The sequence below is a fragment of the Pinus tabuliformis genome, chromosome X (assembly GCF_031772625.1).
Source record: "Pinus tabuliformis cultivar Carrire ecotype Pingquan chromosome X, CPIR1, whole genome shotgun sequence".
Classification (NCBI taxonomy): domain Eukaryota; kingdom Viridiplantae; phylum Streptophyta; class Pinopsida; order Pinales; family Pinaceae; genus Pinus; species Pinus tabuliformis.
This window is the reverse complement of record NC_142308.1, coordinates 16,309,482-16,453,660: the sequence shown is the minus strand read 5'-3', so window position 1 is coordinate 16,453,660 and position 144,179 is coordinate 16,309,482. Positions and strand designations below refer to the sequence as shown.

The 144,179-nt window shown below is 37.6% G+C and overlaps 3 protein-coding genes and 1 pseudogene across 3 annotated transcripts; all 4 read left to right on the top strand.

The window, feature by feature from the left end:
* The first annotated feature begins 17,623 nt into the window (after positions 1-17,623).
* On the top strand, positions 17,624-21,805 carry LOC149138086 (glutamate receptor 3.2-like). The gene is made up of 6 exons (XM_089447251.1): positions 17,624-18,014; positions 18,462-19,786; positions 19,903-20,183; positions 20,267-20,298; positions 20,410-20,804; positions 20,917-21,805. Exons 1-6 carry the CDS (start codon positions 17,735-17,737, stop codon positions 21,565-21,567), a joined length of 2,964 nt encoding a protein of 987 aa, XP_089303377.1. The 5' UTR covers positions 17,624-17,734; the 3' UTR covers positions 21,568-21,805.
* Positions 21,806-48,133: 26,328 nt separating this feature from the next.
* Positions 48,134-48,532, top strand: LOC149138085 (secreted RxLR effector protein 161 pseudogene; annotated as a pseudogene).
* A 33,910-nt stretch (positions 48,533-82,442) lies between these two features.
* Positions 82,443-89,051, top strand: LOC149138084 (glutamate receptor 2.8-like). Its single transcript, XM_089450241.1, has 3 exons — positions 82,443-82,865; positions 83,312-83,444; positions 88,967-89,051. Exons 1-3 carry the CDS (start codon positions 82,580-82,582, stop codon positions 89,049-89,051), a joined length of 504 nt encoding a protein of 167 aa, XP_089306367.1. The 5' UTR covers positions 82,443-82,579.
* A 135-nt stretch (positions 89,052-89,186) lies between these two features.
* Positions 89,187-128,478, top strand: LOC149138083 (glutamate receptor 3.1-like). The gene is made up of 6 exons (XM_089450240.1): positions 89,187-89,525; positions 89,659-89,937; positions 90,052-90,257; positions 90,372-90,403; positions 90,515-90,909; positions 128,350-128,478. The coding sequence occupies exons 1-6, from the start codon at positions 89,187-89,189 to the stop codon at positions 128,476-128,478; spliced, it is 1,380 nt and encodes a 459-aa protein (XP_089306366.1).
* Positions 128,479-144,179: the final 15,701 nt, after the last annotated feature.

Here is a 144,179-nt window from a genome sequence, read left to right as displayed (position 1 = left end):
CCTTTCCTAACTTTTAGTCCTTGCCATTCTATTAAATTGTTTTCCTTATATCCCAATGGATATAATTGCTTTCTAAGTGTAGTAATAAAATCAAACCATGATGGAAAAATCTTACCGATATGCTGAGTACCTTTCTGTAACTTACTTTTCCACCAGATCAATGTTGTTCCTGCTAAACGAAGCGATGCTAGTCTGATTTTGACTTCATCTTCAATGACATGTTGCACGCTACAGAAAACATCAATTTGCCTGACCCAATTGTCAAGCTTCTCAGCGTCAACTTCTCCATTGTACATGAGTAACTCGAACTTAACATCGAGCTTCAACAACAATTTCAAAGTTTCAGATGGATTCAAGAGAGAAGTGATAGGGTCTTTTTGATCACTTTCATCTCCTTTTCCAGATTGTGATCGTTGTCCTTCTTCATCGTTAGATTTGGTGTCTTCACCTTTTTCTTTCTTAAACGCTTGATACATTTCTTTGACCATGGCTCACAAGGTTATGAAAGCATCCACAAAGCTTGCATCAGATCCAAATGGATGGTAACCGCTTCCTTCTTCAACCATCTCTTCTCCTCGAGTTGTCCTTCTTCTCGAGCCAATTTTTGGATCTCCTTCAACAAGTTATCCTTCACCAAGCTTTGATTTTCTCTTGGTGATCATGCACACTTCAAATCACAATTATCAACAACTCGCTCTGATATCAAATGATCCCAAAAATATCTTTAATTGAAATGTGATTCATTTATTGTTAAAATAGTGTTAATGCATGATTCTTAAAAACACCAGTAAACACATAAGCATGAAGAACTAATAATAAATTTGCAGCAAATTGAACAGTAACACATGAAAAGAAAAGCGACACAAGAGATTGTTAACGGAGTTCAGCTATCTTCAAGCCTACATCTCCAAGCCCTAGTCTTCAACGGGGAGGCCTTTATATTAGAAGCTTCAAAACCATAAATACATAAAAGAATAATGCTTCAGATACAATCTTGCACCATCCAGACGCACTCTGCTCTGTCTCAGGATCTTGTAGCAACTTTTAATTCTAAAAAAAGCTTCCTGGATCTCCCAGAAAGTGTCTTCAAGGTTCTTATCTTCGTTACCTGCACCTGCTAAAAAAAACTCCTCTACTACATGCAATCTCAACTCTCCTCTTCAAAAAGCCAAGGTCTCTCTCTTTCTCTGGCACATCGATGTAATGCTAATTTATAAGTTTTTGAAACTCTATACATGGCAATGGGTTGCAATTTTGTTACAAAAATATCATATAGTTCAAAATTGCACCATATAAAACATTACATTTGGTTCTCGGTGCAATGAAAATTATGCACATAGGTATCGAAACTATACAAAGTTAATATGGCATAACAACCATATAATACATTAAACTTCCGTGCGTTTCGTATGGTTTCCAAACAGAACATATAGTTATAACTCCCCCCAACGGTTATACCACATTAGTTGTTGGTCGCATGTGAATGGTGGCTTCAAGCGGTGCCATAACCTTTTGTGGTCACGGTGGAGCCGTGGTTCCCGTGGCAAATTTTTGTAACGTTGCATGTGATAAGTCCCGCGGTTTTGGAGCATGACATGTCGTTTGCACCCGTGTTATACCATAAACTCCGCACCATATTGTTATATCACAAACTATGTTTAATACATAATTTTAATATCCTTTGCAGCGTTAACAAATATGGTTCTCAACCATATGTAATGTACCACCATCTATTATATACGTTCAACATTTTGTATTATGTATATAGGTTTTGACTTTTAAAATTCCGCTCCCATTCATTTACATCATTACATAGTTTAATATATAATCTAATATATGTTATGTGGCTTAATATATGTATGACTTTAATACCATAGCATATATTTTAATATATGGTTTTTTACACCACATATTATGTATTTCATAAACCATATGTATATAACCTAATATATGTTATGTGGCTTAATATATGTATAATTTTAATATCATAACATAGGTTTTAATATACTGTTTCTTTACACCACATATTATGTATTTCATAAACCATAGCTCTGTGTTTTGAGATTTGATACCTTCACCATGTAATGAAGATTTGCACCCAAACTGGACTTTGACTAGTTGACTTTCACATCAAACTGTGGAGGTGCCTCTTGGCCTGCAAGGCTTCATTTATCTGCTTACTCACAAATTTCAACAAGCTCTTTTTCTTTCATTCGGAGTCCAAATGCGTCTGTTCAAGTTGTATTGGAATCGTTTTTCTGAGCTCTACGTGACGGTGCTAGTTTGGCTTGCATCCAACAACTTTGATTTTTTGGTTTTTTTGGATCCTTGACCATCCATTGATCAATTTCACATCAGTTATGCCCTAGATTTCTCAACAAAGGCGTCCCCTTGAAGTCGATACTTCTTTGATACTAGATGTAGGTTTAACCCTGTACAGAAAAGATCTGGAAACAGATTCTTAAAACAGAAAAATATACATTCTACAATGGCGACCATATAAAATATACACAAATTTTCTCTTGAAAACCAAATTGATTTTTCATTATATTCCTTTCAATATTACAATACATTAGATACATGCTGAAACATTCATAAACCCCAATCCATTAACTCTGAGTTAGAACATAACCATAGTTTCCTTTGATCAAATCTACAAAATACCATGGGCAAAAAATCATCATGCCTAAAACCGTGTGCAAAACCATGTGTAGGTCTACCCCATCATTGGGTTTGCTCCCCATCTTTGGGTCTGCCCAACCAATATTGAGTTCGCATTAAAAAAAATCTCATGGTTCTGCCCCAAACCCCGTGTAGGGGGGTTATCGCCCCTTGTAAACCCCTTGCACCCGACGCAATGTAACAACGCCTCGGGTTGGTTCTGGGAAGAATGTAATGCATACCAACAATTTTGATAATGTTTGTAAATGTCAAGTTAGACGATAGATAGACTTTGCTAATTAAGAAACGCTAAAGTTTCTAGTAGATCATGTATTGTAGAGGATAACATATTGGTGAAGATCAAAATTAAAGCTAGTTGTTAAAGTGAGAAGCCCCTACTTGTCGTGTGTGTGACCTTATTTGGATTGTTATTATCAGTGGTCACGATTAATTAGAGTAGTTTTTGAAATAAATATGTTCTTATGATTTAAGAATTCGTTAAATCTAATTAGATTGAGAAATATTTTGGAAATAATTAGCTTCCTAAATTAATGTACACTTGTTCCATTAATGTGATGAGATTAACTTGTTTATCTTGAAAACTCATTCATGTAACATTATTTGATTAATTAATAAAAAAGTGACTATTATGGAGAAGGAGTTAATTAAAAGGGAGTTCTTCGAGTGGTTTTCATCATCTATCCACATCCAATGAATGACTGACCCTTGTTAGAATCCATGTGAAAACCAGTTGGTAAAACACTTAAACTGTATTCAAATCATTCTGAACCACCCTGTTCGCACTGTGTTCTGATCCAACACGTTCACACTACACCTTCCATGTGTAGATCATGGAGCGGTCATACCTTATCCAAAATCTCCAACGATCTACTGATTCTATCTTGTCGGCTTTTTGGCTCAACGTTCGTAGGGTAAATGACTAAAAAATTTGCCAAAAGTCAAAATTGTAATCTCGCATCTTTGAATTATTGATTTTCAATGATAGCATGGAAAAATTTATTGCTAAAATCCTCATTCTACGTCTCTCAAGAAGTTGCGAGGAATGTTGTATCAGCCTAGGAAGTAAGTGCGATTAAGAGAAGCATTATGTTAGACATGGACTGGTACGAATAATGGCAAAGAGGACTTTTGAATTAGCTGCAGAAATCGTAAATAAAGAGACTAAGCTCCCCAGATCCGAAGATCCTGATAAAAAGGAAGTGGAAAGCTCTGTTTTGTTTTGATGGGATGAAATAATATTGTAAATAAACTATAATTTTGCTTCGCCTGGGGAGATGTCTATTCCCAGACCATTACGTAATAGACTATATTATCTGGTTATGCCTTTTCCAAAATCTCGTAGGGTTTTTGGCTCCACGTTCGTAGGGTCAATGTCTCAAAAATTACCAAGCAACTCATCAAAAGACGAAATTGTAATCAAGCATCTTTGAATGGTTGAACTTCAATGATACCATGGAAAAGTTTATTGCTAAAATCCTCACAGCTATGTTAGACATGGACTGGTAGGGAATACTGGCGAGGACGACCTTTGAATTAGTTGCAGAAATCGTAAATAAAGAGATTAAGGTTCCCAGCTCCAGTTGGCTTACTGCTCCGCTTCATTTATTCAGGACGACATGGTGGAGGAGATGCAGTAGTCGTGGATGAATACTTGCGTATACATATGTAGAATGCCTGCAACAGACTCTCCTCACAATTCCTCTCTTCCGCCCAAGAATGTAGAATAATGGCAGCATAAACTAATAAATAAACCTCTGGACAACCTTGAGTGGGTCGAGGTGTCTCCAAATTATTATAATAAGTCAAATATATTGTTAGAATTGATTGGAAGTGAATAAAATAATAAACCTTACTCATAACCACTAAAACACAACTATTAATTATCATTATAATTATATTAAAAAAATATGTTTTCTTGTGAAGCGTCACCAGAAATGTTTTCAATAAATAGATTATCCCAAGACCTAGATGCCAGCATATCTACATATATGAAGGCCTCACATTCTAAAATGAAATGTTTTTTTGTTTCCACTTTTCTTGAAAAACAAAAAATGCATACTCTTTCCTCCCACACTTTTTTTGGCCTTTTCCAAGGCCCTATTTCACAACAGAGTCAATAAGAATTAGTCCTTAACTGAGCAATAAAAATATTGCCTCTCCAAGAGATATTGCTCTCTATGTAGGCTTTTGGTTGATGACTATGAGTAAGATTAAACACTTCAAATATAGTACTTTTTCTTTCGTCTTAACTCAATATAATACACTTTTTCTAATCAAAAAATTAGAAAATAATATTTTTTTTTACATTAAAATAATTCATCTTTATATATATATATAGATATCAACTTAAAAATTATAAAATTTTAAATTATATATATATATATATATATATATATATATATATATATATTTATTAATTAAAAAATTTAAAATAATAATTTTTTTAATAATAATATTTAAAATTAATTATATTATAATAGCTATTGGAAAAAAATAATTATCGAGTTGTATTAGGAGCAAAATATTACCAATATATATATATGTAATATCCCCATTAATGTAAATATTTATTTTAATTTTACTGCAACCAAACAATCTATTGTTATTTGAATTATAAACTATTTTCGAATTCAGTTATTGAAGGATTAAATTTTCCAGTTATGGTAAATATTATTCTTTTACTAGGTAATTAGTTATGAAAACAGTTATTTGTTCCAAAACTAAATCCTAGAGTATTTTTACAAAAAATTATCAAGAGGATGAGGATCTGAGATTAAGAAGAGGAGAGTTGTGCTGAAAGGTCAGACAGTCTTGAATGGCTATGTCTGGTTAAGACTAGATAGCAAGTAAACTTTGAAGTCTCTAGGAGATAGAGAACTCCGACGATAAGGAGTAGAAAGGAGGGGAAGATTTACCAGAGTATGTAATCTCATGGCAGGGAGGGTAAACTTTGAAGTCTCTAGAAGATAGAGAACTCCGCCGGTAAGGAGTAGCAAGGAGGGGAAGATTTACCAGAGTAGGTAATCTCATGGCAGGGAGGGAATCAAGCTCATGGCAGGGAGGGAATCAAGTGCTAATCTTATATCATTTGATTCTGGGTATCGTAATCCAAATAAGTACAGAGTTATTATATAAATTATGCACTGAATCTAAGAATATGTAGCTAGGGAATTGGCTAAATCTATTAGGACATAATGGTTGTTTAATATGCAAATGTATAGGAATGTCTCTTACTTCTAAAAAATGTTATTAGAGTTCTTTATAATATGTCATTAGAAATCTTTATAATGGACTAAAGCAAATAAAGATTTTGAGAAAAGGGGAAGATTTACCACAGTAGATAAGCTCATGGCAGGGAGGAAATCAAGTGCTAATATTATATCATTTGGTTCTGGGCAGCATAATCCAGATAAGTAGAGAGTTATTATATAAATTATGCACTGAATCTAAGAATCTGTAGCTAGGGAATTGGCTAAATCTATTAAGGATATAATGGTTGTTTGATATGCAAAAGTATAGGAATGTCTCTTACTTCTAAAAAATGTTATTAGAGTTCTTTATAATATTTCATTAGAATTCTTTATAATGGACTAAAGCAAATAAAGATTCTGAGAAAAAAAAACATGACTATTTTCATAGGAAGAAGTTGTAATACAAATATCAAAAGATTTCAGAAGTAAACTAGAAGACAAGTAAACCTTGAGAAAAGACAGGATAAGTACTCTCTGCAAATAGTTACAATAGATATTTACTGTAAAAAAAGAACTGATCACAAGAAAATAGAAATTTTCTGTAAAAAGAAGAAATAGCACAGTAACTAGAAAGATAGTTTTCCTATCATCTTTTAAATTCATCTATTGAATAAAAGAATTGGTAAACATTATGAAATAGTTGAGCATTCATAGCTAATAGTAGACAATAAACTGTTCGAGCTACTTTACTCCATGAGCATACATATGAACTCTGTGAATACAACAGACATATAACTAATTCCGAATAGACATAAGAACAAGAAAACTTAATAAGAAAACAAACTTGATTATGTAAAGCAGAGGTAGAAACCTCTGCGATTTTTTTTACTGTAATACACACATCGTTAAGATAGTAATACAAGCCTCAACATGGGTTAAGATAGTAATACAAGCCTCAACATGGGGCATTTAAGCAGTATATTTCACTGAGAATTTACCATTCAAGGAACTAAACCTATGTAAAAACCTTATACAATTCGAGCCACAATATTTCCAAATAGAGTATGGAGTAAACCCTCGAAAGAATCGAGGAAGGATGGCCCTCAGCCTTTTAAAGAAAGAACTCTGTGTTCAATTAAAAACTCAGAATAGAAGTCAAAAATAGAGTGTTAATATAATACTAAACCCCTTATCAAATTTAAAGCATAGTAGTAAGCTTTCCATTATCAGGTATGGCGACCCGAGAGCTAATACATTTCAAATAGAAAACTCCACACTCAGCCAAAGCTGTAGATCACCTCACAATACCAAAATGTGTCATATTAACTTCTGGAACCAAATAAACAAGCTATCAGAGGAGCTATGACTCTCGTGGTCTCAGGGAAATGCTTAAAAGATCTCCTTAACAGACTTAATAACTGGAAGGTCTATTCCTACAAACAAAAACCTCATTCCAAACAGAAATAGAAAGATTTAGATTACCCGGAACTAGTTGAGGATGACGAAACCAGGAGGAGGGTTTGCCTCAATGTCAGGGTGAATCTTCCATTCTAGGGGGCCAACCTTCCATCACAACAAGAATGGAGTTAGAGCATGAAAAATAAAAACAATACAGAGAGAGGAATAAACACTTGTTTTTACATCTGAATAGAGTAACAGTTAAGTGGAAGGAGATTAATAAACCATACCTCTGTAGAAAATAACTCAGGCCTGGCCTCCGCAGAACGAATTCCAGAACAATGGGGGGGTTTCAAATCCATCAGAGCATCCTAGGAAGCCGGATAGCGGAAGAAAGAGTCCAGGGAAGTCGGACAACAGACGAAGACCGCCATCGAAGGGCAGAGCTGAACCACCAGCTCCTAGAAAATTCGAAAGGCAACAATGACCGAAGGAAAGACCTCACTGGCGAGAAATGAAAGGACGATAGCTTGAGAACCATTTGATCTAGTGGGCGGATGAGAGACGTCGATGAAGGCATCAGATCCCGAGAGTAAGGTAAGACTGAGACAGATGGAGTGCTTCCATGCAGCCACCCGTATACAGTCATGCTCAAGCAGTGAATGCACTTGTGCTTCTTGGGCGAGTTCCAAGGCAATTGCCTGCGGAGTATAAATGCAGGGCACGCATAGTACCAAGGTTTAAATTATAAACATGATCATAAACTTTGTAAGTCAAAGGCCCCGTGCCAATGAAATACCACCTTTCATAATAACCAATAACTCATTGTATGTAAGGTATACATTGTAATCGATTAAGGTTTTGATGTGACAACTAATATGGTTTACGGTAGTGCTTTCTTAATGGTATTTCAGTTATATGTTCATTAAATTCATTTATGTATTATGCAGAAGTGTAGTATGTAGTTAATAATAATAATAAAAATATTTTTATATATTTATAATGAAGACTGATAGGTAGATGTGTTACATATGGTATTAGAGCGCTCAGGTTCCAAACGGAGGCCTCTGGAATAAGCAATAACAAAGTTGTGTTGTGCACATGGGGAACAACAGATTAATAATCAGCATGAGGCGAGCTAGAAATCTACCCCATGGTTCCATATTTGGAACATGACCAACTTCATTTTAGGAGGGCAATCCTGAGGTTTGGGTACAGCTGGGCGATGACACGCAAAATCCCAATGCAGACCTCCGGACAACTGTCCAAGAACTAAAAGGGGAAATGACCCGACTCCAAGCAGACAATGAGAGATTGATGCAAGAACAAGAGAAGATCCTAAAAAGTATGCCAGATAGACAGAATCATCGGCCATTAGCCCCCAGTCCAGAGCATGGCCACATGACTGGTGAACAAGAGTTTTGGACTGAAAATATGGAAACAGAAGGAGGAGAAGAAAACCAAGAAGAAGAATCAGGAAATGTGTCTGATCACAAGATGCAGAAGAAACAGAAGATTGAACTCCAAGGGGAGTTTCGAAAAATCAAGCCTCCTCTCTTCGATGGGGAGCAAGAAGAGGCGGCAGAAGCATGGTTAATTAATATGAATAAGTATTTCCATCTTTACGAATATGATTACAATTTGAAGGCTCGTTTGGCCATTTTCCAGCTTCAAGGAAAAGCTACATTGTGGTGGGAGGAAGCAAAAACAGTCCATGGGGTCAATGAGCAAAACATAACTTGGGAAAAATTCCATAAATTCTTTAAGGAAAAGTACTTGACTGAGAGGTTTTATGACGAAAAGGCAAAAGAGTTTCATGATCTCCGTCTGGGCCAAATGACCATGGATGAATTTATAACAAAATTTACATCATTATTACGATACCTTCCTTATATTCATGAGGAAAAAACTAAAGTACAACAGTTTGTTAGCAGTCTTCCGTTGTTCATGAAAGAGCGACTGGAATTTGACAGTCTGAAAACCATGGATGAAGTCATTCGGAAAGCACGGATCTGTTATCAACAAAATAAACCAAAAGGAGATACGAGTAAAATATGGGTAGACAAGAAGGGAAATAAATTTATTCCCAGCCATAAGGGGAATAAGAGTACCAACAGCAAGGGAGCATTTAAAGGTCAATTTAATCGGAATGGGAATAAGCCCAGATTTAAGGTACTATGTGAAGCTAGGACAAATGAACTTACCAGCAGAAATGAAACAAAAATAATTAATAGACCACCTATGCAGTGTTGGGGATGTGGAGGACCGCATTATGTCAAAAACTACCCTCAGCACAGAGGAGAAGATCAAATCTCACAAATCCAGGAGGCATCCACAATGGGAGAAGTGGCAAGGAGCATCCCTAAGATTAACGCAACTCTTGAGGATCATCAGGCAGAATTTCAACCAACTATGGTTGAATTTGAAGGTACTATTTTTTACCAGACATGCTCTATTTTAATAGATCCTGGGGCTACTTTAAGCTACATTAGTCCCAGGTTAGTGGAACAGTGTAAACTACAAGGTGTTAAATTTAAAAACCCATGGTTGGTACAGCTAGCCACCGGGGCAAAAAGAAGAGTTTTGTCTAAAGTAAACAATTGCCCCTTGAAATTATATGGTCAACCTATCATAGTTGATTTAAATGTGCTACCCTTAGGATCATACGATATTCTAATAGGTATGGACTAGTTAGAAAAGCACCGGTCCTTAATAAATTGTAAAACAAAAGCCATCAGCTACCAAGATGAGATAGGAGAGAGATAGGAAATACAAGGTGTTCAGAAACCTCTGCAATTAAGGCCAATAATAGCCTCCCAATTAGCCAATTGCATTAAAAAGGGTTATCAAGTTTATGCCATACAGGTAGGGTATTCTGACTCTAAAGAGAAGTCTGTAGCACTAGAAAACATACCTGTGATACAAAGTTTTCTAGATGTCTTTCCTAAAGAAATACCAAGCCTACCCCTAAAAGAGACATAAATTTTACTATTGAGCTAATTCCGGGAGCTGCTTTAGTTTCCTGGGCACCATACCAGATTAGTATACCCGAACTAATCGAATTAAAGATACAACTCTAGGAGTTGATGGATAAGAAGTATATCCGTCCTAGTGTGTCTCCTTGGGGAGCTCCGATTCTATTTGTTAAAAATAAAGACGGAACCCTGCGAATGTGCATGGATTACTGCCAGCTGAACAAGCTAACCATTAAAAACAAATACCCCCTTCCCCGGATAGATGAGCTCTTTGACTAGGTGAAAGGAGCAACCGTGTTCTCAAAGATTGATCTTTGCTCTGGGTATCATCAAATCAGAATAAAAAAAGAGGATATTGCTAAAACTGCTTTCAGGACGTGTTACGGACATTATGAGTTCGTGGTTTTACCTTTTGGATTAACTAACACCCCAGCAACATTCATGTGTCTCATGAACAACATCTTTCATCAGTTCCCAGATAAATTTGTATTAATCTTTATTGATGACACACTGATCTATTCTCGGAATGTGGAAGAATACAAGGAACATCTACGTATTGTTCTACAAATCCTACGAGAACACCAGTTGTATGCCAAGTACAGTAAATGTGATTTCTTTAAGGAGAAAATTCAATACTTGGGACACATCATCACTAAGACGGTATTGTCGTAGATCCAGAAAAGATAAGAACCATTATGGAATGGCCAATACCAAAGGATGTAGCCGACATAAGATCATTTATGGGCTTAGCAAGATAATATCGAAGATTTGTGGAGGGTTTCTCCCGCATAGCCTATCCTATCACCTCTCTACAAAATAAAGGCAAAGCGTTCCAATGGACCCCCGATTGTCAAAGGAGCTTTGACCAGCTCAAGCATCTTCTTACCACAACACCAATTCTGAGCATTGCTAATCCTAATAAGGAATATGTGGTTTGCATTGATGCCAGTAAGGAAGGAGTGGGTGGCATATTAATGCAAGAAGTGAGAGTGGTTGCCTACGAATCTAGGAAACTTAAGGAGTATGAGCAAAGGTACTCAACCTACGATTTGGAGTTAACTACAGTCATTCATGCCTTAAAAATGTGGCGGCATTACCTGTTAGGTAAGAAGTTCTTGTTAATGACTGATCACCATAGTCTGATAAACTATTTCAAGCAACCAACTTTAAATGTCAGACAAGCTCGTTGGGCAAATTTCCTGAGTGAATTTGATTTTGAAATTAAACATTTAAAGGGAAAGGAAAACCGGGTGGCAGATGCCTTAAGCCGGAAGGTAAATTGTTTACGAAATTTCTTTTAGTGAATCGCAAACTACCCTTTTTGGGCAGATCCAAGAATTAGTCATACAGGATCCATTATATAAACATTTATGGCAGTAAGCAAAAATTATTAACAACCATGAACAGCAAATGGGTTATGATATAAATGCATAAAATTTATTGATTTTTAAGAAAAGGATATATGTACCTAACCAAGAACACCGTAAAAATCTCATTCTTGATTAATACCGTAAGATTCCTTATGCAAGACATCCCAGGTACCAGAAAATGATTTCTTCCCTGCAGAAAGAATTTTTCTGGCCTAGCATGAAGAAGGAAGTGGCAGAATATTTAGCCAAATTCTTGGAATGCCAGCAAGTGAAAGCTGAGCATCAACATCCAGCAGGGTTACTTCACCCTCTACCTATCCTAGAATGGAAATGGGAAACCATATCTATAGATTTTATTACCAGGTTGCCTAAATCGAGGAAGAAAAATGACTCCATCATGGTGGTGGTGGACAAATTGAGCAAATTTGCTCATTTTATACCTATTCAATCAACTTATAGAGCAGTCCAAATTGCTAACATTTTTATGCAGAACATTTTTAAACTGCACGAAATCCCTAAGATGATTATTTCTGACTGAGATGTAAAATTTACATCAGCCTTCTGGAAAGCCCTCTTTGAAGGGTTGGGCACACAACTGCACTTCAGTACAGCTTACCATCCGCAAACGGATGGGCAGACTGAAAGGGTAAACCAAGTTGTTGAAGACATGCTGCGGATATATGTAATGCAACAGCCCACAAAATGGGAAGATTATTTACATCTAGTGGAGTTTGCATATAACAACGGGTACCATGCATCTCTTCAAATGAGCCCCTTTGAAGTTTTATATGGACGTAAATGCAAAACACCTTTAAGTTGGAGTGGACCAGAGGACAAACTGTTACTAGGGCCGGACATGTTGGAGGAAATGGAGGAAATGGTGAAAAAGGTACAGATTAATTTAAAAGCTGCTCAAGACCGGCAAAAGATTTTTTCCAATCGGAAGAGGAGTTTCCAAGAATTCCAGGTGGGAGATCATGTCTACATTCGAGTGCGAGCCAAGAAAAGCACCTTACAATGGGCTGGGTGTGTAAACTAGCACCCTGATATTGCGGTCCGTTTCAAATCCTAGCTCGAATAGGACCGGTGGCTTATCAACTTGCCTTACCCAGTCATATCTGTGTACACAATGTTTTTCATGTCTCTCTACTTAAGAAATATGTATATGATGCTAATCACATAATCCAATGGCAAGATATCCAGGTAAGATGTATACATATATATGAAGGTATACTTTACAGATTGTGTTAAATAACTAGTTAATGACTTAACATTTTGTTGCAATGTTCAGGTCAAACCAGAAGGCGAGTTCTTGGTCGAACCTCTGGCTATACTAGATCGGAGAGAAGTAATGCTGCGGAAACGAGTTATCACCCAGGTTAAGGTGCAGTGGCAACACTATGGGCCAGAAGAGGCCACCTGGGAAGATGAGCAGGTTATGAGAGAAAACTTTCTGGGTTTATTTGCAGGAGGAGAACATCGGGACGATGTTCCATTTTAGGGGGGGAAGATGTAATATCCCCCATTAATGTAAATATTTATTTTAATTTTACTGCAACCAAACAAACTATTGTTATTTGAATTATAAACTATTTTGGAATTCAATTATTGAAGGATAACATTTTTTAAGTTATGGTAAATATTATTCTTTTACTAGGTAATTAGTTATGGAAAGAGTTATATGTTCCAAAACTAAATCCTAGAGTATTTTTCCAAAAAATGATCAAGAGGATGGGGATCTAAGATTAAGAAGAGGAGAGTTGTGCTGAAAGGTCAGACAGTCTTGAATGGCTATGTCTGGTTAAGACTAGATAGTCGGTAAACTTTGAAGTCTCTAGGAGACAGAGAACTCTGATGGTAAGGAGTAGCACAAAGGGGAAGATTTACCAGAGTAGGTAATCTCACGACAGGGAGGAAATCAAGTGCTAATCTTATATCATTTGGTTCTAGGTAACGTAATCCAGATAAGTACTGAGTTATTATATAAATTATGCACTGAATCTAAGAATCTGTAGCTAGGGAATTGGCTAAATCTATTAAGGATATAATGGTCATTTAATATGCAAAAGTATAGGAATGTCTCTTACCTATGAAAAATGTTATTAGAGTTCTTTATAATATGTCATTAGAATTCTTTATAATGGACTAAAGAAAATAAAGATTCTGAGAAAAAAAACCCTTACTATTTTCCTAGGAATAAGTTGTAATACAAATATCAGAAGATTTTAGAAGTAAACTAGAAGACAAGTAAACCTTGAGAAAGGACAGGATAAGTACTCTCTGTAAATAGAAAGGTTATGATAGATATTTACTATAAAAAAAGAACTAATCACAAGAAGATAGAAATGTTCTGTAAAAAGAAGAAATATCACAGTAACCAGAAAGATAGTTTTCCTACTTTTTTTTCCAATTCAAGATCAACTTTTAAATTCATCTATTGAATAAAAGAATTGGTAAACATTATGAAATAGTTGAGCATTCATAGCTAACAGTAGACAAGCGACTTTACTCCATGAAAATAGGCATACATATGAAGTCTGTGAATACAACAGACATATAACTAATTCCGAATAGATACGACATAAGAACAAGAAAATTTAATAAGAAAACAAACTTGATTATGTAAAGCAGAGGTAGAAACCTCCACGAGTTTTTTTTTTACTGTAATACATGCATCGTTAAGATAGTAATACAAGCCTCAACAGAGGGCATTTAAGCAGTATATTTCATAAGATAAAACACTGAAAATTTACCATTCAAGGAGCTAAAACTATGTAAAAACCTTATACAATTCGAGCCACAATATTTCCAAATAGAGTATGGAGTAAACCCCCGGAAGAATCGAGGAAGGACGACCCTTAGCCTTTTAAAGAAAGAACTTTGTGTTCAATTAAAAACCCAAAACAGAAGTAAAAAATAAAGTGGTAATATAATACAAAACCCCTTATCAAATTTAAAGCACGGTATTAAGCTTTCCATTATCAGGTATAGTGACCCGAGAGCTAATACATTTCAAATAGAAGACTCCACACTCAGCTAAAGCTGCAGATCACCTCGCAATACCAAAATGCGTCATATTAACTTCTGGAACCAAACAAACGAGCTATCAGAGGAGCTATCACTCTCGTGGTCTTAGAGAAACACTTAAAAGATCTCCTTAACAGTCTTAATAACTAGAAGGTCCATTCCTACAAACAAAAACCTCATTCCGAACATAAATAGAAAGGTTCGAATTACCCGGAACTAGTTAAGAATGATGAAACCACGAGGAGGGTTTGCCTCAATGTCAAGGCGAATCTTCCATTCCATGGGGCCGACCTTCCATCACAACAAGAACGACATTAGAGCATGCAAAATAAAAACAATATAGGGACAGGAATAAACACTTGTTTTTACATCTAAATAGAGTAACAGTTAAGCGGAAGGAGATTAATAAACCATACCTCTGTAGACAATAACTCAGGCCCGACCTCCGCAGAACGAATTCTAGAACAATGGGGAGGTTTCAAATCCATCAAAGAATCCTGGGAAGCTAGACAGCGGAAGAAAGTGTCCAGGGAAGTCGGACAGCGGATGAAGACCGCCATCGAAGGGCAGAGTTGAACCACCAGCTCCCAGAAAATTTGAAAGGCAACAATGACTGGAGGAAATACCTCACTGGCGAGAAATGAAAGGATGATAGCTCGAGAACCGTTTGATCTGGTGGGCAGAAAAGAGACGTCGATGAAGGCATCAAATCCCGAGAGCAAGGTAAGACTGAGACAGATGGAGTGCTTCCATGCAGCCACCCGTATATAGTCATGCTCAAGCAGTGAATGCACTTGTGCTTCTTAGGCGAGTTCTTAGGTAATTGCCTGTGGAATATAAATGCAGGGCATGCATAGTACCAAGGTTTAAATTATAAACATGATCATAAACTTTGTAAGTCAAAGGCCCCGTGCCAATGAAATCCCGCCTTTCATAATAACCAATAACTCATTGTATGTAAGGTATACATTGTAATCGATTAAGATTTCGATGTGACAACTAATATGGTTTACGGTAGTGCTTGCTTAATGGTATTTCAGTTATATGTTCATTAAATTCATTTACGTATTATGCAGAAGTGTAGTATGTAGTTAATAATAAAAATAATAAAAATGTTATATATTTATAATGAACACTGATAGGTAGATGTGCTACTATTTTATATATATATATATATATATATATATATATATATATATATATATATATATTAAACTTTATTGAACATGTAAACACGAAAATCGATTTTCATGTTTACATGTCCACTATTCACCATGCTACGGGGTGGGGTAGCACAAGTTTCGAACCCAAGAAAATTTCTAATTCCGCGAGACTTCTTTTATAATTTTTATTTTTTTTATAAAAAATAAAATGTATTTTAAGAAAAATATTACGAATTATATTAATATAACATATTATAAAAAATAAAATGTATTTTAAGAAAAATATTACGAATTATATTTAATATAAAATTAAATGTAGATGAAAATATATTATGAAAACAAATATAAAAATAAAGAATATTAAATTTATTTAAAATATTTATGAAAACAACAACAAAAAAATTATGGAAAAACTAATCTAGCAAAAAGCAATAACATTCATCTTGAAAGTTATAAATAACAAAAAAAAATAAAAAAAAATTATATATGAAAAATTAATAATGATAATAATGGAGAAAAATATTACATTATAAAATAAAAGTAATTTTTTTTTAATGATAAGTAAAAAAATAATTTGACATTATTATATTTAAATTTTTCCATTATAAATAAAATAAATTATTTTTATTTATCTTATCTTTAATATTTATTTTGTATTTTAATTAAATAATATATAACATGAATTTATTATTTAGAAAATTAATTAATAATAAAAGTATATAGTTTTTGTTATTATATTGTTTAAATTACTATTAAATCTCTCTACTAATTTATGAGTTAGAGTATCAAAGTAATAATAAAATTATGTAGTTTTTGTTTAAATAACTAAATTATTATATATGAGTTCGGAGTATGTTTTAAAGTTATTTTTATTTGGCTAATTTAAGGAAATAAGTTAATGGCCCAAGATCTAGAAAGATCTAACAAAACTGAAAGTCTACCTGTTAATAACTACCAAATGAGGTGGTTTTCCATAAATAACAATAATAAACTAACTTGCATGTGCAAAAAACAGCTAGTAATACTTATGTCATTGCTAATTTAAAAAATAGATTATAATACTTATCTCATTGCTAATTTGAAAAATAGATTATAATACATTTTAGTATTTTACTAGAAAAATAAAATAGAATATTATGTTATCAAAATTATTACCACCTAATTTATATTTATATGTTATTTGATTAACAAACTTGGTAATTTATATTTATATGTTATTTGATTAACAAACTTGAACTCTTACTGTATTAGTACACCTTCTGCATTTTCTTCCTCAAGGACTCGGTATCCCAGGTTAACTATCATAACTTCTTAAAATTTTATAAATACTTAGAAAAATATATAAAAACAATAAAATTTAATATTATAATTCATTTGTTCTACTTTCTAAGTTATGTCGATTGCACCTTGCTTCCGCGAAAGAAAGTGATGGAATCTTACAGTATTTTTCAATCCCAGAACGCCCGAATGCATATTTTATTGTCTGTGTCTAGGTGAGCCGGAATAAGAATCCATGTCACTCTCAAGTCAACGTCAACAATACAGAAAAATGATTTCAGCCTCCGATTTTTATTGGATCAATGATTACGGCATTGCCAGGAAGCTGACGAACAGGACAACTGAACTGCAATAAAGAAAGTTAAAACTGTTCAACTTCAATGATACTGTGCAAATTTCTATTGCTTCATTATCACGGTTCTGAACAGAGCAAAATCATGTTAAGTATAAATCAACACGTCACCATTATATTCTTCAATAAACAATCACAACCGTTCAACTATTGCCAGACCATACCTCATAATTCTCCCAAGTCAATCCAGACAAAATAGCGTGTTTCTTTCCGCCTTCTGTTGACAAAATAGAGTTGCAGGGATCTATTTATTGAAATCTTTGGCTCCCGTTGTCTTTGGCTGTAGACGGCAACGATCATGGGGGTTTCCATTCTGAAGTTCTTCGTCTGTCTTCTACATTGTTTAGTGAATTTCTATGGAGAGGATGCAAGGAATGCTGTAGCAGCAGAGGATGGGAGGAGGGCAATTAATATAGGCGTCATACTAGACAAGGATTGGTACGGAATAAGAACGGCCTTTGAATTAGCTGCAGAAGACGTAAATAAGGAGAATAAGCTCCCCAACTCCAGTCGCTTAGCGCTCCACTTTCGCTTTTCAGAATCTGGTGGACAAAATGCAGTCATGGCCGCCTCAGCTGGTATTTATTAAATCCAAATATCACAGCTTAAAATTAGAATTAATTTTAATTGTTTGTATTTTCAATTCAGGATTCAACTGCATTAAACAGATAAAAGGCTAAACCACTGCGACTTTCTATAAAAGAAATTAAAGGGTTGTATCCGGGTCGGTTGAATTTACATTAAAAAATAGTGTTTCCAAATCCAAAATTGCAAAATAGGTGAATTTTGTTTTGAAATATGCACATTTTAAGAAATACAATTCTTCTCAGTTGCGGGGTTCGAATCCCTTAGATTAAGAGGTCTCAGGGTTCGTATCTATTAGATTAAACTTCCCACGCACTATTTTGCTATGGATTTCTACGCAAGATTTTCTACGAAACAGAAAGTGCAGAGCGTTGGATGCAAGAAATCTGAATGATTAAAATAGTTCTAAAAGCATTAAACAAACTGCTGCTTTTCTACAGCTGTAAATCTATTGAAAAAACAAGTGGTGGCCATAATAGGACCACAAACATCGCAAGAAGCCGGGTTCGTGATAGATCTGTGTACTGCTTCAAAGGTGCCAATGATTTCATTCTCTGTAACGGATCCCTTGCTGTCTGCCCACCGTTACCCATATTTCATCCGTTTGCCTCATAGCGACGCCGTCCAGGCCGACGCCATTGCAGCGCTGGTCGAATACTACGGCTGGAGAAAAGTCGTGGCCGTCTACGCCGACAACGACTACGGCACCAGCATGCTGCCCTTTTTGACCGATTCTCTCAGTAACGTGGGATGCGAAATCCCTTACAGATCGGCCATTCCAGCGAACGCAAATGCAAGTGCTACAAGAGCGAAGCTTTCCGAGCTGATGGACATGCAGATCACTAGAGTTTTCGTTGTTCACATGACTTTCGAACTGGGCACTCTTTTCTTCTCAGAAGCTCGGAAGATGGGGATGATGAACAATAGTGAAAATGCATGGATTATTACAGAGGGGTTGAGCGCCGTTCTCGACGTCATGAGCGAATCAAGCATTGCGTCCATGGAAGGTGTTCTAGGAACCAGAAGTTATATTCCAAACTCTACTCAGTTGCTTGATTTTGATCGCAGGTGGAAACAACAGTTCATAGCCGAGAATCCCCCAGATGGAAGGCCGGCAAAGCTCAACATATACGGTTACTATGCCTACGATGCCGTTTGGATGATCGCTCAGGCTCTCCAACGTTTTGGTAATGCCGAATTTAATTTTTCACAGTCCCCAAATAACCCAAATACACAGTTGTCGAATCTTCCAGTTTTCAAACAAGGGGAACAATTGCTACAGCTACTAGGGAACGCCAATCTCAGTGGTTTAAGCGGGCAATTGGAAATAAGTGAAGGGGAGGTTACAGGTGACACGTATGAAATACTCAACGTCTTGGGCAAAGGCAAGGGCTATCGCCCAGTTGGGTACTGGAGATCAAATGGAATTTCTAATTCCTCAGGGGGCAGTGAGCTTGAAAATGTTACTTGGCCAGGAGGATCCACAGACCCACCCCGCGGCTGGGCAACGCCTACCAAAAACAAGCCGTTGAGAATCGCGGTTCCAATTAAAGACGGATTCCACGGGTTTGTCGTCACAGAGACAAATGCATCCGGCGTGCTAGTAGTCCCTGAGGATAATCCGGGCTTTGTAATTGAAATATTTAGAGCCGTTCTCAAAAACCTTTCATATGATGTTCCGCACGAATTCATTCCTTACAATCAGAACGGGTCAGAATTGCCGGGTTACTATGATGACCTAATCCAGCAAGTCTCCTTATCAAAGGTCAGCTGTTAAAAATTTTCTTCCTCTCTTTCTCCATTATCCAGTTCCAGGTATATAAGTGCCTCTTTTTTAAAACCAATCTAATTTGGAGTTTTTCTTTTTAATGCCCTGATCAGGAGTTCGATGCAGCTGTGGGCGATTTTACCATCCTTGCAAACCGCAGCATATATGTGGATTTCACTCAGCCCTATTTTGAATCAGGGCTGGTGATGGTAGTGCCAATAAAGGCAGCCAATCCGAGCAATGCTTGGACATTTGTCCTTCCTTTTACACGAGCCATGTGGGGTACAACCGGAGCATTCTTTGTCTTTACAGGATTAGTTGTTTGGCTGCTTGAACACAAGGTCAACGATACTTTCAGAGGAAAGCCCAAAGCACAAATTACAACCTTCCTATGGTAACTAATTTTCATTTCTGAATCTTTTAAATTAAATATAGAAAAACTGTGTTGATATCTTTTGTGTTAACTAATGTTTGCAGGTTCTCATTTTCCACTCTCTTTTTCTCTCAGAGTAAGTGCGTTATTTACTTTCATTTTTTTATTATATCATTAACGCTTTGATAAACTGTGTTAATCGTTTTATTAGTGATTCAAAAAATTGCAAATGATTTGTCTGATACAGGGGAAAAAGTTGTCAGCAGTTTGGCTCGAGGAGTCATAATAATCTGGCTTTTCGTAGTTCTGATACTGCAATCTAGCTACACAGCAAATCTCACAGCAATCTTAACAGCAAAACAAATGCAGCCGACCATTGAAGACGTAGAGTCTCTGAAATCCAGCGGACTGCCAGTGGGTTACAACGCGGGATCTTTTGTAGGCGAATACCTGGTAGAGCACCTGGGGATAGAGCGCAAGAAGCTAAAGGGGTATTCATCACCACAAGAATATGCAAACGCGCTGTCAAATGGATCAGTGGCTGCCATATTTGACGAAATCCCTTATATTTGCATTTTCCTGTCTGAACAAAGGGGATTCACAATAGTTGGCGACACATATAGAACCGGGGGCTTAGGCTTCGTATGTTTCCATCACATTCATTTTATTTGTTGCTATAGGGTTAAGACTAGTAAAATTGTACTCGTTTTTGGTGTTCGAAACATACAGTGACTTTGATTTTATTTATTCACAGGCATTTCCGAAGGGATCTCCGCTCGTATCGGACATGTCAACGTCGGTGTTGGAGGTTGCAGAGGGCCCGAAAAGTCAGGAAATGCGGAAGAAATATTTCAACAACAGTACAGACTGTAGCAGCGGAGGGCCTCAAGAAAATTCGAATAGGCTAAGCATGGAGAGCTTCTGGGGCCTCTTCCTCATTACGGGTTCCGCTTCAGCGATGGGTTTGCTCATATATTTGGGCCGTCTCCTTTACACATATGTTCGCCATCGCCTTCCACAGGAGCAACAGCACTTCCCCTCCACAAAACATTTAATCTCAAGCCGCTTGAAAAGCTTCCTGAATTACATGGACGAGAAAAAGGAATCCGAAAACTCTAAGGAAACCAGTGGAGAAAGTGATGAAAATCTCCCTAAGGCCCCCAATTTTGGTACCAGTATTTCTACTCCGCCGGCGTGGGAAAGTCCAGTAAGCGTAAACACCGGTGGTCACATAGAAGAAGAACGAAGCGACTATGAAGACACCGGTGGTCACATAGAAGGCGGCGGCGGTGTAACCACCGGTGGAGATCCCATAGAAGAAGACGACGACTATGAAGACACCTCCTCCTCCGCGTGGTCATCGCGCTCTTCTTCATTCCTTTGGCTGCCGGGGGCAACATCTTAATGATCAAGAGCTTCAAAACACACCCTTTGCTTAATCACGTCTGTGCTGGATGCGACACTTGTTTAATATTTCGTTGGCTTTCAATAATCACAGCTGTAACTTTTAAAACTGGTTTGTACCTTACTTCTTCATACTAAAGAATAGAAAACAATTAGGAGTGGGACAACTCTTCGGTTAGAGAATATAGACTAATTTATAGTTTTATTCAAGGCTGGTACTCTGTAAGGCACAGACTTTCTTCAAATATTTTCATTACATTTAATAAAACAAACTCTTAAAAAACTTATCTGTTAAATCATTATAATTTATAATATTGATTGATTTAACAGTTACCATTGTAATTTATAATATTGGTTGATAAAAGAGTTATATAATATTTGTTAGCTATTCAATAATCACATTGTAACTTGTAAAACTGGTTTGTATAAGTCTGTTGGATATTGGTAGCTTGGAAATTTGAATTAAATTATATTTTTTTTAATGGCGTTTCATACATTATTTTTAAAAAAGGGTGGGAATATGTCTATTAATATTTGGAAGCATGTAATTATATTTGACACTTAAGCTTCAACAATCCAAAAAGAAAGATTTTTTTTTTTTAAATGTTATTTGCAATCATTGTAAATCAAATTTAGTTTTTTTGTTTATGAAACTCTTCTATAACAATGATCTACCTTAGGAGGAGTTTGTTAAAAGTGTAGTAAGAAAAACTCAATTTGACTTAGCCTTGGTCAAATTGAGAAAATTTGACATTTCCACATCAGTAGACAACTTGGAGGTAGTTAACTGGGGTGACATAGCTCTTGTCACTCAGTTATCTCAATAAATTCGAGTTAGAGGCTTTGGAGATCACTAATGCAAGTGTGCTTGCTAATTTATAGCAATCCAATTCAGTTATTTCAAGTTGTACTCAGTTAAACTAGTTCTAACAGTTAATAGAACTAGTTGGAGGTTAGTTGTGCAGTGGGACAACAATCCGACTTAGAGATCATCTAATTAATTGATCAATCAACCAAAAATAACTCATGCATGCAAGTAATTCGAATTGCTCAATTATGGTGAGATTCCAAGGTTGTGTAACAACAATTGTAGACTAGTTTTGAGTGCACAAGTGTTGCATGCAATCAATGATCAATCCTTGGGAATTATGCAATTGTTTTGGAGGAAATTCCTAAAGAATAAAGCCTAATTTCCTTAGGAACTGCGCAAGGAAATAGGAGCTCAGGTGGGGGGGCATAAATTGGCTAATTCTGGGTCAGAGCTTCTCATTAGAACAAGAATTTCGAAGTTGTTCCTCGGGAGGTTCGAATTTGCAGCTTGATTGTAGCAAGATTTCTTCAAAGTTGGGAGAATAGCCTTCAATGGATTGAGTTAGTGTATGCCTTGGAAGGCAGATCAAATTTCATTGCCAGAAAGGATCGCATGGAGGCAGTGCTTGATGATAATGGATTGCTGGAATATGTCAAGACAGACATTCCAAAACTAGGATCAGTTGATGCCTAGAACCTACCCCAATGGAAGAAATATGTGGCCAAGACAATCTTGGAGGGAGTGAGAGACCACATCGTCTTAAATCTCCATGGAAAAGAAACTCCTTTCACAATGTGGAAGGCATTGACTGAGTTATTCGAGGGAGTGAGAGAGCACATTGTCTCAAATCTCCATGGAAAAGAAATTCCTTTTGCAGTTTGGAAGCCACTAACTGCGTTATTTCTAGAATAGCAGTGACCATAGGAAACTGATCATCAAAGACAAACTTCAAAACATTAAGATGCAGAAGAATGATACTATTCTATAGTATCTCACCAAATTTACACAAGTTCGGGATGAGCTTGGAGGGGTTGGTATGAATGTTGCATAAGATGACCTTATGAGCCTATCTCTTTTAGGCCTTCCAAAATCCTGACACAACTACCACACCGGGGTTTCACTGACAAAGAAATACCATATCACGTGTGTTCATATTGGATAATAAAAAGTGAGGAAAAAATGAAATAATATATTGAGCATATAATAGGGGAATAAAGGGGTTTTATATGTTATATAGCAATATGTGTATTATAAGGTATTGTTTATACAATACATTGGCCACGCGGAGGCAAAAAATAAGTGGGATGGAGAAATAGAGGTTCAAGAGTATTGTGGGAGTATTGAGAGTGGGAGGGAGAAAGAAAAGACTATTGTAGTATTAGGTCCACAGGAGCCTAATATTCAAACCTATGGCCCTAGTATTGACATGCAATTCATGGTAATGTTAAATTCTTAAAGTAAAAGTGACATTCTCCTTTATCTTTCATTTTCATCCTTTTACTTAAATTTTTAACATTACCATGAAACAACTCAGGATGTTTGAGAGTGGTTCCGATCTCATTAGATTTCATATGGAGAAACTAGAATTTTAGATCTCACTCGAAATGCAACAAACTTATTAGTTTTTATGGAATTCAGGATTGGGGTGATTGTAATGTTTCCATTGAATTTTGTGATGTACTAGGGTAAGGAACTCGTATTTAACCAAGAGAACCAAGCCCTCTATGTACCTTGATGTTAGTGGCATTGGTTGTCAGACTCCTCTATCATGACCCTACTAAAAATGTACCCGTCACTCAAACAAAATCTTGACTTGACATGTTACATTTTTCCTATTTTATGTTAATGCTTAGAGGGTGATATTAAAGACAAAGTTCCCAAGATAACCAGTGATTTTGATGATATGTAGGTATTTGTTATAGCATGATTTTTTTGGATGATAGAGGCCATCAAAAGCCTACTTGTTGATGTATTTTCAGTTCATAGATGGATTTCACTCGATGTTATTTTGGTTATGTGCACCCTTACATGCTATATAAATGAGAACTTGTAATTTGTGGACCTGTGCTTGATGAAGATTATAACTACTAGATTAATGATGTTATATGTTTTAATATATGTTTTGATATTTTGTTATCACAAATTCATCATTCTACATTATTTTGTTGACATATATGCATCAAAATATAATATATATATATATATGTTGGCATTATGTTTCAGGTGTTGTCCTTGATGGCAAACTCTTTCAGGTGGTAAATCAAGAAGGACGCAGGAAATATGTTCAGCAAATGCGTCCCCGCAAGTCTACCATACAGAACCCGCGTCCAGGGACGCTGGCCAGCCGTTCAGAAGGTGCGTCCGCCCAGTGCACACATTTCAAGGTAGAGAAAAGCTCGTGGGGGCTTCTTGTGTGGTATCTAGCCGACGGTTGTGTGTTTCTATGGTGTCGGCTCGTGGTATTGTTCCACGCTTTGGGGAGAAGCTTGCCTATATAAAGCAAAGGAGTTCATTTGGATTAATCATCATCTTGGTTGATCATCTCTTGGTGAGATCTAGTCCATATCTTTAAGGGTAAATCTTCTAATGGACTACGATCTATATGGCGCATGATCAGATCTGTGGATCTGAGTGTTTGGGTTGGTTCTGAAGTCCTCTTATCTTCTATATCTAAAGGGACGCAGATTCAGTGAAGGGAAAGTGCGCCGGGACGCAGTACAGTAAAGGATCAGGTGCGTCTCTGTAGCGAAGGACGCGGCGCGACTGTGGTATTGGGTGCGTCTCTGAAGCGAAAGACGCGGCGCGATAGTGTTGATGTGTGCGTCGGTCGCAGACAAGCAAAAAGGAACAGTGCGTCGGCACGCAGAACAGCATAAGGTATACTGCGTCCAGTCGCAGGCCACAGAAAGAAAATATGCGTCCCTGTCTTAAGATGATCTGTTGACTGTATATTTTTGTTCATAAGGTGTTCTGGGTTGTTTCTGTAATTACTGATCTGATATCTATAGTAGACTGTATCTGTTGTATACTTGTTGATCATTTGATTCTTCATGAAAAGAAGTAGGGGGTTGTAGCTCCCTTCCAGGAGAAGTCTGGAAAACGAGAAAGAGTTGTAGCTCTTTGCAGGTTGCAGCCTGCGTGCTGGTAAAGGACTGCACCAGTACAAAATCATTGTAAAAAGAAATTCTTGAAAGAAGATAGAGACATTATTGCAGCAGGTGGTTTTTCTCCCGCATTGGGTTTCCACCTTACATCTTGTGTTCTTTGGTGTGACTGTCTATTTTCTTTATTCATGCTCATTGTTTTATGGTACTGATATGCAAGAATATTTCAAAAGATCAAATAAGGAAGATTTGGTAAATTGCTAGATAATACTGATTCACCCCCCTCTCAGTATTATTTCCAACAATTGGAATCAGAGCAGGTCCTTCAGAACAGCTTGATCGCTTGAAGGTAGATCGATCATCATGAGCAACTACGAGAGAGAAGCATCAATCAGGCCACCCGTCTTTGATGGGACAAACTTCAATTATTGGAAGGTAAGAGTTACTGCATATCTTCAATCTCTTGGTACAGAAGTTTGGAACATTGTAGAATCAGGCTATGCCTTTCCTTCAGTTACTCCTACAGATCCAGCTGAGAAAAAGCAGTATGAAACAAATGCAAAAGCAGTCAGTACTCTATTAGGAAGTATATCTCAAACAGAGTTCATGAAGGTCATGCACTTCAAATCAGCAAAAGAAATATGGGACAAAATGATCACTAGCTATGAAGGAGATGAACAGGTAAAAGAAGCTAAACTTCAAACTCTCAGGATTCAATATGAGACTCTCAAGATGTATAATGATGAAAGTGTGGCTAATTATTTTCTTCGGGTAGATGAGATTGTTAATTGTATGAAAAATTTGGGTGAAGAAATAAAAGAGACTATAGTAGTTCAAAAGATTCTAAGATCTTTATCTCCCAAGTTTGAATCTAAAGTATCTGCAGTAGAAGAAAAGGAAAATCTCTGTGTTCTCACTATGTCTCAGCTGCATGGAATTCTAACTGCTTATGAAATGAGAAAGGGAGGTCCATCAGACAGAAGGGAAGCTGCTTTTAAAGCATCAGGCAAAGAAGATCACTATGAAGCAAGTCATGTTCCAGAAGAAGAGGAAGAAGAATCAAACTTTGTCAGAAATCTTCAAAGGGGTTCTGGAAGGTTCAGAGGTAAGCTACCTTTCAAATGTTTTGCTTGTGGAAGAGTAGGTCATTATGCTGCAAAATGTTCTTATAAGGATAAAGGAAAGGAACGAGTTAGATGGAACAAGAAACAGGGTACAAATAAGAAAAGCTACTACACCCATGAAGATAGCGATGGCTTATCAAACAGTGATGAAGATGAACAAGGTAACAAATATAGATTGTTAATGGCATTTGAAGATGATAATTATGAGGATGCTATAGATGTGGATAACCTTTATGATGAAATTACTAGACTCAAGAGATGTATAGAAGAAAAGAACATGATTATTGATACTCTACAATTTCAGATTGATGAAAAGGAAAAACATCTTGAAAAATTAGAAGGTGAAATTGTTGGTCTTAGAAAAGAAATTGAGAAAACAAAAACTATTAATCTCAAGTTTGTCAAAGGATCTGAAACGTTGAATGAGATTATCAGTGTGCAGCGGTCTCCACTAAATAAGACAGGTCTGGGCTACAATGGAGAAACTTCTCAAGCTTCCACTTCAAAAAGTTATCTTGATGCAGCAAGAAGAAATGAGCAAGAACACAAGGAAGATCATCAGGTAAAGCAGGGACAAACTTCAAACTATCAGGGGCAATCCAGCTTAAGGGTGAACAAAAGCCACAACCAGCCACAGGTAAAATCTTCTCAATTTGGTTCAAGAATAGATGAAAATAGAAATTACAATCAGTTGGTTGGTAGATTCAATAATCGCAGAAACTTCTTCAATGGACAATGCTTTTCTTGCCATAACTTTGGTCACAAAGCAGCCCAATGTGTTGCGTATAAAACAATCATGACTAGGGAAGCTCAAAAACAAAGAAGCATGACAGGGATTACAAAAAGGACCTATAACAATTTTTCAGCTCTTGAAAATGAAGTTGAATGCTCTATTTGCAATAATTTTGGACATGAAGATGTTGAATGCAGAAGCAGGTTTCCGGAAAGAAAGGTACAAGAACAAAAAAGGGAACAAACCTCAGGCACCAAAACATGGAAAATAAAGGAACCTCAAACAGAAAGATGTGGGATAGCATTCTATGCAGAAGGACAAGAAAATCTATGGTACATTGACAGTGGATGTTCAAAGCATATGACAGGTGATAAAGAAAAACTTGAATCTTATTCTAATTTAGAAAAGGGAAAGAAAGTCTCTTTTGGAAATGATACTCCTGCAACTATAAAAGGAAAAGGTATTGCTCCTTTAAAAGAAGATGTTAAGGCTGGAAATGTTTTGTTTGTTGATGGACTAAAGCATAATCTTCTAAGTGTAAGCCAGATGTGTGATCAAAGAACCGAGGTTATATTCAGATCAAATGGATGTCTTGTTCGTGATCTTGATACAGGTAAAACAGTTCTCAAAGGAAAAAGAACTTCAAATAATCTATACATTTTTGATGAAGAACAACAACAATGCTATCTAAGCAAGGATGAAGAGCACTGGTTATGGCATCGAAGGTTGGGACATCTAAGCTTCTCACAAATAAGGAAAGCTTGCAAATATCAGGCAGTTCGCGATCTTCCAGATATCAAGATTCCTGACAACACCATGTGCAGATCATGTCAGTTTGGAAAACAGACTAGAACTAACTTTCCAGAGAAAGAAGGATCAGCCAGCATGCCTCTTGAGCTAGTACATACAGATGTATGTGGACCATTCAGAAAAAGAACACCTAGAGGAGAGGAATACTTGATATTATTTATTGACGATTTCTCCAGGTTTGTTTGGTTAGGACTTATGAAGCACAAAGATGAAGCTTTCGAAAAGTTCAAATCCTTCAAAGCCTTGGCTGAAAATGAATCAGGTCACAAGATTAAGTGCCTCAGATCCGACAGAGGTGGAGAATTTACTTCAAATGAATTTTTTGATTTCTGTGATGAACATGGAATAAGGAGAGAATTTTCTACAGCTAGAACTCCTCAGCAAAATGGAGTAGTGGAAAGAATGAACAGAACAATCCAGCAAATGGCTCGTGCTATGCTTGATGAATCAGGAACTCCTGCAACCTTCTGGGGTGAAGCTGCACATGCGGCAGTTATTATTCTCAACAAGACAAATGTCCGAGTGAACAGCACTCAAACTCCTCATGAGCTCTGGAGTGGTAAAACTCCTTCGGTAAAGCACTTCAAAATCTTTGGGAGCAAATGCTATATCAAAAATACTGAGGAGCAGCTTGGCAAACTTGATCCTAGAGCAGATGAAGGAATTCTTCTTGGCTACTCTCCACATAGCAAAGCATACAAATGCTACAATAAAAGACTTGGCAGAATTGTTGACAGCATTGATGTAGTGGTTGATGAGAAAGGATACATTCCTAGGCAAATACATCGTGAAGACATTGAAGAAGATGAAAGCTACCCTCAAAGACAGAATGATGAAGAAGAAGAACCGCAAGAACAATTTCAAGACGGACCTCACGAAGAAACAGAAGAAAGAACAAGAATAGAAGAAAAGACTCCATCCAGATATGTTCAAAAGAACCATCCAGAATCTCAGATCATGGGACAAAAGGAAGCAGGTATACAAACTAGAAGAACAGTTGCAGAAGCTTCAAGTTATTTGGCATTACTCTCCTCTACTGAACCACAAAATGTGAAAGAAGCATGCAAAGATGAATGTTGGGTGAAAGCAATGGATGAAGAACTTGAGCAAATCGAAAAGAACAACACTTGGGAGCTGGTTCCTAGACCAAAGGATAAGAATGTTATCGGAACAAAATGGGTTTTCAAAAATAAATTGAATGAAAATGGAGAAGTAATTAGAAACAAAGCCAGACTTGTTTGTAAAGGGTATGCACAGCAAGAAGGAATAGACTTTGAAGAAACTTTTGCTCCTGTTGCAAGACTTGAGGCCATCCGAATGTTTCTTGCTCTCTCAAGTTGTCAGAACTTCAAAGTATTTCAAATGGATGTGAAATCAGCTTTTCTGAATGGAGACTTGGATGAAGAAGTGTACATTGAACAGCCAGATGGTTTCATTCTTGGAAACGATCCAAATCTTGTATGCCGATTAAAAAAGGCTCTCTATGGTCTCAAACAAGCTCCAAGGGCTTGGTACTACCGGTTGGACAAATATCTTCATCAACAAGGTTTTTCAAAAGGTTCAGCAGATAGCAATCTTTATATAAAAGTTGAAAATGAAAAATTACTAATACTTGTTGTGTATGTAGATGACATTATTTTTGGCAGTAATGAAGAAGCTATGAGTCAAAGCTTTGCCTCAGTCATGCAGAAAGAATTTGAGATGTCCTTGCTAGGAGAACTGACATACTTTCTTGGTTTGCAAATCCAACAAAAGAAAGGAGGAATCCTTTTATCTCAAACCAAGTATCTCAAGCAGATTTTGAAGAAATATGGCATGGAAGATGCAAAACCAGTATGTACACCCATGGTTACAGGATGTAGTCTCAGTGCAAATGACGAATCTGCAGCAGTTCATCAACCAACCTACAGATCTATGATTGGAAGTCTACTATATTTGACAGGTACCCGACCAGACATCATGCATGCAGTTGGAATAGTTGGAAGGTTTCAGGCAAATCCAAAGGAGACTCATCTTCAAGCAGTAAAGAGAATCTTCAAATATCTTCAAGGGACTCAAAATTATGGCCTATGGTATCCTAGAGATACAGATCTCACTCTTCATGCTTATACAGATGCAGATTGGGCCGGAAGCGTGGATGACAGGAAAAGCACAAGTGGTGGTGCATTCTTTATGGGTTCTAGACTGGTATCTTGGTTCAGCAAGAAACAGAGTTCAATTGCCTTGTCTACAGCTGAAGCGGAATATGTTGCGGCTGCATCTTGTTGCACCCAACTTCTTTGGATGATGCAGACTTTGCAGGATTATCAAATCACTTGTACACCTCCTATTCCTATCTTATGTGACAACACAAGTGCAATCAGCATCTCAAAGAATCCGGTTATGCATTCAAAAACCAAGCACATACCAATCAAGTACCATTTTCTCCGGGAACAAGTACTTGAACAGAAGGTCAAGTTGGAGTATGTTCCTTCTAAGGAACAAGTTGCTGATATTTTCACCAAACCGTTGCCCAGGGACACTTTTGAATACCTCAGGCAAAAGCTGGGGGTTGTTGATGCATCATCTCACTGTTAACCATCTTCCTATTGATGGTATAGGCTCAGGGGGAGCACATAATGCATTGTTGGCATTATGGAGAAGGAGATCTTGGAAATAGCTGCAATATGTCTCTGTCTCCTTCATGATGGATTTCTGGTTACAAATCTGGAGAAGCTTGAGCATAGGGGGAGCATACCCTTTGCTCTTGATGTCAAAGGGGGAGAATGATGAAGCTGAAGCTTATGTGGTTGCCATCAAGTCCAAAGGGGGAGTTTGTTGGCATTATGTTTCAGGTGTTGTCCTTGATGGCAAACTCTTTCAGGTGGTAAATCAAGAAGGACGCAGGAAATATGTTCAGCAAATGCGTCCCCGCAAGTCTACCATACAGAACCCGCGTCCAGGGACGCTGGCCAGCCGTTCAGAAGGTGCGTCCGCCCAGTGCACACATTTCAAGGTAGAGAAAAGCTCGTGGGGGCTTCTTGTGTGGTATCTAGCCGACGGTTGTGTGTTTCTATGGTGTCGGCTCGTGGTATTGTTCCACGCTTTGGGGAGAAGCTTGCCTATATAAAGCAAAGGAGTTCATTTGGATTAATCATCATCTTGGTTGATCATCTCTTGGTGAGATCTAGTCCATATCTTTAAGGGTAAATCTTCTAATGGACTACGATCTATATGGCGCATGATCAGATCTGTGGATCTGAGTGTTTGGGTTGGTTCTGAAGTCCTCTTATCTTCTATATCTAAAGGGACGCAGATTCAGTGAAGGGAAAGTGCGCCGGGACGCAGTACAGTAAAGGATCAGGTGCGTCTCTGTAGCGAAGGACGCGGCGCGACTGTGGTATTGGGTGCGTCTCTGAAGCGAAAGACGCGGCGCGATAGTGTTGATGTGTGCGTCGGTCGCAGACAAGCAAAAAGGAACAGTGCGTCGGCACGCAGAACAGCATAAGGTATACTGCGTCCAGTCGCAGGCCACAGAAAGAAAATATGCGTCCCTGTCTTAAGATGATCTGTTGACTGTATATTTCTGTTCATAAGGTGTTCTGGGTTGTTTCTGTAATTACTGATCTGATATCTATAGTAGACTGTATCTGTTGTATACTTGTTGATCATTTGATTCTTCATGAAAAGAAGTAGGGGGTTGTAGCTCCCTTCCAGGAGAAGTCTGGAAAACGAGAAAGAGTTGTAGCTCTTTGCAGGTTGCAGCCTGCGTGCTGGTAAAGGACTGCACCAGTACAAAATCATTGTAAAAAGAAATTCTTGAAAGAAGATAGAGACATTATTGCAGCAGGTGGTTTTTCTCCCGCATTGGGTTTCCACCTTACATCTTGTGTTCTTTGGTGTGACTGTCTATTTTCTTTATTCATGCTCATTGTTTTATGGTACTGATATGCAAGAATATTTCAAAAGATCAAATAAGGAAGATTTGGTAAATTGCTAGATAATACTGATTCACCCCCCTCTCAGTATTATTTCCAACAATATATATATATATTATATAAAATCCACTCCCAAAATTGCTCTCAACTTGGGAGCTTTTGAAAATTTCACTCCTAACTCTTGCTTCCACTCCCACTTCCTGCTTCTACTTCCACATCCCGCTTCTACTCTCGCTCCTAAGCAACCTTGCTCTAGAGCATACATGCATCACATTACTAATACCTCTACAGTCTATGTCTAATGTGTGTGTTAATATTTTTTACCTGTTGCTCAACTAGTGATCCTCCCAATGATGGGGCAGTAGAGAATAGAACAGATATGGCACCTTCACCCTTTCCTTACATTAGTAATGAGCAGATTGAATGCAAGTGAAGGAGACAGGAATACCAACTATTTCTTGGTAGAGGGTACATGCATGCCATAGGAGATAGTGAAATATACTATTTTTTGGAAGAGGGTGCATGCATGCTAAGGGCGCGCATGCCACACCTTCAGTTAATTCAGGTTTAGATGTTGTTTCAAATTTAGCAAATTTAGTTTTGGATGGAGTTTTTCTATTATTAGAGCTTTTATTTTTTTCATTTTAGAATGCATGCTCTATTCTTCCTAAGATGGTGTAGATCCTTAGTCAATTATAATACTTATGCATGAGAAATTCCCATCTTAGGTAGAGGACTCATATCTCAAGGAATGGATGCATGCTTGCATGCTCTAGTTCATCTTTTGATGGAGACACACTTACTTGGAACTCTTACCATGCAACTATGGTGCACTAGGTGATCAGGTTAGGGCTATGATTTGACAAAGTCCAACCATATAGGATTTTTCATGTGTCTATATTCATTGTACTTTCTCTCCTCTTCCTATTCTATAAGCGAGATGAAAGGTGTGCGATTGTGTTGGTTCTCAAGGTTTTGTTTTGAAATGTTGTAGTGTGGCTTTTCCAATATTCAATAGAAGATAGATGTAATTGAGAGTTCAAATCTACGTATTTTCCATTCAAATTTTCAGTAGTACATATTTGTAAATCAACCAACTTATATCTACCTCTTTTTTATTGAAACTTTCAAGTTTTCAGCTACCTAGTATTTAGGTTATTATTTCTAGGTGCGGAATCTACTTACCATTGTTAATGAAAATAAAGGGATATAAATATAAAGGGGTATGAAAAATATTAATGAAAAAATGGATACCTATAGTATCTAGTGAAAGTAGGGACTTTTTAAATTGGGAAAGTGTATTAGGTTCGTATTGGTAAAGGGTTAAATATAGTGATTTTTAGAGGTATCTTCCAATATGCAGTCAAATTAAGGGTATTGTTTAGTATGCGACGAAAGCACGTGTTATGTTAGAGGCTCATTGAGTGAAGCCCCCATGAGCTACCAGGACTCTATGAATGGAAGGGAAAAATTACCAAATTGGGAATTCTTATGGTCTGATTTGTTACAAGAAGAAATCAGAAAAGATACTAGAGATGGAGGTTCATCCAAGGGAAAGGATGAAGAGAATTTTGCATTGGTTGGGAAGGGAAGAATGGAAAAGGGAAGAAATCTCAAACCAAACCAGATTCCAACCAAGGGAGCAAGAAGAAATACTTTTCCAAAATAAAATGCTTCAATTTTCATGAATTCAAGCATTGTACTACAAAGTGTCCACACAAAAAGTATAGCAAGAAGAACTTAGGAGGAGGAGCAGGTGAAATAGTGGCTTCACAGTTCGAGTTATACTTCACCCTAATCACATCCATGGTCAACACTATGATGGGGAATGTGTGGTACTTTGACTCAGGTGCCTCATTCCACATGATAGGGCATAGAGGGGTTTTTAGTGACTTGGAGGAGAAATATCTCTAGATGCATATTGATCTTGGGGACAATGGAAGGTACAGTGCTACCGAGATTGGTACAGTAACCTTTAAGAGGGAGTAAGGATCCCCTTTTCACCTCAAAGATGTCATGTTTATACCAGGCTTGGAGAAGAACCTCATATTTGTAGTAGTTTTGGAAGACCATGGCTATAATGTGATATTCAGTAAAGGGAAATCCTTTCTAAGAAAAATAGCTACTGGGCAAGTGAAGCAAATTGGGGTTCATGTCAGGAACATGTACAAACTTGGTGTTGAAGATTTTGTTGTATTAAGCAGTAAGGCTGAGAAATTGTAGAGTCATGATGTTCGTGAAATCTCGCACAAAGACTTTGTCATTTGCACTATGGCACCCTTAAAATTATGCAGCAAATAACCACTGGCCTCCCTAAAATATCACTTGAGCATCATGATGTCTGCAAGAGTTGTACCTTGGGGAAGTATGTAAAATCCACATTCCATGACTAAGACAACAAAATAAAGGCAATCTTCGATAGAGTCCACTCTGATGTTTGTGGACCCCTCTCAATAGCCTCCACTACCAGACATAAATACTATGTTATTTTTATTGATGATTTCTCAAGAAAGTGTTGGATCTTCTTCAAGTGGAAGAAAGATGAGACATTCTCAAAATTTGTAGAATTTAAGGCACTATTTGAGAAAGGGACTAGAAAGAAGGAGAAGGCTCTTAGGAGTGACAATGGAGGGGAGTAGGTTTCAAATGAATTTAAGGAATTTTGTACCAAAGAAGGAATTTGAAGAGAATTGGCAACTCCTCACTACCCACAACAGAATGGGGTAGTTAAGAGAAATATATGGGGCATTGTGGGAGCTATAATAGCTATGCTACATGACCAAGTCATGTCACTACATTTATGGGCAGAGGCATGTAACAAAGCAATTTACTTGTATAATCAAATTCCTCATCATATTCTTGATATGATTACACCAGAGGAGGCTTTCTCAAGGAGAAAGCCAAATGTGTTTCATTTCAAAAATTTTGGAACCTTCGTTTACTACCATGGCTCCAAAGATTCGAGGAAGAAACTTGAGCCGACAATAGAGTTGGGGATTTTTTGTGGGTTACATCAAAACTCTAAACAATTACCGAGTGTACTTACCTTCCATCATAATGAAATTTGTGTGAAGGGATGTAAATTTTGATGAGGAGAAAGCAATGAGATGCTCTCTTGAGAGGGAGTTTCAAATCCCACCAAAAGAGGAGCTTTTAGCTCCAAAGAAGGAGCCTCAAGAATTTGTGGAGAAGCCACAAATGGAGGAGCAGAGATGATGCATAGTGGAGACATCCACTCAAGTAGAACCATCCAGAGAAGGTAGAAAAATAACGAGAGAAGATGAAAGTATTGTGCAGGTTGCGAGGGAGAATGTGGGAGCTCCTTCAAATTTGTGCAAGAAAAGGAGGTCACCTGAGAGGTACACTAGATACATGGATCTAATGATTGACCTTATAGAGACTGAGCCATCTTCTTTTGAGGAAGAAATTGAGAAGCCAGTTTGGGTTGATGCCATGGTGGAAGAATATGAATCCATCATGAAGAACAATGTTTGGGAAGTGGTCCCAAGATCGACAAATAAATTAGTTATGGGTCTGAGATGGATCTTCAAGGTTAAGCATGGAGCAAACATAAGCATGAAGAAATATAAGGCCAAATTTGTGGCCAAAGGATTCTCTCAAGTTAAGGGAATTGAGTATGAGGAAACCTTTATTTGTTGTTTTCAGTTTTGGCTTGAGTATGTGATCCTTCTTGAATTAGTTGGATAAAATGTCAGACATGCACAACAAGCTAACAAAAGTTTTCATGCTACAAATGGAATAGAAAATGAGGATTGAGGTTATAAGTAAGTGTCATTTTCTAAGTTTGGTAACGCATATCTTTTTTGCGGTGACTTATGTTGCCCTTTGTTGAACTGAATTTTCTCACCCTTGAGTTTCTCTTGGAAAAGGCTTCCCCACATATACTTGCTTCATTAGCTCCTAGCAGTAAGGTGAGTGTCCTTTTCTTTATTTCCTGTGTGAGGGGGTTGGTTGTGTGTTTAATATATAGTTTCTCCCTTTTTGAGAAACCAAAATTTGTTGGTTCGTACAGTCACCAATTGTTGACACTATTAATCGTCGTTTTCATATTTTTCAATATAACTACAAAATAAGAACACCCCTACCTTTTAAACAACCAATAAAATTATGTCTAAATGAATAATTGACCATCTATTGACCTAATACTAAGAGGGAGGGAGTCCTCCACTTAAAAACATTGTTGCTCAAGTGGTGAAGTTCAACCATAAAATTGTCCACTGTCGTGTTTAATATTAAGAATAATTGTTTGATGACTACTATTTGTTGTACATATGTTATTATTCCAAAAACCAAATGATGAAGTGGTGATCACAGTTTCTGCCTATATACATAAGTCTAATATTGGTAAAGCGTTGTTGAAGGAAGAACAATGTTTTTAAAGGTTTATTGCATCATGATTAAAAGGAATAATTTTTTATGTGAAATACGATTCCACACACTTTGATGAGGTGGCATTGCGTGAAATAGTTGGAAGCATAGTTTAAGGTGGTGTAAATACGTCGATAGTTTTGGAAATGAAATGATGTGAGATTAAATGTCTCTCCCTGTCATTCGATCAACGACCATTGTGATAGTGTTTGACGATCAACAACATATGTGAATCTAGATTTCTTTTGCCAAGGTTTTAGTAAAATCTCAGTGTTTTGCTTATTAATTTGGGAATTTCATTGTGTCTGATTGTCACTAAGTTGAGTTAGAAACCCTAGTCATCATGGCATGTTGAGAAAGAAACGAGTGTGGCCGAAACGCATAGTTGGTGAACATTTGGCATCTTGGCAACTGGAAGGCGTTGTAACATGTTAGTATATTCGACACTTATGGTTATTTTCAGATGGCTATTTGTTACATGGTTGTTTACATGTGTTTCCCCTCCGTCTTATTCATTCCGTTCAAAATTTCATGCACAACAAGTTAAATTGACAAGCCTATGTTCATTTGATTAAAAATACATGACAACCGTTACCTTTGTCAATGTCATTTAGCTCACTCTGTATATAGTCATATTTTCACCTTGTAGACTTTGTCTCAACTACCTATGTAAAATAAATAACATTTTGTTGATTCCTGGCTTAAAGCATACCATTCTTCTTCGTTTTCCCTTTCGAATAGTTATGCCATCGTCAAGTCAAAGGTTGTTTTTGTTATGGCTCCATGCGGTTATTGTTATAAGAATCAATCTTGATCCCTTTGGAAATTATCATAACCCAACAAAAGATTCCATATTATACCAAATGAATAAGTTCAATTCAAATGAGCCCAATATGGATATGATATGCACCTGTTCAAATTCTGACAATTATAATTATTCAAAATCTCGAGGAACCTAATGATTTTGAAGCCCTCAAAGGGTTATCATTATGTTTGAAAGTTATATTCTGGGTACATATGAATGAAGTCTAGCCTGAAAATATCGTTGGGTTTCTGATTCAATTTTATATCCTAGCCACCTGTACATTATTATGCTTGCAATTGTGAAGTCAAAACCCTCCATCGTGCACCTTTGTGTACTTTCTCATGTTTTTGTTGAACTTACACATGTTTTATAATTTGTTTGACAAATTCTATCACGAAATTGTAAAGGGGATGAGATCATTGTCGTGTCAGATTTGGTATCATGCATTGGCTAATGATTTTTCTTGGCAGCTACAAGTTTCTTCTCTAGAGGTTCAGGAAGACGAGGTAGGGGAAGAGGCAACAGGCCATTGGGAATTTTGCAACAAGTTAGAAATAGAAGTATTTTGTTTTCAATACACTTTAATGCATATTCTGATGAATTCAGGTAGCTGGCTACTACAGGGCATCTTTACCTAGGTCCTCCACCTGCAATTAGCCAGCCACCTTTGTCTAATGAACCTCACCAATCTGCTTTGTGTCATGTTGACAGTGTTGGACCCTCCAACATGTCAGGGGATCTCCCCATAAGAAGTCCCAACTAGACCTTAGACTGTTTGGTGTAGGAGTCCCAACAGTCGATCGTACGGTATCACCTTGACCACGATTGCGTGTAGAGGCAAGTAAGATGTTCTTGTTGGTATAAAGGGTGTGACATGTGCAGCAAGCCAAGGAAGGTGCATGAACGGTTCTAACACACAGAAAGTGAGGTGAGTGCGCCCCTTGGAAACCTGTGAAAGCACGCAGCTAAGAAGGGAACACACGCGCAAAGATACATCACAAACTGGAAAGCACGTAAGCTAACAATCTAAAGTGATGGTTAAACCAACAACACATCTCAGTAAGATCCATACATGCATGCATAAGAAAACCAATACATATATCATTAGAGTAAATAAGATAGTTGAAATACAATAACAAAATATGCATGAAACGTGTTGGCTCTGTTATATTTCGAAGTGAAAGTTCCAATCATACAGTACAACCATGACCAACCATTAGTCCCGATAGCGGAACATTATAGTCACCGCCACCTACTCCTCCAAAGAGTTGTACTAGCTCTACACTATGTAGAGGCCAAGGCTTGTGACAATACTGTCCAAGATTTCTCTAAGATACTCCTATCGGAAGCTTGGCTGACGAAAAGCCTATACAATGAGTTATGAGGTGCTATAAATAGCAAAGGGTGGGGTGATCCTTGACATTCCCCTTTGTGACTGTTCACCTACCCTCATGACTCTTTAAATACTCTATGATTGTTACATTCAACTATCGACACTTCAACTTCCACTTTACAAGATGTTACATGCAATCTTCACATGTACCCATGTGAGACAAAATGGCTTGAGCAAGCCATGAAAGACATCACTAAGACTCGAACAACTGTGGGAAGACCAACTCTTCGACATCCTCATGATGGTTGATGGTGGCGAACTAATTCCAAGCTTGGGCATCCGTGATGGTGTCCGCGTGCTCAAAGGTGACATCTTGTTGAAAGCGAAATCTTGCCTCCGTTGCATCCAGGTGCATTGATATGGCTCCTTTGTCCAACTCATCTGATAACATGTGCATCATCGTCTTGAGTGCAACTAGACTAGTAACATATTGATGCATAGTGTCTGTGCTGATCTCCAAGTATGTGCTGGTGACCATGCACATCAACTTGTCGAAATACATGTTCATCTCCAGTCGAACTTCCTTCTTGTCTTCGCTTCGGTGAGTGTGGCAGATGGGTGGGATTGCATGCATGCGCACAATGACATTCATGCTCCTGAATACCCTTGCATGCGATCGACAACACTTCTCACCCTGTCTGCTCCATGACGACTGTTGGATTGGTCCGTAACTTGTATGGGCGTAGTTTCATCAGTATGTGCATGTTGTGCCTGTTCCCGAAGTAACTCCTTATGTTGTTTGTGTAGCCCGTGTTCTTCCTTGATTTTCTTCTTCAGCACCTGTAACTCCTTTTATGTTTCTCTCTCTACCTTTTCACGATCCTCCTGTCGCATCGTCACCTCATAGCCTCAGTCTCCAAAGCTGCTTCCATCACAAGTGGATTTGCTTAAGCTTGTAACTTGTTTCCGCCTCTGCGCTATCAACAACCTTCCTCTTACATTTGTCGCTTCCATTTCATCTTGATATCCTTGTCCATGAACAACTTGATGTCTTCATAGATAGGGAAGTTCATGGACACTTGATCGACTGCATCCCTAGTTGCGCTCCCAACAGTGTCTTTGACTTTGCTCTCATGGAAGCTGATGTACCTATGCTGCTAAGAGGCAAATGAACACCTATGATATCTGGAGACATAGCAACACTCATGACAAGAAATCTATCAGTCGAGAACCAAAACAAATTGGGGGACTGCCATGCAACATACCTATGTGATTGTTTGTGAAGATTGCACAATTTTCGTGGGAGGCTGGGAGATTGGCTGCCAAAACTGCGTAAGGCACAGTCCGGGCTATCGAGAGGCTGATTGATTGATGGAACTGCGTAATGCACAATCTAGCCTGGCTTGCTGAGGACTGAAACTGCGCAATGCGTAATTTCAGTCAATAAAGACATGCAAACCTATAAACTGCATTGTGCAGTTTTTGGGGCGAGCAAGGCACTGCCTCCAAGAATTGTGCAATGCAAGCCTGAAGGTCATTACTGGGCCAGACTTGCGCAATTTTTGGAGGGAACGTAGAGCCTTCACTTCCAGAAATGCGCAATGCTAGCCAGGCAAGGCAACCTAGACCCGTCGACGAGCAACTGAGAACATGAGAAGTTTGAATCCATGGTGATACTAAGTGTAAACAAGAGTGAATGATCATGAATGAAAATAGCAAGTGCAGGATTCAGAAAATGGGAAAACATGCATGTGTGTGAAACAAGTCTCTGCAACGTCGACCGTCAGTTCAAAAATAGTGTCATGCATGCGACAACAATGAGATGCGAACGAAAACTGAAATGGTTCTTCTACAAGCTAACATACATCAAAACGACAACAAGAGCTCATTGAAATCAAGCAGACAACACTCACACGAAGCGAAACACAAAAAGCAACAGAAATGTAGCGCAAGACATGAAAAGCAGACTTACCCTGAAACAACTAAGCTAAAAGTGTCGTAGAATCCTAGATGTAATGTGGGATGCCAGAGCTACAAGGTTGATGTGAGGAATGAGACTTGCAGCGTCCGGTTGATGAGTTTTGATAAGATTGAGCTTATGACACGAATGCCACAAATCTAGGAAAAAGTGACACTTGGTGAGAGGTTTCTAAGATGAGCTTTGCATGTAACCTCCAGCTGGTAAAAATAGATCCCTAGATCTAGGAATGCCTTTTGCATGCTGCTTTTTTCTATTTCAGGAAGAGCAACCCATGCATGAGAATCAATTTTTCTCGATCCTGGAGGGAACTGGCCAACCTAAAGGCACATGCGACAGGGTGCTTGACTGAGAGAGGGATTTGCGCGATTTCTAAGAGGAACTGTGTTGGCTGTCCTAAAGGGATTGCGGAAGTTTTTGGAGGAGAAGGTGAGTGCTTCCCAGAATTGCACAATTTCTGGGAGGAGTTGCGTTGTTGGGCCAGATTGCGTAGTTCTCACTGGGAAGGCTGCTTGACATGATTTCACAATTTCTAAGCCCAAACAGCTTCTAGTCAGATTTGTGCAATTTCTGGAGGGAAGGTTGTGTTGGGTGCAGGAATTGCGCCTGAGCAAACTCCACAACACTTAATTGTCAACTCGAGGGTTTCGTAACCTTAGAGACAAAGTGAAGATAATGCTAGAAATGGTATGAACTTTTCCTATCTCTAGTCCTACTTCTTAAAGGAAATTCTTTGCAAAATCAGACAGAAAAAAATCGGAAAGGTAATTAACACCAAAGCAACTCTAGTGCTAGAATGTAAAAGAAAATTTGCATGTAAATCAAGTAAAGAAATTCCACACAATGGAAACAATCTTAAATGTTGAAATGAAATGCTATGCTCATATTCAGATGGATGGCTAACAGCCTGACAAGTGGGCCCTTGCAGAATTCTATCTTCCTTCTGATCTTCCTTCCTCATAAACAACCTGTCCTTGCACTGTTACAATATGCTTGCACTAGTGCAGGTACAGTATCTCTATGCAAAAGTATATGTGACCTCCCTTATTGAAGACTTATGTCTTAGTGAAGGTTCTCTAATCCTAAGGGCTTAGAGCACTCTGTTTCTGTGACAAGAGACCAGCTCTTGCACCAAATCAAAGCTTCCTCCACCTAGTTTCCAAATTACTTTCAAAAAGACTGAAACATGTGCTAGAAAATAATTGCAATTGTAACTGAAATTCTGAAGTAAATTATCTGTGAAAAAGGAAATGCTTCAATTCATTAAACCTTGCAAAGGAAATAAACTTCATGAAATAAAAGCATTTCAAAAGAATCAAACAATAGTCTAAGTGTTTTGCATGTGTTATCTAACTTTATTAATCCATTCAAAGATGCTTATGTTCTTTTCAAGTATAATATGTTTATGATGATTTTTATGCAACTGCTTCCAGATCCTATTAAAGATGTACTTTTAATACCGAAGACAGTTACTAAATTAATGATTCATTCACTTGAGTAATAACTGGAAACAATATGTCAGTTAGGGACAACATCATTCCTCATATTAAGGATTGTAAAACATCGAAAGAAACATGGGATGTTCTCAAAAGCTTGAATGAAACATCTAATACTAACTGGATTTTGTTCTTGAAGTCCAAGCTTTTGTCAATTAAAATGGAGGCTAATGAAAGTATAAGCAATTTCATTTCCCGTGTCAAAGAGCTAAGTGATAAGTTAGGAGACATTGGTGAAAAGGTGTCCAATACTGACTTGGTAATCATCACATTAATTGGTTTAGTGCAATATTATCAAATTTTTGTTTCAAGTCATTCAACTAGAGAGAAGCCTCCTATTTTTTATGAAATGACAGGTATTCTTCTATAAGAGGAAGAGAGGATGAAGGACTTCAATTTGGGATCAAACAATTTGGATTTGGCATTGGTAGCCAAGGGTAAGCATCCATACAAAGACAATCCATGGGACAAAAGAAAAGGAGGAAAGTTTCAAGCAAAGCAGAAAGGTATGGCATAATCTAAATTTCCAGTTCATGATAAGAGAAATGATGATTGTTACTATTGTGGCAAACCTGGACATCATGCTAAAGATTGATATAAAAGGAAATATAATGAGTCTAAACAGATAAACAGAAGGCATAATGGGAATTTTGTGGACAAAGACACCTCAACCAATGATGGATTTAAAAATCTCAAATTGTTTGTTTCTGATGCTGCATTGTCTGCTGAGACTGATGATGTGAATGCTTGGTTCATTGATTCTAGTGCATCACTCCAAGATATGCTGCTCTCTAAGTTAGATCTGCGGCTATTTCTTCAAATCTACTGCTCTCCAAGTTAGATCTGTGGCTCTATTGAGATATAGAGGGGCTCTCCAGATTTGCGGCTCTCCAAGTTGTAGATCTGCCCATTCTGTAGCTTTTTTTCTGCAATCTTCTATACTCAGCAGGAGAGCATTCTCCAGATGGCTCCCAGCTTCGCGAAAATAGTTGTTGGCTTAGTGTCGTCCGCCTCAAGGGGGCAAGCTCCTGCCCATATCGTCAGTGAAGCCACAACTCCCACTGTCCAGGTGGTCCAGGCCTCACTCGATGAGGCTTTGAAGTTCTCTGAAAGTGCCCTAATCTTCCGATTCAATGGTTTTTGGCCGTGACTGACAGCGCTCCACAATTGGATCTCAGAGGTATGGAAGCCTCTAATTCCTGATGCAATTAATATCTACCCCTGTGCTAGGGGTTTCTTTATAGTAGATTTTGAAAACCCTGAAAGCAGTCAATGTATTCTAGATTCCAACCCTTGGTTTTGGGAAAAATCAGGCCTATTCATGAGGCCATGGAACCCATCATTCGATTCCTCAAAAACAATGATAACCTCAGCACCAGTTTGGGTGAGATTGCCAAACCTACCCTTACATCTCTGGAATTTCTCTTCACTAAAAGCCATTGGAAATGCAATTGGGAAATTTTACTGCAGGTGCCCAGAAATAGAAGAATATGCCAGAACCACCTATGCACGCATCTATGCGGAAATGGACTTTAGCATCGGATTCCCAACTGAAATACACCTAACAAGTAAAGACTATGTGTGGAACCAGAAACTTGATTATGAAAGTGTCCTCTTCAGATGTCGATCCTGCTTTGAGACAGGCCACCTAGCCAAAAATTTCCCAAAAGCCTCCCAGAAAAATTCTGCTAGAAAAAATCACCACAGATCTACATGGTGGGAAGGAGCACAAAAGGAACACTACACTGTCATCAAAGAAGAATACTCTCCAGAAAACTCTGAATCACAAGAAATCAGACAAGAAAGAAACAACTCTCAAGACAAGCGGGGGGAAAGCCCCGCCCAAAAACAAAAGAGTGAACTCGACAATCCCTCAAGTTATGAGGGTTCGAATACCGCACAAAATAAATCTCCATTTAATAGCAAAGCAGATCTCCTAGACCAAACTTGTTCTCCAACTATCTTCAAAAGGACGAACACAATAGATCGCGAAGCTAAGACACCAATGTCCAAAGAATCAGAAGAGATGAAGGAGATGCAAGATAAAGAAAGTTGGAAGACTGTAGAGAAAAAAAAAAAAAAAAGCTACAGCACCAATCTTGCCAAGAAAGACAAGGAGCCAGACAATTAGAAACTAAGAAAGAAAATTATAGGTCCGATAGATCAATTTGGTCTCAGTGGACGGTAACCATCATCATCATCATCATCATCATCAATAAGGTTTGGTTTTATGAATATCATGAGAACATTGATGGAACATGGGTTTATATAGGATATAATAGATCCCTTCAAGTTCAAGGATATGGAATAATAGGTGTGATGTTTCCTAATGGAAAAGAGAGACAGATCCATGATGTGATGTATGTTCCTGGTATAAAAAAGAATTTCATTTTTGTTTCTACTATTACTGATCAAGATCTAAAGGTGGAATTTGTCAAATCACAGTGTGTTGTTAAAGATATCTAGGATTGCTACAAGGTTATTGCCACAGGTACTAGAGTTGGAGGATTTTATAAGTTGAATGTGACCAGGACAGGACATCAAGCAATGGCATCTACAACAATGTCAACAGAAAAGTTATGGCATCAAAGGTATGAACATTTAAATCACAATGATTTAATGTTACTTCAAAGGAAAACAATGGTTGAAGGTCTTCCTGTTATGAAGAATAATCATGTTGAATGTGAAGCATGTGCACTTGGCAAGCAACATAGAGAGGAATTTTATATACATGAAGAAAAAAGGCAAAGAGAAGTATTTGAATTAATTCATACTGATGTATGTGGACCTATGAAAACTAGATCTCTTGGAAGAGCATTGTGCTTTCTTATTTTTGCTGATGATAGATCTAGATACACTTGGGTCTATTTCATAAGAAATAAAAGTGATGTTTTTGAATACTTTAAGGAATTCAAAAACATGGTGGAAAAACAAATTGGGAAATACATCAAAATTCTCAGATCTGATCAGGGGGGAGAATACAAATCAAGAGCTTTTAATCAATATTGAAAAATTCATGGGATTCTACAACAATTTATAGTGCCTCATACACCTCAGCAAAATGGAGTTGTTGAGAGGAAAAATACTAGTGGAATGTGCATGGAGCATGCTTCAAGGTAAAAATATCTCTAATGGTTTTTGGGCTGAAGCCATTAATACTGTTGTTTATTCGAAAAATAGGAGTCCAACCAAAATTTTAGATCTAAAAACACCTTTTGAAGCATTTTATGGATTATTGAATTTAGGCTTCTGTGATCCATATCAAGTAAGAGAAGGATCTTCGGCGAAAATCACATAGCGATAATTTTGTCGACGCGTTTCGAACCAACGAGTGTGGTTCATCATCAGGACAAGTTGAATGAGCAGATCTTGCTATGCATTATAAATAGATCGGGCAAAATATCCAAGTAACGGCTAGAATAATGACAGCTTGATTTGACCGAGAAACGGCTAGTTAGACCAATATATATATATATATATATATATATATATATATATATATATATATATATATATATATATATATAGATAGATATTTTCCAAATCAGTTAATTTGGTTATTAATTTTCTTATTAAAATAAACGTAAATTGACAATTTTATAAATATATATTAAAATAAGTGAGCTAATATACTATAATCATAAAATAATCGAGTAATTAAAAATAGATAATGGTTAACTATATTTTAATTATACTTTAAATAAAATATCAGATAAAGGGAGATTTAAATCTTAAAGTAAATTAATTATAAATCAACGAGGTTATATAAATATTAGTTAGTTGTATAAGTTAAAAATAGAATATTCTATAAATAGTTAATTCTATTTTAAAATATATATAAATAAATAAATAAGTTTCATATTCATAGTCAAAGAGAATCCTGATAAAAATATTTACTTAATAGTTTATTAAGGGTAAACATTAGTATATTAGTTAAAAAATAAAATAAAATAAAATATTAATTTTAATTTAAGAATCAAAGAGTTTGAAAAAAATAAAAAAATAAATAAAAATATTAATTATAATTTAAGAATTAAAGAGCTTGAAAAAAATAATAAATAAAATAAATTTATTAATTAAAATTGAAATAAATTAAAAAATTAGAAATTAAAAATTAAAAAAAAAATAAAAAATAAAAAATAAAATGAATAAATAAATAAAAATATTAATTTTAAAAAATAATAATAATAATAATAATATAATTTTAGTTTAAGAATCAAAGAGCTTGGAAAAAAAAAAAAACACTCAAGGGAGAAAACGATTAGGAGGAGAGGGTTGGAACCCAGCGACTACTGATCTTCCAGCCATCCTCTCTATTGAGATTGTTTGGCCTTTTTTCAATCTCAAGGGCTTCCCTAAATTTCCGGTGATGGAATTGCGACACTCTAGCAATCACACTAGCTTCTTCGATGCAGACATGGTGATTGGTTTTCTCCACATGCTCTGCTAAAGCGAAAGTCTTGGTTCTCATATGCTTGAGGTCCGTTGCATGCTCACTAATCCTTTGGTTAATGGAGCGACTAGTCTCACCAATATAGGGGGTCCCACATGAACAAGGAATAATATAAACACCTTTCATGTCCTTGAGGTCGATAGGATCCTTCACAGATCTGAGGGACTTACGAATGGTGTTAAGAGGTCTAAAGGTTGTGGGGACATTGTGCTTCTTAAGAATCCCCGCAATCCTATCCGTGGTCCCTTGAACATACGGAAGATGGACCCTAGGAATCCAATCCTTAGGTTCTCTTCTAGATAACGAATTATTAGGTTCTCTTATGGATATAAACCAAAAGTGAATCATTTAAGAGTTTTTGGATGCAAGGCGTTTGCACATATTCCAAAAGATGAAAGAAGAAAACTTGATGCAAAATCAATTAAGTGCACATTCATTGGTTATTGTGATGATCAAAAGGCATACAAGTTGTTTGATCCTACTTCACATAGATTGCTTGCAAGTAGGGATGTGGTGTTTCATGAAAATGTAGATGAAGGTGATAAAATGAATAACCCAGGTGTACGTAATGATATTGATGATTATGTCAAAATAGAAGCATGTTGTGAACAGGAACAGGAACAGGTACAACAATAGGTACAAGTTCAAGAGCAGGAAGCATCCAACAGTCATGACACTCCAAGAAGAGAATAAGAGACTCCACAAAGCAGGAAGAAGGATGAAAGCAGTAAAACTCTAAGGAGGTCATCACGTCAAATTCATCCAGCTATAAGGTATAAATATTATGCATTAATGTCTCATGTAATGAATGTTGTAGAACCCTAAAGTTATGAAGAAGCTAAAGAGTATAAAGAATGGAGAGATGCAATGAATGAGGAATACAACTCTATAATGAAGAATGACACATGGGAATTAACACAATTGCCCAAAGATAAAGTTCCCATAGGATGAAAATGGTTGTTCAAACCAAAGTTTAATGTTGATGGCAGTATTGATAAGTATAAAGCTATATTGGTTGCAAAAGGCTATTCACAATAAGAAGGCATTGATTATGAAGATACCTTTGCACCCATAGCTAAATTAAATACAATTAGAATCATGATTGCATTAGCTACAAAACAAAATTGGAAACTGCATCAGTTAGATGTCAAATCTGCTTTCTTGAATGGTGAATTAAAAGAAGAAGTATCTTTGGTTCAACCTGAATGGTTTGTAAAGCAGGGACAAGAGCGTCTTGTTTGCAGGTTAAAGAAAGCTTTGTATGGTTTGAAACAAGCACCAAGATCTTGGTATGTGAAAATTGATTCATTCTTTTATGGCAAAGGGTTTGTGAGAAGCAAAAGTGATCCTAACTTGTACATCAAGAGAGATGAAGATGGGAATATTGCCTTGATATCTTTGTATGTTGATGATATTATCATAATAGGCAATGCACTCAGGTTGATTGAAGAAATTAAAATTCAGTTGTCACAGGTATTTGAAATGAAGGATCTTGGTGAATTGCATTATTGTTTGGGTCTTGAAATTTGGAGGGAATCTGGTAAGACAATCATCACACAAAGAAAATATGCAAAGACAATCCTTGAAAGATTTCATATGTTTGAATGCAAACCAATGTCTACTCCTTTGGAACAGAATGCCAAGTTGTACAGTGATGATGGATCTAAAGAAGTGAATGGAACTTTGTATCATCAATTGGTGGGAATTTTGAACTACCTCACCACTACCAGGCCAGATATAGCATATTATGTCAGCATCCTTAGTCAATTTATGGCTAAGCCTTGTGAAAGCCATTGGAAAGTAGCAAAGAAAGTCCTTCAATATTTGAAGGGAACACTTTATTTTGGTATTTTGTATATTGATGAATCTGATGTTGAGTTGGCAGGTTTTTCTTATTCAGATTGGGCTGGAAATCCTGATGATAGAAGATCAATCTCTGGATATGCATTCAATTTAGGATTGGGGGTCATATCATGGAGCAGCAAGAAACAACCAATTTTGTCATCCACATAAGCTGAATACAAAGCTTTGACCAATGCAACTTGTGAAGCTATTTGGTTGAGGATTCTTGAAGATGTTGGAGAAAAACAAAGAGGACCAACAAGCATCAAATGTGACAACCAGAGTTCCATGAAGCTGGAAAATAATCCAATTTATCACGCAAGAACAAAACATATTGAAGTCCAACATCCTTTTGTAAGAGAATATATACAAGTAAATGAGATTCATTTAGTGTATTGTAATAAAGGAATCCACAAAACTAGAAAATGCATTCTACAAGAAATTGATTTTGTGGTTGGTGGAAATTTCACTAGCACCACAGGAAATTTATTAAGTCACTGAAATTTCACCAGTTAATGGAATTGAAATGAGTAGTGATTGGGTTATTACCTTTTTCCACTAACTCGATTATGGGAAGAGTCAACATAATCTATCTCTCACACATTGTCCAAGGTGATGGCTTCAAATTGGGGAAATTCCAATTGGTAGAAAACAGAGTAATCATTTCTATAGCTTATTGTGGGTTTAAACAAAAGTATGCTCTCTTCTCCAAAGCCTTACTCTTCAATTTCACAACTATAAAATTTCCATCGCTTTGTTGCAACCATACACTGTGAAATTTTGAAGGAAAACCTTTGATATGATCCTCTAACACTCAAACGATTTATACATTCAACTGAAAATTTAAACATAGTTTCCAACTCATCAAGCAAAACACAATAATCAGATTTACAATAGGGTTGATCGTAGAATAGATTCAACTCTATTATTTCTACAATAAATCACTCAAATCATAAAATTGAATACACAAAGATCATTCACTCAATTTTACTCATTAAGGCTCATGAAGAAATTCACAATCTTAGTCCCATGGGAAATGTTAGCACTTATAAATTTTCTCTTGGTTGTAGGAGAGAAATTCACAAGGTAACATTTTCACTCCAACTTGTAGATTAAAGACTAGCCCCTTCAATCCAGAGAGGGCTCTCTCTGACCTTTACATTGTGGCTAGATATTTAGATAACTTGTGTTGATGTAGGGTTTGGTTGGGCCAGAAATAAATATCTCATTGGGAGATGGAGTCAAATAGCTAGGGTTTAGATAGGTTTGCCAAGATAACTGGTTGTCTGATCATAATTGATAAAGGCAAGGTGGATAGCAGATCCTAGACCTTTGCCATTTGTTGTGGATGGATGAATAAAAAGAAGAACAATCCACTCCAATAGGGAATACATAGTGAATCCTATTGTAGCTTTAGAGGATCAAGATGGGAACCTTTGAAAACTTAACTTAGAGCATAAAAATAGAGATGAATTCTGAATTAATTTATATTTTCCAAACATTCAGAAGGAATGCATTTATGAGATTATTAAAGGAGAAATTGAAAAACACATAGAACATACATACTAAAACCAACTATTGCATGGATATTTATATCATTGGTTAGAATCTACTGATCTTGGCAAATGAAATAATTAAAGTATTCAACACACAAACAATGACTATATTTAAAAAAAAAACCAACCCTTTCTTCATACTCTTGATGAAATATATAGAAAATAAAATAGAGCTCAACTCCCCGAAGTATGGTAGCAATAATTACAAAATATTTACATAATATTTGAAAGTTTAATTAACAAAAAACACAAAAACCCTATCATCTTAGCTACTCAAATCCCTGATTTGATACATAATCCCTAGTCAAAACAGAGCATAAGGTTTCAATACGCTCCTGCTGCTAACATCCTAGAACAATAATGAGGTGTATGTTACAAGATAGGATGTAGAACGATTTTTTACTTTACAGGCTTTATCTATGAAGCTAAACTCGTGTTCCCTTCTTGTAGCCAACTAATGCATGAACCAAGAAATGATGCTAAAACTGTGTAACTATCTACCTCCTTTGTTGCTTGCTTTCCTCATGTTGACTTGTACTCCTTAAGCCACAAAAATATATGATATCTTACCACAACATACTCATAAATAATTATTGATTGATGATTAACCAAAAGTAAGCCAAAATGTTAAATATCCATTAGGGTTTGGTGCAACAAAATTAGGGTCTATGCTATACTCTGCCCCTGAAGTCAACTGACCAATTTCTTATGTCTTTTGCAACTAGAGCAAGGATATCCAACTTATATTGACTCCTTTTCACCCTTCTCGTTAAGTTTTGTGGACCTTTATCAACTTTTAGGGTTTTGCCTTTGTTCTTATCAACATACTTTGTTTTCCTCTAGCTTTTTCTACTCTTTGAAGTCTGCTCTCTTTTTCTCCTTCATGAAGGATGATAACTATTTCTTTGAACTTAGGATTCATTCTAGATTTGAAATTCAACCTGAGTTTCTTAGTAGGACTAGTGTGAGGTCTTTTTCCCTGAACCCTAACCTCTATCTCGACTTCCTCATCCTTTGTTTCAACTTTCGGTTTTCCCTTTTTGCTTGTTGAGATTTTTTGTTTTGTTTCTTCCTCCTCTACCATAATTCTCTGTTGGCCTGTTTGGCTTCTAATCCTCCCTTCCTAAATTTCAACATATGGAATCTTCACAAGGATCTCCTCATGTTTTTCAACTTGGGGTTGGATAAATTCTCCTTTGGTCTCATGAGCTAAAACTTGAGAAGGAACTCTGTTTTGGCCTCTTTTGGAATCCCCACTTCACAGGTGAAGAAAAGTTGGACAATTCTAAGTGTAACAACCCATTGAGGTTTCAGTTTTCTTTGGAGGACCCCTGCATCCCAATCTTGATTTTCATAGTCTTCTTTTAAGAAGAAATTTAAATCCACATTCAACAACCTCTGCTTCTTAAACCATATTTCACCTTCTGCTGGAAAACTCATTGCTTCAACAATAGTCTCCTCCGTGACAACGAACTGTAATGTCCTGATTCTAGTCGTGTTTCCATTGAAGGATAAGATCAAATCATGGCACCAACGAAGGTTATAGCCATTAAAATGTTGAAAGAATGGTTCCCAACCTGCATCTCTGAAAAGATCAAGCATTTCAGGGTACACTTCGAAGTACATGCCATTAGGTTCAAACCTCTTCACATGGCCAGACCAACCCATTTTGAAATACGCAAGACATAAAAACACCTTTACTGACATTGAAATACCCTAACACAGGATTCCAATACTATTAGCAACATTTCTGAACTCAAAAACAACAAATCTGGGTTTGCTGGAAAAGTTGGTTTTAAGAAAAACAGGGCAAACTAGGGTTTGATCTTACATGATTCAAATGGGCTCAAAAATGATAGCAAATGTCATATCATGTTGGAGGAGGACCAATATTTAATAAGCCACCACTTGGGAGCTCAAAAAATATGGATTAACAGGTCAGACAATGAGTTTTAATTTTTTCGACAAGCGCTACGAAAATATTTTGTAGTGTTGCACCATGAAAACATTTCATAGCGCCACTCGATTTTTTACTATAGGTCAAATCACTTAGTAAAATTTCGTAAAGAATTAGGGTTAGGTAAAAGAGTTTTAATGTCACATTTCCCTAGCCTTAGCGAAATTTATAATAAATACAACGCCCCCCTTTACATGATTATGACTTGCAAAAATATAGACTAACACCATTGACTTGAAATAAAGGTGTAAACCTGATGCTAACAGGAAAGATGAAGATAAAAATAACACAATATCAAATTTATTTTATTTCATTATTGTGTCAAATCTCTACAAAGCCCCCTTCCCTTTTATTTCCTTATTATGTCGAATCTCTCCAAATCCCTGTAGTACAAACTTTAGAGAAATCTCGTATAGATTTTTGAACTCGCCTTACATCCAATATATTAGGATCTCAACAATCCAATAAAATTAGGAGACCAATTGACCATTTAAATCTACAATCGAAATACAATTTTAGCTAATACATAATGAAGAGGTCGAATCTCTTTTATTTTTAACTAATCTAGCTCAACAAAATAGTAAAAAAACTTCAAATATTTCGCTCCCAAAAACATATTTTGACTTTCTAGAATTCTGAGCTGTCTAATGCCTCAAAGCCCCTACATGAGTTCACCTATTCAATTTCCTGTGAGCTTGGTCACTTATCTTTTGTTCAACTATGCATTGTCCAAGTATGTGGCGAGTTATAAAGGAATCTAGTGGAGTTTGGAAGGGTGGTCGGTGCTAATGAAAAATTCAAAGATTTCACTACCAAAAACATATTTTGACGTTCTAGAAGTCTGTGTTGGCTAATGGCCCAATGCCCCTGCATCAATTCAACTATTTAATTTCTTGTGAGCTTGGTTGCTTATCTTTTCTTCACCTATGCATTTTCTAAGTAGATGGCAAGTTATAAAGGAATATGGTGGAATTTAGAAGGGTGGTCGGTGCTACTAAAGAAAAGAGGGACTATAATGATGAAATCTTTGAACATAGAAGGCCAAAAATATCCAATGCGCAAGATTTTTTGGGCGATGGAAAAAACTGACATATGACTACAACATGCTCCAGAGTGACAATCATTTAATTTTTTTTCAACTTCATCATTTGATCTGGATCTTGTGGGGAGGCCCCCAAGATCTAAAAAAATGAAATGCTAGAAGAAAAGAGGAGAACACATAATAATAATAAAAAACCCATAAAGAAACCTTTTATTAAAATAGAGAATAAAGGTAAAAGCTACATTGTGGTGGACAATCTGTCCTTTTACAAAATGCAACCTGTTACTTATAGCCTTTTTTTTTACAATACCACAGGTAAATTCCATGGGTGGGTAAATACCATGGGTGGATGTCACTTACAATACCATGGGTAAATTCCATGAGTGTGTTATCACTCAAGAAAAAAATTTCAAAGCTGAAATTGTCTAGGTGATTTCGTAGCGCATAATTCCTATTTTGCACTGGCTGCGCTACGAAATTGGGGAATTGTTCAAATCCATAGCCAATATTTCACAGCTGTCTCCTATGGATTCTGTAGGAATATCTGACTCAACATGTCACAGTGCTGGATCTTATCATCAATATACAAATAATACTGCTGTTGTAATGAGGCACATAATGAAGGATTGGGATGCATTTTCATCTTTTGTCTTGGCAATACTTGGAAGTTCCCATCAGGGATCATTGAGAGCTCAAAAAGCCATTAATGAGCTCTTTCTTGTGTTTAACATACGTTATACTGGAATACCGAGTATCAAATATCGATTTCCTGGGGAGGCATCTGGAAATTCTGATTGCATGAATTTGATCACTCAAATAAGATCCCTCATCAGTGATATGCATAGTGTGAATTGGCGATATAACCTGATGGCACATAGAATGCTTTTGCTGCTGGCACTTCCTTCACGTAATAATTTTGATTTGCCATCAAAGACAAGGGAGGAAATTGCTTGTCACTTTTTATTGCTTCTCAATAGCCATCTTCCTCCAGTAAGGGTGCTTGCGGCTGCATCCCTTGTTCTTCTTCTGCAAGCATCCCCTAACAGGAAATCAGTTAGTGACAACATGTTGCATTCTGAATTGTCAAATGCAATTGCTAGTTCTTCCTTTAAGGGTGTTTTGAATCCAATCATTCAGGAAGAAGGTTTTGTCAATGACATGCTGAATGGTTTATCTTATGATCATGTTTTTCCTGATGCAAACAACCCAAACAGCCAGGCAATGACTATGTCCCACAGTATTCGAGATAAATCGGTGAATGGATGGTTGGAAGCTTTTTATGCTCCATGGCCACGCTCAAGAAACTGGATTGACCTCTTAAAAGGAGAAGCATTTGTACCTGTTTTTTCCAAGTTATTTAAATGTCTTGTTAAAGAGTGTGGAGAAACAGTACTCCAATCCTTGCAGAGCCCTTTAGAAGAGTTGGTTGTGAAGGAAGAAAAGGGAAAGCAGTGCCTTGCTTCGGAGGTTTTGGCTGGAGTTTTGCATTCTGATGTGAGCTATGTTTTAGAGGCCTGGGACAATTGGCTATGTGCTGTGGTACGGACAGGACTACGCACATCAACTGTCGAAACAGCTGCTGAGTGGGCTGCCTGTGTGCGATTTGCAGTTACTGGAAAAGGAAGGGATGGGAAAACTATACCATTGTTGCGGCAAAAAATTATGGATTGCCTTGCTGAACCATTACCTAGTACAGTTCCAACTCGCATGGTGGCTAAAAGGTTTGATCTTCTATGTGCGACTTTAGTAGAGGTACGAGAATCTGTTGGGACTACTCTTAGTGTTTTGAGCTTAAACATTCGTCTTTCCTCATCTTTCGGGGGTCAAATATCTGATCCAATCAGAAGACTTGATTGGAGTGCACTTCTTGTTGAAAAAGCTTCCTCTTTCACAAAAAAGATTCATAGTGCCAACCAATCTACTGTGATTGATGGGCAGTTGGTTTCTTCTGATGATAACAATGGTGAAGGCAACTCTGAGCAGCAAGAGGATATAAAATGGATGGAAACTGTGTTCTATGAAGACTTCAGAAACAGGGTACATACAGAGGCGTCTTGTGAAAGCTATGGAGGATATCATGGTTAAATATGACGGGACTGTCAGGAACTCACTCGGTGATGACCCCATGAGTATTGAAGCACAGAAGAATGCCACTCTGTTTTTCAACATTCTGCTTCGAAATACATTTGCTAGTAAACGTGTGCTGAAGGAGTACCACCTTACAAGGGAAGCATTTGAATGGGTAATTGGTGAGATAGAATCTCGTTTTCTACAGTCCTTAGTTGCTCCAGGTGAGATGATTGGCTGTGTTGCAGCGCAATCCATTGGTGAACCAGCTACTCAGATGACGCTGAATACGTTTCATCGATTTGATAAGTTTAATTTGAAGTATAACCCCTGTGGACAAAGTAGACTCAGAGAAATTTTCCTAAAGCAAGACAATCTCATTCAAGGTCGTTTTCTTGCTGAGCTGACAAAACAAGTATTGTCTGATCTAGAGGCAAGTAAATACCTCAGGGCAAAGACAAGCTGTTTAAACAATTCAGCAGTTTCGTAGCGTGCTACGAAACTGCTGTAGGTGGTGTTTTCAACGCAAAAAGACAGTTTGGTGATATGTGCGGGAATTTTCAAAAGGAAACACCTAAAGGACATCAAAGGGACCAGATGAAGCCATCACAACCATTCAGATCAAGACAGCTGTACTTTTAAAAAGGTGGAATGCTTTAACTCAAATTTGAAGTTTTTGTTATAAAGCCACTTTATTACCGGTCATAGGGTATGGAATAAGTTGCATACGAGGAGTTTTGGCTTGCACACCTGTCCATCAATGAAGCCTCCAACACATCAGGAACATGGTGGTCTCCTATATTTTGGGGTTATTAAAGGGGCTAAAAACGTGCTGCTGTATATTCGAAGTTATGGAGGACTGGAACCGAAAAACAGGGGATATCACCTAGCATCACTGAGCAGATTAAAGTATTCAGCATCTGAGGCCAATATGGAGCTTTAAATGCTCATCCCAGCCATCTCAGCCAAACTGCAAAGAGTCCAGGTGTCAAAGCTGCAAGGAGGAATCATTCTACGAAGGAGATAGAGTTAGAGTCATAATCAGATTAGAACTCTTTAGAATTTCAATTATCAGTTATTGTATTTAATAGTTTGTTACAAAGCAGATAGGTGTCATTAGTGGCAGTCATCGAGCTCCCCTCATGCTGGAGGAGGAAGCTCCAAGTAGTTAGAATTATGTTTCTATATATAGCTGAATCATCTATGTAATGAGGGTTGGATATTTGAGAAAACAGAGTATTATTTTGGCTTGTGTAAAAACTCAGTTTCAGTAATACAATTTGCTGCTTTTCTTCTCAGGATTCATACAGTGTTTCAATGCTCAAGATATGTGGTTTTGCTTTATCCTTAATGTTTTTACAGTTGTATAAATACACAATCACTCAGAATTCACTTATGCTGCTCTGATTTCCTGTGTGTATTTGTAAACTGAGGTTTTCTATGAGATGTTGTTTTGAGTATTTAAACATCACATGCCCTGACTTCTATGCATGAGCAGTGTTATAGTTTACTGAAGTATGATTAACTCCATAAGCCCAATGGAAGTCTTTGTAATGTCTGTCCAGCCAGCTTGTTTGTTAAATTCACTTTACAAGAGTTAGCCATCTTATCAATAGTCAAAATCAATAACTCTTTTGAGAGAGCCCTCTCAGGCTAAGGAGGCTAAGCCTTAGTCAAAAGATTGGTCTGAAACAGTTACACAGAGTCTACCTGATCAGCAGCCTTTCAGTGCTCGATTTTGTGATAACAGAGTGGATAAATACCATGGGAGGATGAATACCAAGGGTGGATGTCACTTACAATACCAGGGGTGAATGAATACCTTGGGTGGATGCCACTTACAATATCATGGATAAATTCCATCGGTGGATAAATACCATAGGTCGATGAATACCATGGGTGGATGCCACTTACAATACCATAGGTAAATTCCATGGGTGGATTCCATTTTCCATCCAGATCATCATGCGTCAAATATCGTCTAAAAATAAAATTATCACCATGATGATAAAGTATATCACCAACAATAGTATATTGCTGAGATTGGTACCAAATGCGACGACGATCAATTCGAGATAACTCTGGCCAAAATTTTTGAGTTTGAAGATAGACAACTCAATACCAAGGGTCTAATGTGTTGATGAGAAAGAGTGATTTATCCTGAAGAGAATCCTCTACCACGGTTTCTGTTTCAGAATAGGGAAACTCACAAATCAGCGCAACAAACACCAATGATTTCTTCGACTTGGAATTTTCAAATTCTAAGTCAAATTCCTGTAGGATAACAATCCATTTGGAGTATTTGCCCCCAAGTATTTGTCTAGTAAGAATGTAAACCATAGGGTTACAATCTAAAATTGTTGTTGTTTTATGCAAATGAATATAGTGACAAAATATTTTGACAACTTGTACAGCTGTCAATGCCAATTTCTCCACATTTTCATATTTTATTTCAGATTTCGTGAGATTCCTACTTAAATAATAAATCACATGTTCATTATTCAATTCATCCACCTGAACTAATACCATACCAATGGTAACATCAGATGCAGCTAAATACAAAATTAATCTCTGTGATAATTGGGCAAATGCAACAAAGGTGTGTGAGTCAGCACGTGTTTGAGTGCATCGAAAGCCTTTTGAGCAGTTTCATCCCATACAAAATAGATTCCCTTTTTCAAAAGACGAGTAAAATCTTTAGTTAGCTTTGCATAATTTGGAATGAATCGACATAAAAATTTCTCTTTCCCTTGCAAAATTTGGACATGGCGCAAATTGGAAGGAGAAAATTTTAGAATAGCCTCTACCTTAAGGGGGTCAACATGAATGTCTTCTTTTGATATGAAAAATCCTTGTAAACGACCATATTTTACACAAAAGATACATTTGTGAGTATTTAAGCATATATTGTAATGTCGAAATCTGATAAAGATTGCTCATAGATGCACTGGATGATTTTCACGTTTCAATGAATAGGCTAGTAGATCATCTAAATGTGGTTGTACAATATGCTTAATATCATGAAAATCATAAGACATAGTCTCTTGAAAGGTGGCTCTAGCATTCTTCAATCCAAATGGAATTTTTTGATAAGCGAAAGTTCCCCATGGAAAAATGAATGTGGTTTTATGTTGACCTGCAGGGAGTATGTTGATTTGATTGTATCCAGAAAATTCATCCATAAAAGAAAAGATCACATTACTAGCACAATCGTCATTTATGTGACCTATATAGGGAGTAGGATAGTTGTATTTTGGAAAAGATTTGTTAATGTCTCTATAATTAATGTATACTCTAATTTTCCCTTGCTTATTTTTAATAGGAATGATGTTGGAAACCCAATCAGTCAAGGGAACAGGATAGATAAAGCCCGCTTTTAGAAATCAACTTCAGCTTTGATAGCAGAAACCTTTCGAGGATGCATTGAACACAATCTTTTTCTAATCGACTTATCATCCAGGTAGGTCTTAATTTCATGAACCATAATACTCAGGTTGATTCTTGGCATCTCCTCATAATACCAGGAAAAAATGTCACAGAACTCTTGGAATAGGGCTTTGTAAATCTGAATTTCTTCAAGTGAACATGAGGCACCTATATGAATTTTTCCATAATCGCATGTTTCACTGAGATATTGACTGAAATTTCATAGATATATTCCCTAAATTCTTTTCAGATTTAGATTCGAGGACCAATATAGGGCATTCAGGGTTATCTACAATCTTAGGTGAAGAAATTGTAAAGAATTTATCCTCAATTTTCTCAAAGTTGGGAAGAAAATATAAATGATGATGATAATCATCCCAAGGCATTTCATCCAAAATCATAATTTCCATGATACTCTTATCTATTGGAAACGTGTTATTGAAAGGATTAGAAAATGATATTGGTTCCATCCAAGAAGATTGAGAATACTTGTCAACGATCACATTCACTCGATCATTTTCAATAGGAAGTGGTTCTGAAAACGATTGAACGACCTAATAAGCTAGTTCAAATGAGATTAGAGGAATTTGGTCACCATATGCGATCAAATCAGATTATAAAGGCACAATCCAAGGATCATATGATTATGAGGTGCTTGATGAGATCATATTGACCTGGGAAACATTATAAGAAATATTGGGTGGAGGGGGTGCAAATGTTTCCATTAATGATGAATCCTTAAGAAAACATATGCCAATAGGAGTAATCATTTTCCCCACAAAGTGTACACTACCAATAGAGTTAGGATCAAAAGTATAATAACAAATTTGGTCTACTCTCACTATTCTTCCTTGATGAGGAAATAATATCATTCGAAAAAATGATGAGAGTATTGCATACATTGCATAAGTCAAACTTCGACCCAATAAAATATTGTAATCAAGTTGAGAATCAACAACTTCTACCTCAATTTCAATTGTTTACCTTCTAATTCTATTGGTAGGTTATTAAAAATATAGTAACAATGAGAACCTCTTCCATAAAATTCTTTGAGAGTGGTAGGTGATTGATTGATAGTTGGAGAACCCAAAGCTTTCCAACAAGAAACAGACATAATACATGTAGAGGCTCCTTCATCAATTATTGTACAAAAGACACTTTTGGTCTTAAAAAAACCGGTATTTGAAATGCTAGTTGATGTGGGAGTATAGGTATATGAATTTCAAGATCAAAGAATATGGGATTAGCTTCCTAAGGATCAATTGCTTCAATATTTGACAATAGTAATTTCCTTTGTGATGGACATGTTTGCAGCACTTCAAGGGATGACATTGATGAAGGAGCTTGAGCCAGGTCTTCAACAATGTTGTAATTTTAAGCTACTCTAGCATGTGGATTGAAAGATGACTTTTGAACAACACCTTTGGGAGGTGAACGAAACACCATGTAAAAATTTGGTTTCTCAATCTATAAAGGTTTAGAAGGAGACGGAATTGATACGAAAGGTTGATTAGATTGATTAACATCATTTCTATTCACTACAGGAGATTTAGATCCATAATCTTTAGATCTAGTTGCTACCAAAACTTGGGAAGACATCATCATGATAGATGTCGATGCAGATGAAGAGGATGGATTATGCACGAAAATCTTACTGTCCTCAGAAGGGAAAAGATCTTTCAAAACAGAAGATGTGGGAGAACCTTTGAGGAATTTACTAACCTCTGAATGATGTGGGCATTCCTTCGTATAATGATCTTCATTATAGATCATACAAGGATAAAGAGGTTTATTTTTTTCTTCAGAAGGTCCATTTTTCGTTGGTTTCTCCTTTTGAGAGGCATTTTATTTTTCTTTTCGTTTTCCATTTTTCTTACCTCTAGGTTGTATAGCCTTTGGAGTAGATGATTCTATGGCATTAATTTTGGAAGTAACTTCGGGAGAAATGTTCTCACTGGGTGAATTTTGTGTGGCCACAGTTTGAGTATTTTTAGATTTATTCTTAGATGATTTAATCTTTGACTGTTGGCTGACATAACCAATTACACCATCAGCGGTGTGAGATCTTGTAGGAGTTGAAACTTATTTATTTGAATTGGATGGGCAAGGTAAATTTGGGATATTTTTGTACGAAGTGCTAGACTGTGAATAAAAAAGGTCTAGGTATTGGGAACGAGCAATTAACTGCCCTTCTGTTACAATGCCTCCTTTAGCCACATCTTTCGTTATATCAAGAAGCAAAGATTTAGTGATCCATTCTGCTACTATTTGGTTTGGAATACAAACTTTTACTAAATGACGTCTATGCCTCCATTCATGTATGTGATCTGAAATGTAGGTATAATCAGATTGCTTTAATGAAGTGAAAATTTCGGTACCAGTGTCATTTCGAATGGGTAACTGAAAATGAATTAAAAAGGTTATTTCCAAGGAATTGAAATTATGGAAAGAGGCACGTGGCAACTCAATGTACCATTTTTCTACTAAACATGTTAGAGTTCATTGGAAAAGTCATAATTTGATGGAATCATCAATCAATGAATTTGAAGAACACCATAGGTGATATGTCATGACGTGATTTGATGGATATTCTCTCGATTTTCCCTCAAATTTTTGTATATTTCTTGGTAGTTTAGTAGGAAACACCAGTCAAAATGGATAATAATAAATGGGATCATTTGTAATCTGGGATAAATCTAGTAAAGCTAAAGTTTCTATGAAAGGTAACTTTCAATTAAAGTCTTGTTGAGGATATTGATAACCTTGAGGATTAATTCCAACCTTTGGAGGAGGATATCTTGGATATCCGGGAATAGCATGAGCAGTTGGAATTTAAATTTCTCCAGGGCAACGAGGGTAAGCCATATAGGTTGCGGTTGAGGTGGAATTTTAAAAGTATGAGTAGGGTATGATTGACTTTGAAAAGTTTGATTCTGATATGATTGATCATGTACCATTTGACCCAAATAAATTTTCCCTTGCAAAGGTTGACCTTAATACGTTGTTTGAATCGTTCCTACACTAGGTTCTCTGATAGGTATCTGTGTTGTAGACTAAAAGTGGGATCAGTTTGATAAGAATATACTTGAGATATAGTTTGTGTAGGTTGTTGAACTATTATTTGAGGCATACCTTGAACAGTCATTTGTGGCATAAATTGGACAGGTGTTTGAGGTGTACTCGGAACTAGTTGTTGAACAATTGTTTGCACAGTAAGCTGAACGGGTTTTTGAGGAATACCCTAGACATGTTGTTGGACAAACAATTGTGGAGTTCCTTGGATAGGTTGCTGAACAAGTGTTTGGGGAATTCCATGAATAGGCTGTTGGATAGGTGTTTTCGAAATCCCCTAGACAGGTTGTTGGACAGACACTTGTGGAGTGCCTTGAATAGGTATTTGTAGTATAGATTGTCCAGTAGTCTGAATGGGTTGATAAACAGGCACTTGTGGAGAAGCTTGAACACGTTGTTGAACATAAGAGGGGTTCCAAATATTACTCAATCCTGGAAAAGGAGCACCAATCAAGGACTGAGATACAATGGTTGAGTTGGACCAACCTGAGGTATCTCACCAGAATTTGTATAAATTATGGCAAGATGTTGTCCTACAACTAGAGGATACATTCTGACAAGAGTTTTCCTCCAGGTGGAATATAAGATGGTTTCCCCCCAACTGGATAGTAAATTCCAATTGGATTTGGTTGAGGATTACCTGTAGTACCACATATCATATTAACGTATTGGTCTGATGTCAAAGGTATTTCAGGCATTCTTGGAATTCTTAAATGTTTTTGGAATTCTTTCCACATCACTTGTTCTTCAACAATCTTTCTCACTGTTTTAATCTCCTCCCACCAGAGAGTGGCCTTTCCTCGTAACTGGTAAACTGCCAAACGTTCTTTGAGTTTGTCTGTATATTCATAAATCTGGAAATATTTACCCATGTCGATCAACCATGCTTTGGCTGCCTCTTCCGATTCTCCCTCAAACAGTGACGATTTTATTTTTCTAAACTCACCTTGTAATTCTACCTTCTGTCATTTGGTCTTTCTTTGATCTGAAACGTTATCAGAACACCCCTCTTCATCTGCCTTATGTCCTTCTGCTGATTCTGCATTTTCTTCGCCATGATGGGCTATTGTGGTTTTCTCCCTATCCTCTGTACTGGGGTCAGGTCCTCACTGATTCTTACAATCAGATAAGTTTTTGAGAATCTTTTCCTGTCCCTACCTCAGACGTTCATTGTCTGTCCTTAAATTGATCATTTCTGCATGCAACTGCTGCACAGTTTCCAACAAGGCAACGTTGGCTTGCTAGGATTCTTCTCCTAGCTATATCCAGATATCTGGATTGGTCTCCACATAAGGCACCTTCGGCTGGTTTTATACTCTGGGATCCCTCTACATCTTGTACCTTGATGTGGATTGTAACCTCTAATTCTTTCTTTCTCTGTGTTCACAGTTTCCAAACTCAGTTGTTTATAATAAAAAAAATCTGAGCTTAATTTTAATATACAATTTTTATCCCAGACGTCTCGGTGTTTGAGCCTGGGCTCTTATACCATTTGTAACACATAACGCTGCAATAATATGCAATAATAATAATAAAAATTTACATTACTAGTTAAATGTTCCTACCATAATATAACACTACGAAACTATGTAGCCTTTGGCACATTCGACTATGGTAAGGTTTGACATTAAATGCTGGTTAATATGATATGAAATAGACTTGAATGCATTGTTGGCGGATTTAAAGTGTTGAGGATCCTCCCTCTTCATAAGCTAACTTGGAAAACCTCACATGTACACATGTTGAATGATTATATGCCACATGGTATGTGGATTAATTGACAGTCTGGTTCTCTGCCAGAGGACTGAGGTTTTTAATGTTAGATGCCGCTCCATCGTCGGATCTGCAGTGGTGAATCCAACGGTTCACACGATGGTGGATAACCCTAAATGCCTCTATGCTTATCAATTCAGCTTCCTTCTCATTTTCATTAGGTGGTCCTGTGTATGTGATGCGCTCTACAACTAGGTTGGACTCAACACTTGGTTGTGGTGATTACAGTTGACAGTTTGATTCATGGTGTATTTCCGTGGTGGTATTGAATGTCCTCATCCTGTCCTTGCTGGGCAATTGCAGGTCTGCTCTGGTTTCCGCCTCGTTCTCCAGCCAGACCGCAGCATGTCAGGCGCGTCTCCTTCCCGAGGTAAGGTTTCAGATCTAAAACTGAACATCTGACTGATTGTAAGGTGGGTTGAGTGAAATTTAATTGTTATTTGGCATTTTAGGCCCTCGACCCCTCTAGGACAGGAAAGACTCTCCTTCAGGTAAGGGATAAGAGCATAAGGCTTTTCCCATTAGGGTTTATTAATTGCAAGGTTAAATTTGATTGCCCAGACTCTAATTTCTTATCATGGTCTTGCAAGTATACCTCATGACTGGTGGTCTTTTGAGGACGCTATTAAAAACAAGCTTCCTAACAGAGTTTTCATACCCCTTGTTCCAGGTTAGTGTCTTGAGTTCTTATTGCAACTGAAAGAATGGAAGAGTTTAACATTTTTCTCTTTGACGAAGACAGTTAGGGTTTAAGCTGAGATTATTAAGGGTTATGCTTATAAAATTATTTGAGGGTTTGTTATTAAGTTATTAAGGGTTTGCGGCCTTGAGTAAACACTCACCCAACCCTCGTCAAATGTATCCATCTAGTTTCATTGTTACTGCTACTATATTTTTATGATTACTGTGTCTGGTTAAGAGCCGGTTTACCGTGTCTGCACTTTGTAAATATATATATAAAGTTACTCATTGAGAGTTTATTTTAGTTTTTATTTTTTGGTTAGAGATAGTAAGGGTCTAAAATTTCGTTTGAATGCTATTACATTGAGCCTGACCGACCTCGGTCCATTCCTCGGGAATGTGATGGGGATTCGATTATGGGTACTATCTATTAAAGTTTCATTTACATATATGTATAAAATCTTAGAGTTCTTTCTCCTTTATCGCTCTGTCGATCTAATTTATTACTTGCAGAACTTCACTAATTTTTAGCTAAGAAATGAATTCTTTATGAACAGAGAATCTTTACTGAGCCTATGGTTAATATTAGAAATCTTTATTATTTAGACTCATGGAATATCGCCAAGTTCATTTGTTGAGTTAGAAGGCAAAACTATGTATTTCGCTAGCTGAAGGAGTAAAATATACTTGTCACTTAGTTGTAGTTTTCTATGAATTTTATATATTTATTTCTTGGGTGAGTCTCAGCAGAAATGATTTGTAAGCATTTGTCAATATATATGTATATATGTCCTCTGTAAAAACATTTGAACAGTAATATGCTAAATATGCTACGATTCTAGGAATAATTAGTTATACATAATATAAAATTACAGAGTCATATAATTTTGGAAGATATATTGTCAGGCCAGGCAGTAACTCCACAAAACAAACAACTGATTCCTATTATTCCATAGGTAGGTCATTGTTATATACAATAGGAGTGATTGTTCAGTTCATCTCTCGATGACTGTTCACATTCCCAATTTATTTATTTACACAAAATTCCCCCAATCATGAAGATTAGGTGTCAACATTCCCCCCCTTAATCTGAAGGGATGTTGGTGAGTCCAAGCATCATTCTGAATTGTTCAAGCTTTTCCCTTCCAAGTGCTTTGGTGAAGATGTCTGCAATTTGCTCATTTGTGGAACAATGACGGAGATGGATTGTTTTGGCCTCAACATGATGTCGAATCAGATGATATTTAATATTGATATGCTTTGTTCGATCATGGAACTTTGGGTTCTTGGCCAACTTTATTGCAGAGGTGTTGTCAATCATGAGTGGAGTTGATTGTACTTGTTTTACCTGCAAATCTTCAAGAATTTTCCTGAGCCACACAATTTCTTTCGTTGCTTCAGCTGCTGCCACGTATTCTGCTTCTGTTGTGGAATCTGCTGGAACTGATTGTTTGCGTGATCTCCAGGAGACAACTCCTGATCCAAGACTCATAGCATATCCTGAAGTAGATACCCCGTTTCTTTGTCTCCATCGAAGTCTGAATCAGAGTATCCAATCAAGCTGAATTCGTCCACCTGTGTATACTTGATTCCAAGGTCTTGAGTTCCCTTCAAGTACCTTAGAACTTTTTTTGCAGCAGACCAATGTCCCTCACAAGGCTTTTGCATAAACCTGGAGAGGATTCCAACAGCAAATGAAATGTCTGGTCTGGTAGTAGTGAGGTAGATGAGACTTCCTACAATCTGTCTATACTTTGTTGCATCCTCAAATTCCTTTCCTTCAATAGATGTGAGCTTTAAGTTTTGTTCCATTGGAGTAGTAAGAGAATTGCACTCTGTCATGCCAAACCTGTTCAACAAATCTCCAATGTATTTCTTTTGAGAAAGAAATACGGACTTTGGATGTTGGTTTACTTCAATGCCAAGATAGTAATGAACATAGCCCAAATCAGTCATTTCAAAGCTTTTCCCCAATTCCTTCTTTATGGATGCAATGTAGCTTTCATTGTTCCCTGTCATTAAAAGATCATCTACATATACCACAAGATATACAACTGTTTTGCCAACTTTCTTGACAAATAAAGTTGCATCATCAAGATCAAAATGATTGAAGTTGAGTTTCAGAAGATGCTCAGTTAGTTTTTCATACCAGGCTCGCGGTGCTTGTTTGAGGCCATATAAGGACTTCACAAGTTTGCATACTTTATGTTCATGTCCTTTCACAGTAAATCCTTCAGGCTGGGACATAAAAACACTCTCTTTTAGATCTCCATTCAAGAAGGCAGTTTTTACATCCATTTGATGGACTTTCCAACCGTTCTGAGCTGCTAGTGCAAAGAGTGTCTGGATGGTGGCCCATTTTGCTGTGGGGGCAAAAGTTTCCTCATAATCGACCCCTTCCTTCTGTGCAAAACCTTTTGCCACAAGCCTAGCTTTGTTCTTGTCAAGTGAGCCATCAGCTTTGTACTTGTTCTTGTAGACCCACTTGCAGCCAATTGGTTTGGTTCCAAATGGAGGATCAATCAGCTTCCAAGTGCCGTTCTTTATGAGGGCATCATACTCCTTTTGCATCGCTTCTTTCCATTCATCATGAGAAGCAGCTTCTTTAAAGGAAGTTGGTTCAAAATCTGTAGACAAGTTCAATTCACAATCATAAGAAACATCCATATCAATAGGTGAATTAGAGTCATCTACATCACCTCCATTTTGTCAGTTTGAATTTCTGGTTCCTGTTTTTCCAATTTCATCAGGATGAACACTTTCAAGTGTCTTTGTCAGCCACTTTGGGGGACCTTTTTGAGATGGTCCAGGCTGCTCTGTTGATCGAGTTGGGACTGAATCAAGATTGAGTCTCCCAATTCTATCAATTACATCACTTAAAGCATCATCCATTGTTGGAGTTTCAGTCGGGGGAGAGTGTTATTCAGAAGAAGATTCCACATGTTGATCTAGTATAGGAATCCCCCCTTCAAGATGTGGAATCTGATTATCAAATTCTTGAAATGATTTCGTTTTTGCGAATCTATCCAAGCGATCAAGTTGCCTCTCAACAACATTGTCAGATTTGGATGATTCAAGAAAAATTACATCTCTGGATATAACAAACTTTTTATTTACTTCATCATAGAGGCGGTATGCTTTGGTGGTGTTTGAATACCCCAGGAAGATACACTTACGACTTCTAGCACCAAGTTTGTTTCTATGTACCTTTGGTATCAAAGCATAATAGGTGGAACCAAAGATCCTGAGATGTTTTACCGAAGGAACATGTCCATACCATAATTCATAAGGAGTCTTGTTTCTTATAGCATTAGATGGACATCTATTCTTTATATATGCAGCACATAGAACAACATCAGCCCAAAACATTATCTTTACATTTTTGAAGAAAAGCATGGACCGTACCATATTCAAGATTGTTCTATTCATTCTTTCAGCTACACCATTCTGTTGGGGATTATAAGGCACAGTTGTTTGATGTTTGATCCCATGTTGGCGAAGATAGTTTTCAAATTCATTTGATGTATATTCTTTTCCATTATCAGTGCGAATAGACCCAATATGAGATTGTGCATCATTTTCAATCCATTTATGAAAATTATTGAATGTTTGAAAGGCATCGGATTTGTTCTTCAATAAATAAACCCAACACATTCTGGTGTAATCATCAATAAATGTCATGATATATTTATTTCCATTTGCAGAAGGAACAGGCATTGGACCACATAAATTTGAATGAATGAGTTCAAGCTTCCTATGTGCTCTTGAATGTGAATCATGAAAAGACTGTTTGCTATGCTTTCCTAGAATGCAAGCATCATATTGCTTATGTTTCCTAGGAATTGTAGGCAAACCAACAACACCATTTTTCTTCAATAAGCGGAGACTGTCATAGTTTAAATGTCCAAATCTAGCATGCCATAATAAACTTGATGGAAGTGTACCTTCTTCATGATGAGAAATATATGAGAAATGTTGTGCATGAGCAGAGGTTCCTTGCAGTTTGAGAAGCCTTTCTTCTTCTATTCCCCTCATGACAAGTGAGTGGTCAGAAGCTTTTCTTACCTCAAGCTTGCCATCAAACATATGAATGGAGTGACCTTGTTGGCGGATGTGGACCAAGGATAGCAAGTTTCTCTTGAGCTGTGGGAGATATAGAACATGATCCAGAAGAATGTCTGGAAGACCAGGCAGTTTAAGCCTGATGGCTTGATTTTTGACTGATCTGCAAAGTATACTGCTCCATCAACATTATCAGTGAAATCTTCAAAAAAATCTTTTCTATGAGTCATGTGACAGGTTGCTCCTGAATCAAGCAACCAATCATTTTTCGAAGAAGCAAGTGAAGCATTAAACAAATCTTCATTTACTCTAATGTTACATTGTGCCTCAATATAGTGAGCAAATTCAGGTGCTTTACCTTTGTCTGTATCATCAGTTTTACCTTTCTGTTGGTTTCTTTTCTGCTCAATATGTCCCATGGTAGCTTGCATGTAGAGGCATCATTTGATCCATTTCTTTTGCAGCGAATGCAGTGTAAGTCTGCCTTTTCTCCTTGAGAATGTCTGCCCCCCTGCCTCTGAAATATCTTCCTCTTCCTCTTCGTCCACCTCTTTCTCTTGTAGAATCTTGAGCAGGATGATTTTCTTTATGAGCAAGGCACACAGTCTCTTCAGAAGATTCAGGGGTTGTCTTCTTTCCAAAGGCTTTCTCTCTTTCAGCAAACTTTTTCACAAGAGAGTCAAAGGTTATATCTTTAAGATTTCCATTTGCTTGTAAAGACTCAAGATAATTGGAGTAAGTAGGATAGAGTGCATTGAGAAAAGCAATAAGAGGGATATCCAGCTCAACCTTAGTGGATTTGATATCATGCATTATAGACTTTACTTCAAATGCAAGAGCAAGAGGATCATTATTTTTCAGTTCAAGAGTGAAGAGTTTAATCATGAGTTGAACAACTTCAAGTGCAGAATGTGAGTCATAGAGTTCTTTCAGCTTTTGTAAGGCTTCAAAGGCAGTTGAATATGATGAAATATGAAGACTCACCTCTTCATTTACAGATGCTGCGATTAATGCATAGGCTTTGCTATTCTTGTTTTCCCAAATGACGAGCTCTTTGTCTGAGGTAGGTTGTACAGGGTCATTGTCTCCTTCTCCGACACACACTCCTTTCCACAACTCATTGAAGATGAGGGTGTGTTTTATCATCCGGGACCATTCAGGATAGTTCTCCTTGCCAGTGAGAACTATTCCTACCATAGAGATGATTGAATGCATTCTGTAAAAAAATACTTCTGCTGATAGAAAAAATACTTCTGCTGATATACAGTGAAATTGTACTCAAAAGGGTAAAAAGATTTCAAATACTTTATGCACTATGTTTTATTCAAATCCCTCCAATGTTTATAAAAACATCCTCATATAATATATCCAACATATAACTGGACCATACTATAAACTTAGTTCATATTCCATATATATAAATCAATAAAATTTTATGGGACAGCGTTATTACCATATACCAACTCTGATATAACAGGCCTCTGGTCGGGGATTTGTAACCCACAAACTTCAACGTGTACCCAACAAGAAAGTAATGCGGTCAACAGTAAGGAATGGTAATTTGACTCCTTGTAAAGTGAGAAACTCGACCAGGTGGACAAATACACTCCCACAAAGAATTCAATTGATGAAATTTTCTCTTTACACTTGTGAACTCCAGGCATAATGAAATTTGAGGATAGCTAACATAATTTCTCCCTTTTGACAACTCAAATAAACTCACTCACCGAAGAATTTCTTTACTCCTGTGTATAACAATAATTTCGGTTTCCGCTGATTCCTTGACACTGTGGTAGCAAAATTTTCTTGGAACTTGGCCGCTGGTCAGTAATTAAATTGTCGGTGTTCAGCTTGGGGAAGAAGAGAGGTTCAACAATTATTTTTACTTGACCCAATTTGGTATGGAGGCTCGGTTAGATTACGGCTCTATCAAACAATCAACCAACCCATACTTCTGCTAAACAACAACGCATTCAACACAGTTCTCTTTTCAATTTAATTTATAAATACACAGTGATTAATGAGAATAGAGGAACCTGGAGCCTCGTTCAGAGAGCAGCCCAAAATATCAGTCACACGTAGAGATAAAACCAGCCATATAGATTCAGATATACAAGCTTCAATAGATGCAACTCAACCCACTTAAATTACTAGGAAACTGGTTGAAGGTACTGGGCATTACTCAGTATAAACTCGTGCCCATCCAATAAAACCGTAGTTCAATTCCATATACAAAAGCAGTGTATTACCATTCAATAAAACCGCAGTTCAAACGCACAGGCATATACCAAACGGTGTAAATGCACAGGCATATACCAAAGTCGCAAAGCCAGTTCAATACCATATACAATTTCTGATACAAACTCATTCAATAAACAACGCATTCAACTTCGAACATAACGCATTCATTCAACATCGTTAATATTCAAAAACCATACGCATACCATTCAACTTCGAACCATGCGCATACCAGAAGCTGGATCTTCATCGATGGTGGCGTATCTCTGCAGTGGCACCGTCAGGCCTCAGCGCTAAAACAGGAAATGACAGTATGGACAGATGTACAGTGCTGGCAGAGGTAGGTTATTTCAGGTCTGAGGGGAATAAGGCAGAGGTAGAGGCCAGGGCAGAGGAGTTACAGGAGCATAATAGTTAAAAAAAAGGAGCTGGCTCTGATACCATGTCAGGCCAAGTAGTAACTCCACAAAACAAACAACTGATTCCTATTATTCCATAGGTAGGTCATTGTTATATACAATAGGAGTGATTGTTCAGTTCATCTTCCGATGACTGTTCACATTCCCAATTTATTTATTTACACAAAATCCCCCCAATCATGAAGATTAGGTGTCAACATAGATGATATCATCTATGCTCTTAACCGAAATACATAATTCTTGTTTAAATGATAGCATATATTTATTATTTCCATTCTTAGAGCATACTTAAATATTTAACTTATCATAAAGCCTTCTAGAAATTAAATACTAAATCAAAATAGTCACTTATTTGTATCTTATTGAATTTAGATTTTCATATAAAATACTCGAATTTCCTGGAAGGTATCACCACCTTGCCATGGGCCTGGCAATTACGTCCAGCATCCCCCACCGAGCACCTCCTACTCCTAACAGTCTCTAGACACCCACAGTCTGGTATCTTGGGCTTCAGGACTATCGTCCAGCCTCAAGTCACATACCAGGTTGTATGTTTGCCATTGTCATGTTCCCACTGGTTCTTTCTGCCCAACTCTAGGAAAATTTTAGCAGCCCCCTGCTTTCCTCCCACGCTCCCTTTGGGGAAGGGAGGTGGCAACTGTTTCTCAACTGTTCAAGGAGTTAATGTAACTGTTTCTATTCAGTTTTCTTAATCACACATTAATCAATTTCTTTTAACAAAATATCATGATGTTCTGGTTTCTTTTCCAATCTTAGTTTCTTAACAATTGTGTTAAGCAAAATTAAAAGTTCTAAAATTCTATGTAAAACTTGGTAAAATAAAAATAAATATTGAGCAACAAAGGGTGTTACAATGTACAACATGATAATAATAATAATAAAGTATAACCATTTATGAAGATATATTTTAATTTATTAATAAATTTAAATAAGATGAGATGAAAGTTTTAAAAGGAAAATGATAAAGATATTTCAATTCAATTTAAAAGTTAAAGTGTGAGTTAAATTGCAATGATTTTAAAAACCAAAGCAGGGAAGAAATAGCGTAAAGTTAAAATAAAAAATATGAAAGAGTTACACGAAAGTTTAATATATGAAAAATGAATTTGAAATCAATATACTAAATTATAAGTTTAAATACAAATAATTAAAGTATAAGCATTTAAATTTTAATAATAAAATTATTATATAAGAAAAAATCTCTAAAAAAAAACACTTATAGATTAATTAAATATATTATTTAGTCATAATTTTAAAATTAAATTATTATTAATATAAAAATTAAATATTTAAATATTTAATCAAAATTAATTATTAAAAAAATAATATATATAACATATATATATATATATATATATATATATATATATATATATATATATATATATAATCCAAAAAATATGACCATTTTTATGTTAATAAAATAACCAATAAAAAGAATGAAATAAATGCAAATTAATAAAAAGAATGAAATACATGTGAATTAAGTAAAGGATAAAATCATTCAAAGAGAAAAAGAAAAATAGATGGTTTCCCTATACACTTGCATTCCTATAAATGAGGCTATGGAAGTAATCTACTGTCTAATCGATCCTGATACTGCTCGGTTAGTTGAGATCTGCCTCACTTCAACCTTTTTTTGTTTTGAAGGTGAGTTCTTTGAGCAAACCTGTGGGGTTGCCATGGGCTCACCCCTTTTCCCTATTGTTGCGAATCTTTTTATGGATGACTTTGAATCCAAGGTTCTTAACTCAGCCCGTCTCCTGCCTAAGCTTTGGAAAAGATATGTTGATGACACTAATGTCATCTGGTCTCATGGCCAAGAGGAGTTGGACCTCTTCTTTGATCATCTCAATAGTCAATCCTCGGCCATTAAGTTCACCAAGGAGTAGGAAGTCGATGGCTGCCTCCCTTTCCTTGATATTCTTATCTCTAAGAATAGTGATGGTTCCCTCTCCCACCGAGTGTTTCGTAAGAAAACTCATACGGAGCAATATCTTCATGCTAGTTCCCATCATTTCCCGGCTCAGAAGTTGGGGGTTCTCAACACCCTTGCCACTCGTGCCTTAAGAATCTCTGATAAAAAGAGCTTCGAGGAGGAGAAATCCCATCTCCTTAATGTCTTTGTTGAGAACGGTTATAGTAGGCACTTGGGACATAAGGCTTTCCTCATAGCAGCTAAGAATTCGATAGCTAAAAGAGATAAGAAGGAGAGGATTCCCGGGGTCCATCTTCTGTTTGTTCAGGGGACTACGGACAGGATTGCGAGGATTCTTAAAAAGTATAATGTCCCCTCGACCTTTAGACCTCTCAATACCATTCGTAAGTCCCTCAGATCTGTGAAGGATCCTATCGACCCCAAGGACATGAAAGGGGTTTATATCATTCCTTGTTCCTGTGGGACCCCCTATATTGGTGAGACTGGTCGCTCCATCAATCAGAGGATTAGTGAACACGCAGCTGACCTTAGGCATAGGAGAGCCAAGTCTTCTGCTTTAGCAGAGCATGTTGAGAAAACCAATCATCATGTCTGCATCGAGGAAGCTAGTGTGATTGCTAGAGTGTCCCAATTCCATCATCGAAAGTTTAGGGAAGCGCTTGAGATTGAAAAAAGGCCGAACAATCTCAATAGAGAGGATGGTTGGAAGGTCAGTAGTTGCTGGGTTCCAGCCCTCTCCTCCTAGTCATGATCTTCCTGCCTTCCCTTCCCTTTATTTTGTTTTCTCTCGTTGTCTTTTTAGAGTTTTCCCTGGGTTTCTTGGAGCCTTTGGTCCTTGTGGTTCATTTAGTTTTAAGGTTTGTATAGCACTTATTTATGCTATTAACTTAAAGAAAATTAGCGTGAAATTAATCTTGGATGATTTTTAACCATTAAGTTAAATATTATAATTTTCTTTCTAACCCTTATATTACTCTATTGATTATATATTTAACTAACTTTTATTGATAACTATTGAATTAGAATTAATTTATTTTTAATTAATTTATCTTAATATATAGGATTAAAGATAACCTGCCCCTCTAATTTACATTTTAAATTAAAGGATATAACTTACTATTCATATATTACCCTAACATTTATATCCTTTATAGCTCACTACTCTATAACTTGGTTAACTTACTTTTAATTTAAATTGATTGATTTTATAATTTATATATATATTTCTAATATCATAATTATAATTAAATTACTCTACCTTAAGTTACTCTAACTTCTATAAATAACTATTATTTAAAATTAATTTAGTTTATTATTGATATTTATTAGTATATAAAACGTGACTTATATGTGAATAATTATTATATCTAGATATTTATGTATATTTATAGATTTAATAATTTTTATAACTAACTAACTATTAATGTGAATTAATTTAGGTTATAATTTATTTTTAATATATATTTATAATTATAATTCGATAAAAAAGGGTCCTTTTACTTTTGTTTTAATAAGAATTTATCTAACCTAAGTTATTTGTAATTAAATAATGGTCATACCAAATCTAGCCGTTATCAATTTAGCCGTTACATGGTCAGGGATTTTAGCTGTTGGAGTTTCTGTTCGATCTATTTAACATGCATAGCCTGATCTGCTCATTCAACTTGTCCTGACGATGAACCACACTAGTTGGTTCAAAACGCATCGACAAATGAAATATATTGTGATTTACGCCGAAAAATCTCTCATAAACATTAAATTACTTAAAAATAGAAGCATTGATTACTCGAATATAAAAATAAAATACTATTGCTAAAAAATAATAACATTATTTTAAAATTTTATATATATATATATATATATATATATATAATAAAATAATTATTTTATCTTTTATTTTTCCCAATAATCAAATTACAGTAAAGACTAAAATGTAAAACATCTGCAAATTATAATGCAAACTTTTAACAATAATCATTTAGTTTTACATGAACTTTTGATGGGCGAGAAAGAAATACGTGAACACTCGCACTTAGTAAGGAGCAGCGGTTCTCATGTAACCATATATTACACGAATAAATAAATACTTCTCAAAGGTCTCACCACCACATCAATTTACAATTATGTATTCTGTTATTTAAAATGAATAATCCAACCACAAGCAACATGCCAAAAAAAACATAATTTGAATTAATAATGCGAAGGGCAAGGGAATTTCAGTATCCTTATGTCAACCTTCATCAGAGGCTACACAGGTCACTTTGATGGTGAAAGTGGTAGCCATTAAATTTAAGAAAACTTTGACTGCCTTTGAGAAAAGTAAATCTTCAGATTGTCTGTGACATCTCCCACCATTCACCAGACACTGTAATTTGTGACATCCAGAGACATCAATCTGTTGCAACCACGTACAATGCTCAAAACCTTCCACCTCTTCTAACCCAGCGCACCGACTAAAACTTAGCCTCCAAAGCTGTGGACACTGCATAACCCCCGTATTCTCTTCATCTTCACACAACTGTTTGCATTCAAGTTCTCCAAAGACACCAAAGTTCCAATACTTGGCAGTTCCTCCAATTCCATGCACCTGCTAATATCCAGCGGTTTTAGTTTTGAGAGACCACAAAGCCTTCCTACTTTCCTCAGTGCACCACAATCACTCAAGTCCAGAGTTATCAATGTTGGTGGCAACAATCCAACCTCCACCAGAGCATTACAATGCACAATTTTGAGATGTTGAAGGTTAGGGCAAACATCTTCTGAATAGGATGCATACAAAAGGTCTCTTGAATTGCTAAATGTTTCAATTTCCCCTCCATCTTTTATGAATGGCGAGTCACTTGGCTGACAATCCTCCATTTTAAACACTTCAAGAGTGTCCATCTCTTTGATTGTCAACTCTCTCAACTAAGTCAACCTTCTAATGGACTCTGGCAAACATTTGAATCCGTAGCAAAAGTTGAGCTCAAATTCCTCCAAGCTCCTCAGAAAACTGAATGAGGGTATTTCTAACGATTTGCTCCCTAAATGCAGAATTTTTAAATTACTGAAGTATTCAAGAGCACTAGGCAATTCTTTTAAGTCTGTATCTAACAATTTCAGGCTTCGGAGGTTCGTTAATAAGTTGCTAAAGGAAACTGGGATCATTTGTAGATGGGAGCAGCTGGACAAGTTAATGGTTTGGAGGTTTGCTAGGTTGCCTAAGGAATCTGGGAGCATCTACAAATGGGAGCAGCTGGACAGGACAACGGTTTGAAGGTTCGCTAAGTTGCCGAAGGAGTCTGGGAGCATCTGCAAACAGTAGCAGCCAAAGAGGTTAACTCTTTGGAGGTTCGCTAAGTTGCAGAAGGAGTCTGGGAGCATTCGCAGACGGGAGCAGCGGGACAGGTTAATGGTTTGGAGGTTCGCTAAGTTGCCGAAGGAGTCTGGGAGCATCTACAGACAGGAGTAGCTGGACAGTTTAATGGTTTGGAGGTTCGCTAAGTTGCCGAAGGACTTTGGGAGCCTCTGCAGATGGGAGTAGCCGGACAAGTCAATGGTTTGGAGGTTCGCTAAGTTGCTGAAAGAATCTAGGAGCATCTGCAATTGGGAGCAGGCGGACAAGTGAATGGTTTGGAGGTTGGTTAAGTTGCCAAAGGAATTTGGGAGCATTTTCAAATGGGAGCAACAGAACAGGTGAATGGTTTGGAGGTTCGCTAAGTTGCAAAAGGAATCTGGAAGCATCTGCAGTTGGGAGCACCCCCACAAGTTAATGGTTTGGAGGTTTGCTAAGTTGCAGAAGAAATCTGGGAGCATCTGCAGTTGGGAGCACCTGAACAAGTTAATGGTTTGGAGGTTTGCTAAGTTTCTGAAGGAATTTGGGAGTCTTTGCAAATGGCAGCAGCTAGACAGGTCAATGGTTTGGAGGTTCTCTATGTTGCAGAAGGAATGTGGGAGCATCTGCATTTGGGAGCATCCGAACAAGTTAATGGTTTGGAGGTTCGCTAAGTTTCCGAAGGAATCTGGGAGTCTTTGCAAATGGTAGCAGCTAGATAGGTCAATGGTTTGGAGATTCTCTAAGTTGCTGAAGGATCTGGGAGCCTCTGCGGATGGGAGCATTGAAGCAGTCTAATGATTTGAAGGTTCACTAAGTTGCCAAAGGAATCTGGGAGCATCTGCAGATGGGAGCAGCGGGAAAGGTTAATGGTTTGGAGGTTCACTAAGTTGCTGAAGGAATTTGGTAGCCACTCAATCATTGAGAAACGAGTTAACTCCAAGTGTTTTAAGGACTACAAATCACCAAATTCCTCAGGCAAAGTTTTCAAACTAGTAGTATCTTCTTTTCCATTGCGCAGAACTAATTTTTCCAGATGCTTCAGCATCCAGATGGACTTTGGAATCTTGGAAACCGGAGAATCAATATGCAAATCCCTAATCTGTACAGGTACCTGCATTATTCACATTTTCAAAGTATGTTTGACGCTGGATGTCTACTTCTGTATACTGTTCTAGAGCAAGAAATTTTTTACAATAATGATAAAAGGAAAAACATACAAAATTACATGATTACATGGGATTCGTGTGTCCAGATCCTTTTGAATTCGGCCCCTTCTATTTGTAAAACTCTTAAATTCTCCAGTAGAATCCATGAAGGTAGGGAGGGGTACGGACATTTATCCCAACGTAGCCATATTAGTTGGGGCGTTTGTGCAGCGTTGAATATGCTTTGCACAGAATCTCCTTCAGCCCTAACCAGCTGCACACTGCTCATATGTTCCGCAAGCTTTTCAAACAATTGCAGAGGCCATTCGGCAACCGTGTTAATTCCTCGTACCTAAAACATGATTAGTATTTATGCAAATTATTTTAACAATTCAAAACTCAATCATCATAACACAATCATATTTATTCAGAATTCAAAACTTCACAACACAACACCATTTCCAGAGCTGATCTAAAACTTCAAAATACGTACATGTGATAGATTTAGAAGGTTGTAATTTGGGCGCCAAAGACGAAGCTGACTGTGTGGAGGTTCTTTCTCCGCGAGATCTCTGCCCAGATCTCGTAGATGATCGTGCATTGTTATTCGATTATACTTGTCTACCTCCAGAATGTGGAGGTTTGCCCTTACACCAAAACTTGTAGGTGTTGGTAAACATTACAAACCAGTAACTAGGATTACAAACATTGTAAGTTTAGAAAACCAAGTTCTCCTTCCCACCTGGATCCATCCCAGATTCTTATGGCTATATCCCTGTCTTCTCCTATAAAGAAACAAGTCACGTCTAGGAATATCTGCTTCTCCTCTTCATCAAGGCCGTCATAGCTAATCTGAAGCCTTTTTTGGATATCCATGGGAAGTACTTTGGAGATTTTGCGCAATTGGGCTTCCCAATACTTCAAATCATTTTGTCCATGCAGATGGGCGCCAAGCACCATAAGAGATAACGGCAATCCATCACAGTCATTCAAAAACTCTTCAACTACTTCTTCAAATCCTTCAACAGGATGAGATTGTTGGAAGGCGTGCGAGCAGAAGAGCTTTTCTGAGTGTTGTCTATCCAGTCCTGTTAGCTTGTTGATGGACGACTCTACAATAATAAGTTAACCTGCATGTGCAAAAAATGTTGGAACTACTACACACCTACATGCGGACTCTTAGTTAGAGCATGAGACTACATGCAAGATTCCTTCTGCATGATTTACTCCTTGATTTTCTCCTTCTTTAACTCCGCAGCTGGTTAGTTCTTCTGCATGATTTACTCCTTGATTTGCTCCTTCTTTAACTCTGCAACTGGTTAGTTCTTCTACATGATTTACTCCCTGATTTGCTCCTTCTTTCAATCTGCAATTGGCTAGTTCTCTCCGGAACTTGTTGTAGGTGTTGAGTCTTCTCATTGATCACCACTATGGTGCATTACCTTGGGATCTTCACCCAGTAATGCTATATCATGAGCATTGTAACCTATTTTCTAATGAATCATTCTTTTGTTCTTTCTATTTTCTTTTAGTGTTTTTGCTCTGCAAAGATGTGTGTTCAACCTTTACTAGCTAGATTCATCTGTGTAGGTTTTCTAACACATTTACATGGTATCAGAGCCCACAAGTTGCTAGATAAAAGGCGCACCAGTACTTTATTTTGCAGGTATTACAGCTTGGAGATCAAAGATCGACAAAAAAATGGAGTTTCCCAAAGCATCGATCCTAACACCGTACAACTATCACGAATGGAAGGACTAAATGGCTCGATACCTTCGTCATAAAGGGTTGTACAGTATTACCATGGCTACAGAAGTGGAACCCACTTCAGCGATAGAGAAATCGAAGTACCTCAACCTTATGGATGAGGCCCACGGATCCATATGCATGTGCATCTCTCCAGAGTTGCAGTGAACATATATGACCTACATAGCAGCTCCAAAATTGCAACCGGTGAGGTAAACAATGGAGCCAGACTGTATACATTTTCTGAATTTATTGAATCTAAATCCTCCTTATTGCTTACACATGTTGATGATAGTAGTAGGCTTTGGCACGAGAGGTTTGGTCACTTAAATTATAGGTATATGCAACAGCTAAGCAAGAATGAGATGGTGGAAGGCTTGCCAAATATCAGTTTCTCCAAAGGAGTTTGTGAAGGGTGTGTCCTTGGAAAACATCCTAGAGAAAATTTTGACACCGGCAAGACTCACAGAGCATCCTCTCCTCTAGATCTGATCCATAGTGATCTCATGGGGCCCTTTCCTCATCCTTTCATCAACAAAGCAAGGTATGTGCTTACATTTATTGATGATTTCTCACGGTATACTTGGGTGTATCTTCTCAGGGCCAAATCTGAAGTTTTTGCGCACTTTGAAGATTTCAAAGCACTAGTTGAGACACAGTCAGAGAGAAAGATCAAAGCCCTCCATATAGACAATGGGGGGGAATATGTTAACACAGCACTTTGGAACCTTTGCCTTCAGTGCGGCATACATTTGCAGTACACAGTTCCATACACTCTGCAGCAGAACGAAGTTACTGAGAGAAAGAACCGATCTCTCAAAGAGATGGCTTCCTGCATGTTGCATGCTAAGTCACTGCCTCATAAGCTATGGGCTGAAGCACTTAATTGTGCTAACTACATCCAGAACAGATCTCCTCATAGGTCTGTCAAGGATCAGACCCCCTTTGAGGCTTGGAGCGGCACTAAACCAGAGGTCACCCACTTCCATGTTTTCGGCTCCCGAGCATGGGCCAAGATCCCCTCTGAAAAGAGAAAAGCTCTTGATCCACAGAGCATTGAGTGCATCTTTGTTGGATACCTTGATGGTGTGAAGGGATACCGGCTCCTGATTTCCTCTACGGACAAGCTCATCATTGAGCGAAGTGTCAAATTTGAGGAAAGTCTCTCGCATGCACCTCAATTGCCGCATGCAAACACCTTTTATCTACCTCATGTCCGAGATGATGACTCAGTACACTCAGATGCAGATACAGAGCATGCAGATGCCGAGGTAGAGCATGCAGATGCAGAGACAGAGTCTTCAGATACAAATCTAGTGCATGCATATGATGATCCACATCCAAGCCCAGATCGGGCTTCCAGCAGTGAATCATATTCCCCTGTCATAAATCAGAGAACAAGGAGCTTACGTGAGATATATGCACAAGACCACCCAGCTGCTAGAAATGGTCTTGTGGGGGATAATTCTGATCTGCAGAGGACTAGCTCAGAGTTTATTGAGCCTCCTCTTGCCCTCACTGCCACTGAACCATCGCCATCTTGGCATTGTCATTTGGTTCATTCTTCTGATCCACAGTCTTATGCTGAGGCTGCTAGGCATCCATCTTGGGAGTCCACCATGGAGGAGGAGTATAACTCCCTCCTCAAGAACCAGACCTGGGATCTGGTCCCCCTTCCTTCAGGAAGGAAACTTGTCTGATGCAAATGGGTCTACAGGACCAAGAGTGCTGCAAATGGGCAAATCACCAGACGGAAAGCAAGGCTAGTAGCCAAAGGCTTCCAACAAGTGCATGGCATTGATTATGACAAGACCTTTGCTCCAGTAGCAAAGATGGATTCCATACACCTTACACTTGCCATTGCGGCTGCCCAGGGGTGGGAAGTACATCAGATGGATGTGAAGAATGTCTTTCTTCACGGAGACCTATCTGAGGAGATCTACATGGAGCAGCCACATGGTTTCATTCAGGATTCATCTTTGGTTTGAAAACTGAAGAAATCTCTCTACGGCCTTAAGCAGGCCCTGAGAGCTTGGTATGCGAAGATGGATTCTTTTCTCTTATCACAAAACTTTGAAAGATGTAAGTCTGATCCGAATGTTTACATGCTCAGGACACATGATTCTCTTCTTATCTTAGTTTTGTATGTGGATGATCTCCTAATCACTGGCAGCTCGGCTTCAGCCATTGCTATAGTCAAGAGGGCCTTGCATAATAGGTTCTTGATGACAGAATAGACTGCAAACATCTTCACCAAGACATTCACTAAGCAGAAGTTTCGCTCTCTGCGCGATTGTCTTGGAGTGAAGGACACAGTTGCTTAGCAACTGTCTTTTCTTTCTCTTTTCTTTTGATTACATTGTATTTTGAGGAGGGGGGGGGGGTTCCCATGAGGTTTTCCCTCTTTCCTCAATTTTAGTACAAGTTGCACTGTATTTTGGGTGACCTTTGGCCTTAGTTGCCAGGGCCCATTTTCTATTTTTCCCAATAGTGGTGTTCAGGGGGGTGTTGGAACTAGTACAAACCTACATGCGGACTCTTAGTTAGAACATGGGACTACATGCAAGATTCCTTCTGCATGATTTACTCCTTGATTTGCTCCTTCTTTAACCCCGCAACTGGTTAGTTCTTCTGCATGATTTACTCCCTGATTTGCTCCTTTTTTAACTCTGCAATTGGTTAGTTCTTCTGCATGATTTACTCCCTGATTTGCTCCTTCTTTCACTCCGCAACTGGCTAGTTCTCTCCGAAACTTGTTGTAGGTGTTGAGTCTTCTCATTGATCACCACTATGGTGCATTACCTTGGGATCTTCACCCAATAATGCTATATTATGAGCATTGTATCTTATTTTCTAATGAATCATTCTTTTGTTCTTTCGATTTTCTTTTAGTGTTTTTGCTCTGCAAAGCTGTGTGTTCAACCTTTACTAGCTAAATTCATTTGTGCAAGTTTTCTAACACATTTACAAAAAACAGCTAATAATACTTATCCCACTGTTAATTTAAAAAATAAAATAAAATATTATATTATCAAAATTATTACCACCTAATTTATATTTATATGTTATTTGATCAACAAACTTGGTAATGGTTGAACTCTTACTTTATTAGTACACCTTCTGCATTTTCTTCCTCAAGGACTCGGTATCCCAGGTTGACTATCATAACTGCTTAAAATTTTAAAAATACTTAGAAAATTATATAAAAACAATAAATTTTCAAAGTTATGTCGATTGCAACTTGCTGTATAATTTAATCCGCGAAAGAAAGTCATGGAATCTTACAGTATTTTTCAATCCAGAACGCCCAGAAATGCATATTTTATTGTCTGTGTCTACGCGAGTCAGAGTAAGAATCCATGTCACTCTCAAGTCAACGTCAACAATACAGAAAAATGATTTCAGCCTCCGATTTTTTTTGGGTCAATGAATGATTACGGCATTGCCAGGAAGCTGACGAACAGGACAACTGAACTGCAATAAAGAAAGTTAAAATTGTTCAATTTCTATTGCTTCATTGTCACGGTTCTGAACAGAGCAAAATCATGTTAAGTGTAAATCAACACATCACCATTATATTCTTCAATAAACAATCACAACCGTTCAACTATTGCCACACCATACCTCATAATTCTCCCAAGTCAATCCAGACAAAATAGCGTGTTTCTTTCCGCCTTCTGTTGACAAAATAGAGTTGCAGGGATCTATTTATTGAAATCTTTGGCTCCAGTTGTCTTTGGCTGTAGACGGCAACGATCATGGGGGTTTCCATTCTGAAGTTCTTCGTCTCTCTTCTACTTTGTTTAGTGAATTTCTATGGAGAGGATGCAAGGAATGCTGTAGCAGCAGAGGATGGGAGGAGGGCAATTAATATAGGCGTCATACTAGACAAGGATTGGTACGGTATAGTGGCAAGAACGGCCTTTGAATTAGCTGCAGAAGACGTAAATCAGGAGAATACGCTCCCCAACTCCAGTCGCTTAGCGCTCCACTTTCGCTTTTCAGAATCTAGTGGACAAAATGCAGTCATGGCCGCCTCAGCTGGTATTTATTAAATCCCATAATCACAGCTTAAAATTAGAATTAATTTTAATTGTTTGTATTTTCGATTCAGGATTCAACTGCATTAAACAGATAAAAGGCTAAAGCACTGCGACTTTCTATAAAAGAAATTAAAGGGTTGTATCCGGGTCGGTTGAATTTACATTAAAAAAAATGGTTCCAAATCCAAAATTGCAAAATAGGTGAATTTTGTTTTAAAATATGCACATTTTAAGAAATACAATTCTTCTCAGGTGCGGGGTTCGAATCCCTTAGATTAAGAGGTTTCACGGTTCGTATATATTAGATTAAACTACCCACGCACTATTTTGCTATGGATTTCTACGCAAGATTTTCTATGAAACAGAAAGTGAAGAGCGTTGGATGCAAGAAATCTGAATGAGTAAAATTGTTCTAACAGCATTAAACAAACTGCTGCTTTTCTACAGCTGTAGATCTATTGAAAAAACAAGTGGTGGCCATAATAGGACCACAAACATCGCAAGAAGCCGGGTTCGTGATAGATCTGTGTACTGCTTCGAAGGTGCCAATGATTTCATTCTCTGTAACGGATCCCTTGCTGTCTGTTGGGGATTATTCTGGTAAAATCCCAAAAACAAATAAAACTGAACACACAGAGGCAATGCTCTGTTTCCTTCACTCCACAGGATCCTTTGCACAGGGAAGCTTTAAAAAAAAATTGTCTGAGAACAGAGTATTACATACCCAGAAAATGATTTCTATTCATTTAAAATATATGCCTGATACATATTCATCCTCTTTCACTCAGAGGGATTTACCAAAAATACATTCAACCAACAAAAATGTTTACTCTGTCTCCTCCTGAGATTTTACACTGCTGGTGTGTAAAAATCTCTTTTCTTTTACTGCTGTAAAACCCTTTTACATTTACGGGTGTAAAAATATTTTACTCATACTGCTGTAAAACAAATTTTTACATATGTAGTAAAATCTTCATTACATTTACCAAAAAAAATACTCACACCATACGCTCTTGGTTCCCTTTCTTTTGGACAACATCCAAAAATTACATTTCAACCTGGGTTTTTGTTTGGCACTGCTGTGCGTTCACACATACAAAAATTATCTTCATAAAAGGATCTCCCCTGCTTCTTCACTTATGCACTGCTGTGCAATATTCACTTTACAAATTGTGAACCTATGCTGCCCCCTGTTTCCTTTCGCTGCCGCGAGCTCACACATTGCACTGCTGTGCATATCACAAAAATAAAATACGAAGTCATACAAAAAAAAAAAAACTCTCCTTCTTTTTCTACGCACTGCTGTGCGTTATACATCTTGCCTCTCGCAAATGGTCGTCTTCATTTTTTTTATTCACCCACTGCACTCTTCTCCTATGCACTGCTGTGCACACCTCAAGTCACTTTACAAAAATCAACACACGTTCTTCGCTGCAGTAAAAACTACATTTCAATCTTCGTTCTATTTTTTTTATTCACCCGTGCATGTGCTGAATAGCTTTGTTTCAGAATGGTCAACGCCAACAAAAGGCTTAACCTTTTTCAATGTGTATGCCATACATAAAAAGATATAACACATTTTTTATGTTAAAATAATATATGCCGTATAAAAAGAACTTAAATACTTTACCAACTTCCTACGACCAGGTTTAATTCAATTTAATTCTTTTGCAGACAGAACTGGTGGTCAAACAAATGTTTGAGTTTACTCCACGCAAGGGATTTAATGCTGGCTCGAATGCAGGTTGAAACAATCAACGGCGGAGAGTGATGAAGCGGATCGGACGGTGGACGGAGATTTCGGGAGGCCTTTTGCTGCTGAACGTTAGCGTCCGAAAAGTCAGTTCTGCTGACGTATGCAGAGGACCACGTGGCTGCATTACATTGTATCGGAGTCGTGAGTACGGAAACTGCTTGTAGACCAAAAGCGGTCCGATATGTAGGTGGTTTGGAGGAGCGGTTTCATGCTGCCTTCGCTGTCCAATTCTCGGCGTCCGCAACCTGCAGTTGGAATTAATATTCCAACACTCCCATTTAATTTCAACTGCTGAGCGTTCAAACATACCCAAAAACTTCCTCACATAGAGGGATTCACCAACTGTTGTTACAAAAATATCTTCCTCACATAGAGGGATTCACCAACTGCTGTTACAAAAACAGTCTTCTTCTTAACAGAGGGATTCACCTGAGACTGTGCTGAAGAGCACCTTCCTCATGACAGAGGGATTCACCAGTGTATGCTAAAAAGCATCTTCCTCTTGACAGAGGGATTTACCACACTATGCTGAAAAGCATCTTCCTCTTGACAGAGGGATTCACCAAAAGACTGTGCTGTAAATAAAAATCCTCTTGCTTCATTCACCTTTTCACTGATGTGTAATAACACATTTCTTCATTCTCACTTCTCTGGTTTCATTTTCTTTGCACTGCCATGCTTCACCTTCTTGCCATCACACTGCTGCCTTTTCCTTATGCGCTGCTGTCCATGCCCATAACCATAGACTCTATCTCCCCTGGGTTTTTATTCGCTGCTGCGTTGCCTCTGTAATTTGCACTGCTGTGCGTATTTCATTTCATCACACTGCTGTGCCCATACACTAACTCTTTACTTTGCATTACTTGCATATAAAAAGAAATCATCCTCACGCTGCTGCGCTTCATTCTCCACACAAAAAAAAATTAACACGGGCTGCCCCTGTTCCTTTTTACACCCTTGCTTCACACAATCTTCGTCTTCATTTTTTTTATTTACACAATGCACTGCTGTGCAATTCCTTTCGTTTTTCTGCTGCCACACACATTCTCATTCATCCCATGTGCATTAAAAATATACGCTGCCCCAGTTTTTCTTTATGCACTTCTGTGCATATTGCATTGCATATGTGATAAAAAAAATTACATTTTTCAACACTGCAACATATTACATTTCAGAGGGATTAACAACAAAAAAAATTCATTTGCGCTCTGCTGCGCTGCAATACATCCTCCACGCAGTCTCCATGCCCTGCAGATTTTTTTTCTCTGCTTTTATGGCAGATTTAATTCCATATCTCTCCCCTATAACAAGATCTTCATTAAAGAATGACTGTTAAAACAGTTCAGCAATAATGATCAATAATTACAGGCTCCCCCTTAACTATATGCATTGTTTTCTTTCAGCAAAGTTTTCTTAAAAGAAACTTAGATCAGCTAGAGAGCTCAAGGGACTTTCAGACTGTATTTCCTTCCTTCTCCATACTTGTGTAACTTTTTTCTTTTGCATGGGTCTAGCTTGTGTAAGAGCCCATGTTAAGTTACAATCACGTGCCATATGCCCAATGTTATGACACTTGAAACATTCTACATTGTTCATGAATAAGATTTCATGATTTCTTCTTGTAAAATTATTTCTTGGAGGTTGTCTGACACCATAACATCTATCTCTATGAAATGCTCTACAGTCTTTTGCCATATGACCAAAGTTTGAACAAGAGTAACAATAATCATAAAATGAACTTTGGTACCTTGGAGATGGAGGTTTCCTTGATGTACTTCTAAAGCCTTGCTGCCTTGAGATTCTTTGATGATAACCATTGCCTCTTACCTCTTTGACATCAGCTACATTTCTTCTTGGAGCTGGTTTTCTACTTGGAGTAGGATTTCTTCTATTGTAGCCTTCATTTTTCTCCTTGCCTTTGCTGGAACTAGGAGCATCACAATTTCTTTCTGGCTTCTTCGCATCTCCTTTGCTTAAAGCATTTTCATTCTTGTTTGAGGGTTCACCTACATACCCAAGTCCTGATTTATCAGATGGAGATCTGTGATAGCTGAGCATGTCATCCAAGGCTTGAGAGCTCTTCATGATTTTGTTCATCCCTTCAACCTTTTTCCTGAGGAGGACAATCTCTTCTTCTAATCTTTCACACTCATTATTCTTCTTTGCAAGTTGTTCCTCAGTTTCTTCTTTGCTATGAGTAGCTTCAGCTGCTACTATTTTAAGAGAGATGATATCTGTCTTCATTTTGGAGATTTCTGCTTGACTGCTCTCCATTTTCTTTTCAGCTTCTTGTGCCTGCTTCCTAGCTTCTTGTAGTTCAGACTTAAGGGAGGAGACCTCTGCCTTGTACTGTCCAATCTCTTCTACAAGCTTGTTCACTCTTTTGTGCCTTTGTTCAAGTTGATTTGACAAAATATCTTCCTGCTTCTTTGCTTTATTCAACTGATTTGTCATGGATATGACTTCTTCATGATGCTTCATCTTGCTTTCATCAAGTTCCTTCTTAAGCTTGGCGAGCTCTTCATCCCTTTCTTTTACTTGAAGCTTGATGAGGTCAACCTTCTCATTTTCAAATTCTATGATGGGTTCAGAATTTTCTTCTTCACTGATGGTCATGGTCAGTGCTCCCTTTGCATGAAGGTCATGAAGTCTGTCCCATATCTCCTTTGCTGATGAATATTTTCCTAGATTCTTCTTTACAGAATCAGGCAGTCCATCCAAGATAGTCTTTGCTGCCTTTGCATTGTACTCCTTGGATTCTCTATCCATCTTGCTATCATCAATCACTGATTCCCAAATTTCAATCCCTTCAGACTTTAAGAAAGCCCTCATTTTTATTTCCCATATATCAAAGTTCCCATCGAACCTTGGAGCCTCAAATAGAATGCTTTCAAATAGATTGTTTTCTATTTTAATAGAAGAGGGAGACACAACCTTAGAAGGATTGGAGGCTTTCTTCCTTGACCTTGCCATTCTTAACTATGCTTCAAATTACCTGACTGTGTTTTTAAATGACTCACTGTTTCTTCAACAGCAACACAGAAAATTAATTTGAGAAATACCTGAATCCTTTTGCTGAGTCTTCACACTGCTGGAGAAGCTTTTTCTGCTGCAACAAGAATCTTTCCTTCAGCTTCCTTGACACTTTTAAAGAGCCTGGACTAGCTCTGATACCACTGTTGGGGATTTTTTTGGTAAAATCCCAAAAACAAATAAAAATTGAACACACAGAGACAATGCTCTGTTTCTCTCTCCACAGGATCTTTTGTGCACAGGGAAGCTTCAAAAATAATTGTGTGAGAACAGAGTATTACATACCCAGAAAATGATTTCTATTCATTTAAAATATATGCCTGATACATATTCATCCTCTTTCACTCAGACGGATTTACCAAAAATACATTCAACCAACAAAAATGTTTACTCTGTCTCCTCCTGAGATTTTACACTGCTGGTGTGTAAAAATCTCTTTTCTTTTACTGCTGTAAAACCCTTTTACATTTACTGGTGTAAAAATATTTTACTCATACTGCTGTAAAACAAATTTTTACATATGCAGTAAAATCTTCATTACATTTACCAAAAAAAATACTCACACCATACGCTCTTGGTTCCCTTTCGTTTGGACAACATCCAAAAATTACATTTCAACCTGGGTTTTTGTTTGGCACTGCTGTGCGTTCACACATACAAAAATTATCTTCATAAAAGGATCTCCCCTGCTTCTTCACTTATGCACTGCTGTGCAATATTCGCTTTACAAATTGTGAACCTATGCTGCCCCCTGTTTCCTTTCGCTGCCGCGAGCTCACACATTGCACTGCTGTGCATATCACAAAAATAAAATACGAAGTCATACAAAAAAAACTCTCCTAAAAAACTCTCCTTCTTTTTCTACGCACTGCTGTGCGTTATACATCTTGCCTCTCGCAAATGGTCGTCTTCATTTTTTTTATTTACCCACTGCACTCTTCTCCTATGCACTGCTGTGCACACCTCAAGTCACTTTACAAAAATCAACACAAGTTCTTCGTTGCAGTAAAAACTACATTTCAATATTCGTTCTATCTTTTTTATTCACCCGTGCATGTGCTGAATAGCTTTGTTTCAGAATGGTCAATGCCAACAAAAGGCATAACCTTTTTTAATGTGTATGCCATACATAAAAAGATATAACACATTTTTTATGTTAAAATAATATATGCCATATAAAAAGAACTTAAATACTTTACCAACTTCCTACAACCAGGTTTAATTCAATTTAATTCTTTTGCAGACGAAACTAGTGGTCAAACAAATGTTTGAGTTTACTCCATGCAAGGGATTTAATGCTGGCTCGAATGCAGGTTGAAACAATCAACGGCGGAGAGCGATGAAGCGGATCGGACGGTGGACAGAGATTTCGGGAGGCCTTTTGCTGCTGAACGTTAGCGTCCGAAAAGTCATTTCTGCTGACGTATGCAGAGGACCACGTGGCTGCATTACATTGTATCGGAGTCGTGAGTATGGAAACTGCTTGTAGACCAAAAGCGGTTCGATATGTAGGTGGTTTGGAGGAGCGGTTTCATGCTGCCTTCGCTGTCCAATTCTCGGCGTCCGCAACCTGCAGTTGGAATTAATATTCCAACACTGTCTGCCCACCGCTATCCATATTTCATCCGTTTGCCTCATAGCGACACCGTCCAGGCCGACGCCATTGCAGCGCTAGTCGAATACTACGGCTGGAGAAAAGTCGTGGCCGTCTACGCCGACAACGATTACGGCACCAGCATGCTGCCCTTTTTGACCGATTCTCTCAGTAACGTGGGATGCGAAATCGCTTACAGATCGGTCATTCCAGCGAACGCAAATGGAAGTGCTACAAGAGCGAAGCTTTCCGAGCTGAAGGACATGCAGATCACTAGAGTTTTCGTTGTTCACATGACTTTCGAACTGGGCACTCTTTTCTTCTCAGAAGCTCGGAAGATGGGGATGATGAACAATAGTGAAAATGCATGGATTATCTAATTTGGAGTTTTTTCTTTAATGTCCTGATCAGGAGTTCGATGCAGCTGTGGGGGATTTTACCAAAAACAAGCCGTTGAGAATCGCGGTTCCAATTAAAGACGAATTCCACGGGTTTGTCGTCACAGAGACAAATGCATCTGGCGTGCTAGTAGTCCCCGAGGATAATCCAGGTTTTGTAATTGAAATGTTTAGAGTTGTTCTCAAAAACCTTTCATATGATGTTCCGCACGAATTCATTCCTTACAATCAGATGGGGTCACAATTGCCGGGTTACTATGATGACCTAATCCAGCAAGTCTCCTTATCAAAGGTCAGCTGTTAAAAATTTTCTTCCTCTCTTTCTCCATTATCCAGTTCCAGCTATATAAGTGCCCCTTTTTTTCAACCAATCTAATTTGGAGTGTTTTTTTAATGCCCTGATCAGGAGTTCGATGCAGCTGTGGGGGATTTTACCATCCTTGCAAACCGCAACATATATGTGGATTTCACTCAGCCCTATTTTGAATCAGGGTTGGTGATGGTAGTGCCAATAAAGGCAGCCAATCCGAGCAATGCTTGGACATTTGTCCTTCCTTTTGCACGAGCCGTGTGGGGTACAAAGCACAAAGCACAAATTACAACCTTCCTATGGTAATATTCATTTTCCAATATCTTTCATAGGCTTAATTTATTTTCATTTAGAATCTTTTAAATTAAATATAGAAAAACTGTGTTGATATCTTTTGTGTTAACTAATGTTTGCAGGTTCTCATTTTCCACTCTCTTTTTCTCTCGGAGTAAGTGTGTTATTTACTTTCATTTTTTTATTATATCATTAATGCTTTGATAAACTGTGTTAATCGTTTTATTAGTGATTCAAAAAATTGCAAATGATTTGTCTGATACAGGGGAAAAAGTTGTCAGCAGTTTGGCTCGAGGAGTCATAATAATCTGGCTTTTCGTAGTTCTGATACTGCAATCTAGCTACACAGCAAATCTCACAGCAATCTTAACAGCAAAACAAATGCAGCTGACTATTGAAGACGTAGAGTCTCTGAAATCCAGCGGACTGCCAGTGGGTTACAACGCGGGATCTTTTGTAGGTGAATACCTGGTAGAGCACCTGGGGATAGAGCGCAAGAAGCTAAAGGGATATTCATCACCACAAGAATATGCAAACGCGCTGTCAAATGGATCAGTGGCTGCCATATTTGACGAAATCCCTTATATTTGCATTTTCCTGTATGAACAAAGTGGATTCGCAATAGTTGGCGAGACATATAGAATAGGGGGCTTACGCTTCGTATGTTTCCATGACATTCATTTTATTTGCTGCTAGTAGTGTTAAGACTACTGATGTATTTTCAGTTCAGAGATAGATTTCACTCATGTTATTTTGGTTATGTGCACCCTTAGAGAACTTGTAATTTGTGGACCTGTGTTTGATGAAGATTATAACTACTAGATTAATGATGTTATATGTTTTAATAATTTTTTTATCACAAATTCATCATTATACATTATTTTGTTGTCATATATGCATCAAAATATATAAAAATATATATTATATAAAATCCACTCCCAAAATCGCTCCCAACTTGGGAGCTTTTGAAAATGTCACTCCTAACTCTTGCTTCCACTCCCACTTCCTGCTTCTACTCCTACATCCCGCTTCTACTCTCGCTCCTAAGAAACCTTGCTCTAGAGCATACATGCATCACATTACTAATACCTCTACGGTCTATGTCTAATGTGTGTGTTAAGATTTTGTCCTTGTTGCTCAGCTAGTGATCCTCCTAATGATGGGGCAGTAGAGAATAGAACAGATATGGCACCTTCACCCTTTCCTTACATTAGTAATGAGCGGATTGAATGCAAGTGAAGGAGACAGGGATACCAACTATTTCTTGGTAGAGGGCACATGCATGCCATAGGAGATAGTGAAATATACTATTTTTTGGAAGAAGATGCATGCATGCTAAGGGCACGCATGTCACACCTTCAGTTAATTCAAGTTTAGATGTTGTTTCAAATTTGGCAAATTTAGTTTTGTATGGAGTTTTTCTATTATTAGAGCTTTTATTTTTTTCTTTTTAGAATGCATGCTCTATTCTTCTTAAGATGGTGTAGATGCTTAATCAATTACAATACTTATGCATGAGAAATTCCCATCTTAGGTAGAGGACTCATATCTCAAGGAAGGGATGCATGCTTGCATGCTCTAGTTCATCTTTTGTTGGAGACGCACTTACTTGGAACCCTTACCATGCAGCTATGGTGCACTAGGTGATCAGGTTAGGGCTATGATGTGACAAAGTCCAACCATATAGGATTTTTGATGTGTCTATATTCATTGTACTTTCTCTCCTCTTCCTATTCTATAAGCAAGATGAAAGGTGTGCCATTGTGTTGGTTCTCAAGGTTTTGTTTTGAACTGTTGTAGTGTAGCTTTTCCAGTATTCAATAGAAGATAGATGTAATTAAGAGTTCAAATCTACGTATTTTCCATTCAAATTTTCAATAGTATGTATTTGTAAATCAACCAACTTATATCTGCGTCTTTTTTATTGAAACTTTCAAGTTTTCAGCTACCTAGTATTTAGGTTATTCTTTCTAGGTGAGGAATCTACTTACCATTGTTAATGAAAATAAAGGGATATAAATATAAATGGGTATAAAAAATATTAATGAAAAAATGGATACCTATAGTATCTAGTGAAAGTAGGGACTTTTTAAATTGGGAAAGTGTATTAGGTTTGTATTGGTAAGGGGTTAAATAAAGTGATTTTTGGAGGTATTTTCCAATATTCAGTCAAATTAAGGGTATTGTTTAGTATGCGACGAAAGCACGTGTTATGTCAGAGGCTTAATGAGTGAAGCCCCCGTGAGCTACCAAGACTCTATGAATGGAAGGGAAAATTTACCAAATTGGGAATTCTTATGGTCTGATTTGTTACAAGAAGAAATCAGACAAAATACTAGAGATGGAGGTTCATCCAAGGGAGAGGATGAAGAGAATTTTGCATTGGTTGGGAAGGGCGAGAAGGGAAAAGGGAAGAAATCTCAAACCAAACCAGATTCCAACCAAGGGAGCAAGAAGAAATACTTTTCCAAAATAAAATGCTTCAATTTTCATGAATTCAAGCATTGTACTAAAAAGTGTCCACACCAAAAGTATAGCGAGAAGAACTTAGGAGGAGGAGCAGGTGAAATAGTGGCTTCACAGTTCGAGTTATACTTCACCCTAATCACATGTGTGGTCAACAATATGATGGGGAATGTGTGGTACTTTGACTCAAGTGCCTCATTCCACATGATAGGGTGTAGAGGGGTTTTTAGTGACTTGGAGGAGAAATATCTCTAGATGCATATTGATCTTGGGGACGATGGAAGGTACAACACTACCGGGATTGGTACAGTAACCTTTAAGAGGGAGTAAGGATACCCTTCTCTCCTCAAAGATGTCATGTTTATACCAGGATTGGAGAAGAACCTCATATTTGTAGCAGTTTTGGAAGACCATGGCTATGATGTGATATTCAGTAAAGGGAAATCCTTTCTAAGAAACATAGCTACTAGGCAAGTGAAGCAGATTGGGGTTTGTGTTAGGAACATGTACAAACTTGATGTTGAAGATTTTGTTGTATTAAGCAGTAAGGCAGAGAAAGTTTAGAGTCGTGATGTTCATGAAATCTCGCACAAAGACTTGGTCATCTTCACTATGGCGCCCTTAAAATTATGCAGAAAATAACCACTGGCCTCCCTAAAGGATCACTTGAGCATCAGGATGTCTGCAAGGGTTGTACCTTGGGGAATTATGTAAATCCCACATTCCATGATCAAGACAACAAAACAAATGCAGTCTTGGATAGAGTCCACTCTGATGTTTGTGGACCCTTCTCGATAGCCTCCACTACCAGACATAAATACTATGTTATTTTTATTGATGATTTCTCAAGAAAGTGTTGGATCTTCTTCATGTGGAAGAAAGATGAGACATTCTCAAAATTTGTAGAATTTAAGGCACTATTTAAGAAAGAGACTAGAAAGAAGGAGAAGGCTTTCAAGAGTGACAATGGAGGGGAGTATGTTTCAAGTGACTTTAAGGAATTTTGTACCAAAGAAGGAATTTGAAGAGAATTGACAGCTCCTCACTACCCACAACAGAATGGGGTAGTTAAGAGAAATATATGGAGCATTGTGGGAGTTATAAGAGCTATGCTACATGACCAAGGCATGTCACTACATTTATGGGCAAAGGCATCTAACAAAGCAATTTACTTGTATAATCAAATTCCTCATCATATTCTTGGTATGATTACACTAGAGGAGGCTTTCTCAAGGAGAAAGCCAAATGTGTCTCATTTCAGAATTTTTGGAACCTTTGTTTACTACCATGGCTCCAAAGATTCGAGGAAGAAACTTGAACCGACAACAGAGTTGGGGGTTTTTGTGGGTTACATCAAAACTATAAACAATTACCAAGTGTACTTACCTTCCATCATAATGAAATTTGTGTGAAGGGATGTAAATTTTGATGAGGAGAAAGCAATGAGATGCTCTCTTGAGAGGGAGTTTCAAATCCCACCAAAAGAGGAGCTTTTAGCTCGAAAGAAGGAGCCTCAAGAAGTTGTGGAGTAGCCACAAATGAAGGAGCTGAGAGGATGCATAATGGAGACATCCACTCAAGTAGAACCATCCAAAGAAGGTAGAAAAATAACGAAAGAAGATGAAAGAATTTTGCAAGATGTGAGGGAGAATGTGGGAGCTCCTTCAAATTTGTGCAGGAAAAGGAGGTCACCTGAGAGGTACACTAGATACATGGCTCTAATGATTGACCTTATAGAGACTGAGTCATCTTCTCTTGAGGAAGCAATTGAGAAACCAGTTCAGGTTGATGCAATGGTGGAAGAATATGAATCCATCATGAAGAACAATGTTTGGGAAGTGGTCCCAATATTGACAAATAAATTAGTTATGGGTTCAAGATGGATCTTCAAGGTTAAGCATGGAGCAGACATAAGCATGAAGAAATATAAGGCCAAATTTGTGGCCAAAGGATTCTCTCAAGTTAAGGGAATTGAGTATGAGGAAACCTTTATTTGTTGTTTTTAGTTTTGGCTCGAGTATGTGATCCTTCTTGAATTAGCTGGATAAAATGCCAGACATGCACAACAAGCTAACAAAAGTTTTCATGCTACAAATTGAATAGACAATGAGGATTGCAGTTATAAGTAAGTTTCATTTTCTAAGTTTGGCAAAGCATATGTTTTTCGCGGTGACTTATGTTGTCCTTCGTTGAATTGAATTTTCTCACCCTTGAGTTGCTCTTGGAAAAAGGCTTCCCCACATATACTTGCTTCATTAGCTCCTAGAAGTAAGGTGAGTGCCCTTTTCATTATTTCCTATGTGAGGGGGTTGGTTGTGTGTTTAATATATAGTTTCTCCCTTTTTGAGAAACCAAAATTTCTTGGTTCATACAGTCACCTGCATTCCCCTTGGAGTCGCCAATTGTTGACACTATTAATTGTCATTTTCATATTTTTCAATATAATTGCAAAATAAGAACACCCCTACCTTTTAGACAACCAATAAAATTATGTCTAAATGACCAATTGATGATCTATTGACCTAATACTCAGAGGGAGGGATTCCTCCACTTAAAAACATTGTTGCTCAAGTGGTGAAGTTCAACCATAAAATTGTCCACTGTTGTGTTTAATATTAAGAATAATTGTTTGATGACTACTATCTATTGTACATATGTTATTATTCCAAAAACCAAATGATGAAGTGGTGATCACAGTTTCTGCCTATATACATAAGTCTAATATTGGTAAAGCATTGTTGAAGGAAGAACAATGTTTTTAAAGGTTTATTACATCATGATTAAAGGGATAATTTTTTTATGTGAAATACGATTCCACACACTCTGATGAGTTGGCATTACGTGAAATAGTTGGAAGCACAATTTAAGGTGGTGTAAATACATCGATAGTTTTGGAAATGAAATGATGTGAGTAAATGTTTCTCCCTGTCATTCAATCAACGACCATTGTGATAGGGTTTGACGATCAACAACAGATGTGAATTTACATTTCTTTTGGCAAGGTTATAGTAAAATCTCAGTGTTTTCCTTATTAATTTGGGAATTTCATTGTGTCTGATTGTCACTAAGTTGAGTTAGAAACCCTAGTCATCATGGCATGTTGAGAAAGAAATGAGTGTGGCCAAAACACATAGTTGGTAAAAATTTGGCATCTTGGAAATTGGAAGGCGTTGTAACATGTTAGTATATTTGGCACTTATGGTTATTTTCAGATGGCTATTTGTTAAATGGTTGTTTACATGTGTTTCCCCTTCATCTTATTCGTTCCGTTCAAAATTTCATGCACAACAAGTTAAATTGACAAGCCTATGTTCATTTGATTAAAAATACATGACCACCGTTCCCTTTGTCAGTGTCGTTTAGCTCACTCTGTATATAGTCATATTTTCACCTTGTAGACTTTGTCTCAACTACCTATGTAAAATAAATAACATTTTGTTGATTCCTAGCTTAAAGCATGCCATTCTTCATCGTTTTCCCTTTCGAATAGTTATGCCATCATCAAGTCAAAGGTTTTTTTTGTTATGGCTCCATGCAATTATTGTTATAAGAATCAATCTTGTTCCCTTTGGAAATTATCATAACCCAACAAAATATTCCATATTATACCAAATGAATAAGTTCAATTTGAATGAGCCCAAGCTGGATATGATATGCACCTGTTCAAATTCTGACAATTATAATTATTCAAAATCTTGAGGAACCTAATGATTTTAAAGCCCTCAAAAGGTTATCTTTATGTTTGAAACTTATATTCTGGGTACATATGAATGAAGTCTAGGCTGAAAATATCGTTGGGTTTCTAATTCAATTTTATATCCTAGCCACCTGTACATTATTATGCTTGCAATTGTGAAGTTGTTGATGCCCCGAAAATCGTTGTATCAACATTGGGGGATAACCACCCGGTCCGGACCTTAATACAGCTCCTTTTCCGTTTGGAATGGTGGCTCCGACTGGGGATAATGGGACCAGTTTCCCAGTAATAAAAAAAAGGGGTGGATGAATGATTGATTATCTAATCTAATGATAGGCGAATAACTTAATCTATCAGCAAAATAAAAGAACTACTACTAATCCCGGGAACTATTGTACTTTGAAATGTAGCGCTTGATGATCTATGTCTATTGACAGGCATATAGATGACTCTATCTAATAAACATAGATATTTATTCATTCAATGATTACTTTGTTTAAATAGTTAAACAAAGTGATTAACACAATATTGCTACACTTATCATTTATATCATCGATACATATATGATCAAAAGAAAAGCATAATATAAACATCCAATAGTGGAAAGAATAAAGAATGCTGTTAAAACACATACATATATTCGATAATAGCAAAAGCGATCAAATGACAATTCATATAAAAAGAATGAATTCAGACATAGATAATAGTACCATATGAGCTGCTTAGCACTCCCAATATGAATCGCTATTTGAAATTCTTCTTCCAATGCAGAAATACTTTCAAACAAAGACAGTAGTGCACATTCGCATAAAAGCTTCTTTGTCAAAATCAGAATAATTGGTCCAGTTTTATAAAAGAATATGCCTGAAGTACAGTAGTGCAACTTCAGGCTTTAAGTCATGTACAAAACTTACGACCCTTTCCAAATACAATGAAAGGGTCTATAAATACTTATTTAAGCTAACTATCTATGAAACTGAAATCCTACTTAATTGGTATCAATTTGATCTTGAATATCTCCTTCACAGCAATCTGGAAGTCGGCGGCATGAATCATCATTTAGGCTGTTTGCCTTTAAACCTGAGCTGACATATCGCAAGCATTGGCTCCACTTCGGGCGGTCTGTTGAGGCGAGAGTTGAGTTGGGCGGCATAGGTGGCATCCTGAATATCGGGAATGATATACCCGATTGCATCTGTAAGGCATTTGAGGGCGGCTCTCTGGCTGTGTGGTTTGACTAAGAAGAACCAATAGGCGTCCCATGTCAAACTGTTAATTCATGCGATTAATCTCCCATTTTTCTCTAGTTCCGGATAACATGACTGCTCCAATGTTTTCGCCGCTATCAATTTACCTGGAGTACATTGGGAAATCATGTTAGACAAGTAGAGAGTATTATTAACCAATTCAACCAAATTACTTGTGGTTGATTTGCATCTTGAAATTGCTCTCTCTGCTTTCATTAACTGGGACTGCCATTCTGTAAATAATATCTCCTTATGTGATTCTAAAATCTTTGGTAAATTAGCCGCCTGTCCCTGATCGGTATCTTGCCATTCAAGAAAATTAGTTAATGTTTCATCGGCTTGATCCAAGTCTGTTCTAGCTTTTTCCGATTTTTCACTTATTGATGTCGTCAAATCGCATAATGGTTCCGCCTGGGCGATTTGTTGACATAAAAGCTTTATCTGTGTTATTAATGCCTTGTTTATCTGTAATGCCTCTACTCTGAATTCGGCTATCTGTGGAAGATTCTTTGTTTTCTCTAGCTGGGCTGATAGTTGAGCAATCTGCTCATCTTTTGACTTCAGCATTTGTTCATTCGCTGCTTTCAGTTGTGCCAATGCCTCAGACAACTCTTTCTGCTTTTGGACTGCACTGTGATCAATCCTCTGTTTCTCTTCCTGCAATTGTTTAGTTAATTGATTATTTATTTGCTGTTGTGTTAACAATTGCCGTTCTGCCTGCTCCGCCTTCTGCTGTGCTTCTGATAGTTGCGCTTGCAGTGAAAAGATCTCCTGGTCTTTTGTTTTTAATAAAATACTAACCTCTGATGCCTTATCTATTGTTGTTGCCGAATAGGCTCCAGCATATTGTGATAGTTTTGTTAGGTCGTCAGAGGGGTCAAATTCCTCCTTCCAAACCACGTTGCCCGTCACTGTTTGTTCTGGGAATAGGGAAGGTTGATCAGTCCTTCTCCTCTTCCTCTGTCGTTTTACCACAGCTTTGTGTCTTGGGCTATAGAAGACATCCAAGGGAGGAATTTCTTCTATTTGCAAAATAATCTGATCGGAGGGATCCTTTGGGATTATCTCTACTTCTTTCGAACTGGGTAGGCCGCTGGTTTCACTTGGAACCTGTTTTGAAGTGGTCTCCTGTGTATCTACCGCTTTTGATGTCTCGGCATCTTTAGAGCATTCAAGATTACTGATAATTGAATCGAATTGCTGCCATTCCTGGAGCAATTTCGGGTCAATTTGAGTATCTACATTCACCTCTATGTTGCTCTGTTCCTGCTCTTTCGTCTGGGTTTCCTCTTGTCTTTTCATATGCACTTCCTCCTATTCTTTTGATGTAACAGGAGGTTCCTTAGTAAGTCGTTGTTCAGGCTCGCTTGATTCTGTTGTTGGGGTTGTTGCTAACAGATCTAGAGGCAGAGTTTGCAACCTCTGTTCTCTAAGTCTGTTGAATTCAACTAACCCGTCATCTTTGTATTCCATTCTGGCCAGTGATTTAACTTGGGACATCGACTCAGCTGAGGAGAACAGGTCATCAAACTTATCTTCTTTATTATCAAACTTTTTCAATTTGGCCTGTTCAAGTGCATTATAGGCGACTTTGTTTGGATCAAATCGCCTATTAGGGAGAGTTGCTAGAGTTAATGACTTCATCTTTGTAGATTCTTTCTCTGCATGTTTGAAATCATGCAAAGTGTAGACACCACATCTCAGAGGAAACGAGGGCCAGACCTGCTTCTTATTTTTCTTTAGAGTTTGTGTAACTCCTTCGGAGATAATCTGATAGGCTATCTCCCTAGCCAGCAGTTTATCAGGTATGTACAAAGGAAGGACATGAGGTTTGGCTTGGCTGCTGAAAATTCTTATATAAGTAAATTTTTCCTCTCCGAACCATCTTCCTATTGATGTCAAATCAATCCCTGCTTGGTAGGAAATCTTGGGAGCAGGTTTATCAAAAATAGAGTAATGAATGGGTAACATAAAGCCATTGCAGACTTGGTATAAATGGTGCTTATAGGAAGTTTTCCACAACTTCTGATGGTATATGTGAATAGGCATGGGGTCTTGTGAAGTCCACCTCCAGCCGAACACGGGAAATTCAGAATTAAAACACAGGGTGTCTAGTATATAAGCACTGTAGGAGAATGGGGGAATAAGCCTTTCAGTGACGCGGGTTTTGGTTCTAAAATCAAGAACTGTTGTTGCTAGCTTATCTGACAGTATAGTTGCCCAATCCATTATTTCACTATTACACGCCGCTTCCATCAAGGGAACCATTTCTATAGTGAAATTAGCGGAATCGTGCAACCCCCACAATCTACACATCATTATCCCAGCATAAAAATAAGGAGAACATAGGGAATCAACAGAGTACTTACCAGAAGATTCATGCTTGTGTTTTGCCGGATTTTTCCTCCAATCCCGAATGGGTTCGGATTCAGTTTCGTTCTCATTTCGGAATTTCTCTAGAAATGCCTTGTTGTACTTCTTCTCTGGCACAGGCAAATGATACATTTGCCTCAAATCATTAGCCTGAAATGAACTGAAGATTCTCCCATCTCTGGTGCAGAAGGTTCTATCTGTGATTGGGATTTCCTCAATTGCCCACCTCACTACATCCGTATATGGGAGAATTTGTTCCCGAGCTGCTATCCGATGAAGGAAAGAGTCGGCTAAGTCCTTTAAAGTAGCATCAGATTTTCGATTGGTATCTGCTGTGGCTTGTACTGCTGTCACCTCTGGTTCTTCGGCCTCAATCAAATTATAGGTACTTTGCCAAGTAGTTCTGCCGAGTCCTAGACATGTAGTATCGGATATCAATCCTTTTTTCTTAGTTCCTGGATCAGCGATGACTTGTCCTGTGGCTGGCGAAGCGGAAGCGATTGCAGTTTTCTTAGACTTCTTCCCCATTCTGCTTGAATCTATTACTTCGGAAGAGTTCTGCGCAGGAGTAAAAATGAACGTAATACAGAGAATTGGTAGCGCAAACCAAATACGAGCGAGATATATTGATCAATGCACAATGAAGGATTAACTTAAAGTGGCCACGGATACAATCTGTGAAAAGATTTTTAAGCTTACTATTTCATTAAATGGCCGTTAAAACCTGCCAATCCTTTAAATGCCCATCAAATCGTTTATTAACCGAATGATTTTTTTAAGCGTGCCTTGGATGTTTTGGCGGTTGAGCGCAGGTGAATCACTGTTTGGAAGATAAGGCCTTTATTACGAATTAATCGTAATATCCCTGCTTTAACAATTTTTTGAAATTCGCGCTTTTGGCTTTATCGCAATCGGCCGTCGGGGGAAAACTTAAATCGTTATATTGGTTCCTTTTGGAATCCCCGATTGCCGATAGCGATATCACATCGCATCGGGAGTATTAACTGAGCACTTTGAAAAGCATGCATGGTACATCCCCGATCGCCGATAGCGATATCGCATCGCATCGGAGTGAAAGGGACTTTATCGCATCGCATCGGAGCGAAAGGCACTTTTTTTTATAGTAACTTATTATTGCCGATATCCGATAGCCTATTGTGTGTTGTCGCGTCGGAGAAAACCAATGGGTCTTTAAGTTATGCCTCCTTTGTCATTGCGACATGCGATCTTGCGATCGCTTTATCGCAATGATAAAAGATTAATCATTTATATTATAAGACCAAATAATTGGTTTATCAAAAAGGTTTTATAATGTTTTCATTTTGTTTTCGGACCTTTTTGAATAATACAAAGTTGATACCAATTAAAATAAAAAGGGACCCATTTCATATTATAGTTTTGTGAATAAAAATGATATGAAATGGGGGGTTGTTGTAGAGCACAACAGAAGTCAAAACCCTCCATCGTGCATCGTTGTGTACTTTCTCATGTTTTTTTTTACCTTGCACATGTTTTATAATTTGTTTGAAAAATTCTATCACGAAATTGTAAAGGGGATGAGATCGTTGTTGTGCCAGATTTGGTATCATGCATTGGCTAATGATTTTTCTTGGCAACTATGAGTTTCTTTTCTAGAGGTTTAGGAAGATGAGGTAGGGGAAGAGGCAACAGGCCATTGGGAATTTTTCTACAAGGCAGAAATAGAAGGATTTTGTTTTCAATACACTTTAATGCATATTCTGATGAATTCAAGTAGCTAGCTACTACAGGGCATCTTTACCTAGTTCCTCCACCTGCAATTAGCCAGCCACCTTTGTCTAATGAACCTCACCAATCTGCTTTGTGTCATGTTGATGGTGTTGGACCCTATAACACGTCAGGGGATCTCCCCATAAGAAGTCCCAACTAGACCTTAGACTGTTTGGTGTAGGAGTCCCAGCAGTGGGTCGTATGGTATCACCTTGACCGCGGTTGCGTGCAGAGGCAAGTAAGATGTTCTTGTTGGTAGCAAGGGTGTAACATGTGCAACAAGTCAAGGAAGGTGAATTAACAATTCTAACACACGGAAAGTGAGGTGAGTGCGCCCCTTGGAAACCTGTGAAAGCACACAGCTAAGAAGGGAACACACGAGCAAAGATGCATCACAAACTAGAAAGCAAGTAAGCTAACAATCTAAAGTGATGGTTAAACCAACAACACATCTCAGTAAGATCCATACATACTTATATAGAAAGACTCCATACATGCATGCATAAGCAAAAGAATACATATATCATTAGAGTAAATAAGATAGTTGAAATACAATAAAAAAATATGCATGAAACGTGTTGGCTCCATTATATTTAGAAGTGAAAGTTCTAATCATACAATACAACCATGACCAACCAATAGTCCCAATAGCAGAACATTACAGTCATTGCCACCTACTCCTCCAAAGAGATGTACTAGCTCTACACTGTGGAGAGGCCAAGGCTCATGTCAATACTGTCCAAGCTTTCTCTAAGATACTCCTATCGGAAGCTTGGTTGACCAAAAGCCTATACAATGAGTTATGAGGTAAATAGCAAAGGGTGGGGTGATCCTTGACATTCCCCTTTGTGACTATTCACCTACCCTCATGACTCTTCAACTACTCTATGATTGTTACAGTCAACTATTGACACATGGACTTCCACTTTACAAGATGTTACACGCAATCTGCACATGTACCCATGTGAGACAAAATGGCTTGAGGAAGCCATGAAAGACATCACTAAGACTCGAACAACTGTGGGAAGACCAACTCTTCGACATCCTCATGATGGTTGATGGTGGCGAACTTATTCCAAGCTTGGTCGTTTGTGATGGTGTCCATGTGCTCAAAGGTGACATCTTGCTGAAAGCGAACTCTTGCCTCCGTTGCATCCGGTACACTGATATGGCTCCTCTGTCCAACTTTTCTGATAACATGTGCATCATCGTCTTGAGTGCAACTGGACCAGCAACATACTGATGCATAGTGTCTGTGTTGATCTCCAAGTATGTGATGGTGACCATGCACATCAACTTGTCGAAATACATGTTCAGCTCCAGTCGAACTTCCTTCTTGTCTTCACTTCGGTGAGTGTGGCAGATGGGTGGGATCGCATGTGTGCGCACAATGACATTCATGCTCCCGAATACCCTTGCATGCAATCGACAACACTTCTCACCCTGTCTGCTCCATGACGGCTATTGGATTGGTCCGTAACTTGTATGGGTGTAGTTTCATCAGTATGTGCATGTTGCGCCTCTTATTGTGCCTATTCCCGATACAACTCCTTATGTTGTCTGTGTAGCCCATGTTCTTCCTTGAGTTTCCACTTTAGCACCTGTAATTCCTTTTATGTTTCCTCTCTACCTTTGCGCGATCCTCTTGTCGCATCGTCACCTCATAGCGTCAATCTCCAAAGCTGCTTCCATCACAAGTGGATCTTCTTGAGCTTGTAACTTGTTTCCACCTCTGCGCTATAAACAACCTTCCTCTTGCATTTGTCGCATGCAGGTGTGTTGCATTCTGGCTCTGCTGATGGTGTTGCTTGCTGTGATGTCGCTTCCATTTCATCTTGATATCCTTGTCCATGAACAACTTGATGTCTTCATAGATACGGAAGTTCATGGACACTTGATCGACTGCATCCCTAGTTGCGCTCCCAACGGTGCCTTTGACTCTGCTCTCATGGAAGTCGATGTACCTATGCTGCTGGGAGGAAGATGAACACCTATGATATCTGGAGACATAGCAACACTCATGACAAGAAATCTGTGTCGAGAACCAAAACAAACTAGAGGACTACCATGCAACACACCTATGTGACTGTTTGTGAAAATTGCGCAATTTTCATGAAGGCTGGGAGATTGGCTGCCAAAACTGCTAAGGCACAGTCCGGGCTGTCAAGAGGCTAATTGATTGATGGAACTACACAATACACAATCTAGCCTGGCTTTTTGAGGACTGAAACTATGCAATGCTTTATTTCAGTCAATAGTGACATGCAAACCAGCAAACTGCATTGCACAGTTTTTGGGGCGAGCAAGACAATGCCTCCAAGAATTATACAAAGCAAGCCTGAAGGTCATTGCTAGGCCAGACTTGCGCAATTTCTGGAGGGAATGTAGAGCCTTCACTTCTAGAAATGCGCAATACTAGCCGGGCAAGGCAGCCTAGACCCGTCGACGGGCGACTGAAAACATGAGAAGTTTGAATCCATGGTGATACTAAGTGTAAACAAGAGTGAATGATCATGAATGAAAATAGCAAGTGCAAGATTCGGAAAATGGGAAAAAATGCATGTGTGTGAAACGAGTCCTTGTAACGTCGACTGTCGGTGCAAAAATAGTGTCATGCATGCGACAACAGTGAGATGCGAACGAAAACTGAAACGTTGCTTCTACAAGCTAACATACATCAAAACAATAGCAAGTGCTCATTAAAATCAAGCAGACAGCACTCACACAAAGAAAAACACAAAAAACAATGGAAACACAGCGCAGGACATGAAAAGCAGACTTACCTTGAAACAACTAAGCTAAAAGTGTCGAAGACTCCTAGATGCAATGTGGGATGTCAGAGCTGCAAGGTCAATGTGAGGAATGAACTTTGCAGCATCCGGTTGATGAGTTTTGATAATATCGAGGTTATGACATGAATGCTACAAATCTAGGAAAAAGTGACACTTGGCGAGAGGTTTCTAAGATGAGCTTTGCAGGTAACCTCCAGCTGGTAAAAATAGATCCCTAGATCTAGGAATGTCTTTTGCATGCTACTTTTTTCTATTTCGGGAAGAGCAACCCATGCATGCAAGTCAGTTTTTCTCGGTCTTGGAGGGAACTGGCCAACCTGAAGGCACATGCGACAGCGTGCTTGACTAAGAGAGGGATTTGCATGATTTCTGAGAGGAACTATGTTAGCTGTCCTAAAGCGATTGTGGAATTTTTTGGGATGAGCTTTACATAACATTGGTTAAGAAGAAAATATAAGAAATCAGGTTTGAAAGCACAAGAATTAGGAATGCAGCTTTAATTGCTAGAAATTTGATCCCCTTTTAGTATATTTTTAATCTTAAATCGCCTTTAACTCTGAAATTTGAAAGATGGATGACTTCGAGGAGGTGGAGAAGACAATGGAAAGCTGCCAATCAAGCACAGTGTCTATTAAATTCTATTGGAATACAGAGAGACCCTTGTTCACTGTAGAAACCAAAGCTAAGGTTAAATGCAATCCTCTAGATCCCTAGCTTTGACAAAATTTCATTGGATGTAAAGACGTAGTCGTGGTTCTTTTAGATTCCCAACCAACGTGTTCATATCACATGGTGGCTTTCTCCTGAATATTGACTATAGACTCGAGTCTCTGTTTACCTTGAACAGTCTACAATGTTTGAGCAATCCAATGTTTCCATTTGTGAATTCATGAATTTAGCAAAAGATTGAGACATGTTTAAAAAACAGTGACCAGGATCTCTGTCCTTTTCACACTAGCAACATCTTAGACCAACATATAATATAGTGAGCCATGTCTGAATGCATTCCTAATGCCTTAAACAATGATCGCTAACCAACTTGCAACAATAAAATATTTCTACTTGACATACAAAATCTCAATGAGCCCCATCAATCCACCAGTCATGGCCTACTAGAATACTAAATTGATATTCGCCAACATCCATAATCTTGTACACTCACCCATGGGATGGGCCTTGAGATGAGGGAGTCAAATTCCTCACATCTGCCAACATACTTCTTGCTGTAGATTTCTCACATTATGTTTTTTGGGATGTGAGAGCCAAGTTCTTTAACATGTGGCAAGGTTCACATTTTTGTACATTTTTCACATGATTCATGTTGGGATGTAACAAGAAGTGCTTGTACATGTCTCATGACCTGGAATACATTTTCTTTCTTTTTTGGCAAATCTATGCCATTGCCTTATGGGTTTCCTTCGCAAATATGGTGCAAATGCTAGTATATTTTCTCTACCAAGAAAAATATATAATAACAATCTTTATCTACATGCAGTAATATATTTTCTTTACCAAGAAAAATATATGATCACAAACTTTATCTACATGTAGTAATAGGTTTTCTTTACCAAGAAAAATATATAATAATCAATCTTTATCTACATGCAGTAATATATTTTCTTTACCAAGAAAAATGTATTATTAATCAATCTTTATCTGCATGCAGTAATATATTTTCTTTACCAAGAAAAATATATAATAATCAATCTTTATCTACATGCAGTAATATATTTTCTTTACCAAGAAATATGTATTACTAATCAATCTTTATCTTCATGTACTAATATATTTTCTTTACCAAGAAATATATGATAATCATGCACATATATATGTGTATAGATAATCATTAACACAAAAGCAATTTTTCATTTCTTTACCAAGAAATATATGATAATCATGCACATATATATGTGTATATATAATCACTAACACAAAAGCAATTTTTCAAGTTGTGTATAAACTTGTTTTTAATTTTAAGAAAATCACATTAATTTCTACTATTTTATGCACAAGATGCAAATGTGATTTTTTTTTTAAGGAGCATGATCGCTTATCTGGGCAGTTGACTCTCATAGGAGAAAAATGAATAGTTCTGAGCCCTTTTCATACGCAACCATGGGATCCATGTCTAAAAATATGACCATACTCTTGCATGAAGTTCCACCCTCTAGTTTGAACATTGGCTCCTTCTATGCAGTGCCACTAATCTTCATGGAGTCCAGCGGAGGAACAACTTTCCTTTATCCTTTGTTACAATCTCCACCAAAAACAAAGCTTCATAAAACAAGATAGTAACTCCATAGTCCACAACAACTAAACATATTATCCAAAACCTCTCAAAAACGATTATTCCTCTCCCTCCGAGCCCCGATTCGTTGTGAGATCAAAAATATAAAAGGGTAATTTCCAAGGAGTAGTTTAACTATTTCTTCGTGATTTGGCATATGATAGCAACCATTGTCAGATGTAAAATACTGATACACCTATTCTCCTTATCTCAATATCATCCTTTCATGTAAAAAAAAAATGGTTACTCTCCAGTAGTTTCACCATACCGAACCCTAACTACCTCATGGTATCACAAATTGAGAGGTTATTTCATGTTAATAATTAGTTATGCAACGTATGCTAATTGGAGATGTTACATACTCCCCCCCTTAAAGAGAACATCGTCCACGGTGTTCTTCTCTCACTAGGACTTAATTTCTACTCATTATATAACAATCCAAAAAACTCAAAATGAGATCCTCTCCCATCAAAATGAACAATTCCATATTCAAATTCGTCAAATACAAGACAAAATATCTATATCAACTTAGCATTACTTACCAATTACTCTTGCAAATCCTGGTCACATTGCAAGTTCTCTAAGAATGGTTTGACGACGCATCCTCACTCCATGGAAAGCACCCTGTAATATATGAATAACAAATTCAATCACATTAGTCACAATATTTTTAATGAAATGAAATACTTTTAACTATCAATCAATTATGCAATGTTAGGTGATATTTAAATCATAGTACTTTTACAAGTACTTAGAGAGCATTAACACTCTAATCATCAAAATGATAAATCACTACACCACATGCACACTGTCTTAGCTCCTACTAAAGACATCCACATAGTACTTATAAAAGTACCCAAAGAGCACCTAGCTCTCTAATCATCAAAATAGTTAATAACTACACCAAGTGCAAATTGTCTTAGCCCCTACTAAGACGTTCATGTTAGAAAGTTATATATTACAGAGCAATGGAACACATAAAATATTGTAGAAATATAAACACAAAAAATGCGTAAAACAAGAGAGACATAGATATACGTGGTTCACCCAGTTTGGGCTAAATCTATGGAGAAACGGCTAGTCCTTCTTTTTATATTGTCCAGAAAACTGAAGAGATACAACCTACAGTAGATCATCTGTAATTCCGTCTTCGCTCTCAATCTCCTCTCTCTTCCTCATTTAGAATACAGATATACATAGACGTAATACAATTCCCTCATATATAGCGAGGGGTTGCCTTCTAGGGCAAAAAACCCTAAATTAAACATAACTTCTACCATCAAATCTCTGCCTAATGAACAACCCATATTGATTACAAAATTACAACATTTTACAAGGAAATTTTACATCTATTCTTAGCTTTGGGGGCACTACCCCTGACCCCCCCCCCCACCCTGGACCCCCCCTGCAGCGAATATTTTACGGTTGGCGTTGCCGCCACATTACGAATTTGGGTCCAATGTGGCAATACCTTTGAATACAGAAGATAATCAGGCTCCACACTCAACAATCTCCCACTTGGAGACTGATTATAGCAACTCCACCACTGCTTCATTTGCTGGACAATGACTCCACTTTGGACCTGGTTGTTTCTCATCTTCTTCATCATACTTGAAGACCAATTGAAACTGAGCAGATTCTCAGTTTCTCCCTGGTTAAAACTTTTGTTAACATATCTACAGGATTCTGGCTAGTGTGTATCTTTTCCAGCTTCAACTGTCCATCTGCCAACGCTGACCGTATGAAATGGTACTTGAGCTGTATACATTTAGTCTTGGAATGAAATGAAGAGTTCTTTGCAAGATGTATGGCACTCTAGTTGTCACTGTATAACTTGCCCAACTCCTGCTTCTTACCCAATTCATCCAAAAACCTTTGTAACCAAATCATTTCTTTACTAGCCTCTGTAGCAGCAACATACTCTGCTTCTGTTGTTGAGAGTGCAACAACACTTTGCAGTTTTGAGACCCAACTGACAGTTGTTCCACCTATAGTAAACACATACCCTGTTGTTCTTCTCCTGTTATCTCTATCACCCTCCATATCTACATCAACATATCCCTGTAGAGCAATGTTTGAACCACCAAAGCATAATGCTTGATTTGTAGTAACTCTCAAATACCTGAGAATCCACTTCACTGCCATCCAATGTTCTTTTCCTAGATTGTTCATGTACCTGCTTACAACTCCCACTGCATGTGCAATATCAGGCCTTGTGCAAATCATTGCATACATTAAGCTTCCAACTGCTGATGCATATGGAACTTTAGACATATGAGCCATTTCTTCCTGAGTCTTGGGACACTCCTCCTTACTTAATTTGAAATGGCTAGCCAAAGGTATACTAACTGGTTTTTCATTCTGCATATTAAACCTTTTCAACACCTTTTCTATGTACTCACTTTGAGACAATGTTAATTTGTGATTCTTCCTGTCTATAGTTATTCTCATACCAAGGATTTGTTTTGTAGCACCCAAATCCTTCATTGCAAATGAGTTTGCCAATTTTCTTTTGAGCGCATTTATTTCTTGCATGTTAGAACCCACGATAAGCATGTCATCTAGATACAATAACAATATAATATAGCTGACATCATTTTTCCTTTTGAGATAAACACAATGATCAGAGTGACATCTATTATAACCTTGTTCAGACATAAACCTGTCAAATTTTGGATACCACTACCTTGAAGCCTATTTTAAGCCATACAAAATCTTCTTCAACCTACACATTAGTTTCTGCTTCCCTTTTACCTCATATCCTTGTGGCTGCTGCATATATATCTCTTCCTCCAAATCCCCATGGAGAAAGACTGTCTTTACATCTAACTGCTCAAGATGCAAATATTCAACTGCTACTAGACTTAAAATAGTTCTGATTGAAGTCATTTTAACAATAAGAAAAAATATCTCATCAAAGTTTATACCCTTTTTCTGTGCAAACCCTTTCACCACAAGTCTAGCTTTATACCTTTTTCTACCTCCGTCTCCTTCCTTCAACTTGTAAATCCATTTATTCTGCAATGTTGTTTTACCTGTAGGCAACCTGACTACATCCCAAGTCTGGTTATGTGCTAAGGAGTCCATCTCTTCTTTCATGGCTTGCTCCCACTTCTTCCTGGTTTCTACCTGCACCGCTTCTTCATAACATTCTAGTTCACCAGAATCAGTCAACAATACATAATATAATGAAGGAGAGTATCATTCAGGGGGTCTACTTATCCTGGTAGATCTTCTAACACCACTTTTAGGTGTTTGAGGTGCTTGTTGCTATTGTGGTTGTTGTTCTGGATGTTGATCATTATGATTTTCAGGCACCACCACTTTTCCTGTGATCTCGCCAAGCACTGTGTATTCTCTGTTTTCTTTTTCCTATTTCTTTTCCTGCAGCTGATCCTTATACAAAACCTTTTCATTGAATATGACATCTCTGCTCCTAATGATTTTGTGTTTTTAATAATCATAAAAGCGATAACCAAAATCATTAACACCATATCAAATAAAGGTATATTTCTTTGATTTTTCCTCAAGCTTTGTTTTATTTTCTTTATTAATGTGGACAAAGGCTTCACAACCAAAAGTCTTTAAAAAAGAGTAGTTTACCTTTTTACTTGTCCATGCCTCCTCTGGAATACCACCATCCAAGGAACTTGAAGGCCCTCTGTTTATTAGATAAACAACAGTATCTACAACACCTACCCAAAATCGTAAAGGCAATCCTGCATGCAATCTCATGCACCTTGCACGTTCCATGATTGTCCTGTCCATCCTTTATGACACACCATTTTCTTGTGGTGTTCCTGGAACTGTCTTTTCTCTACGAATTCCATTCTCTGAAGAGTACCTATCGAACTCTTTGCTGCAATATTCACCTCCATTGTCTAATCTAAGACTTGGCTTGAGAGCATCAACCTACACCTTGAGAAGCTGCTATGGAAGGCCAACAAAGATAACTAGATGATGAGGCACATGGCCTATCACTACATGACACTGAACAAAATTTGCAACATGAGAATGAAGAGGACGAAAGCTAGGTTGAGGAGAGCCTTAGAGGGCAAGAAAGAGCAACATAGACTCAAAATATTGGCTTAAGCTTCTTTGGCCAACCAAAGCACTTGATGGTGGTGCTCCATGCCAAATTTGGGCAAATTTTGAGAACTTTTTGCATTTTTGAAATTTTGAAATTCTTAACACAGAAAATTTGCCCATTTTCCTGAGGCCTTAGATGGAGAAAAGTTTTGCATATTTGGATTCAGCATGATGAGACCATACTCCCTAAAAAATTTTAGAAGTTTTGGAGCAAATCTGGGTCTCCAAAAGGTCCAAAAACTACCAAAAAATGACCTTTCTGCCTTTTTTTGACACACATAAGCAGTCTTGGGAGATTCACGTTTTGAGGGGGGAAATTACCTCCAAATTCAAAAATTCTAGTTGTTCCAGAAACTAGACTTGAAGGCCTTTCCAATGAGCTATCATGGGCTCAATTTTGCTAAGGGGAAGGCCTCCAAAAGCAGGTGGAAAGTGGCACTGTGCTTTTGACCAGTTTTCTCAGAAAATCAAAATTTCGCCTGTTTTGGCTGTGGATTTGTCTTCTCTCTCCTCATGGATGTTTTCACTCATGTAATTAATGACATGGCATGTAAATGTGATGGTAAATGGTGTTATAAGGTAGATTCATTAGTTAGAGGTGGTTTTGAGGCTAATGAATCAGTTTCCCTACTTATAGAGGCAAGTTGTTTGACTACCTATATTCCAGTTCTTAGATGAGAAATGGTTGAAACTGCCCCTCTTCTCATGGATTCGACCCCTGAAGGTTAGGATGGGTAGTTTAGATGTCTATATTATGTGTTTTCTTGGTCATTTGGTGAGGTTGGATTCACTTGGATGCTCTGAACTATATTGTACATCATTGTAAGTAGTTTGGCAAGGAAATTAATAGGAGTTGCAGCTATTTTTATGGGATTCTTGTGGTATGGTGCTTCTTCATAGTTTCTTATTTTTTTATCAGTTGTTTACATGTTTTATGTATGCCATCATCTATTTCACTACCTCTAACTAAATGATATCAAGATAGATAGGTAGAATTCATTGTTTGCAGTGCTCTACCTTGGGAAATCATTTAGTATTCTATGTTTTCTGTTGTTTGAGAAGGATACATGATCGTTACATGCCCTCCTCAGCTCCTCACCAATCTATCCTTTCACCCCATCAAGCTTAAGGTGTTGAAGATCATACCTACCTTGCCCCATAGAACACCCTGCATTCTGACCTAATTTCCCAGACCTAAACTGCCTAACTCCATTTGATCCAGCAAACACGAACAAATTCAATCAAAACCTTTCGAGCTACTATACCTAGCCTAAAATCCCTATCTGATCCAGTCACTTTGACTGAGATCCATAAGGAGAGAGCCCTCTCTCGACCTGTTAGGGCTAGCTACCAGGTTAAGCTTGGTTTGTGGTTACCCTAGAATTACCTCCCTTCAGCCTGAGGTCAATCTAGGTGATAATAGATGCTATGTTTTGAATCATTTATTGCGTCTGGAATATTTTTACTTCATATCAAGGGTTTATCATAGTAAATTATTTCTAATGAATGAAATTATGGAATTTTGCACAAAAATTATTTATGACATTTTTTGAAATAACTCCACTTATGACAAAGGATTTACTGCAAAAATTATTTCTTGCAAGTTTTAAGTTTTAAGTTTTAAGTATAGATTATTAGGCAATGACATTGTAACACCCCCTCCCAAGTCTACCCAAAGTAACCATGTCAACCGGGGTATACATGAGGAGAGATGCTACTACAATCATATTCAACCTCCTATGTCACCTTAAGGAAGTGGAATCGATGGAACATCACATACAATCATCCAACATCATCAACATAACCCTCATAAGAAAAGTCAGCCACTCAGACAACCTGTCCCTGAGTCCCACTACTATTCTGCAGCTCTTAGGGCATAGTCGCTCTCATGCTATGGGCAAGGGAGTGACCAGAAACCTAAAGTCGTTCTCACACGTCTGTCTGCCAGTGACTATGGACCAGAATTTCCAGTTTTGTGCCATTGACCCCGAGATTTAAGCCACTTTTCTAGCCCAGAATCCTAACCTCTGCCCAAAACTTATTGTAACTTCCAGAATTCATTAAAAACATAATAAAAATGTTTATCAATCAAAAACCACCCTCATGACTAGGCCTGAGCATCCCCAACCAGGACTGACATCTATTAAACACTTCACATCAATGTAACCTACAGGTCTAAGATACAAGACAGAGCATAAACAACTGAAACAACTTATGAAACATAACCAGAAGGATCACCTCCTTCTCCATTGAACTACTACATCATCAATTAGGTCTTGCATCTATCCATTTAATAGTTAGAAGTAAATATATGAAATAACCATGAAATGAACCAATCATACAACCATGCTTATAACCAGCACAAAACCATATAAATATCAAAGATATGAAAGAAATTAAATCCACATGTAAATCAGTGAAAAATTAAGAGAACTTATCTTTTATTAATCATAGGAAAATCCGACTAGGTTCGGGACTTCCACATACCACCTGACCATAGGCATGGCTGAACCAAATCTCTCTTTCAGACAATCACCCCTGTGCCATATTCCAAGCATGAATGCGGGATCTCATAGAACAACCAAGGGAATCTAGAGTTTAAACCACTGATTTGAAATGGATCATAAATAAAATTGAAGTAGAATTGAATATTTTTCAACCGTGAATTGATTGTTAACTCGATCTCTTAATGTGGAAAATTGAAGAAAAGCAATTGATTTATGACTTTATCAAGAACTTAAGAATCATAATTAAACATTAATTTGCAACAAATAACAAAGATAGAAGACAACAAACATTGATTACAGATTTCATCCCTGATGGACTACATCCCCGGGTCTGCTTTCAAGATGGGCGGCCGTTTGATTAAGGATTGATCCAAGGAATTATTTACATAGAAAAACACCAGACTGTATGTGCTTTTAGACACCTTTGGTCTTTGTCAACAGAAAGCTCTCTCTCCTAGCTTTCCAAAGTCTGTCTTGGTTCCCAATTTCGCCTCCAGACGACCAAGAAACACTGAAAGCAAAATTTCCTCTCTCTCCAGCAATCTGACTACAAAGCTTCAAAACCACTCTAATATCTTCTCCATGAGTAAAAGGATGAATTTATAGTGTTTCAGGTTCATTCGAACTCCTTTTGGCTAAACTTGGCATGAATGGTTAGCATTAAGGGTTCATGGGTCTCGGTCTTGTCACATAGTGACACATAGAGATAAGGAGCCATGGTGGTTGCTTTAAACAACTGAATATAAAACAAATTAAAACCCAAATTTAGACCATAAGTTATAAATAGCCGACGACAGTTAGCTAACGACGTAGAAGTGGTTGACAGTGGCATGTGACCAAGCACAGTCTTACCAAAGGCGGACACCTAGGCAGTTTATCTCCGGCGGTTCTGCTAAAGGTTGGCAGTCTCCCAAACTTCATCCCTGACTGTTCACATTACCAACTCTGCTTGACGGTTTCCTTTCCCATGCGGTTACGTTCCGCCAATGGTCGCAACTTATCCCAACTATTCTCATGCTGACGGTTCCACTACGGTCTTCTCCCCATGCAGTTAATTATTTTACATTAGATTTATATTATAAAGTCTAAAAGGTTTGTTTGCCAAGGTTTTGTAATGTATTAGATGTGCTAGGTTTTAGAAATTAGGCTTAGGTCTGAGGACTTTAGTTCATGAACCCCATTACATACAGTTTGCTCAAAATATCAAACTCAAGTCACCTCATTAACCATGAATACTTTCTGCACCATGAAGACATATTAGCGAAGCTGAAGATGCATTGACTTCCTTGTTAAACTGAACTGACATAAGATCCTCTTGGATCAATCCTCTCCACTTGAAAGATTTTCAACCACAAAAGTTTGATTTAAGTAGATATCAGGTGAGGGTACAACTCCCTCACTTTTCTGATCTCCATCCACCTCGCCTTGCTCAGATTCATGCCTTTGAGTTCCACTCGAATATATTCAACGTCTCCATGCCTTGAAGATCGAACCTTCCTGTCCAAGATGGTATCTTCCTGCAAATCATTCATATACTCAGATGCAAAATCATCAACAGTAGGAATCTATGCATCTTCCTCTAGATCCATGATCATCAGAGGTTCATACAACTTCAGATTTTCCACATTTACAACTGAGTAAATACGCATGTAAGGAGGTAAATCTAAACGGAATTCATTATTTCCAATCTTTTCCACAATCTTGAAAGGACCATACCTGATGGGTTTTAGTTTCTTACCTTCACCTTTCACCTGTCTTTACTAGTATACAACCATACCTGGTCGCCGACCTAAAAATGATGATGGACTCGATGCTTGTCACGATGCATTTTGTACTTGGCCTGACTCTTCTCTAACAGATCCTACACTACTTCATGTATCTATTGTATCCATTGAATGAACTTAATCACTTTATTTGCATCATCATATCCACCCACTTTATCTTATTCACCGAACATCAAATCCACCAGTGACTTTGGTAGATACCCAAAACATGTTTCAAATAGCGATTGATTAGTTGAAGAATGTAAGGCTTGATTGTAAGCATGCTGCAGATAAGTTAAATATTCATCCCACAACTTAGGATGTTTACTGCAGTAACCTCAGAGGATATGTATGACTGTCCTATTCACCACTTCTATCTGTCCGTCGGTCTATGGATGAAAATTTGTGCTCTTCTTCAGCTTTGTGTCCATGAGTCCCCACAAAGTGGACCAAAACTCTCCTACAAAACGAGTGTCTCGATCAAAAATAATGGAAGTAGGTAACCCAAAATGAACCCCTACCTGTTGAAAGAACATCTGTGCAGTCTATTCAGTTGTCACTTGCTTTTTTCATGGAATAAGAATGCACATCTTGTTGAATCTATCAACCACAACATACATGTAATCATGCCCTCTCCTGGACATAGGAAGTCCTCCAACAAAGTCCATGGAAATGTTGTCCCATGGTCACAAAGGAACTGGAAGTGGCATGTACAAACTGATCTTTCGATTGCTTGGCTTGCTAGTCGAACACATCACACATCCTTTAATGTACTTAAAAGTTGTTTCATACATACAAGGCTAGTAACAATACCTTTGAATTTGTGTTGTTGTCTTTCTTACACCAAAATGTCCTAAAATGTGAGAAGAATGTGCTTCCCGAATAACATGTGCCCTTTCTATCTGTGGTATGGACAACTTACCTAGATGATATAGCAACCTATCATGAACATGATAATTGACTTCTTCCACCTGAGTACCATGAGTTAGTGATTCATAAATATTTTTGAAATCAACATCTGTACTATATTGTTCTATATAACTCTCATGTTGTAAAGAACTATTCTACAGCACCGCTGAAGCATTCAAAGATGGTCTAGACAACATATCAACTACTTTGTTTGCTACTCCTTTCTTGTAATTAATTACTAAGTGAAATTGCTGAAGAAATCCCATCCATCTGTAATGACAAGATTGTTGCAAATTAGTCTGAGACTGAAGGTACTGAAGCGATTGATGATTTGTGTGAATCACTATTTCCTCACCCATTAAATAGTGTTTCCATTTCTTTACACTTTCAACCAAAGCAAATAGTTATTTATCATATGTCAGATAATTTATAACTACCTTATAAAAGTTTCAGAATGAAAACAAATTGGTTTCCATTTTTGAAGTAAAACTACACCCATTGCATAACCACTAGCATCTGTTTCAATTTCGAATGGCTGTTGAAGATCTTGTAAATCTAAGATTGGTACTGTGACAATTTTCTGCTTAAGTGTATCAAAATCTTTTTGTTGTATCTCTCCCCACTGAAAGGAAACTTTAGAAGTTGTTAAAGCATGTAACAGTGATGCAATCAAAGAAAACTGAGCAATACATTTTCTCCAATATTGAATTGCACCTAGAAAATTCCTAACTTCAGTCACATTTTGTGGTCTTGGCCATTTAACAATCACATCGATTTTAGTTGGATCTATTTTCAAATTACCACCTCCAACTATGTAACCAAGATAATTCAATGAAGTTTTCCCAAACTCACATTTGGAAAGTTTAAGGTACAATTTTTGCTTGTGCAACACTTTGAAAACCTGTTTAACATGCCTAACATGCTCTTCCATACTGGAACTGAAAATCAAGATATCATCTATGTAGATTATGTCAAATTTATCATTGTATAGGCGGAATACATCATTCATAACCCGCATGAAAGTTGTTGGAGCATTACACAAACCAAAAGGCATTACTAACCATTCAAATAGTCCCTGCCTAGTTTTGAATGCAATTTTCCAGATGTCATTTTCTGCAATGAAAATTTGATGATACCCACTGCGCAAATCCAACTTAGTGAAATAGACTGCATTTTTCAGTTGAACAAGTAAATCATCTATCCTGGGAAGAGGATACCTGTTTTTTATTGTGATTTTGTTCAAGGCCCTAAAGTCGACACACATTCTCCATGTCCCATCTTTCTTAGGAACCAAAATTATGGGTGAGCCACATGGAGATGAGCTGGGTCGAATGAAACCTTTTCAATCAACTCTTGGATTTGTTTCTTTATTTCTTCATTCTCTATAACTAACATGTGATACATTCCGACATTAGGAAGAGGGGCATCAGACAACAATTGTATCTCATGTTGTATTTCTCGTTTAGGAGGAAGATGTTTTGGTTCTTTAAATAGACTTTGAAAAGAATCTACCACTTTAACCAATCCATATTTAAACTGAGATTCACAACCGGAAAAATCATCATGTTGATCCTTATGTTGTTCTTTTACAACCATGAGTACATATCTATTACTTGAACTTATTAATCGCTTCATCTAATTAGTAGTAACTAAATCCAAGTGTGTTTTGAGTTTATGTGTCATGACAATGTATTCATTCCCATATTTCTTAAGGTGATATTTATGCTCTTTCCTATGAAACACTGCATCATGATCATAGAGATAAGGAATCCATAGCACTACTCCACATATGTCTGCTGGAATCACATCTAAATCCACTTCATCAATGTAATTAGTTGTGATGGAAAATTTTAAATGACACTGCTTTGTGACACTAATCTGAGTCTCATTTAGCCAACCTAATGGGTATGGTCTTGGATGATTCTGTGTCTCCAAATCCAATTTCTTAATTAAATCTTCAGATATTAAATTTGCCTGTGATCCACTGTCAAACAATGTATCTATTTTTTGTGTTTAGAATTTATCCTTATATGAAATAATTCGACTCTTTTATCCTCATTCAAATGATTTATGTTTGAAGAAGTTGCAGAAGTACTAGAACTTGAACCAGTGTCAGAATCTTTACCTGTCGAAACCATTGCGGTTATTTTCCTTTCATCCCCTGAGTTGGAGCCCAAATCTTATCGGATTGCTGCATTAGCCTTCTTTTCACCTTTCTTCTTCTGGAACTTCTTCGGTCTAAGTTCTGGGTGAATTTTCCAACACTTGGCTTCATCATGTCCGATCCTTTGGCAGTAAGTACAAGTAGGTCTTTCACTTTCCTTCTGAGTTGTCGTTGATCTCTTTCCCTTAGAATTTCTCTTCCTCTTGTTGTCTTTGGAATCTTTGATTTCCAACTGTCTGGATGCTTTTGGTGAAAACTTGAATGGTCTTCCACCTGATTCAATATGTATGGCTTGAACACACACTTCATCAAAGTCATCAGGATTAAACATCAATGTACTTTAATAAAGTTTCATGTGTATCCAATGGAATACCAAGCACCAAAGCTTTCTTATTGAACTCTTGAGTAAACTCGTTAACATTCTGCCCTTTACCTTGCCTCAAATGTTGCCAATCCATAACAAATTGTTGCATGTATCCCAAAGGATAGAATTGTTTTCTGAGAGCTTTTAAAAACTTAGACCATGAAGAGATGACTTTACCTTTCTGCTTTACATCTATTTGAGTTTTACTTTCCCACCAGATTAAAGTTGTTCCCCCCATTCTAAGTGTATCTAACTGAATTTTTGTTTTTTCATCAGAAATGTTATGAATTCTACAATACACTTCTAACTGCTTAATCCAGTTATCTATCTTTCCAGGATTCATTTCACCATCATAAATAGGTAGTTCAAATTTAACATCAAGTTTCAAAACAGATGATTCTCAGGTTTCTTTTATCTTTCATAATCAGAACTGGAAGAAGAAGAAGAAGATGATGATGATGGAGATGATGGAGGAGAAGGAGGTTTAGCAGCCTTGCCTTTTCCCTTGTCCTTCTTCGATGTCTTTGAAGAATAAGCTGCATCTCTCGCCTTCTTATTTTTGTATATATCTCCCAACATCTGCTGCATGCTCAAAAGCATTTTCTGAAATTGTTCTTGATCCATGACCTTCCCTTCAGGAGTTTCACCTGCATCGGATCCTGTCATTGTCGATCAAAAAGCGACTTTTCGCTTTCCAATTTCTGGATCGAACTCCTCAAGTGTTCCTTCTCTCTATCATGACCTTGACCTAGTTAACATTCACTGGAAAAAATTATACAAAACACAACCTGCTCTGATACCAAATTATATGATCTGAAGTGGATCATAAATAAAACTGAAGTAGAAATGAATATTTTCCAACAGTGAACGAATTCACTTAATGTGGAAAATTGAAGGAAAGAAATTGATTTACGACTTAATCAAGAACTTAATAAGCATAATTAAACATGGATTTGCAACAAAGAACAAATATAGAAGACATCAAACATTGATTACGGAGTTTTTCCCTAATGGACTACGTCTCCGGGTCTGCTTTCAAGATGGGCATCCATTTTATTAAGGATTGAACCAAGGAAGTATTTACACAAAAAAAATCCATACTAAATTTTCTCACAGACATCTCTAGTCTCTTTCAATAGAAAGCTCTCTCTCCTAGCTTTCCAATGCATGTCTCAGTTCCCAATTCTGCCTCTGGATGACCAAGAAACACTGAAAACAAAACTGCCTTTCTCTTCAGCAATCTGACTACATAGTTTCAAAACCACTATAATGTCTTCTCCATGAGTAAAAGGATGAATTTATAGTGTTGTAGGTTCATTCAAACTCCTTTTGGCTAAACTTGGCATGAATGGTTAGCATTAAGGATTCATGGGTCTCAGTCTTGTCACATAGTGACACATAGAGATAAGGTGCCATGGTGGTTGATTTAAACAACTATGAATAAAGCAAATTAAAACCCAAATTTAGACCATAGGTTATAAATTGCCGCTGTCAGTCAGCTAATGGCGCAGAAGTTGTTGATGGTGGCATGTGACCAGGCATGGTCTAACCAAAGGCGGATGCTTGGGTGGTTTATCTCCGACGGTTCCACTGACGGTTGGCGGTCTCCCAAACTTCATCCCTGACTATTCACATTACAAGCTCCACCTGACAAATTCCTTTCCCACGTGGTTACGGTCCTTCAACGGTCATGGCTTATCCCAACTGTTCTCATGCTGACGATTCCGCTGCAGTTTTCTACCCACGCGGTTAACTGTTTTACATTGGATTTATATTATAAAGTCTGAAAGGTTTGTTTGCCAAGGTTTTGTAATGTTAGATGTGCTAGGTTTTAGAAATTAGGCTTAGGTCTTAGGACTTTAGTTCATGAACCCCATTACATACAATTTTCCCAAAATATCAAATTCAAGCCACCTCATTAACCATGAAGACATACTGGCGAAGCTGACGAAGTTGAAGATGCATTGACTTCCTTGTTGAACTGAACTGACATAAGATCCTCCTGGATCAACCACCTCCACCCTCACTAAACCATGATCACACAAAAACTTGTGCTCCGATCACAACACAACAGAACTTGGAATGCCATCTAGAATCCCTAACTATCCTTGAGTAATTTTCCGTCTCCTTGTCTCTCCGGCTTTACCGCAATCCAAACTTGGATCACTAAGCCCTAAATCAGGAATTATCCCTCAGGCTTTATGGTGTATCCCACCAAAACTAGTCAAGGGATTCCTAGGCCTTTGAGAATGAACCTTGAGACCACCTCCGCCCAAGATTCTGGAATGCATCCAGCAATTCCAAAGCTATAAAACCGAAATAAGCATCCCAACATACCATGGCATTTGGAAAAAGGCTAGGATAGGCTAAAATTCACTGTCATAACGCGACAAAACCATGCCACTAATAGAAAGAGAACCATACACCAACATGCAAAGCCATGCATGTCCCAACCAGTTAGGAAATCACACATGCAAAAGGTTACCTCCAAGTATTCTTGCTGAAGCTGCTTGATCCTTCTTTCCTTTCCTTGATCCTTGCTTGATTTTCCTTTCCTTTCCTTGCTTTCCTTTTCCTTGCTTGCTTTTCCTTTCCTTGCTCTAAACTAGAGTGCTCCAAGAAAACTCTAAGTGACCAAGAGAGTGAGAGTGAGAAAATAATAAGAGAGCTCCAAACTTGAACTTGCCAAAAGCCATGAACTGATCCTCATAAGCCTTTTTATGCATGAGGCCTCTAATTTCTTCATTTTCCATTATTTTCCTTCAATTTCCTCCTCACATGCAACCTGTGACCTTTTACCTTCCTTTTCTCCTAATTTCCTTTATTTTCATAAATAAATGTGCCAAAATACCTTTTTCGCCTTTTAATGCCTTTGCCTTTGCCAATTTCCTTAGCCAAAACACACATCCAGTGATGCCCACTAGGATATCTTTGCGCAACATTCAACTTGGAATACGTGTCCCTTACCTGTGGTCTTATTTTGCCTTTATTAACTTTTATTACAAGAACTTTTCATTAGGGTTGTTACAGACATTACAGTAAATACAAGAAATTTTCCTATTGGGATATTTATTATGGAATATTTAAATTCTAAATTTTCATATTAGAAGTAAAATTTCTAGCAAAATATTACACTGCTATTAGAGTTGTGCATCTTGCGAGCCTGAGAGTTATTGATAGCAGATCAAGTTTTATTTGCAAGATTGAAAATTCCTATCGTAACTTCGGTGGGATTTTCTTTTACCCTAGACTCAATTTTCCATCTTCGGTTGTACTCGATATCACTCTAGTTGGTCTCTTATTTTCCAGTAAATTATTTTTGGAAGTGTTCCTACAACTAGTTCGAGCGTTTTTTTTTTCTTTTCTTTCAGGCATTATTAGATCGGATCTAGTCAGAATTTGTAGACAGAGGTCATCCTTAGGCAAGAATCCAAATGATACATTTGAAGAGGGAAATCATTGATCATCTCTACTTCCCCTATGGATTAAATTAACTATCTTTGGGACAAGATCTATATCCACGGGGCCAAATTATTATCAAATTATCAAGGCCAAATCATCTACATTGTATATTGATTTAATGGTATTTAGTGGTTGATATTTATGAGAAAAACATTGATTTTCCATTTACTGTAGAAATTATTTACTGGGCAGATTTATATTTTTATTTTCTTGGCCTGTTTTCAAGGGTTCACATTTTATTGCGGGAAATTTTCTTTCCATCTATTATTTGCAGATGAATGGTATATTATATATCATTTTGGGATTCAACTGCGTTAAGTAAGTCATTCACGTATGACCATTTCCATGAGAGGTAGTCGTAACTGACTAATTTCTCATGATTTTTGAATAGTTCACTTAGCACTCATTGCATCGGGTGATGCTCACAGGGGTGATGCAAAAAGTAAGAACCATGATATTGTCCCCATACTTAGAATGGTATATTATTATTTATCCTACATAAAATAAAATGATTTATTATTATTTCCGCAAATTATTCCACACTAGATATTACATGGGGATTGATTTTGCAAAGATTGTCTTTCCAATAATTATTGTAGGAGAATATTGCTATTGCATGGGTTTATTACCAGAAATCATTATTTGTAGGAGAATTATTTATGGATTTATTATTATTTCGTTTTCTCAACGAAATCTCTACAAGGGTTTATTATCTCCACGAAATATAATTTATTTCCAACCCTTGTTGTAGGAGGTCAATTTTGAGGATTTAATTATTAGTAGGAGAATTTTCTTACACACCAACTATTGCTACATTGGGTTATTATTATTATTGCAACATCTTGTTTCTCCGCTATTATTTAGAGGAAAATTCAATCCCATTATAGATCGATTTATCAAAAGGGGTAAATCGATTTCATTGAAGAAAGCTAAGGAGAGAAACAAAAGTTTAAGTATTGAGATCCATTGATGCCAAGCCACTTTTTCATCACTTTCCTTTTATAAATGTCACATAAATTAACATAGTAATACATCAATTGGTTCTCTGGGCTGCAACACTTTTGTGGATAAAAAATGCAACAACTTATAGATCATAATTAAGAGTGGAACAACATGCCTTTCTCTCGGAAGTTCCATCCTACCCTTCAATAGTAAAAGGATATCCAAAAAGAAGATCTAAAAAGTAAGTTTCTCTTTGACTTGGATCCAGATTGCAGGGTACAAAGTTAAAATATTTCTTCCTATAATTGGACGCATTAGACATGTCTCTATGTCGAATAGAGAAATCAAATTGGAAAAATTACAGTTGGGCCCTGAAGCCATCCATGCTTTCTTTGGTACAACCCAAGTTCTTGGAACATTCTTGTAAAAAGTTTAGACTCACAATCGCCTCTTGTCTCAGTAAAACCCTAGCCTTAATAACGCCACTATTGCCCTGCAATGATGACATCATGAGAAGGATTTTTTGGTTGATGACAAAAGCCTTGCAAGGGTTGGACAATATCATGGTTCTTACTTTTTTTAGAGGTGAAAAATTTTAGAACGCATGGAAAAATTCATATTGGGTATACTTATGCTTGATCTAGAGTGTAATGACTTAATCCTTCAGATGCTCCAGTACTTTTGCACTCACATTATAACAACTCATCCAGACATTGTCAAAACAAGCGTGTAAAACATGGTGTCCCTATTATTAGTTGAAGATGATTTCATTTGTAAAAGCCTAAGATCCAAGTTGTTATCAATTTGGAAAAAGGAATTAATTTTATCACTAGTTGCCTATGAACTAGTTGAGAGGTTGGTCAGGAAGAACATAAAACTTCTTAGAAGGGAGCTAACGAAGAAGGAGTTGACGAGGATTAATGGAGAAAGAAAGAACAAAGGGAGTAAAACTAGTAGCAAGAATGAGCTAATAAAGAAAGGTTTATGCTTTATCTGCAAGGCACATTGGGAATCTAACCATTCATTCCTGCATGATAGGAAGGAGACTACATGGGACAAGCACGAGAATATTCCTTCTGACTATGAGGATTATTCTATATTTTGGTCCATTAATTTTTTGGAGAGAACCTATGAAGAATTTGAGGAGTCAAGCATAGATGGTAAGCATTAGTGTGATTACATTTAAAGAGACTTGCAAGATAAGTCGATAATGATAAGCCAACATGACAAGCACTTAGAAGTGCATGGAGAAGGGAAGGAGCAAATTTTTCCTAATGTTATTGATGAGGTAGAATTTTGTACCACTAAGTCCATATATTTCTAGGAGAACATCCATGGAGGAAATGAGTAGTTAAGTAACTATCCACTTGAGCAACAAAATGTTTTTTTTGAGCATTGAAGGGCAAGGAAAAGACATTCAAGGAGACTTGCAGGATGAGTCAGTAGTGATGAACACACATGATGAACACTTAGAGGTGCATGGGTACAACATACATGATGAGCACTTAGGATTGGATATAAGGAGGAGGATGAACAATAGATTGTTTACACATGTGGAGAAGGCCAGGGAGAAGGAATCCAGGGAGACTTGAGTGAGGAGCTAGTAGTAGTAAATATGCATGATGAGCATGAAGATGAGGGGGAGAATGACAAATGTAGTGTGTAGAATGAATACATTTTAAGAGAGATGGTAAGAGGCTCAAGTTGGAGCTGTGATAGTTGGGCCAAAAAATTCAGCAGGGCACTAGAATTACTAGGAAAGGACTTCCAGGAAAATATTAAGCATTACAAGACAAATATTATGATGTTGAAGCAAAGAATTTGGAAAGTCCGAGGCATTGTCTTACAGGAGAACAAGAAAATTGAGGAGCTCATAGGGGGATGTGTCGAGTCAACAACCAAGCTATATAGTGTTGAGGAATGACTCAAGTCCCTCATAAGGTAGCAAGATAAATATACTTGGAAGTCGCAGAGTAGACCTCTTCAGGGATAAGCATTGATAGGGTTTTGCAACTCTATCAGCTTACCTCTATGCATTGGAATAAAAGGGGAATTTTTTTACAGATGGACCTTGTGGGAGCCTTCCAGATGGGTTTTACAGGTGGGGAAAGACCAAGCAATAGTCCAACAACTTAGGATCATCCTAATTAGGATCATAGTAGTGCAACATCAACATGATGGTATTTTTTCTCGTGTGAGTATTTACACATAGGACAAATGCCAATAGATGGATTGGCAAGATATTATGAGTTGGTACCTGATTGATGAGATGAGTCTTGGTAGGAAATCCTTAGCTAGGGACATAATACAGTTAGAGCCATGATGCAAGGGCTATGAATTTTGGTTATGGTGGCATTGGGATCCAGGTGGATCTGTTGATGGAAAGATGAGTCAATGATTGAATTGGGATCTAGGTGGCAGTTCATAGGCCAATGGATCTATTTGTGGGCAGTTGATTGAGAGGTTGATTGAGGATCTAGGCATAGAGGGATCTATCCTTGATTGTGTGATTCAGTGGCATACTATGACGATTTAGTGGTTCATATGGGACCTTGGTATTGGTACTCAACTTCTTTGGCCAACCAGACTGGTAGACATATGTGAATTTCTTGAGGGAAAGAAATATTGGGGCAAGAGGATTTGTAATATTCCTTTTTCTAATGGTGTGGCTTGGATGGACTTCCATCATTGGTGGCAGCCATGTTATAGGAGTGAAATAACCCTTTTCGATGTGAAGACATAAAATATATGGTATTTATGGTATTTTCCCATGGCATTTTCCTGTGGTATTTTCCCATGGTATAATAATAAAAGATTCTAGAAGATTATAGAGAGTCCCATGAAGCCTTTAAAAAGGAGGAGGAGAAAGGAATTTAGATCATCCTAAATTTGTTATTTTTATCGTATATTTTGTCGAGGACTTGGCCTGGCCAGTTCCATTATGATCCTAGGACAAAAACTCTGCAGTGACATTAGGGGAAATCAGAAAAAACCCAATCCTACTAGTCTCTTAAGTGGGTCCATCCGAGTTCCACAAGTGACCTTCATTGTCTTATTTCGTATTTGGAAGGCATTTTATTTATTGTAAAATAACTTGTTGCATTTATTTACCAATATTTCGTGCTTCATGGTATTTTTTTATTTCTCGCAACAATTTTGGTTAATGTCAGTAATGTACAATATTTCTGGCTCATGCAAACTATTTACTTTCTATAAATGATAAATTTTTTATTTAAATATTCTTATGATGAATACATGCTATTGAGATTATGTGACTAGGGTTTGGAAATAATTATTAAAGTTCCGGTAAAATCCCCATCTAGAATAGATGCTATGTTTTGAATCATTTACTGCATCTAAAATAATTTTATTTGGAATGGAGGGTTATCACAGTAAATTATTTCTAGTGAATGGTATTATGGAATTTTGCACATAAATTATTTATGGAATTGATGAAATAACTCAATTTATGACAAATATTTTACTGCATAAATTATTTCTTGCAAGTTCCAAGTTTTAGTTCCAGATTATTCGGCAACGACATTACAGTAAATTCCAAAAAAAATCTTATTGATATATTTACCATGGAAGATTTAAATTCTAAATTTCCATATTAGCAGTAAAAGTTTGATCTAGAATATTACAGGCCGTCACGAGAATAATCGTTGTTCTTTGTAATTAACTAGGTGCAATGAAGTCCCATCAGATAATGATGCCAAGAAATAAAACTTGTTACATTAATTGTTGTTATGGAGGTCGAAAATAGATCATTTACCGTCAAATATTGGTTGTAGATGCGGGACTTCACAGGCCCTTACAAGTGTGCACAATATATTTCTTGTCGACCTACCAACCCAAACTTATTTAGTCGGTCCCTAATTCTCTAATCCTTTCAATCAAGCTAGTTCATGCTATTCGACCCGTCCTCGGTAGGCTAATTTCATCATTCCATACCAATTCTTAGTTTTGACTACCTCGATGATTAGCCATCCATTCTAGTGGATGGTTGGCTCTTTATATGGACATTAACATTTTGATAAGGTTTGTAAATGTCAAGTTTGACCAATGATAAACTTTGTTAATCATGAGGTGCTTCAATTCATAGTGGATCATGTGTTAGGAGAAGATATTGGTGAAGACCTCAACTAATCAAGATTAAAACAAATAGTCGTTAAGGGGGAATTTAGAGTATGAAAATCTTACTTGTTATGATTATTGGTCATGATTAAATAGAGTATTTTCTTAAAAGAAGTTTTTTCTCTTTATGAAATTTATTAAATCTAGTTGGGTTGAGAGATATTTTCCAAATAACCAACTTCCTAAGTTGATATGTGGTTGAAATATTTACTCAACTAAATAATTGTGTGAGGAGAAGATTATTTTTATATGAAAACTCATTCATAGATTTATATAACATTATTTGATAAATTAATTAACAAATAAATTGATTATGCATTTGTAATTACGATAACTTGGAAGGAAAATGCTCGAGTGAGATCGATCAATAACCTATGTGGAAAACTATGTTTTATTTTGATGGGGTGAAATAATATCATAAAGTATAATTATGTTTTGCCTAGTGTAATAGACTATATTACATAGTCATGTCCTATAAAAATCTCGTACGATCTAACAATTCCATTGTGTCGGGTTTTAAGTATATTGCTAAAATCCTTATGGCTGTGTCTAGTAAATTGATTCGAAGTGAATAAAATAATAAACCTTACTGATAACCGCTAAAACAAAACTATTAATTATCATTATATTAAAAAGATTATATAATATATATTTTTCTCATAGAAAATGAATAATATTTTTATATTAAAATAATTGTTGGACACCTAATCCTAAATGGGTTAGTGTGGAAGCCGAATAGACCAAAGCAGTCCAAGAGACCTTGGGATCTGAAACCCAAGAGTCACATAATGTACTATAAATGTAAATCTCTTGTTAATAAAATTGTACTGCATGATTTATCTTTCATATCCCTTGTGCTGTCCATGTGTGTTTAACATGGTATCAGAGCAGGCGTATTCCTGCCCTGCATAATTAATGTGAGCCATTTGTCTTATGGCCTTTCTGTGTAGTCATTTCTGCCATCAATTCTGCATCTCAGGAATATTTTCTCACGAATATTTTTTCAGCTACATGTTAGCTGCTCCTGGCGCTGTCCAGCACTGTCCAAGCGGTTCTTCTGACATGTCTGTCTGCCATATTTTTACCTGCGCTCTCTGTCCATAAGCGTTTCATGCTCTCTCACTGATTCATAAAACGTCTCTGACTGTTCAGCTCTCTCACTCATTCATAAACGTTTCTGACATAAAAGTCTCTGACCTGGTAACTGCGCCTGTTGCATACTATGTCAGTGCGGATTCAATTGAAAATTGTGGCTTTGTGTTGAACGTTTTGGAATTTTGAACGTTGCTGTTGAACGTTCTCTGCTTGGTTGGTATACTATAATGCCATACCATCATATCTCCGCTATGGTCACCGAGTGGTAGTTACGGAGCCGGTGCTCGCCTCTGAGAACGCAGAAATTGATGAAGCCTTCCGGAATGTCTGAGGAAAGCTCCTCACTTATTTCTTTAATGTGTTGTTGATGAGACTCCAAGGCACCAGTAACAACCGTGAGCTGCCCCTCCAGTCTTTTCACATTTGCCCGTAGCACCTCAACGTCTTCAAAATCAGGGCTGCGTGGACGCTGTGAGTATGTTTGCTGAGTCGACTCTGAAACGGACTGGAAGTAGAGCCTGTGAATGTCTTTGTTCGAACATTGGTGTTTGCATACAGGGCAAGTAGCCTTCTTATTTGGCGGACAGTATTCTAGCCATTGTTGCAAGCATAGCTCGTGAAATACGTGGCCGCAGAGGGACACGGACTGGAGATCCTCAATAACGGGCTTGACATCTTCATAGCAGATTGCACAGATGACCTTGGCCGCATTTCCAGTATCTCTGATTTCACCGACCATTCTCTCCGTTGTTTTTTAATCGCATGTCATGTGTGTTTAAAAGCTCAGACAATTCCCTCCACCTTCACGGCCATGGCGGCCTCAGATTCCTCTCCACTGGACACGACAATCATCACAAATCACTTGCATATAATTTTGTTTGGAGGACTACTGATTATTTCAATTTAGTTTCACACTATTCACATGTGAAGCAATTAGGCATTTGTTTATGGAGGATAATATTATTGTTATATCTTTTTTAATAAATGCGGGGGGAGAATATCAGGACCGGGTAGTTTCAGAGATAGGGTGTGTACGCCTGCGAAAAGATTAAAAAAAAGCATTGGGCTAGCACGTTCAGCGTTTCAGGTGGCCTGGCCCGACAAAGGGTTGCCTTCCCCCTGTGACAGTAGTACGTTCACCATAGCTTCGTGCTGCCCCGGATGGGGCGCTTTGGGACTGCCCACTTACTTTGTTTAAACAGAAAATGTGAATTTATAGCAACTGATTACTGTTATTTATACTTCTTAAGCTGTTAATGGCTACATCCAATATCAAGATTGTGTTCAAGTCTTTGTGATTCTTAGCTTTTCAGCAAGCTGTACTGTGCCAGTCTGGTGTTTGTGAGTTGGACATTCTTATTTTCTCTTTTCCAGATTGAAATAGCATGCATTGATGCTTTCTGAAGCAGGCCAGAATGGAGAAAATGAGAGCAGCCATACTTGCTCCAGCTTTCTGCCAGTTCCTCTAAATCTCAGGTTTACATTGTATACATGGGAAGTAAAGTGCATGATGACCCGGAGCTAACCTCATTCCAGAATCACGAGCTTTTTGCTGCTGCCTGAGTTATCTCTTACTCGAGTTGATTTTCTGCCACCTGAAGACAAGTTCACACCTGAGTCCTTGAATTCGAAGTACTGAGTTTGCTGAGAATGCATAAGACCGAGTGCATCAGTTGAACGTGGCCAGATTTAATTCCTATGACTGAATCTCCAGTTCTGAGCTAGCCACGAGTTCTAAAAGTGACAGCAAGGGAGTCGTACACCACTTGACAACTACTTCTGGACCGAGTTTGCTTTCTTGGTGCTGTGTGTTACATCAAAGATAAATTCTGGGCAGATTGCTAGTGTAAAGAAGCCGAGTTTGAAGAGATATAGGGGCTGCAAATTAAGCTAAGCAACCAGGTTCCAATATTTTATTCACCTTGTTTATTTGGCCACTATTAGGAAGCAAACGACCTCTGTACTTCTATTTGTTGACTGTGTATTCAGATTAAAAAGAAAAAGTTTATTTATGGGTGCCACTGCTATATATATCAGTATCCTTATATAACCTCTGCACCGAATTGATTATCTGGCTTCTTCCTCTACATAATTTACACACAAGAAACCAAATGACAATGCAATGGTAACTGAATCTCCATCTCTAAAGGCTTCTCTGAACTCCCGTTTCCGATTCAAAACTACAGCTCGCCTCGCTGAGTTCATCTTCCTGATCTGAGCCGAATTATAAAGTGTTTGTACTTGGAGGAGCTCAAACACAGTTATCTAGTTACTTAATATATTGCTGCTGGTTGGTCTGTTGGTATTCTGGGTCAATTTCTACCATACCAGAATGAGTTTGTCACAATTTGGATGCCATTTAGAGACTATTTGTGTGGCTGTATATTCTTCTCATTAGCTGATACTGAAGTGTTGATATACGTTGAAGAGTGAAGGAGTATTTGAAGGATCCAAGCAAGTTTGCAGTTGTTGCTGCCCCAGTTGTGGAATTGTATTTAAAACTCATTATAGTGCATTAATTCCTTGATTCCACTGCTGCATAAAGATTTTGGTGAGCTGATTGTAATCCTTTATATTGCACACTGATCATTTGCTGACATTTATAAAGGATATTGCTGTGTACTGTGAGTAGATATTACTTTTCTGCATTGAGTAGTAGTTGTGATCAGTTTTTTAAGGTGTAAATCAGACATTGAAGAAAAAATGGCCAGAACCAGTGAAGTATTACAGTTCCTTAAAACTCTGATATTATCTACTGTTGATGACACATTACAAATCAGCAAAGGATCTCTCTCAGAAATTCAGACATGTTTACAAAATGCACAGGAAAAGATCGATTTTTTGCAGCTTGAATCACAGCTACAGCAAGAAGAGCTACATCAAAATAGACACCATTCTGAACCTGTTTTTGTTCAGAACATTGAGACAACCACCCATCAGCAGCATGTTAATAAAGTTACAGTTCATTCAAATAAAGCAACAGTTGTATATGCAGATGCAGAAACTCAGTCTGCACTTCCCAAGCCCATCATCAGACCTTGGGAACAGCTTGTCCACAACAAGCACAAAACTGGTCTTGGATATGACAAGGACTTGTCCTTTCATATTCCAGACTATGCCAAGCCCATTCAGTTTCAGAGTGCTGGATTCATTCATGACAGTTCAGCTGCTCCTCATGACAGTTCAGCTTCAGCTGTTCCAGACTCTGCCCCTCTTCCACAGCAACAACAACAACAACAACAACAACAGATCATAAAATGCCAACACTGTGACCGAGTTGGCCATCTGAAAGATCACTGTTTTGATCTTCATCCATGTGAGCACTGTCATAAAACTAGTCATTCTTCACACAGATGCTTCAAAAACAAACGTCCTGCAAGAACAAAGATTCATCTTGGATGGATCGCTTCTTGGAAATGGGCATCAACAGCCAAGAAGATATTCCAAACACATGTCAGAACTTGTTCCAGAATATTGAACAGTCTTGCAGTCGAGTTTTCTCCATCATCTCACCTTGTATCTGACAGGGGGGAAATGATGGTCATCTACAAGCTTCAAAGTCACATCAAGCGAGCCTGAGCCACAACCTGCCACACCAGTTTCAGAGTTGTAGCCAGCGACAAAAATGCCCCTGAACATGCCTTCAGTTGGCAATCTGGGACACTTCCTCTAGCATAAGACTTCAGCTTCTTGCCAGTTTCGGAAGCATTCCAGGAACACAATTGAGAACACTTCCTCTAGCAGAAGACTCCAGCTTCTTGCCAGTTTTGGAAGAGTTCCAGGAATTGCATTAAGCATTCCAGAGTTGTTGGTTATCCTTAAACCATCACAGGTTGAGACTTCCCTTTTCAGGTTGAAGTTTTACCTTTTATGCGGGGTGAGACCTCCCTTTTATGGTTGAAGGTTTCCCTCTTTAAAACAATAGGATCACTTCCTCTAGCAGAAAACTTCAGTTTCTTGCCAGTTTTGGAAGAGTTCCGGGAACTGCACTAAGCGTTCCAGTGTTGGTGGTCATCCTTAAACCACCGCCCTTTTTACCAACATTTCATAGAGCACATTCAACCTAGTGCTGCCATGCATTTTTTTGCACATTTTGTATTACAGCGCTTTTCTTGGACTCATACATAACCCTTCGGATTAAGGGGGGGAATGTTGGACACCTAATCCTAAATGGCTTAGTGTGGAAGCCGAATAGACCAAAGCAGTCCAAGAGACCTTGGGATCTGAAACCCAAGAGTCACATAATGTACTATAAATGTAAATCTCTTGTTAATAAAATTGTACTGCATGATTTATCTTTCATATCCCTTGTGCTGTCCATGTGTGTTTAACAATAATTAATCACATAAATAAAATTTTAGATTATATTGGTTTTAGTGGATATTTTTCTTCTTCTTCATCATCATATATATATTAAGAATTTTAAAATATTAATTTTTATAATTAAAAAAAAATTAATAATAATATTTAAAATTAATTATATTATAGTGGTCACCGATATGTGTCTAAACCACATTGGAAAAAATAAATAATTATATTCTATAAAAATTTTATAAAAAATAAAACCTATTATGAGAAAAACATTATCAATTATATTAATATAACATATTATTAAAAATAAAATATCAAATGTAAAAAAAGAGAGCATTAGATTTTATTTAAAATATTTATGAAAACAACAAACATGTCATCTATATACAATACCAAATAAATAACATGGTCACCAATTAATTTAAAATATACAGTGATCTTCTTTGCTCCTTGTGAAGCCAAGTCCTCGTATATATGTATCAAATTTTTGATACCATATCCTTGGTGACTATTTTAACCCATATAGATATTGTTTTGACTTGAATTATAGTTCTTTCTTACTCTTCATTGCAAAGCCTTCTGGTTGCTTCATGTAGATCTCTTCTTCTAGATCCCTATGAAGAAATGTTGTCTTCACATCCATCTGTTCTACTTCAAAATCAAAAGTAGCAGCAACAAATAATAGTAATTTAATAGAAGTTAACTTGGCAATAAGAGAAAAATCTTTAACAAAATCAATTCCTGATACTTGGGAATAACCTTTTCCTACCAACTAAGCTTTGTATTTCTCCACCTTATATTCTACATTAATATTCTTCTTAAAAACCCATTTGTTGCCAATGAGTTTCCTTCCAATCGGTAACTCCACCGCATCCCAAGACTTAGTTTTATCTGAGGCTTGATTTTCTCCAACCATGGCATTTTTCTAATGTTTTCCATTCTCTAAATCACTGCCTCCTTGACAGTTATGGGATCATCATCAGTAATAGATAAATAAAAATTTGAACAAAAAGCAGATGGACTATACCTTTTTGGTTGTATTCTCTCTCGAACTGATCTCCTCAAAACTAGAGTGTGCGACTCTTTCTCTTTTGATTCTTGTTCTTCTATACAGTATGATTCTTCCTCCTTCAGTTCAAACTCTATCTTCTCTAGTTCATTTTCCTTTGGTAGGACTTCATGTTTAATAACATATTTCACTTCTCTAAACATCACATCTCATCTATACACAACTTTCCTTGTTTCTGGGTTCCAAAGCTTGTATCCTTTTAAACCATCCTTATATCAAATAAAGATTCACCTTTTAGATTTACTTTTTGTTGGCTTAGGGGGTCCTAACCCAGGTTCTGAGTTAGTTGCGCCAACCAAAAAAACCCTACACTACTAGCCCTCTTGGCAACAACTCGTGTAGCGCAGCCTGCAGTCTCACCCGAAGCAGTATGCGAGGATGCAAGAACCAAGTTTCTGCATCCACAGACTAGTGTGATTTCTTCCAGTGATTTAGATCTGCCTCTGCGCATATCGATATACTTCTAGGGATTGTTACTGTAACTCTGTTAAACGGCCTTCAAACCTTCGTGAAGGTCCATGATCAATCCTTGTGGACCCTTATCTGTCAATTTACCTACTTACGCACATCAGAAAGAAATCCTAAATTGGAATTCGCACAGATCTACTTAATTCATCAGAAAACATAAGAGAAATCACCAGAAACTTTGCAGAAGTGCCTAAGTATTCATTGGGTGCATTATTAAGATATATTCAAGATAATCACATAACATTCAATCAGTATTTCATAAAACATTTCATTCATCAGTAGCATATAACATTAACAGAGATAAACAGAAATACTAAGTAATTCTTCAGAAAACTGCCCTATTGATCTTCAATTCGCTGATTACAAACTCAAACTACCCTGCGCACTCAGCTGCAGGGGTCCATGCACTCAGTTGTGGACTCTACCCAGGCCTCCATGCACTCAATTGCAGATCCTTCCCTTCTCTACCTAGGTGCAGGAAGCATAGTCTTCTTGCCTTAGCTCCAGCCCAAGACTTTTCAACCCAATTTTCTCTCAAAAACCCTATGTCCAAACTTATCCTTAAACTCGCTAAGACTCGACCATTTATAGGCATTTCCATATAATGCCATGGTCTGAGGACCATGGGTGAATCTCAAAACCGACTCAAAACTTTACTTAAAACAAGGGGCTAAGCCCCTTTGACTCTTATTCAGCTACACGCTCCGCTTCCACAAATTGCTGAGACTTTACATCTTTTACAAAATTTGTTACAAAAAATGACTAATTAATTCCATTCTTCCCCTAGGGACCCCATTCCAACAGGCCCCCAACACAAAGTTTGTGACTCGCCCTCGAGTCACTCAGCGGTTGTTCTACTTTCTGGTGGAGTTCATTGAATGCCTTAGTCAATGCTTGTAGCTCCGCAGTACTCTGTTCTGTTGCCTACTACACTTCCTGGACCAGTTTCTCTGTGGTTGGTCCCTCTACTGCTAGCTATGTAGTCCTCTATGTCTACTGCATAGCCTTCAGCTTCTCACGAATGGTCTGTGAGAACTAGTTGGCTTCCTCTGTCCAGGGTTCAAGCCGTGCATTGAGCACAGACTTCTACTTCTGCAATTCCTGAATGTGTAACAACTTTTCTTTACCTTCATGTAAGCACGCAAAATGATAGACTGGCGCAAACGTTCGTGCTTTCATGTTGATTTCATCATATTGTTGTTGCGTTTCCCTAAGTTTTGTGCTTAACTATTGCAACATAGGATCCTCCTGCAATTTATCCCAAAGGCCCAGTGCCTGAGTGAAGAGCTTGTCGCACCCTTGAACGACGACATCTAGCTGGTCCATGGATTCTTTAATTTCCACGTTCCTTTGTTCCCTAACCTCAAGCGGTGTGGTTGGCTGCAACTTCAACTGCAGCTCAGCTATCTACATCCTCAAGTTGAAAGTCACCTTGTTGACCTTTTCCTTTGAAGCATGCAATTCAACAGCCAATTTCCTTACCTTGGCTCATGCCTCTGCATCATCAGGTATACCCAACTCAGGTACGGATTTGTAGGCCTGCTCGATCACTGTAACCAAGTTCTGACGTTGTGTGCACAACTCCTCCTGCTCCTTCAGGGCCTAAGTCTTTTCGACAAAAAGTTGTTGGTTGTTGACTTTGAACTCACTAATGGTAGTGAGTGCACGTTGTTCTCTGATTTCTAGCTCATCAGTGACCCCCGGATGTAGCGCATGAAGGGACTCAAGCGGTAGTGCGACAAGGTTTAGTCCCATGTCTTTCACTGTGTGAAGCACCGCACGATGCTCATTTGACTCCACGTGGATTGACCCTTCAGCTAAAGGAAAGACTCTTACGTCCTGAGGCCAGTCAATCTCTGATACTGCACTCCTTCCCTATGTTAGGCTTTCTTGTGCACCGCTCAGCTTCCCTACATCTGCCTAAATTCTATTTGCTTCGATCTGAAGCTCGCATAGATCCTTATGGATGCTCCCAAGCATCTACATGTACTGCTGCTCGAATTGTTGCAACACCTTTTTCATTGTGTCCTGAATTTTGTTACCGATATCATTGAGATTTCCCTCTGTCCGCACCATGGGATCAACATGTGTATGTTTATCAGACTTCTATTTCTTTCGCTGCCCACGTTGCTGCTCCTACGTGCACTTCTTCATGACGAAAGGAGTGGTTTTCTCCTCACCACCACCTCCTCCTTGCCCAGACATCTCTTGCTCATTAGTGTGGTGGGAAGCAAACTTCTCGCTTTCCTCTGCATCCTTCTGTTCACGCTCTTTCTGCACTTTGTCAGCACACTCCTTCTCCATACAGGCCTTCTTTGTAGCTGCCGTAGCAACCTCATTCCTATTTTTCTCAGCCAATGTGCACGCAACTTTTTGAGAGATGTCCTTCCTCTTATGCACAACAGATATTTTTGCGCCTGTGCTTGTTCCTGCATATAACTCCATAGGTCTGCACCATTCCTATCCCAACACTATCCAACTTGGTTATTTTCTCCTTTAGAGCATGTATGTATGCATCACAACCAAATACCCTGAGATGTGAAAGAGATATTTTATTACCAATCCATACCTCATCTAGACTCTTATAATCCAATGTTGATGAAGGTGATTTATTAAATAGGGAACACGCAATATCCACTACTTCTGCCCATAATTCCTGCCCTAATCTAATACCATTGAGTATGCTTCTTACCTTTTACATCAATATCATGTTCATTCTTTTCGTAATTCCATATTGCTAAGGTGTGTATGGAGTAGTCTTTTGTCATGCTATATCACACATTTTACAAAACTTTTCGAATTCCTTCTTGTAGAACTCTTCACCATTATCTGCCCTCCACTTCTTAATTTTATTTTTATTCTTATATTCCACCAAAACCTTTGTTTAAACATGTCAAAGACTTTAGATTTCTTCCTGAGGAAATATATCCATATATTCCTTGAGAATTCATCTATAAACGAGACATAGTACACAAACTTACCTAGTGATGAAACCAATACAGGTCCAAACACATCACTATGCACAAGATCTAATATCCATTTTTCCCTCTTAGCACCAAAGGGAAACTCACTCGATTCTGCTTCTCATATACATAATGTTCACATAAATCGAAATCTAGAGAGAAATTAGACATACCTTCTACCATACCATTATCATGCATTATTCAAATTTCCTTCTCTCCAGTATGTCCAAGTCTTTGATGCCATAACATAGTATTTTCTCTGGATACCACTAGATTTTATGCTCCACTTTTAGGAACCACATAAATATTTCACCATTAATAACATGGCTATGCAACAACTTGTATAAATATCCAATCTGAATTCACCACATCAATACCAATGTTCCCCGAGCCATCTTGCGGGTATCTTTCTCGAACATTGTTTTTACACCCGCATCATCCATATTTATTACAAAAATAAATCTTTGGCCAATGCAGGAATGTGCTAAATATGAGGAAATGTTTGAATCCTTCCAGCTTGAAACTTCAACTTGACTTTCCCATGTCCTATATTCTGGTCTTCCGATCATCCCCTAGGAAGACATCAATACCCATCATATTTCTCATACTCATAGAACCACTCCCTATGGGGAGTCATATGAAATGATGCACCTAATTTAATCAACCATGCCTCATGATCTACATGTATACTTAAATAAGAATAAAATTACATAACGCCTCCTTCATATAGGCTGTTTTTCTCCTCTATAGAAGAAGCATAATCATATCCCTTTCTTTTCTCATGAGTTTTTTATTTGTGGTCCTTTTGGAAGTGCCCTTATTTTATGCATTTCCAACATACATTTATAGATTCTCCAGGATATTTAGATCTCCATCTAGATTTAGATCTTCCACTTGAGGACTTATTTATATTTCTATTCTAGGACCGTCCTCTACAGATAAGGCATTTCCATTTTAGCTCTCCATGTTTTTCCATGTCATCTCCTCTAACAACAAGGATGACATTATTTCATCAAACTTCAAGTTACTTGTACTACTACCTATATCAACAACCATACTATCCCATGAGTCTAGTAGAGAACATAACATACTGATACACTTATATTTGTCTAAAATTTTAATATCAATAAATAAAAATTAACTTACAACAATATTGAAGACAATTAGATGCTTTATCATAGAGTCTCCATCCTTCATTCTCAATTTATACAACTTTTTCTACACGAACAATGTTTTCACTACAGACGTAGATTGATACACAGTCCCTAACTTGTCCCACAAAGCCTTTGTCATAGATTCACCTTATAGATTCAACAACATTGAATCTGAGCGACACAATCATATTTTTCTTTTTTCCTTCGATCTAACTTCACCTAGTCTTTTTTTGACATTCCTATTGGTTTCGTATTCAGATCTACAACAATCAATTGATATCTATCCACCAATAGATCTTCCATCTTGAGCTTCCACAACTCAATTTTTTGTCCATTGAATTTTTCGATCTCTATCTTTCCATTGTTCACCATTTTCTTTCATCGTAAGAATCGATCCCATAGATCTCCCACAATAACTGGGTCTACCACAGGCTTGAGAAACAAACCCCTCCACTGCAAAGGTGGCCCCTTAAAGCCGAAACTGCTATGATAGAAGATGTAGGTTTTAACCCTGTACATAAATTATATGCAAACAGATTCTTAAAATAACAAAATATATAATGGCAAGAACATAAAATATACACATAGATTTTTTCCTAGCACCCAAACTAGGAAAACCATATTGATTTTTCATTATTTTCCTTTCAATGTTACAATACATTATATACATGTTGAAGCCTTCATAAACCCTAATCCATTAACCCTGGATTAGAACATAACAACAGTTCCCTTTGACCAGATCTACAAAATACCACGGGAAAAACACCATCATGCCTAAAACCATGCACAAAAACCATGTGCAAAACCATGTGTAGGTCTACCCACCATCACTTGGTCTACCCCCCATCTTTGGGTCTTCCCAACCATTATTGAGTCCACATTAAAAAGAAATCTCAAGGTTCTACCCCTTCCCATGTGTTACACAACATTTTGTCACTGTCCCTGTACTCCCCGTTCCATGATCCTGGAGGACCTCTACAGTGAACCCTACATTCTTTCCCATCATGAAGAAACTCCCATTATGTCCCTCTTCATGAGTAGAACAATTCCCTTTTGCATCATTTCCCAAGAATCTTCCTTTTACCCTAGTTTACAAGACCGATGCTAATGACCCATTCCCTCGCGCTGATTTGCAAAGCTTGAAACCATTCCTAGCGCTGTATGGCACAATTGAGCCTTTTCTCAATCACGTCGATCCTCTTTGGAAAGTTTTTTAAATATGGATTCGTAGCTTCTAGGTCTAGAAGCTTCGTAACGGAAGTCTACTAAATGCTTGGGCTGGATGGAGTCGAGGAAGTCAGTTTGGGCTCCTTTCCCCTATTAAGATGGAAAAAACCCAAGAGGTAAGGCCTCTCCCATGATAAGAGGAACCATATCTGTTACAGATCCATTTGGGCACATCAAATCCCAACATCCAAATCAGTGTTTTAGGGCTCATCAAACCCTAATTTCAGTTTCTACGTGCCCTAAACAAGTAACCCCTTTGAATGCCTCCTTCCCAGATAGTTTCATGACTTGAAGACATACAGAAAGAGCCTCTAGAGGGACTAGCACAGGTAAGCCCTTAGGAAGGTGCACTACAGAGCAGTTGAGTCCACTGCCAGGGTGCTCTGCAGAGCACTTAGGCTTCCTTTCACCTGCGTTGGGTGAGAATGAGCAAAATTCACATAGGGTTTGGGGAATATTCTTATATTTTGGAGTCATCTAGAAGGTTTCCTCACTTATCAACTCCTATGAGCTTGAAAATGGATGAGGAATGAGTTAAGGTGCATCTTATCCTCTCATCACTTCCTCCATGGAACTAATTCTAAGTATGGAAGGCCATTCAATGCCACAATTTATGACAAAACCTCCTTCATCTTCCTATAAATTGAGCACTCATCTAAGTGATCAGGGTCTAGATTATGTTTAATTGTGAGGAGATAATGTTGCTATGAGATTTGGATTTGAAGCAAGTATTGTAATGCTACAAGTTTGTCATGCTTTTGATGTGATGTGGATGGGATCCAAGATGGAGGAATGGCTTTGAATCAGACACCGATGGTTGTAATTCCTTCTTCTATCTAATAAAGTGTTTGAACCTTTTTCCATATGTTTGTATTGTTTCATAATGCTTCTATGTGTGAATTGTATGTGATTCCTTTCACTTATATTCTATAGATCGTGTGTTTTGATCGGTTCTTTGTTTTCTGTTGTGTTTACAGGGTACTTCTCAAGCGTATTAAGTACGGGAAGGAGCGACAGGATCGATACAAGGGAGACGAGAGGAAAGCAGAGCTACAAGTAGGTCTTCTTATCTTCTCATCTTATCTATTGCTTATAGGAAAAGTCTAAAATACTTTAAACTGTTTTTCTAGATACAACTAATTATCTAGGGAATTAGTAAATTTTATCCATAGATACCAAATTCTCCAAAACAAATTGGCGACTCCACTGGGGAAAGATCTGATTTCCTAGTAGCTTATCCACTTCCTAAGACATCCTTACAGACCTTATTTGTGTTCATAGATTGTAATTCAGCTCTTTACATTGAAAAATTGGTCAAAACTGTGTCAAATTTCCTCTTGAAATGGCTTACTGTCACCAGCGCAGACTTGTGAGGGACACAGTGCACTGCAAAGCACCCCTCACTTAGATACAGTGTTTTGAAGCGCATTGTCTCCCACTCTGGGTTGCGTTGATCCTCCTAGGATCATTTTTTCACCTTTGGATTGAGTTTTTTACCAAATTTCCTCTATTTGATTGCTTGCTGATTGATCAATGAATGTCATGTCTCAGAAAACAAGTTTCTATCTGCTTGTCTAGCCCTACTTTGACTTGATTGATTAATGTTTCTTTAATGTTTTCTTTGTCATTATCAGTCTATAAGTCAAAGTTAGAATATAGTTGATTAATCTTCATTCGAAAGAAAGTTTCGTAAAGTCTTCTTTTCCTTCGAAACAAAACTGTCGTCAAAGTCTTTGTTCTTATTAAAGATTGATTGATTGTATGTGCATATTTCTTTTTGTTCATCATAACATTAAGGGATTTGAAAAGAAAAACTTGCATCGTTCATATTGTAGTTTGTGAATGCTTGAAAGGAATAGCTAAGGAAATTGCATTAGTTGTGCTCTTTGCTCTTTGTCAAAGATCTGATTGCTCTATCCCTACTAGCTATGGTTTTCATTGTTAAATTGAATGAAAATAATGCTTATCATATTAGTTGCATTTTAGGAATTGAAAACATACATCACGTGGTGAACCTTGAAAGGCAAATTCTAAATAAGATCAACTTAAAATTTATCTGAATTTACCTAATGGAGCATTGTCACCTAACGAAAAACATTTAGTGGTTCTAGGCTAGAGACGTGTTCTGGAGTCGTAAAACAAAGATGCCATCGCTAACTTGTCTGCAATACATCCTGAGTGTGATAACTCATTCCACGTACGTGAGTATATCGTAGCTCATCCACGTACCTTCGGGTATATAGGGTAGTCAGTACGTAAAGTATATGGGAATGCTCTCACTATGCGGTTTTGCATTAGATAGCACTTATATGGATTGGGCCTCCACGTACTTTTGGGTATATATGGGAGGACAACACTAGGTTGCTATCCATCCTTAAGTAACCGAGTCAGCCACCTTGTACACTGTGATACACCGAACACAGCATTCAGGGAGATTTCCTACCTGTACTTCTTGGTTCGGCAGGAGGTATTCTGCAGTTCACAGTTGCTTGGTAAACCTTTTGCCTAGATTATCCCTCTTTTGTTTTGTTTTGTTACTTTTATTAAAATAAATTTAACTGACCGTGGATAACATCCTCCACGCTCACTCCTTGGTTGATCTTAGGTTGAGACATATGGTGACAAATCCGGAGTCTACCGATCAAGGAATTCCTTTTGATGGGAATCCTAGTCCTTTTCCTCCTTTCAGAAATATTGGTGCTCCTTATATGGCTACATTGTCCCTTCCAGGACTTACCATTCGCTTGCAAGTATGGTTGTTTTCAACGTCCTTGGTTGAAAATGTTGTGATTTCTCCGCAGTCGAGTACTCTTCCAACTGGACACTATCAACCTCTAGTTGATCCTAAATTTGACCCTTTGCCTTCTTCCTCAGTTGTTTCTTCCTCCCCTTATTCCTCTTCGCCTGGTGAAAGTATTGGCACTAGTAACCAGGTGGCTAAGAAGAATAAGAAAGGGAAGAAGAAGAAGAAGAAGCAAATTCAACAGAGGGGCAACCAAGCAACCATTGCTTTGAATGCAAAATCTGATGAGAAACCGTCCGTCAAGCCTCACAAAGTTCAATATCCATGCAAACTTTGTGTGGGAGACCATCTTCTTTGAAATTGTCCTGATATTCCTTAGATCTTAGAAGAATGTTCTTCCCGTTCACATCATCTTGTGTCATCAACTTCTAGAGATCATGTTGGTGACACACCATCAACTAGTGGTAGTAAAGTTGATGGAACCAAGGGTAAAGTTAAGTTTCCCTATAGGTTATGTGAAGGGAATCACCCCATTCACCTTTGTCCCTATCTAGATGAAGCCAAAAATGTGTTGGATAACCATCATGCTTCTCCGCAACGACTTCCATCTGGTTACAAGAGACTCTCCCTTAATCCTTCACTAGTTGATGAATTGACTGACTCAAATCAACCGTCAGTCAAAGCCACTCTCTCTAAAAGTGAATCCTATGAGTCTATACCTAAACCAAATCAACAGGTCGAGGTAACAGTTGACCCATTTTCAACTTCAGTTAATCATACCTTTCTCGAAGAGAGTGAATATGATACCACTTAGGTTCTTTTCGTTTCTTCAAATTCGAATGAGCTTGGAGGCAACCCTCCTGTCCCATCAAGATAGGAGGAAAATCCTCCTATTCTAGTAACTCAAGGGGTTAATTCTCCCATTTCTATGGTACCCCCTCCTAGTAGTCTAGTCACTTCCTTTGATTCGAATCGACCAGCAGGATTTCATCTTCCTTCTTATGTGCCTTTCCAGATCATAGTACAGGTTTGTAATATGATTGTATCTAGCACTATTATAGATGAAGGTGCATCTGTGAGTATCCTTTATTTAACTGCTTGGCAAGTGCTTGGTTCATCGCCACTTGCGCTAGTTACCCAGAATCTATTGGCTTTTAACAGAGGAACCAGTCAACCATTAGGGATCCTCCCTCAGTTTCCTATTACATTGGGAGGAAAAATCATTTATCTGAATGTGATGGTAGTCCGAGGCCCTTTAGATTACAATTTACATCTTGGTCGCGATTATGTTTACAACACGGGAGCTATTGTTTCAACACTCTTTCGAGTGATTTGTTTTCCGCATGAAGGCAGAATTGTCACCGTTGACCAACTTTCATTTCCTAGTCTAGTCAACCATCTTCCATAAATGGTCCTTTTGTACCAAAGGTATCTTCCCCGCCATAGGTTAATTATGTGGCAACATGTTCCGTGCCTACATCAACAGATGATTAATTCCGTGATGTTGTACATTATGTACTGGGGGCATTGGAACCATATCTCTCCTTCCAGAGCATTGTTCTCCCATCTGATGAGAACCTCTCGGAATTCATGACCTCTTATGGGTTGTGATCAAAAGGAACATGAGGATAGTTCCTGGTCTTGTGTCAACCTCGTTAAAAAATGAAACAAGGAACATGAGGATAGTTCTTGGTCTTGTGTCAACCTTGTTAAAAAATGAAACAAGGAATATGAGGATAGTTCTTTTACTGTGTCAACCTCATTAAAAAATGAAACAGGTCCATGAGGATAGTTCTTTATCTTGTGTCAACCTCATTAAAAAAATGAAACAAGGAATGTGAGGATAGCTCATCGTCTTGTGTCAACCTCATTAAAAAATGAAACAAGGAGTATGAGGATAGTTCTTTTACTGTGTCAACCTCATTAAAAGAATGAAACAACTACCATAAGGA

Excerpts from the sequence above, each read along its gene's own strand:
- LOC149138086 (XM_089447251.1), top strand. The coding sequence starts at position 17,735 with ATGGGGGTTTCCATTCTGAAGTTCTTCGTCTGTCTTCTACATTGTTTA. Across the intron at positions 20,184-20,266 it reads CAAATTACAACCTTCCTATG|GTTCTCATTTTCCACTCTCT; the intron begins GTAACTAATTTT and ends TAATGTTTGCAG. Across the intron at positions 20,805-20,916 it reads GAACCGGGGGCTTAGGCTTC|GCATTTCCGAAGGGATCTCC; the intron begins GTATGTTTCCAT and ends ATTTATTCACAG.
- LOC149138083 (XM_089450240.1), top strand. The coding sequence starts at position 89,187 with ATGCTGCCTTCGCTGTCCAATTCTCGGCGTCCGCAACCTGCAGTTGGA. Across the intron at positions 89,938-90,051 it reads AGCAAGTCTCCTTATCAAAG|GAGTTCGATGCAGCTGTGGG; the intron begins GTCAGCTGTTAA and ends TGCCCTGATCAG. Across the intron at positions 90,404-90,514 it reads CACTCTCTTTTTCTCTCGGA|GGGAAAAAGTTGTCAGCAGT; the intron begins GTAAGTGTGTTA and ends TGTCTGATACAG.
- LOC149138084 (XM_089450241.1), top strand. The coding sequence starts at position 82,580 with ATGGGGGTTTCCATTCTGAAGTTCTTCGTCTCTCTTCTACTTTGTTTA. Across the intron at positions 82,866-83,311 it reads AGTCATGGCCGCCTCAGCTG|CTGTAGATCTATTGAAAAAA; the intron begins GTATTTATTAAA and ends GCTTTTCTACAG. Across the intron at positions 83,445-88,966 it reads TCTGTAACGGATCCCTTGCT|GTTGAAACAATCAACGGCGG; the intron begins GTCTGTTGGGGA and ends GCTCGAATGCAG.